This window comes from Phoca vitulina, unplaced genomic scaffold, assembly GCF_004348235.1.
Source record: "Phoca vitulina isolate PV1807 unplaced genomic scaffold, GSC_HSeal_1.0 scaffold40, whole genome shotgun sequence".
Taxonomy (NCBI): domain Eukaryota; kingdom Metazoa; phylum Chordata; class Mammalia; order Carnivora; family Phocidae; genus Phoca; species Phoca vitulina.
In genome coordinates, this window is record NW_022589743.1 from 11,414,937 (window position 1) to 11,557,714 (window position 142,778).

The following is a 142,778-nucleotide window of genomic DNA, read 5'->3' on the forward strand; positions in this document are numbered from 1 at the left end:
ATGGTGTTCTGACTTTGGAGATAATGTTCCTGATCTCTTTTAAGTAGATCATATTCTCCTTCATGATTAGCAGAGGCATAATTGCGCAAGACAATTTCTAAATAATAAATTACCAAACAATCCATCATCCTTGGTAGATCCTGACAAAAATCTTGAAAACCAGTGAACCAGAAAGCTACATCTCCTCCATTTGATTAACAGTAAAATAATCATTGAATATGATGCAAAAGACTACCTCAGAAGTCAACGGAGAACTAGTACTAGTCCTCCTGAAATTGGGGCATCCATGTTCTTGGGCATATGCGCCCACTGTTTGGGTGCCAATTACTATAGTTTCTGGGTAGAGTTTGGCCACAGGAGAAAATCAGATCTTCTGGCAGCACTTACAAGGCAGGTGCAGTCATTAAGAACTTGACTTTTGATTCCATTGTCTCTGCCAGGACAGGTGGTTTGGTAGAAGTATGGAATCCTGCCAGACAGGCTCCAACTCAAACTTCCCTTTAGAAAACAAAACAATAAAAATGGAAACAAAATGCCAAATCCTGTTCCATGCCTTTAAGATTGATATTGCTGGAAAAACTAGGGCATTTCATACAATGTTATTAATTTGGTTCAAGTACACATCAACTCAGGAGAAATAAGGTTACGAAATTGAAAGATTGCAGGTTAGGCTTTTCCCTTATAGTTCACTTCCCTATTCCCCTTTATAAACTTTTAAAAGGGACATTCTTAAATTTCAGTGAATTTTACCCATATATTCTTAGTGTAAAAAAACCCCCCAAACTGTAATCCAATACCTGCACAGGAGTAACGCAGGCAAGTTAGTTTGACACTGCTGAGTGGAATAAAAACTTCTGGCAAATCCTGCCTACCCCGCACATTCTGACTTACCCTCCTAGTACAAACTAATGCTCTTAAAATGTTGTGCGAATGGTCAGTTGATGATTCCTTTAAAGAAACTGTCTTTTCTCTAAAAACCTAGAGCGTATTAGTTTAGAACAGAGTAAAAATATAAAGGATTGGTTTTGGTGGCAAAGATAGACAACTGACATTTTTACCAGGTTTGTCTTCAGGGCAAGCCTTTGTGACTGATGATGTAGGCTCCTAACCACAAGGACACCACAAGAAGGCTATGAGGAAGCGTGCTCAAAGAATCCTTGTGCGGGCACTGGGGCTGCCACTCTTGGAAACTGTGAGCATTTTTGGTGTTCCTGGAATTCTATTTCCAACCATTACTTTGTGGTTGCAATGAAGGGACAGAAGAGATCTCCTAGACCAAATGCTCTCTTCTGTTCATAACCACAGAGCCAAGATTAAAATAACAAGAATGTACTTTGTCCAGGGCATAACTCTGCCTAAATCTGTCCTATCCACCACTTTATTTTTTCTAATTCTTGTTTTTGTTGTTGTTAATCTACTCTAGGAAGGAAAGTCAGATAATCTACAAATGGGTTCTGGAAAAGCTTGGAAAAATTCATGGATTCGGAGGATATTTAAGAAGCAGCCATAATCTCTTGGAACAACGGCCTATAAATGCCCTGACTGCAAGAACCAAAATATTAATCATTGTTCTGATCCAGAAAATAATTTCTTAAAGTTACAGTGTTAATTCTCCCTAAATAATAAATGGTCTATTCAGGCCCCAGAGATGAGGCTGTGAAGCTAGTATTTAACATGGTTGTGCCTCTTTATGCCTGAGTCAATCTAACAGTTTAAATCCAGAAGTAAGTTCCTCCTTCATTTACCTGCCAAGACCTGAGTTCAGGCCCTCAGGGTGCTGAGGTTTTCCTTTGTGAGAGAAAATGACATCATCAACACCTCGGAGACAGCAGAGAATGCAGGGAATGCGGCTCCCAATATTGGTGATATCATCAATGGCCCTGGGAGAAACCCCAAATTCCCAAAAAGTTGAAATATTGAAGGTTAAAAAAGATTTTTTTGTTGTTTCAAGTTTACCAATAGATCCTCATGTTTCCCAATATTAGGTTTTAAAAGGGCAGGTAGAGTAAGGATCTCTCTTCCAGTAAGAACCTCAAGAACCAAACATACAGAATTAAGTCCAGATGGAGCTATTCATCTCATTTGTAGCTTACTGGGGTACATCCAACCAAGGAGGAATACACACTTAAGTTGTATTAGGCTCTTTCCCAACTCTGAAATGAGTATATTCTTTGGGGGGACCTGCTAATGTTGCGAATTTGCATTCAAAATAAATTCTAGGCACTCACATAATCCCCCAGTCTCCTCCAAACTTTCTTTGATGTCCAACAACCAAGGACAAGGATCTTTGATTATAAAACAATTTCTTTGGTTGGAAGAAAATTCTTTGCAGGGCGTGAACAGCAGGAGAAAGAAAAGATTTTTCTGAAGTGCAAACTAGTTGGAAACCCCCTGGGGAAAGAGTCGGATTCCCAGTCTTTGAGAGGACCGGGCTTGCCTCTACAGGCTGCTTCTGCTGCAGGCCTGTAAGAAGGCACTTTTGTGTCTACTGTATGGCCCTCAGCAACAGCACGGCAGCCCTTCTCTTTTTTTTGCCAGCGGAAGTTTTCCAACTCTGGGGGATATATAATGCAGAAAGTCACGGTTTAATAACAAGGCATAGTTACTAATCAGATGGCCCCATTTCCACTCCTTCCCAGAGGCCTCCAGATGCTTGCAGACTAGAGCTCTAGCCCCTAGCCCCACATGTGAAAACCTACCAGCTGCTCTGAAATCCTTATTTCTAGTGTAATTATTCAGCTTATCTCTGATAATTCAACTTCACAAAGTATTTTAGCATCAGACACATCATCCTTTTACTGCTATGGCCCAGACTGGCTCTAGGTTATCTATGGCTTTTCCAAACTTTTCTGAAGGTTCAGATTCACTTAGATGTAGGCTCATGACTGAAGTCAGTGTGGTTTGGTGGCTGAGACACCTTGATGAGGAATTTAGAATAAGAGTCCTCAATCCACTGCAGATATTTTAAAATATAAATCTCCAGAGAAAAACTCATTTTTGTGTGTTTTAACTTAATGTAAAGGCAGTAAAGGACCAGAGGCCTGGGAGTGCACCTGAGTCTGATGCTTCACTTTGCTACCAATTTGTTGTGTGACTTTAAGGAATTTGGTCAGATTTTTTTGTACTACCTACCAAATAAATTTTATCTCAGGGAAAAGAAATAAATAAGCAAGTTACATGTCCCTTTAATATACTAAGTCTATTTCTAGGGCAAACATAAACTCTGTTTAGAGCTAGAAAGGATCTTAAAGATTTTTTTTTTTTTTTAAGATTTTATTTATTTATTTGAGAGAGAGAGAGAGAAGGAGAAAGCGTGCGTGAGCAGAGGGAGGGGCAGAGGGAGAGGAGGCTCCCCACTGAGCCCGGAGCCCAAGGCGGGACTCGATCCCAGAACCCCAAGATCATGACCTGAGCCAAAGGCAGATGCTTAACTGACTGAACCACCCAGGCGCCCTAGGATCTTAAAGATCATTTAGTTACCCTACCAACTGTACCCCAGCAGATGATAGGTTATGTTATTTACTTTTTAAATGGTCACAAGGCACCTATGGACTTTTCATATACCCAAAGGGGACAACTAAATTCCACATAATCTCTAATGGCGATAAAAATATATGCTGTATAACCATACAGCTTACGAACTTCAGAGCAGGTAACAGCCTACTGCTGTTGTCACAGGAGACACGTACACTCTTCCAGAGTTAGCATCTATATCCCTCATATTATACTGAAGTCACAACACATCTTAGAGAATGGAAATAACAGATACTGATGACTACAGTCAATAATTTAAAACCTTGGTATTAGAAACAAATTTTGCTGAATAGAGATGATATTCAAATACCATCCACCTTCTACACAGTCTTAGTATTTATTTCTTCTTTTATGCAGTTTGAAAAGAATTAAAACTGAGCTAGTGAGATTCTCAATTCAAACAGAACTCCTAATATGTTGGATTCTGTCTAAAGCTAAATTTTGTTTTAATTTTACTGAAACTTAACAAGAATTTTTTGTACATTTTAGAAAATTTGCAATTTGAGAAGAAAACCATGGTGTTTATTTGAAATCCTAGTGAAAATGCTACAGATGAGCATTACACATACAGGAATATTTATACAGGCAATATTATAACCTATATTTAACTGATAACAGTGAAAATTAGAAGGTATGACTGGCTTGTAGTTGTCCTCTAGCTTGAAGCTACTTGAAGTTGCCTAGGTTAAAATCTTATTTTTGTTTGTTTTTTCTTTAGTCCTAGGGGACTGTGAAACAGAACTACCACAGTCATGTGAAAGACTCCCGAGAGAACCAAAATCGGCATTCTAACGCATCCACACCTGCACCTCTTGTTTGGCATTTATCTCATACTGTCTTCTGCTGTTTTCCTCAGTAGGACTAGGCTAGGGTGCTGTTCTTTGTATTCCCACCGGCCCTGCCACAGCGTTTGGCACACAGTAGGAAACCCACATTATAAGACATTGAGAGAATCCAGTGCAGCCCCCAGTCTGGGTAAGGTTCTTGGCCTAGATTTCATAAAAAGTCTCTACTGCTTTGAGGAGACAATCCAGGTCAACAGGCTATCTACAGCAGAATAAATGACATATGCACCAGGTAAAGTAATGCTAAGTTGTGGCAACAAGGTATTTTTTGTTTGTTCACTTATTTTAAAGTATGCCTTCTGGTTGACTAGGGATCAAAGAGGAAAGAGACCCTATGGCAATCTATAATATCTTCTTAATGGAATGCTCAGGGGAAAATCTCTGCCAACATCTGCTTTTTAATCTCCCTGCAATGACCCCCAAAAAAGTTTAAAATAAATAAACAAGTTTGTTAAAAATGCTGGCCAGTAAAATATGGCAGTAGATTGGCAGCTCTTTGGCAAACTACTAATCTATTTCTTCATCTGTAAAATGAAATGATTGGATTAGGTGTTTTTTCTAGCTTGAAATTTGATGATTATATTTTACAAATGGAATAGCCTGACCTGTATTTTACCCTAGGTATGGAAAACTGAATAGGATTTCATTCTAGTATAAGGCCAATAAGTCCTTCACAAAGTTTTAAAAACTTGGCCACAGAATTGTAAATTCAGATACCAACATGGTTCTAAGCAGAAGATACAAAAATGAAAGAACCTGAAACCTGTATCACATAAAAGATTTCTTTCTTTTTCTTTTCTTTTCTTTTTTTTTTTTTTTTGAGAGGATAATTCACAAGACTGTACAAAATGGGTTAGGGAAAAAAAGAATGGGAATCCATAATCAGTTTTTAGGAAATAGCAAGATCAACAGGCATAAAACATAAAGCCTGCAGTCTCATCCAAATTATTCTACAGAAATAACAACAGCAACAGTGTTTCCCAATTATCATATATTTATATATGCCTAATAGTACCCTTTTGATATATAAGCATGCATAAAATTGGTAGGCACATGATAACTGATTATGCTACTTAAATTATAGTTGTATTATGGTTGCTTTCCATCATAACAGAAGTATCCTAGATTTTTTAAAAAACAAATAGTGGTCTTGAAGATAGTTATGTTGCCATCTTAAACAACTACCACTGCTTCAAATTCCAAGGATCAGAATTTCTAAATAATTTAATTTCCTATCTCCAAGAGAAATGTGAGCCTGTGCTTATAACTCTCAAAAAAACCTCTAACTTAAATCACCTTGATTATTTTGGTGTTTCCGAATTTGCATATATTAAACACAAATTCCAATATATTAAAAAGTATCAAACAAAACAAAATGTATTCATGAACTGTAATGTTTAGAACCCAGATCAAAATTAGAGTAGCTAGGGCACCTGGGTGGCTCAGTCGTTAAGTGTCTGCCTTCGGCTCAGGTCATGATCCCAGGGTCCTGGGATCAAGTCCCACATCAGGCTCCCTGCTCAGCAAGAAGCCTGCTTCTCCCTCTCCCACTCCCCCTGCTTGTGTTCCTACTCTCGCTCTCTCTCTCTCTGTCAAATAAATAAATAAAATCTTTAAAAAAAAAAAAAAAAAGAGTAGCTAAAGTAGCTTATCTGGTATTTTTAAAAACAAACAAGCAAAGAACAACAAACTTTTTTTTTAAAGATACAAAGTTTTCCATTATAGCAAATAGAAATTTAAGGGCCCAAGGAATTCTACCCTAGGAAAAGCAGTAGAGAGTAAAGGATAGAAACCAAAAAAAAATAGAAAAGTAACCAAAGTTAGTTTTACAGTCTCTGTTTTTTGAATTTAGTAATCAAACAGACATATACAGCCACAATTGTTCTACTTATATCAAAACTAATTAGTAAAATATTCTTTATTCTTATGGACCTTTCCATGAAAACACCATAATGAAAGGGTCGTAAGCACATTTTGAATTGATGTGGTTCCACTTAATATCTGGAGAGCACAATTCCTTTACTAAATCAATATAAGTAGATGCTTGTCACATACCAATTTTTACATCTGAGGTCATCTTAGGTCAGGCCAACCTTCTTACAACTGCATCATAATACTGTTGTCTATTTGACTTCAAGTAATGTATAGAAACACTTTTTTTTAAGATTTTATTTATTTATTTTAGAGAGAGAGTATGTGCGAATGGGGGAAGGGGCAGGGAGAGGGACAAGCAGACTCTATGCTGAGCACAGAGCCCGGCAGGGGCTCAATCCCACGACCCCAATCCCATGACCCGAAATCAAATCAAGAGTCGGCTGCCCAGCCAACTGAGCCACCCAGGCGCCCCTATACAAATACTTTTTAAATTAAGTAAGCTGAGGATAAATTAGTTTTGAGAATTTGGTATTGTTTCTTGAAATAATCGGGATTATTCTAGGATAGCAGTCATTAATCCGGAGTCCTTAGATCCCTGTATCTCAAAGACTCTTTCAACTCACTGAGATTTTATGCAAAATTGTAAGTACATATGGTCAGCAACTTTTCTCAAATCCTCAAAGGAGTCTGTGACACCAAAAAAGGATTAAAAATCACTGTGTTAGGGTATCTCAAAACCAGAACTGGGAATCACAAGTTTAAGGACTAAGAAGGTGAGGTCCTTTGGATATATGCCAATATCTTATAATCACAGATTTAAAGTAGTACCCCAATAAATCTTTCTTGGAAAATCAGAATTTCCTAAAAAGCAGAGGTTGAGCTCTCTATTAAACCAAATAAATGCTGTGTAAAGGAGCACCTCAAACATATTGATTATAGCCTTGTTTATAATTTAGAAGCAGCAATCAAGGAGATACTGTGCTGTCTGAAAGTCAGAGGAGTAAAGGAATGGAGCATGTTATATCAAACCCAAAGCACTCAAAATAATTGACCTCATAGTATACTTAGAAATGTGATGACATAAATAAATCTGTTTCATCCTACAGTTATCTCCCAGCTATCAGAGTTACTCAGCACCACCATCATGTTCCTTACATTTATTCAATAAATACTTATTGAGTACCTATTACATCTAAGGCACTAAGTATACTAAGGCACTACTCCCAAGAATATAGCTCTGAACTAAGGAGACAAAAATCCCTGCTTTCACAGAGCTCATATTCCACCAAGGGGACAGAGACAAGTACAAAAGTAAATATTACTGTATGTCACATGGCAATGTTTATAAGGAAAAACAAAGCAGGGAAGGAGAATATGAGCCCAGGAGGGAATAGGAAGAGCCCTTCAGCACAGGACAGTCTAGGAAGGCCTCACTGAGAAGGCATATTTGATACCTGGGGGTGACATCTGAGAGACTACGCGAAGAAAATACCTGGGGTATAAGTGGAACTCACACGTGGAAGGGCCTTGGGTTGGGAGTATGCCTGGCTTACCGGAAGGACAACGAGGTGGGCAGAGTGACTATGGCAGAGTGAGGAAGTAAAAGGCCAGGGTGCCAGGCAGATCCCGATGGGCCTTACAGGTCGTTGTAAAGACTTTGGCTTTTGCCCCAATAACAGTGGGGAAAAGAACAATGAATGCAGGTCAGAGCACGGGCTCATAAGGCTTTTTGAGACATAAAGTTGTCAAACTGCTTCACCAATAGTTTTTTGACTGGATCATCACACTGAGCAACATAGGCCCAAATAGAGTAGATATCTCAGCCTTTGACAATAGTTTAGCTTTTTAGAATTCCCACTCCGTAGAACTGATTCCAGAGAAATCCACATCCTTGGAAACCTGAAAAATTGGATTACTCGTCTATCTCCTGCAGAGCAGACTGGGTCCATCTCTGTGCAACTTTGTTCTTGGATAATCTATTTGCTTTCTCTCCCCCATTATGTTTCCTTTTCTGTAAAATGGAGTAAATATCACTTATTCTTATTTGGCTTGCGGGTATTTGTGAATCATTTTAAGCTTCTTTGGAAGAAAACTACTATGTAAATTCAATGGAACATCATCAACACACTCTTCTCTAACAATACCCTACTCTACCAATTCTGGTTCCTAACAGGACATATAAAATAGTACTGTACTCATTTATCTTTTTCCTCTACTGTACTTAGCAATCTGAAAGAAATAAGAGGGAAAAAAAGCGCAAAAAACGTCCCAACACTTTCCAGTGAATAAATTGTAAAAGCCCTTCTATTAAAACCAAGAACAAACAGGGTCGCCTGTGTAGCTCAGTCAGTTAAGAGTCTGAGCCCAGGCTTTGATCTCAGGATCGTGAGTTTAAGCTCTGCGTTGGGCTCCACGGTGGGCACTGAGCTACTTAAAAAACAACAACAACAAAAGCTAGGAGCCCCAGAAATGTCTTTAATATTGTATAAAAAGTAAACTATTGGTTCCAGCTCAGCTCATGATCTCAGGGTCATGAGACTGAGCCCTGCATGAAGCCCCACATCGAGACCCACGTTGGGTTCCATGCTCAGCACAGAGTCTGTTTAGGACTCTCTCTCCCCCTCCCACTCCTCCCTCCCTTGCTCACACTCTCTCGCTAACAGATAAATAATCTTTCTTAAAAAAAAAAGTAAACTATGGCTAATTTTTACATAAAGAAAATTACAACACACACAAACCCTTTACTACAAAAACCAAGGAAATGTCTACCCCCAGAATCAGCTAAATAAACACTAAATAGCCTGATAGGTGTAACAGCCAGAGGTACAGCTCATTTATTGCCTCCTATTAACCACAGCAATTTATGAATTCGAATTTACATAATATTTGCTGGATTTCCACATGAAATAAAGAACTATTATGTATACAAATCTGTTTGATGGGTGCTTATAAAAGAGATACCTTCTTAACTTGAAAAATTATCATTAAACATATTCTGTAGCTTCCCTCTCTCCTCTGGGTGCCAGGCTTCTAACAACAAAGCCAAGTCAAGAGAGGCTCTGAGCTGGGACTGCAGAAGGCAAGCACCTAAGACTGTTAGTGCACACAGTGGAACTACGTCTGATGGTGTACTTCTGACTCTGTTCCAGAGTCAATTATAAATTAATTGGATATTCTGCACCTCCATTAACATAAATAACTGATGGTTGACTGTGCCTTGAATATTCATACTTATTTTAAAGGCTGGCCTCGAAACAAAATCCCAAAACTTTGAAATCTCTGCTTCCAAGGAGCCCCAACTTGTGCAAAGCAATGCATATGCTATTTCAAAATCTATGATGTCAGGTTCCTGTATTAGATAACTTACCATGGTCTGTTATAAAACGAAGAGAAAGATAATGAAAGTTGTTACAGAAAAAGGTAGATAGTGATTAAATAAACATTCTGATTTACAAATATCGTTGCAAATGAAACACAAATGAGAGAAACAGAAGGAATACAGAGATCATTAGAAATTAGCAGGATATAGTGTATTCTGGGTCAACCTCAGAAAACAGTACTCATCATTTTCATTCCTTTCTAGTCTGGAAATAAATGAATCATTTATACAAAGCCCACACGGGTGTTCTGTTCATTTGTGGCATTCTTTGATGTACAGAATTTTAGAGCTGGAAAAGCTTGGGCTCTAGGGTTCAAGTTCCAACTATGCCACCTACTAGCCACATGACCTTGGCAGATAATAACACTTTGAGTCTCAGTTTGCTTATCTGTAAAATGTGAAGAATAAAAGTAATGTACTTCTCTCACAGAGTTATTATGAGGATGCAATAAGCTAATACATGTAAAGTGAACAGCACAAGTTTGCAGTGCACTATTATATTTGAATCTCTCATTTTTACAGATGGGGACTCTAAAGCCTAGAAAGATGAAAACCATTTTGTCCCAAATTTACCCAACTATGTAGTGACAGAGTCAGAGCTAAAAGTCAAGCCCCTTGAGTCACAGTGTAGTCACTTCATCAACTACAGTTTGCTAAAGCATTATCTCTCTGGCTTTGGCCAAAACTTTAATTATAAAGATTTCTCTCCCTCCTCAAATAATTCATTTCAGGTCCTGACTACAAATAAAGCAAAAATGCAAAGATAGGAGAGCTACGTGTTGACTAATAGGTAAATTAAGGGGCAAGCAGAGACACTGCACAAGGGGGAATTTGTCCAGGAGGTGTTCACTGTTAGTGGCAAAATGCTAAACCACCACAGTTGCCACTGTAGGTCTGAAGCCTCAGGACAATACATCCTAATCTTGATCATACTTTATCCTAGAGTCTAAGAAAATCCAGGACAACCCGCCAAGCAGGAAGAGGGTGACGGTCAAAGAATTGTTGACCTCTCTTGTGCAAAGCTACGATCCTCTCGCTCTTTTGCTTCAAGAAAAAAGATTGATTTTGAGTTGTCCTGCTGAATGACATTTATAAATAAGGAACAAGAATTGAAAAAGAAAACAGGACTGTAATCATTTATAGAAGTGGTAGCAGCAACATTACTAGAAATAACAGAAACAAACATTGACAAGAAGTAAATAAACCAGAAAACTGGACAGTTAGATAGTGCATAAGCTCTAGCACATTTTCCATCTACAATGGCATAAACCAGGAGAAAAAAATATATTCAAATGAAAAATAAAAACAGTAAGAAGTTATAATCACTATCATTTAGTCCTTTTTATCGGACACAGACAAGGAGTTAGGAGATCTGGAAAGTTTCCTTGACGTGGATTAATTGAACAAAATATAAAGAAATGTCAAATTTTCTGAAACTCTCTGGGAATTCCAGAAACCACAACAAGGTTACTTTTTTTTTTTTTTTTAAATCACTGTTCTTGTACCTTTACATTTGCCAGTGCAGAGCATCGCCAATTTTACAAAGGCCTGACTACATCTTTGGAGACAAACTTAACAGGCAGCTAGAATAATTCATAGGCAAAAGGATACATAGAATTATCTAAAATTCCTCAAGACCAATAGAGAAGACTGCCTTCAGATCTGTGACACCAGGGTACAGCTATCTCTCAAGCAAGCTGAAATGCAGCAAAGCACAATCTAAGGGATATAAACTTCAGTTACATGGAAGGCTTGGTTAACCACAGTTGAGTAAACCTGAGCTGCACTGTAATCTGATAAGGAACAAACAGCATGGATTCTAGAAGTGTAAACCATGTGTCCCTAACACATTAGAGTTCTTTGAAAGAATTAATCAAATAGTAGATAAAGAAGAACTGGTGCATATCATCCAAAGGTTGTTTTCGTATTTTTAAAATAAAGGCTCTCATAAGAGGCTATTAAGACAATTTGGTAACTATTGTGGATTAAAAACTGATTAATAGGCAATAAACTAGGACCAATACTGACAGTCTCCAGCAATTAATATTAGGCTAGTGTACAAGTTTATTAATGACCTAAAAGAAGGTTATGTGTACACAAAAAGTGAAGAAAGACTAAAAATTGCCAATGAACGCAAACCTACCCTATAATAAAACATGAAAGGCCTTGCTAATAATAGATACAACGAAATTCCCTCATCACAAAGTAAAGAAACAACATTTTAAAAAGTCAATAGCTAAAAAAAAAAAAAAAAAAAAGAGTAGCAGGATTTACTAGAGTAAGAAAAAGGGTAGAATAAGCAAAGATATGATCAAGATTGGTAAAATAATGAATGGCAAAGAGAATGCCAGCTAGTCCCTGTTACATACCTTTTCCTTTATGAATACACAGAGCTTTATGATAACAGAAGACAACACATTTAAAATAAAAGAGACACTATTTTATGCAGCATATAATTAACCCACTGATGCTGCCACAGGACATTAATAAGACACAAAGCTTAGTATGGCTCCCAAAGACCTCGGAGATATCAAAATATGGTTAAAAAGTAAAATCACTTATGGAAAAAAATGAAAATGGAGCATATACCTCACACTTCAGGGTATCAACTAGGCAAGGTCAGCAAGAAAGTCTCCTTTCCAGTTACAGTCCAAATTATTTGTGATATCAACTTTTAAATATTCCTAATTGCATCCTAGAGCTCAGATTAAATGAATAGACTCTTATCCAAAAATTCTTTTGCCATTTTTTCCAGATACATTCTTTTTGTCTGTTTATTTTTCTGAATAGCCAAGTCCTTCATTTCATCTAATTCTCCTTCCACTTCATTTATCCCGGTTTCAAAATATTGCCTAAAAAGTGATCATGAAGAACCACAAAATCATATACGTAAAAATGCATGTTTGGAAGAGTTCTATAATTTGTTAAGTTTTCTCATCTTTAAGTAGACAAAAATTTGAATTCATATAATACTTTGGTTCTATTCATATCACACAATTAAAATCTGAGGCTGGATGCTGAAGTAAATCATACTTAATAACACTGTAACCTATGCCCAAGAGCTACAGCAAGAAGTGCCCTTTTATAAAATGAATTTTAATCAATAAGGAACATAATTCTATGGAGTAAGACACTAGAATGCCACAATAAAAAAGTACAGCCCTTTGGGCTCTATCTTCACCATGGGGAATGAGCAATTCATCTATGAAAAGCTATGGCCCTAGTCAGTTAATAAATTCAATACATAAAGAGTAGGCTATGAATTAATTATAGACAAAACTCACAACCTGAAAGCCTAAGAAACTGTGTCTGAAAAGCTTTGTGGGTCAATAAAAAAAATGTTAAATTAAAATTTTTTCAAAAATAAAATTATGTGTAGACAAGACCAAAGGAGGCAAGTTTCCACCTTGTGTCCATTTTGTAATGCAGTCCTCTCCATTTTGGGCTTAGCAATAGGGTGCTACACGTGGTATAGAGCCAGCCATAGCATTCAAGCTTGACCGAATTTTAAAAGTGACACAGTGATCAAATATGCTCCAAGGACATTCTAGAATTTCAGAGTGCTGCTGACCACTGTAACCTCCTCACAATTGTATGGTAACAGATGGTAACTAGACTTACTGTGGTGATCACTTTGTAATGCATACAATATCAAATTATTATGTTGTACACCTAAAACTAAATAATGTTGTAAACCAATTTTACCTCAATAAAAAAAAAATCAACCTCTTCAGTGTTCACTTCAAATTTAAACAGGATATAAAGTATGATCCTCATGTCAATTAAATACAAGTCCATATATATTTAATCTATCAAAAAATAGTGTCCAGAATACATCACTTGCAAAGAATGGCCTTATTAGGTGGATCTAAAAAGGCAGTGCAATAGCAGAGCTAAAAATAAGCAGATGATCTTCTAAAATGTGGAATTTCATGTTTCTTCTTTAGCAGAAATAAGGATTTGTTTTAGAATGCCAATAACGCAATATCCTTAAAAGAGGAAACAAACAGAAAACTAAACAGCAGAAGCTCTTGTACGGTATTTGGTTTGAGAGACAAAAGAAGAAAGGCATAGTTCGAACAAATGGAAAGTGAAATATAATAAATTATCCTTACCTGCATTAATTTTCCTTCTGCTGGAGTTATTTCAGCAACACCAGCAAAAACACCTTCCAAAGTGAGATTCAGTTTTCCTGTGGGGTCCATTTTCAAGGGGATCACTCGGATAATAGCTTTCTGCTCTGCTGATCTTTCCGACTCCACCGCTGCTCCCAGTACCAGTCCTGTGCGTCCAAAGCCTGCCTGCAGGGTAGCCATCAGCAGCCAGGGCCAGAGGGCAGCCAGCTGCAGCTGGTGGCCACCACTCATGCTACCAGCTGCAGCAATGCACTTCGGCCATACATACTGCTTCCACGAGCCAATTCCAAATGCAGCTTCTCAGATCCAGACAAATGGAGGAAAAGAGAATTGATGCTCCAGTTTCCGAAAGCCAAGTCGTAATTTTGGCCCTTCCTTTCTCTAAAGTATATTCCCAAGAACAGGTGGCATTCCTGATCTGTCAGGGCAGAGGGTGTTTTCAGCCCACTTCTGCTGCAGGTCTGTCATTTTCTCCCATCTTCACTGTGATTAGTAAAGATATCACCACTTCTCTTTGGAATTTCCAACTTTGCTTGAGGTGGAATGTCACATCCCGAATCTTTAGTATGTCAGTTCACTCAGTGCTGGTCTTCCATATGCATCAAGTTGCTGAACCATTAAACCCAATGTTAATGAACAAAACAAGGCAAAGTAAGTAATGAAAGCCATGCATCGAAGGTGAGAGTGAAAAACGCCAGCTCGGAAAATGAAGAGATGGTCCTTTTTAAGCCATAAAATTTGTCAATGGTAAAAGACTAAAGATCACAGGAAAAAAAGTGTTGTTGTTTTGTTTTGTTTTTTAATGGTGGAGAGGGTACGATACTTCAGGCCACACCTTGAGAGACGTCCAAAGATGCTACAACATGTATTCATAAAAGTTTCCACATTAAACTGTATTTTAGTGTAGCCAAAGTTCTAGGCCCATTGAATTTATAATACTTTTCATGAAGTTAAATATACTGTCATTTTTAATGTTCTACCTAAATTTGCCTATAAATTAGATGCTCATTTATGTCTTCACAGATTACAGGATAATCCTGAGTATCACCTCCTTTTCCAACTTTCAAAATTAGAAGAGTATTTGAAAAGGTTAGCTTTCCAATTATTTTTCCCAGTTAAATGATATTTCTATCTTTATTTTCCGTTCTCTCCTAGGGATTCCAGCTTTTATTCTCCTGCTTGAGAATGCCAAGCGCTTTGATTTCCCATGAGATGCTTTTGGAAACTACTTTATTATCCAGATCTTATAATCTGTAATTTTCTACGTTCTTAAGTAAAACAAAGGACTATTCCTAACACATTTTCAAATTCCTTGAGGGGGTCGGGAATAAAAGATAGGGGGAGTGGGGAGGTGATTAGTGTACAGGCTCTAAGTAGAACATCCTGAAAAAGTAAAAATAAGCCTGAGTATAGTAGATCTGTGCTATTTCTAGGCACACTTGAGAATTTGGGTCTTTGTACAAACAAAATCTTAGTTCTAAGACATTAAAATGTGCACCCCTAAGTAAATATAAATGCACTTCAACCACAAAGCCTGCCGTGTTCAGAGGTCAAGTTAAAAAAAATCTTATAAAGTCTTCGGAATAAGTGCTGAAAAGCCAAGCAATTGAACATGAACCTGTTATATAGATCCTTCTCTTTTGCTGAGGAGAGGGAGAAAAATGAGAATTTCAAAAGAAATCTGCAAACCTGTTGCGCTGTCGGGCCCACCGGAATCCACGGGGGTGAAACAAATTCAATTATGCTTTTATAGGTCCTGCTCAAAAAAGGTTTCAACTGCTTAACCAAGTACAGCTCATTCTTCCACCTTCTTACTCTGCAACCAGACCAAGGGCCCCACACTGCAGGTAGGTGCCGAGAAATTCCGCAGCCTGAAAAAATAATCCATGCAGGTCAAAGGCAAACATTTACTCCAGGCTTAGAGCTACTGTTCCCAAGAACTCTAAAAAGCACTTATAGAGGATCCAAAATCATTTCTGAAATCTCCTAACAAAAGTTCTTTTTCTCCCCGAACAGCATATAAAATAATCAAATCTTGAGAGAGAAAAGGAGCAAAGTAGCAAATACACCAGCAACAATTCACTACCAGGAACACAGAAAATCCCAGAGGGAGAAAGCAGTATCTCTGAATCATGGATGGGCTTGGAAAGTTCGGAAAGATTCAAGTGCTTCCCTTCCAGAAAGACAATTCTGGATCAACTCCCTAGAGCAGGAAGCCTGTGGTTTGTAATTGGTGTTCTAGCTCTGACTCCCTCCCCTGGACTGCAATCACGCTCTCTACCTGCTGACACAAAGTGAGGGTGGAGCAGCTAGAGGCAACCACCCCCCCTCCCCGCCCCGCCCCGCCCCGCCCCACCCCTCCTCCTGGCTGGCTGCTAGGGCCAGGGCTTCAGGGCGCGCACTTACTGAGCCAGACACGTTCTTTTGCTCTCTCTGCTCTCTCAGCTCCTCTACTCCCTCTATTGAGCCACAGCCAAACTGCATCCAGTTCAATGCTCAATAACTTTCTCTGGGTAAGCAAGCTACCACACGTAAATCAAGTCCACTCAAACAGTTATCTAAGCAGGTTCTGCACCCAAGAGAACATAAATGGTGGTATGAGGAAATAAAGAGAATAAAATAATGAAAACCCAGAACGTGAAAGAGCGGACACAAGATTTTACAAATATAATTTCAAAGGGGTTTCTGCTCTTTCCAGGTTTTAGTGTCTATAAACGGCACAATGCTAGAATAAAGCGATCCAGTGCTGTAGTCCTTATTGCTGTCTCAGGTCTGCTACCCTGGCAAGAACCCTGTCCATTTTACACATAGTTTTTCTTCAGCTTTTACTTATTTAAATTCAGCAGCTCTTTTCTAAACTGTGCCTGTATGGAGCTTTTAGATCAGGTTGATATCAGAAGTCTGGAACCTATTATTTTCTTCTCACATCTTTGGAGAGTGAAATAATACTATGGATCACACCTATGCCCTCAATGTAAGATTGCAAGTAGTCTATGTCATAAATATAAGCAAAGGGGTAAAATATATATACTTCATGAGAAGCATGTAAGGCAAAAAGAAAACCAATTCTTGGCTAACTACCACAATCATGAACTTTTTTAGTTACCTTGTCATTAGAATGCAAAAGTTTCTAATATATGTTTCTAAAATTTGAATTTTCAAATTTACCAGATATTTGACTGTGTCCAGACACTTTATTTTTTACCTATTGCCAATAATCTCTCCAAACTGTATAAATGTACAACAATGTGAATGTGGTTAACACTATTGAAGTGTACACTTAAATTGTTTTACACTTAAATTTTAGTTGTGGTAAGAAGCACAGAAGATTGAAAAATGTTTGGGCGCCTGGGTGGCTCAGTTGGTTAAGCGACTGCCTTCGGCTCAGGTCATGATCCTGGAGTTCCTGGATCGAGTCCCGCATCGGGCTCCCTGCTCGGCAGGGAGCCTGCTTCTCCCTCTGACCCTCCCCCCTCTCATGTGCTCTCTCTCTCTCTCATTCTCTCTGTCTCAAATAAATAAATAAAATCTTTAAAAAAAAAAAAAAAAAAAAAAGATTGAAAAATGTTTTAATTGTACAAATGAGAGCATACAAATTGATCATCTGTAAAATATGGATAACAATAATTGCATTGTAGGTTATAAAACAATGACACAATGCCTCCAGAGCAAAAAAGTATGAGTGCTTTCTTCACCTTGAGCATTTTTTCCCTAAAGAAGGTTTATGAGAGTAATTTTGACATTTTGGCCTAATAACTGACATAGAGCAGAGAAATAAGCTCTAAAATAAATTCTTAATTTAGCACGTTTTCTTTATTGGTTGGACCTTAAGAACACAATGCAACTATAACCTTTACAACTCTTTTCAAAAGAATTTTTTAAAATCTCTTATGGTTTTGTATTTTTAATTTTATATATATTGCGTAATAGCATAGCATAAATAATGTAAAATATACATTACTACATATTTGATAGAGGCAAAAACATCTTTAAACAAAAAGTGACCTACCAATGGACTTTGCCTCACCTGTTCCTGCTTGAAACTTGCAAAGGAGTTAAGAGACCTAAACAAACCTAAGAGTTAATATACATACTTAGGTGAAAGAAGGAAAAAAATATAGATGTGGTTGCCCTCTCTTGAGGAAACTGCAAGATCTAGGAATGATGATAATATGTTTCATGAACCTGGGTATCCCGTGAGATACTCAGTATCCACCCAAACAGCCCTATATAGTTTACTTCCCTGATATACTGTGTTTACTAGGTCACCAGAATTGACAAGCAAGAGATCTCCGGCTTATCCCGCAGGGGTTGATATATCACAACTCCCAAGGGATGTCATAAAGATGTCATTTCTGTGGTAATGAAATGCCCATCTCACTGACATCTACTCTACCTAATCCTACCCATGAGAGAGATCATCCTTCAGGGTCTATTTCCATATCTGGATTGACTAAAGCTACTGAAGACTATTCATCCTTTTCCTAAAAAAAAAGAAAAACCGGTTTCTATAAACATGTCCAAGAATTGTCCTTATCCCTAACGGCATTTTAAAGATTCAATCTCTGTTCAATCTCTGTTCAATTGCCAATGAAAAAAACAGAACAAAACAAAAAAACCTGACACTTTTTTTAAAGTTAGATTCTTTGAAAAACAGAATACATTCTCTTTAAAATTTTGCTATTATTAATAATAGTCATGACAACTGAGGTTTCTATTATCACCAATAAAACAGTAAAAACAAGCAAGACAAGTCCAGTTGAAACACTCACTTTATTGTTGACTGACTGAAATTTATCATGCTTAAGGTGCTGAAATACTGAGGTGCTAGTCAGAAACCTTGTTAGTATGTGTCAGGCTCTACTGGCTAATTCACACAAAGATTTTATTTTATCTTTTGCCATTTTTCCCAAGTCAGTGATGATAGCTTTAGTTGATAGGTAGCAGGCATGTGAGTGTAGCAGGAGATCCAGCTCCTTGGTCTGTTGTAGTCATATATAAAAAAGTTTGGAAAGCTGATAAAGGTATTTCATTAATTAAGCCTTAAAACCACTGAAACCAAATCCATGCCAAGGTTTCTGCTTGATACATGTTCCTCAAAAGATATTATTTCTTTCAACATATACAAAGCTAAAAAGGCATATTAAGGGAAGGAATGTCACCTACACCGTTTATCAGCTTCTCAACGTGACAGAGAAAAGACAAAGTTCCTTCATTTGGAAATTGGGTCTCCTCTTCACATACTCTGCCAAAATACATAGTCTGGCCAAAAGATGGAGGAGTCTTGGTAATTTGTTCATCTTTTAAACCTTGCTAATAAAGGTGAATAAATGCCCATCACATGGACATCAACCAGTCTAATCAGATGGACCAAACAGGTCACTTTTCAGAACCTACCTTCATACCTAAACTGAGTCACTGCACACCAATACGGAAATCATCCTTTTCCAAAAAACTACTATCTCTGTAACATTTCTATGGTTTGACATCATTGTAAAGGCACAATGCGATTTAAGAAATGAATTGTTACACTCACAAAGAGTAGCATAGTATTTATGTCATATCACTAAGTGCCTTTTCTTTTTAATTAGTTTCATATTCTTAGGCTTTCCTTTTGTTCCTGCAATTCTTATTAGGACAACTGAAACAAAATCCAATAAGAAAGTTCTAGCCAGTTTAAAAGACTTTAAAATCAGAAAGTTTCTTGCTGTCATTGGATGAGCAAGTGAGGGATCAACCACAGAAAGTGGACACCCAAGATACCTCTCCTAAAAACCGGTCCCACAATCTTACTATTTGAATTTAGAATCCTACAGAGGGGATAAAATAAAAATGTTACGGTCTATCCCATTATCCAAAATTCTCTCAGAAGCTTAAACCAGACATAAATTATTAAAAATGTCAGAGGTACAGCTTCCGTTAAATGACTACTAATCAAGTTTTTCCCAAAATTTGCACACAAGATCTCATATAGATGAGAATTTATACAGACTGAATATAAAAAGCTAAAGCAAGAAAACAGTGTTAAATCTCTTAATGTTTTTGTTCACACATTTTCCCCTTCAAAATAAATATCTTCCACATGCATCCTTTATCCTTCTATCCTGAAATATTAATAAAAATATAAAGCTTTAAAACTTTTAAATCTACCAGCATTTATAAATATAATAAACAAATTACTTTTCTTTAGAAGACATTTAAATAAGTGATATGTAACAAAACCTTCTTACCATTTATGATAATGTATCATTAAAATTAAAGAAAAATATGAAAATAAAAGAATGCTCCCATTAATATAAAAGAATCAGGGGCTGTTAAGTGTGATGGATGGTCCAAGTCCGGATGCCTTGCTTTTGAAACAGAATGCTGGGTTAGGAAGTAAGAGCATTTCCTGGTTAATCACTTAGAAAATTAGCTCTTTCTCAGAGTTTCTTCCCTGGAATTCCTGACCCCTTTAGACCTGTGATCTTGGTGACCTCACATGCCTTTATTTCTCACACAATCTTCTCTAGAAGGATCACACTGTGACTTGAAACAGATAGACTGAACTCCCCACTGGAGTTGTGCTGATTACAGTTTGAGAGCGGCAAGACGGCAAATCAGCACACACACACAGATTATTCTCCAGTACATAGATGCAGCAGTTTTTAGATGCTTTTTGACTGTAACAGAAGGCTAGGACTTTTCATTTGAAAGGGATCTGGGCAGCAAAGAGAAAAAAGGGGGGGGCTGCTTGATGTTTAGTAGTTCGTCAAGGTAAATAGTCTGAACTGAACAGCTGTAGTAAATACCAAAGTCCCAATTCTCAATTAACAAAATTCTCAATTAACAAAACAAAAATACTTTTTTTTCCTTAACAGAACTGAAAAAATCCCAACAGTGTGTCATGTGCAAGGCTAGTCTGCCTCCAGCTACAGCTAGTGCACAATGTCACATTTGTCATCGGTTCCTCACTCTTTTAATTCTTCCTCCTTTGGAAAGTGCTCCTGCTTGCAGGCCACATCCACCAGCAGATGAAGATCTAGAAAGAAAGAAGGTTTGTTTACTCACTCTTAGCCTCTCAGACTGTGGAGTTCGATAGATAAGTCTTCAGACAAGAAGAACAAGTTGCTCATGTTTAAATGTAGATTTGGATCTAAAATTATATTCTCATCAGATTCTCAGTTTTCAGTCATTCCTGTACCTCTAAAGCGCACAGATGCAGCCCAGTTGTTAAGCCAATGAGACCAGCAAAGTGTACAATTTATATCTTTTCAGTGATGTGGCTGAGCCTCTTTTCATTTCAACTGCCTTTTATTAGAAGTGAAAAATTAAGGAAAAGTGTCAAAGGGATCAAAGTGAAATATACACACACAAATGAAAATTCATTTTTTTTTTTTTTTTTTAAAGATTTTATTTTATTTATTTGACAGAGAGAGAGAGAGACAGCTAGAGAGGGAACACAAGCAGGGGGAGTGGGAGAGGGAGAAGCAGGCTCCCGGCCGAGCAGAGAGCCCGATGCGGGGCTCGATCCCAGGACCCTGGGATCATGACCTGAGCCGAAGGCAGACGCGTAACGACTGAGCCACCCAGGCGCCCCGAAAATTCATTTCTTTGATACAGTAACAGAGTGGGTGGAATATGAAAAATATGTGGGAATATGAAAAAGTCATGCCTTCAGAAATACAATGTTAAAATAAGTAATCACTATTTTTCCCAAGTTGACCAACTCCATAAAATTTCCACTTACTGACAGCACAGCTGCTCTCCTGTAGAACACCTATCTGAACTGTTGTAAAAACGAAACATACCCTTCACGGAAGTCAAGAGACAAATAGGGCTGGCTCACCAAGAATGTAAAGAACTAAGGGCGCCTAGGTGGCGCAGTCGCTTAAGCATCTGCTCTAGGCGTCAGCTCAGGTTGTGATCTCCGGGTCTTGACCTCAGGGCCCCACCTTGGGCTCTGAGCTCAGTGCGGTCTGCTTGGGTTTCTCTCTCCCTCTCCCTTTGCCCCTCCCCACCTAAAATAAATAAATGAATCTTAAAAAAAAAAAAAAGGAAAGAACTAAAAAGTGAACCCTTAGCTCAGGTACTAGATTTTGTAATACAAAAATCTAGGATCATGTATAGAAGCAGGGCTAAAGGGCCTGAGTAACACAGGCAGAAGTAGAGATCATAATGTGGCTTCTAGATTCAAGCTAATTAGTTTACAACTTCTAGAGCAACATACATATTTCTGGTTTATAACTTCTAGACCAGGGAACGCTTTTAGGTTTGTTTTGAAGTTTACAATTTTGCTGTAGTAGCACTTGGGAATTAAACTAAACTATACAACACGAGTCCTTGATTTAATTCTAGATACAGACTTTTATCATTATATTTCTAGAACACAGCTTTTGTGGGATTGATCGACAGAGTGGGCAAGAGAGCTAATTCAATAAAATAATTCTAACATATTTGAGAAAATCCAGAAAGCATATGGAATAGTAACTAATTTTTGCCCTACTTTGTAAAAGGCAGGCCAGTCACTAGGGGCAGGTAAACTCATGTGGTAAACTACACTACAACCTATCCATAAAGAACAAGTGATTTGGGGCACCTGGATGGCTCAGTCGGTTAGGCGTCTGCCTTTGGCTCAGGTTATGATCCCAGAGTCCTGGGATCAAGCCCCCGCGTCAGGCTCCCTGCTCAGCAGGGAGTCTGCTTGTCCCTCTCCCCCATTGCCTCCTGCTCAGGCTTTCACTCTCTCTCTCTCAAATAAATAAATAAAATCTTAAAAAAGAAGAGCAAGCGATTTATCCAGATGAGCATCTTATTTATCTTTACTTAAAATTCACTTCTTGTACATCCATGATCATAGCAGCATTATTCACAATGACCGAAAGATGGAAGCAATCCAAGTGTCCAAGGACAGATGAATGGATAAACAAAATGTGGTATATACATACAATGGAATATTAATTAGCCTTAAAAAATTTAGGAAATTCTGACACATGCTACAACATGGTTGAGCCTTGAAGATATCATGCTAATTGAAATAAGTCAGTCACAAAAAGACAAATACTGTATAATTTCACTTATATGAGTACCCAGAGCAGTCAGATTTATAGAGACAGAAAGTGGCATGGTGGCTGCCACGGGCTGCAGGCTATTCTGGGAGTTACTGTATAATGGACACAGTTTCAGTTTAGGACAATGAAAAAAGTTCTGGAGATGGATGGTGGTGATGGTAGTGCAACGATGTGAATGTACTTCATGCCACTAAACAGTACAAAATGGTTAACATGCTAAATTTTATGTTATATATATTTTACCACAAAACAGCGCTTTTTTACAGTCTATATAATAACAAAAAACAGTCTTATATTTATATAACATCTTTTTTTCAAGTAAAGTACATTATTAGAAGGTCAATTAATCCTGAGGAGTAAATTGCTACCAGGAGTTAAGAACCTCTACTCTAAGCTTTATGGTTAATAAGTAAAGCCAGTGGTTTCTCAACCTCATTGCACATTGCAATCACCTGGGGATCTTTTAAAAATTACTGATGCCTAGGGTTCCTACCGCCAACATTCTGATTCAGTTGATGTGGAGTGCTACCTAGGCATCAGGATCTCTAAAAGCTGACCAAAAGATGTAGGAATAACACCTAATTATGAACATTCTCTAAACACCTCAGCTCCATATCAGAAGAAGGACAGGCCATATGGTAATAGAACATATTACAGGTAAAGGCTAGAAAAGCCACTACAGATTTCATATGGGGAGGCAAACTGAAGAATAGCAGCGATAAACCCTCTTTTTTTTTTTTTTCTGGTGAACAAATGTCATTGATTTCATGCTTATTAAGACTTTATCACATTGATAGGTTCAAATCATGGACAAGAACATATGACAGACAGGCTTGTTTAAAAAGGCAATAGCCAGTATGGCTCTATAACAGCCTCAGAATGAGTTATGTAAAGGAGTGTGCACAACAAACCCTTTTAACCTTAATGACTGGACTTTAAATTAGCATTTGGCATGCAGCTTCTAATAATGAGCATCTAAACATAGTAATTTTATTAAAGTGAGCTTCCTTCATTAACAAAGCTGCCGGTCAGGGAGTTAAGAGTATAGAGACCAATAAAAATACAAAAAGACATAGACTAGCCTGGTGCTACTCGAGGTTTATATGACTTCATTTAGAAGAGAAGCTTGCATACCCATCTGAGAAGGTAAGTATTTGGGGATTACAGTAGCTCAGTTGGTTTGAGAGCTGAAAGGCCTTGAGGGACAAGAGCATTGCATCTACTTGTTTGGGAATGTTAATTCCTACTGAGAGCACCCTCTAGGGCTTGGGGATTATTATCTTAATGAAGTCTCATCCATAATCCAACAGCTACAAAATGGGAAGTCCTTTCTTAATTTTTTTTTTAAGATTTTATTTATTTTTTTTTTTGAGAGAGAGAGAGAGAAAGCACAGAGGGAGAGTGTGAGGGAGAAGCAGGCTCCCCGTTGAGCCGAGAGCCCCATGCGGGACTCATCCCAGGACCCTGGGATCATGACCTGAGCCAAAGGCAGACGGACTGAGCCACCCATGCGCCCCGGGAAGTACTTTCTTTAGGAATGAATAGAACTTTGCTTGTAAACATTCACTTTCCCTTAACCAGAAAGTAAATATCCCATCAAAACAGGAGTGAGTATAGATTTTACCATAAGATTAATCTTTGGGTATATCCAGTTTAGGGTGTTATCATCACAGAATTTGGAGGAGCATGACTGAATCTAACTTTCTTTACCTCTTGGTAATTTTGATCCAAAATGTATTTCCTTAACATGTGCTCAAAAAGCCTACATACAGCATGGCAATGACTGTGATTGACAATCTCCTTCTAACAAAACACACATCTATTAAAATCAATACAATCTCTATACTTAATCAACTTGAAGTCTCTCATTTGAAAAAAATTCAAAGAAAACTTGAAGTGTGAGAAGATGCCCCTAGTTAAGCAGGGCAGACACATTTTCAGAATAATTCAGTAACAGAAGGGCACTGAGAAGTTCTGGAATATAGGATGCCCCTGTTCAATGGGATATTGAGCAACATAATGATATTCCAACAGTTAATGTCAGAATCATAGTATTTCAGAATTTGGAGGCAAAGGAGTCTTTAGAGGTTATTTCACGAAATTTCTTTATTTTTATCATAAATAATGTATTGTGAAAGTTGAAACCCTATTGAAGGGAGATACTCCTAATGTTAGTGACAGTTGAAATTTAAGTGATACTTTAGGAATTTTACATTTGGTTCCTATCATTACTACTATAATCTTGGAGTTTAGTATCAAAATAAAAAGCATTTGGTCATCTATAAGAACTAAACTAAACACTAGTCGATTATGAGCCCTCCTCAGAAGTACCTCCTTACTCTCTTAAAGGCTTCTCTGGTCATCAAGGATCAGAAGCTAAGAACAATGACTTTCTAAACAGGGTGCAACAGACTGTTTATCTCCCCGAAATTCATAGGTTGAAACCTAACCCCAATGTGATGGTGTTAGAAAGTGGGAACTTCGGGAGGTCATTAGGTCATGAGAGTGGAACTTTAGGAATGATATTAGTGCCCCTGTAAAAGAGATCCCAGAGAGCTCCCTCATCCCTTCTGCTGTGTGAGAGACAGCAGGAAGATCACCATCTATGAACCAGAAAGCAGGCTCTCACCAGACACTAAATTTACTGTGCCTTGATCTTGGGTTTCTAGCCTCCAGAACTGTGAGAAAATTTTTGTTGTTTATAAGCTAGCCACTCTACAGTGTTTCTGTTATAGCAACCTGAACAGAATAAGACACAGAGTGTCTGTACTTTTTCTGTAAAGAGCCAGATAGTAAATATCTTAGGTTTTGTGGCCCATATGGCCTCAATTACAACTGCTCAGCTCTGCTGTTATAGCGTGAAAGCAGTCACAGACAATACATAAATGAATGGGTGTGGCTGTGTGTTCCAATTAAACTTTATTTATTATAGACACTGAAATTGGAATTTCTATCATTTTTATGTGACATGAAATATTCTTCTTTTGATTTTTCTCCAGCCATTTAAAATGTAAAAACCATGCTTAGCTTGCAGGCCATATAAAAACAGGCAGTGTGCTAGATTTGGTTCACAGGCCATAGTTTACTAACTTGTTGCACTCACGGGGCTATAACTGAGAGAGATTTAACCAAAACAGAAGATTTCATCAAATAGAATATTGTTATAATAGTTGTAAAAAAATTATCTATAATAATACAAACGGCCAACAAGCATATGAAGAGATGTTCAACATCACTAATCATTAGGGAAATGCAATCAAAACCACAATGAGATTAACAGTTCACACTGACTAGGATGGCTATAACAATAATAAAAAGTGGAAAATAATAAGTGTTAATGAGGATATGGAAAAACGGGAACCCTTGTATGTTGCTGTAGGGAATGCAAAATGGCACTGCTGTCATGGAAAATAGTTTGGCCAATAGTTAAACACAGAATTACCATATGACCCAGTAATTCCACTCCTAGGTATATACCCAAAAGACATGTAAACAGGTACTCAAATACATGTACACATGTGTTCACAGCAACACTATTCAAAATAGCCAAAAGGTAGAAACACCCCAAATGTCCATCAGCAGATGAATGGATAAATGAATTGTGGTATATACATATGATGTAATATTATTTCACCATAAAAAGGAAGTTCTGATACAAATGCTACAGTGTGGATGAACCTTGAAAACATTATGCTAAGTGAAATAAGCCAGACACAAAAGGTCACATATTGCATGATTTCATTTATATGAAATATCCCAGAAGAGGTAAATCCATAGAGACAGAACACAGATTGTGGCTGCCAAAGGCATGGGGGAAGAGGCGATGGAAATAACTGCTTAAGGAATATGGGGTTTTCTTTTACAGTGCTGACAATGTTTGGGAACCAGAAAGAGGTAAAGGTTGCACAATATTGTGAATATACTAAATGCCACTGAACTTTAAAATGGTTAATTTTATGTTTTGTGAATTTTATCTAAAAATGTATATTTTCCTGTTAATTTGAAATGACCAGACAAAAAGACAGGGAAAAGAAAATGGCTACAAAAAGTAAAATTCATAACAAAACATACCTCAGTTTTAAATGTCAGAGCATAATAACAAGATATGAAATGGCTTCTTAGAAAGAATGCACAATTCTTGGTTCCAGAAGAATAGAAGTGTAGAGGACACCACTCGCGTGTCCCTATCGTACCCGGCGTGGTACCAAGCCCCAGGCAGTTAGTTGTTCAGTAAGTACTTGTTGAAGGAAACCTGAAGGGTGGTTTGACTCCTCATATGTTTAAAACTTATCTTTTGGTGGCTAATTAAAAGATTGCTCAGAGAGACAGAAAGTAGAATAGTGGTTTCCAGTGGCTGGGGGATGAGGAGGAAGAGGGACTTATTGTTTAATGAGTACAGAGTTTCAGTTTTGCAAAATGAAAAGAGTTCTGGAGATGGATGGTGGTGATGGGGGCAACACGGTGTGAATGTGCTTAATGCCACTGAACTATACACTTAAAAATGGTTAAGATGGTAAACTGTAGGTTATGTACATTTTACCACAATTTGTTTTTAAAAGATTGCTTTTTTCCAAGGATTTTTTTTTAAAGTAGATGGGTAAGAGTGGGGAAAAAAGCAATTCATTTGCTCAACAAACACTTTGAGTGCCACAGCTAACCTCTAGGTGTTGAGGATACAGTAATGAACAAAACAAACTCCTTGCCCTCATGGAACTAACCATCAAGAGGGGAGAAAATTAATAAATAGAAGATGTCAAGTAGTGAGAAACACTATAAAAGAAAAACAAAAAGGGATAAAGAATAGAGACTGAGGTAGGTAGGGCAGGACATGGGCAATAGGTTGCTGTTTCAGATAGCACGGTCAGGAAGATTTCTATGATGAGCTGGCATTTGAGTAGAGAACCGAATGAAATAAAGGAGCAAGCCATGCAAATATCTGGGTGAAGCACATTTCAGGCACAAAGAACAGCAGGTGTCGTGGCACCAGGGTGGCTCACTCGTTAAGTGTCTGCCTTCGGCTCAGGTCATGATCCCAGGGTCCTGGGATCGAGCCCCGCATCGGGCTCTCTGCTCCATGGGAAGCCTGCTTCTCCCTCTCCCACCCACCCTACTTGTGTTCCCTCTCTTGCTGTCTCTCTCTCTGTCAAATAAATAAATAAAATCTTTTAAAAAACAAACAACAGCAAGTGTGAAGGCAAGAATGTGTTGGTGTGTTCAAAGACTAGTGAAGAGACAGCTGTGGCTGGAATAAACGAAGGAACCAAGGTGGTAGAAGATGAAGTCAGAGCAGTTGGCAGGAACCAAATCATTCAGCATCTTGCAGACCATAGTAAGGATTTTTAGATTTTATTCTAAATGTGACGGAAAACCACTGGAAAAATTTAAACAGGGAATAATTAATGTTTTAAAAGGATGACTCTGCTGTGTGAAGAAAAGGCTTTAGGGGCCAACAATGGAGCAGGAAGACTGGTTAAGAAGCTACTGCAGTCATCTAGGCAAGAGATGGTAGTGCTCGGACCATGGTGATAGCATGCAAGGGTGATGAGAAATGGTCAGATTCTGGATCTACACTGATATCAAGCTGACAGAATTTTGCTGATGGGTTGGATGTGAGAGAATAGAATCAAGATTTTTGGCTGACTAGAGGTGACTAGAACTACTATTTCCTAAAATAAGTAAAACTGGGGAAAGGATGGAATATACTAAGTTTAGAACACCTCTGGGACATCCAAACAAAGATGTAGCATAGGCAATAAGGTATGCAGGTCTGGAGTTCAGAGAAGATTGAGACTTAAGATATAAATTTAGGAGTCATCACTATAAAGATGATAATAAAAGCAATGAGACTGGTTGGGATTACCCAGGAAGTGAAAGAGAAGAAAAGAGGTCCAAGAATTGAGCTCTGGGACTCATCAATAATTAGAAGTCAGGAAAGATAAAGAAGATTCAGTAAAAGAAGTGGAGTGGCCAGTGAAGGTGAAGGAAAACCAGGAACAGGTGATATTGCAGAAGCCAAGCAAAGAAAGTACTTCAGGAAGGGTGAAGTGGTCTGTTCAAATGCCGCTGAGGTCCAGTAAAATGGGGACTGAGAACCTGGCAACATGGCAGTCAATGGAAACCTTGACAAGAGCAGTTTTAGCAAAGTAACAGGAATGAAAACCCAAATGAGGAAAGGATATGCTTTCAAGGAGCTTTTCTCTATGGGAAACACAAAAATGGAGTAATAGCTGGATGGAGATATGAATGAAGGAAAGGAAAGAATTTCTTTTATCATAGAACCTATGATGGCATGTTTGTATGCTGATGGGAATTATCTTACATAAAAGGTAAAAAGTAATTATTGAAGAGTAAAGGGGGATAACTGTAAGTGCTAAGTCCATAAGTACATGGGATTCTATACACAAATGGAAGGACGGGCCTTATTCCATGGTAATAAGAGGAAAGGCAGACTATAGGGTTATAACTGGAGGTAGACTAATAGATTTGTTGGTGGGAAAATATGAAAGTTCTCTTGTAGCTGCTTCTATTTTCTCAGTAAGAATCAAGGTTACAGGGCGCCTGGGTGGCTCAGTCGTTAAGCGTCTGCCTTCGGCTCAGGTCATGATCCCAGGGTCCTGGGATCGAGTCCCACATCGGGCTCCCTGCTCGGCAGGAAGCCTGCTTCTCCCTCTCCCACTCCCCCTGCTTGTGTTCCTGCTCTCGCTATCTCTCTCTCTGTCAAATAAATAAATAAAATCTTTAAAAAAAAAAAAAAAAGAATCAAGGTTACAGCTGAGAATGAAAAGAGGAGGGTGTCGGAAGTTGGAGCAGAGAAGATATGGTAGAGTGGCTTTGGAAAATGGGGAGTATACTAAGGAAATATTATAGGATGCTGGCAACACTGGGAACCCACATGAATTTAAAGTGACACCAGTCATTTGAAAAGTATTTAACAGTAATAAACATAATAATATGTATTATGAAAATTATAATTATTGCTAAAATTCCATTGCTACCATGTACTGACTACTATGTACCAGGCACTATACCAGGCTGGTTATATGTTTTATATTATTATTATCTTCATTTGATAGATGAAGAAACTGAGGCTCAATAAAGCAAATATGTCCAAGATTACCATGGTAAATGCTCCCAGATTTTAATTTAGAATTTTTATTTAGGAGAGCCCGGCTGGCTCAGTCAGTTAAAGGTCTGCCTTTGGCTTAGGTCATGATCCCAGGGTCCTGGGATGGAGCCCCACATTGGACTCCCTGCTCAGCAGGGAGTCTGCTTCTCCCTTTCCCTCTGCCCCGCTCTCTCTCTCTCTCAAAATAAATAAAATTTTTAAAAAATTTTTAAAGGATTTTTATTTAATTTAGGTTTTAATTTTAATGTAGGTTTTTCTAAAACCAAAAGCTTTCTTCCTATCAACTATGCCATACTGTCTCTAGTAGACAGTATATAAATCTTACACGGACTTTGGTCAAGGTCTTCTAATCCCACAGAACCCTATATACAGCCATGTTTTCATAGACCGTTAGGTTAAGTTCTATCAAGGTAGAATTTTATACTTATACAAGGTAGTATTTCTGCTTACATTCTCATTACAAAAGCTAACTTTTTAGCAAAGAGGTTCTAGCTTAAGCATAAGTTATTTACTCCTTGCCCCTAATAAAATGGAAATGTGATTAGATGTCCTAATAATGCCAATATGTCACAACTCTTCTATTTCCCAGCAGGAAGCCAAGGTCAATTAAGACTCAGCTATCAACACTACTGACCAAAGGATAAGATTTTACTTAGGAAAAAAAAAAAACAACATGAAGAGTTAATAAGGATAATTAATGTGTTAATTATTTTATCAGTAACACTTCTAACCATAATAATGAAAGAGATGAAATTATTATTTTAACAGCAGGTACCAGAATTCCTCATGGGGAGCTAACTGTCTTTGTAGAGACTGTATCTTGACAGGTTGTTTTGGGTGGGGAAGACAAGGCCTCAAAGACATTAGGAAATAGATGAAATGCCTAACTTCTCTCCTTAAGTAAGAAAAAAAAGACCAGAGAAGAGAAGATACAGTGCTAGTACAAGGAAAGACAACATGGCGAAGGCCATAGTGATTAGTGACAAGGAAAGGTGAGAACGTGGTAAAATGACTGAAGGCCTTTTAAAAAGAAAGATGGAGGGGCACCTGGGTGGCTCAGTCGGTTAAGCATTCGACTCTTGATTTCAGCTCAGGTCATGATCAGGTCCTGAGACTCCTTGGACTTTGAGCTCACGGTGAAGTTTGCTTGTCCCTCTCCCTCTGCTCCTCACCCCACTTGCTCGCTCTCTCTCTCTCAAATAAATAAAATCTTTAAAAAATTTTTTAAATAAAAAGAAAGATGGATACCATTCCATTTAAAATTACTGGCAGTATTCTAGGGCGTCTGGGTGGCTCAGTCGTTAAGCGTCTGCCTTCGGCTCAGGTCATGATTCCAGGGTCCTGGGATCGAGTCCCGCATCGGGCTCCCTGCTTGACGGGGAGCCTGCTTCTCCCTCTCCCACTCCCCCTGCTTGTGTTCCTTCTCTCACTGTTTCTCTCTCTGTCAAATAAATAAATAAAATCTTAAAAAAAAAAAAAATTACTGGCAGTATTCTAAATGCAAACCCTTACTACCTTCCTTCAGAAAAGTGTTGAACACATACAAATGCCTAATGTAAATGCTTGGGGGAGGGTAGAAATCAAAGGAAGAGGGCTAAGTTCTACATCTGGTTACAACATGGAAAAGACAGGAGAGAATAGTTGTAAGAGGTGAGAAATGGACAAATTGGAATTAAACAAAACAGAAACTTTAAACGTCTCTGTAAGCCCTAGAAATTCTACAAAATCTTGGAAAAGCATTTTAGGTGTAGGATAAGGTTAGTTTGAGTCAATCATATCTAAACCTCAGAAGTTAGGTTAATAACTGGGATACAGGGGCACCTAGTGGTGCAGTCAGTTTAGCGTCTGACTCTTGGTTTCAGCTCAGGTCATGATCTCAGGGTCATGAAATCGAGCCCCACATCAGGCTCCCACTCAGCGTAGAGTCTGCTTATGTTTCTCTCTCCCTCTCCCTCTGCCCCTCCCCACTGCTTGCTCTCTTTTTCTTAAATAAATAAATCTTTAAAAAAACCTGGAATATAAGTATTTTTTCAAAATATTCTTTAAATTGCCCATTCCTATTACTTTAATGCTTTTATACTTATACTATAGGAGCACTTTAAAATATTTAAACACTTTTTAATATTTTTTCTTTTTTCTTCAATTTAAAAAATCTAGAAAAATACAAAAAGGAAGTGAAAATTTCCCATAATCCCACCATTGTGTATATTCATACACAAACTAAAAGGTAAAAAAGTACCTCTCTACACCTCCAATTCTACTTTCCCAGAGGTAACCACTGTTACATGAATCAGTTTTATCATATACTCCCATATTTTTTCTATAATTATATAGTATATACTTTTTTCTTTCTAGAAAGGAGGTTGTCCCTGACATACTGTGCTGCAACTTGCTTCATTCACTTAACATATTATAAACACTTCCTATCTTTCCGAGTAACAACATATCAAGCTACTTTATATTCTTAAGTGGTTGCACAGTATTACATTAATTTTTCATATCTAAATCCCTCTTGTCAAGCATTTATGGTTTTTCCAAATTTTTGCTATCATAAATGACACAATAGTGAACTCTGTAGGAGAGATTCCTAAGAATGGAATTCCTAAGTCAAAGCACATGAGCATTTTAATTATTTACAGATAATGATTAACTGCCCTCCAAAAGGCTATACAAATTTACATTCCAGTTACGGTATAGAAGAGGTTCCTTTTTTTCCTAAACTTTTATCAAACCTGGATATTAGCAATAGCTTAAGTTTTTTTTTTTTTTTCTTAAATATTTTATTTATTTATTTGACAGAGAGAGACACAGCGAGAGAGGGAACACAAGCAGGGGGAGCAGGAGAGGGAGAAGCAGGCTCTCCACGGAGCAGGGAGCCCGATGTGGGGCTCGATCCCAGGACCCTGGGACCGTGACCTGATCCGAAGGCAGACGCTTAACAACTGAGCCACCCAGGTGCCCAACAGCTTAAGTTTTTCCAATCAAACTGGCAAAAAAAAAAAAAAAAATCTTTTTGGATGATTTAATTTGCATTTCTCTACTGATTTCTCTGAGGGGTTCAACATCATTCTATATGCATATTGGTCACTGTATTTCTTCTGACCTGCACACATCATTAGCATCATTTTATTTACTTTTATTGGGTTGACTTTTTCTTAGTGGTTTGTAGAAGCTTTTATGTATTATGAATACAATGCTTTATATTTTGTTGTAAATATTTTCTTAGTCCATACAACAGAGACTCCTAGTTGTCTCCTAATATTTATTCTTCCTTTAAATCATGGTGTTGTTTAAATGGGCAAGTGGTCCCCAGCTAAAGACTACATTTCCAAGCTCCCCTGCAGCCAGTTTGATCGTGTGACCAAGTTCTAGTCAAACTGGTGTGAACATAAGTGATGATTATGCTTATAAAAGGAAAGGATATTAATAGCAGGCTGCTGGCTGACATACTCATAGAGAGGGGAGCTGTTTTTAACCATGCAATACCTGAAGGCTACCAGACAGAGTGCCACATTGGCTCTCGACAGCTTATTCTCAGACTGTATCAGACTGAGAAGAACAAGCTTCTAAACTGTTTAAGCTACTGGTTTTTTGTTTTGTTTGTTACAGTAGCCTAACTTATATGTGGACTAATGTAGAATTTGGAATCTAGAAGTGAAGTGCTGCTATTATTCAAATTAAAATACATGGTATTGGCTTAGTAGTCAAGACAGCAAGTAATTAAGACACAGCAGGCTAGAACGCTGATCCTTGTAATCCATATCAAAACATTCGATAAAATTGTTGCTGTGAGGGGCACCTGGGTGGCTCAGTCAGTTAAGCGTCTGCCTTCGGCGCAGGTCATGATCCCAGGGTCCTGGGATCAAGCCCCACATCGGGCTCCCTGCTCCGCGGGGAGCCTGCTTCTCCCTCTCCCACACCCCCTGCTTGTGTTCCCTCTCTCGCTGTGTCTCTCTCTGTCAAATAAATAAATAAATAAAATCTTTAAAAAAAAAGTTGTTGCTGTGATACCCTGGAAGGCAGACCACATGCCAAGTAAGCATGTAACCATAAGGGGAAAGGCTGACAAAATTCACAGTGTGCTAGCTGTTTCTTGACACATTCAACAAAGCCCTAAAACAAGAGATGAACTCAGACTAGAAGTAGCCAGAGTGCAAACAGAGATGGAAGGGAATATTTCTCTGCCTGTGGTTGATAACCTATTGTCTAGAGTTCAGTAAATTTGGATTATGTACCCAATTGCTCCATTATCCCAACTTGAAATAGTGGTAAGAGGTCCTCAAGCTTTTCTCAAGTACTACTGATAGACAATGGGAGAGAGCTCTGTGGCAAAGATCAGACTAAGGATGTTATCTTTCCAATGAAACCCATCCTTTTAGATGATCTCGATATAGGTTCCACTAGGTTGAATGAAAGGGATGGGCAAAGTATAGACAGTAAATCAAATACCAGACTTGTCAGGCTTAAAAACTACCTAAATGAGATCCCTGTTATAACTCACATCTGGAATGACCAAAGGCAAACAAAGCAGTAGTTTTTTGTTTGTTTGTTTTTTGTTTTTAAAGAATTGAAATGCCAGGTAAGTAACAAGCCTGGCCTGCTAAGATATGTGACTGTTCAGCCTCTAAAGTAATCCTCAGACCTTTTAGATCCACTCTAGCAAAAAGTAGGCAACAAAAACTGGATTGCTCCAAAGAAATGTATATTCCAGAGGTGTCTGGCTAGCTCAGTCTGTAGAGCATATGCCTCTTTATCTTGGGGTTGTGAGTCCGAGCCCCACATTGGGTATAAAGATTACTTTAAAAAATAAAATCTTAAAAAAAAAAAAGAATGAAGAAAAGGAACGTATATTCCCCAAGGACCACATTCCCCATATAATAATAATGTGTTCCTTCTTATTGCTGAGTAGTATTCTGTTGTATGGATATACTGTAATTTACATGTAATTCGTAATTAGTGATGAGTGTACCTTTAACTTAATTTTTAAGAAAATGCCAAATTAAAAAAAAAAAAGAAAATGCCAAATGGTTTCCAAAAATGGTTATACTATTTTTTAAATTCCCACTAGCAATGTATGAAGAGTTCTAGCTGCCTCATCAGCACTTAGCATGGTTGTTTTTTTCTTTAAAAGTTTCAGCCATTCTAACGGGTGTGTATTGATATCTATTATAGTTTTAATCTGACTTCCCAAATGATTAAACATGTTACATTTCTTCATGTGCTTATTGGCCACTTGCACATCTTTTGTGAAATGTCTGTTCATATATTCCCCCCATTTTTGAATTGCATTGTAAGAGTTCCTTTTACATTTTAAATATGTCCTTTGTTTTGACATATGTGTTGTCAATATTTTCTCTTAGACTATGGCTTGCCTTTTCATTTTCTTTTTCTTTTTAAACTATTTTTTTTTAAGATTTTATTTATTTGACAGAGAGAGACACAGCGAAGGAGGGAACACAAGCAGGGGGAGTGGGAGAGGGAGAAGCAGGCTTCCCACCAAGCAGGGAGCCTGATGCGGGGCTCGATCCCAGGACCCTGGGATCATGACCTGAGCCGAAGGCAGATGCTTAACGGCTGAGCCACCCAGGCGCCCCTGGGCTTTTCATTTTCTTAATGGTGTCTTTCAAAGAGCAAAAGTTTTATATTTTGATGAAATCCAATTTATCAATTTTTTCTTTATTAATCATGTTTTTTGTGTTCTAAGACATCCTTGTCCACTCCAAAGTAGCAAAGCTTTTCCTCTTTCTTTTTTTTTCAAGAACTTTTATGTGTTTGGGTTTTATATTTAGGTCTGTAAATCATTTTAAGTTAATTTTTATTTAAGTTGTGGGTCAATGCTAATTTTTGTTGAAAAGACTTTCCTTTCTCCACTACATTGCCTTGGCACCATAGTTGAAAATCAACTGACCACATATGTATGGATCTATTTCTGGACTCCTTTGTATCATTCATCTATATGTCTATCTTTTCACCAATATCAAACTATTTTAATTATTGTAGCTTTATGGTAAGTCTTGAAATCAGATAAAATCTCCTCTAACCTTTTGTTTTTGAAGATTGCTTTGGTAATTCTCTGGCCTTTACATTTCCTTTTAAATCTTAGAATCAGCTTGTAATTAAAAAAAAAAAAAGTACACTGGAATTTTGATTGGGATTGCACTGAGTTTATAGATCAATTTCAAAAGAACTGTCACTTTAAGAAAATTGGATCTTCTTATCCATGAATATGGCATATCTTTCCATTTATGTCTTCTTTAATTTCTTTCCACAAAATTTATAGTTTTCAATGTAGAGGTCTTAGATATCTTTGTTCAATTTACTTCTAGATATCTGATGATTTTGGTCTTATTGTGTTTTTTTAATTTCATTTTCCAATTGTGTGCTGCTAGTTTAGAAAAATACAATTTTTTATATCAATCTTATGTCCTACAACCTTGCTAAATTCATTTATTTGTTCTAGCAGCTGCTTTGTAGATTCCCTGGATTTTTTTTTTTTTTTTTTTACATAAGCAATCATATACTTTTACTTCTTCCTTTTCAATCTTTATGCCTTTTCCTTTTCTTGACTATTGCAATGGTAGGCCCATCAGTACAATACTGAATACAAGTGGTGAAAGTGGGTATCCTTGCCTTGTTCCCAGTCTCTAACGTATATAGTTTAGTCTTTCACCATTAGCTATGATCTTTGTCATACATATTTTAGAGATGCTATTTATCAGTTTCAGAAATTTTCTACTATTCCTACTTTGTTGAGAGTTTTACTATGAATAATTGCTGAATTTTGTCAAGTGCTTTCCCTGCATCTATTGAAATCATCAGAGTTTTTCTCTTTTATTCTGTTAATATAACAAGTAACATTGTTTAACATTTGAAAATCAATCAAGCCTTGCATTCCTGAGACAAACTCTATTTGGTTGTGGAGTCTTACCTTTTTAAATATTGTTGGACTCAATCTGCTAATATTTTGTTAATGATTTTTGCATCTATATTCATGAGGATTCTTATTTTAAGAAAAGTCTTTGATAACCAATTCAACTTCTTTAATAGATGTAGAGCTATTCATCTGGCTCTTGTGTGAATTTTGTTAAGTTGTAATTTTCAAAATATGTGTCTATTCCATTTAAGTTGTGTTCATTCATGTACGACTGTCCCCAGTATTCTCTTGTTATCCTTTTAATATCCATAAATTCTGAGGTGGCAATCTCTTTTTCATTCTTGATAGTTATGATTTGGGTTCTCTTTTTTCTTGATCAGTCTAGCTAGAGGTTTCTCAATTTGGTTGATCTTCTCAAATAGCCAGTTTTATATTTGTTAATTTTATCAAGTGCTTTCTATTTCACTGGTTTCGACTCTTATTTTTATCATTTCCTTCCTCATGTTTACTTTCCTCTTTTTTTTTTTTCTAGTTTCTTATAGTGAACTTCAGATCATTAATTTTAGATCTTACTTCTTTTCTAATACTACCATTTATTTATTTATCTTTTTAAAAATTTTTTATTGTTATGTTAATCACCATACATTACATCATTAGTTTTAGATGTAGTGTTCCATGATTCATTGTTTGTGCATAACACCCAGTGCTCCATGCAGAACGTGCCCTCTTTAATACCCATCACCAGGCTAACCCATCCTCCCACCCCCCTTCTAATACTACCATTTAAAGCTACACATTTTAGGGGCGGCTGTGGCTCAGTCGGTGGCTCAGTCGGTTAAGCATCTGCCTTTGGCTCAGGTCATGATCCCAGGATCCTGGGATCGAGCCCTGTGTCAGGTTCCCTGCTCAGCGGAGAGCCTGCTTCTCCCTCTCCCTACCTCTCTGCCTACTTGTGCTCTCTATCTCTCTGTCAAATAAATAAATAAATAAATCTTAAAAAAAAAAAAAATAAGGGGCACCTGGGTGGCTCAGTCGTTAAGCATCTGCCTTCGGCTCAGGTCATGATCCCAGAGTTCTGGGATCGAGCCCCGCGTCGGGCTCCCTGCTAGGCAGGGAGCCTGCTTCTCCCTCTCCCACTCCCCCTGCTTGTGTTCCCTCTCTCGGTATGTCTCTGTCAAATGAATGAATAAAATCTTTTTAAAAAATAAATAAAGCCACACATTTTAGAGCACCTGGGTGACTCGTTAAGTTAAGCATCCGGCTCTTGGTTTTGGCTCAGGTCATGATTTCATGGGTTATGATCTCATGGGTCGTGAGCTCGAGCCCCTCATCTGGCCCCACTCGCTCATGCACTCTCCCTCTAAAATAAATAAATCTCTAAAAAATAAAAAATAGTAATAATAAAGCTACACATTTCATGCTAACATTGTTTAAATGCATCTCACAAACTCATATTTTCATTATCACTCAGTTCCAAATATTTTCTAATTTTTCTTGAGATTTTTGTCTTTGAGCTATGAATTATTTAGAAGTATATAATTGTATTTCCAGATACTGGAGGTTTTCCTAGTTACTTTATTGTCACTGATTTCTTTTTTTTTTTTTAAGATATATTTATTCATCTTAGAGGGAGAGCATGAGCAGGAGAGGGAAGGGGGAGAGAAAATCTCAAGCAGAACTCCGCACTGAGTGCAGAGCCCGACATAGGGCTCGATCTCAAGACCCCGAGATCACAACCTGAGCTAAAACCAACAGTCAGACACTTAACTGACTGTGCCACCCAGGCATCCAATTGTCATTGATTTCTAACTTAATTCTGTTGTATTCAGAGAATATACTTTGTATGATTTTAATTCTTGTAAATTTATTGAGACTTGTTTTATGGCCCAGTATATGACCTATCTTGGTCAGTGTACCATGTGCTCTTGAAAATAATGCATATTCTATAGTTTTGGGATGCAGTGTTCTATAAATGCTAATTAGATCAAGGTGGCTGATTATGTTGTTCACATCTCCTATGTCTTTACTAATATTTTGTCTAGTTAGTCTATCAATTACTTAGATAGTATGTTAAAATATTCTACTATAGGGACGCCTGGGTGGCTCAGTTGGTTGAGCATTCAGCTCTTGGTTTTGGCTCAGGTCATGATCTCATGGGCCATCAGACTGGGCTCCACGCTCAGCGGGGAGTCTGCTTAAAGATTCTCTCCCTCTGCCCCTCCCCACACACACACGTGCATGGAATCTCTCTAAAATAAATCTTTTAAAAAATATCCTACTATATTGAGGAATTGTCTATTTCTCCTTTTGTCAATTTTTGCTTCATATATTTTGAAGCTCTTATTACACAAAACACATTTATAATTGATATGCTTCTGTGATGAACTGTTCACCATTATGATGCAGACCCTTTATATGTGCCCTTAAAGTCTGTTTTATCTAATTTTTTTTTTTTTTAAGATCTTTATTTATTTATTTGACAGAGAGAGAGAGACAGCGAGAGAGGGAACACAAGCAGGGGGAGTGAGAGAGGGAGAAGCAGGCCTCCCGCCGAGCAGGGAGCCTGATGTGGGGCTCGATCCCAGGACCCTGGGATCATGACCTGAGCCGAAGGCAGACGCCTAACGACTGAGCCACCCAAGTAACCATACCAGCGTTCTCATACTTCTGTTTGCATATTTTATCTTTTCCCATCCACTTACTTTCAACCTACATGTCTCCTATAGCCAGCCTATTGTAGGAATTTGCTTTTTACCCATTCTAGCAATATCTGCCTTTGAATTAAAGTTTTTAAGACCATTTACATATAATCATTGTATTGGCTGAATTTGGGCCGACTATTCTTATTATTTGTTTTCTCTTTGTGTTCTTTATTTTCCTTCCTTTTCTCCCCCTTTCCTGCCTTCTTTTGGATTATTTCTATTGTGTTGGTGATTACTCTAAAAACTACAGTATGTACTCTTGATTCATCAAAGCCCATATTAATCAATACTTTTACCACAGTTTCCTTCTGCCTGAAGAATACCCTGTAGAATTTCCTTTAGTGCTGATCTGCTGTGGCACATGCTCTCAATTTTGTGTTTATCTAAAAATGTTTTCATCATCTTGCCTTCATTCTTGAAGGATCTTTTTGCTGGGTAGAGACTTCTAGGATTGCAGTTTTCTTTCAGTATAGCAAAATTGTGATTCTACCCTTTTCTGGTTTCCATTGTTGCTGTTCGGAAAGAAGCTGTTAGTTTACTTCAGGTGTTGGCAAATTATGACCCCTGGGTTAAATTGGGCCCAGCACCTGTTTTTGTAAATACAGCTTTACTGGAACACTGCCACAACCATTCATCTAAGTATTCCCTATGGCTGGTTTTGTGCTACAAGGGCAGAATTGAGAGATTAAACAGATCATATGGTACTAGCATAAAGACAAACAGACCAATGGTCTAGAATAGAAAGGCCAGAAACAAATGCTCACTTAGAGGGTCAGATGATCTTCCAGAAGATGCTAAGACCACTCAATGGGGAAAGGACAATTTCTTCAACAAATGGTGCTGGGAAAACTGTATATCCACATGCAAAAAAATGAAGTTGGACCCTTATCTTACATGATGTACAAAAATTAACCAAAATGGACTAAAGGCCTAAGTGTAAGACCTAAACTATAAAACTCCTGGAAGAAAACATAGAGGAAAAACTTCATGACATTGGAGTTGGCAATGATTTCTTGGATACGACTCCAAAAGCACAGGCAACAGAAGCAAAAAAAAAAACACACACACACACAAAAACAAAACACCCCAAAAAAACAAATGGGACTACATGAAACTTAAAAACTTTTATGTATCCAAGGATACAATCAACAGAGTGATTGTGAGTAGAATATTAGCTACATTAATTAATGTTATGACCTTATTGTTTCTCTTTGTGAACAAGTTACTTATCCTCTCCAAGCCTAAATTTCCCAATCTTTAAAGTGATGACAATACCACTTTCAATGTTTGTTTATGGCATAAAAATGGGTATACAGTAAAAATTAGTTCCTGTCCTTTTCTAAATTGCCTTCAAAGTCTATGCCATTGTCTTAAACATTTTCAGTGGTGAGAAATCTTAATCTTTCATCATGGATTGGGCCATATATTCAACTAAAAGTGACTGTACAAGCTGAGTTTAATAAATAAGATGAGTGATCTAGATAGCTCTTCATCTAAAAGGTGTTTTGCAGAAAGAACCCTATGAGCCTGAGCAAGATCTTGATCATATCACTATTAGTTTACTTTTTGGAGAATTTCAATTTTTCAATTTTTATAGGCTAAAATGATTGTCTGACCTTAATGCTACCTGGATTGCATGCTTCTGTCATGCATACAATTTGAGAATATTAAAGTTGGCCACTGGAGACTTCGATGACTTGTTTTGGGATCACATAAAGAAACATGTTTTATTAGATGTTACTATTTTCTTTAAAAATGGTTTTGTCGGGGGCGCCTGGGTGGCTCAGTCATTAAGCGTCTGCCTTCGGCTCAGGTCATGGTCCCAGGGTCCTGGGATCGAGCCCCGCATCGGGCTCCCTGCTCAGTGGGAAGCCTGCTTCTCCCTCTCCGCTCCCCCTGCTTGTGTTCCCTCTCTCGCTGTGTCTCTCTCTGTCAAATAAAAAATCTTAAAAAAAAAAAAATGGTTTTGTCGGACACCTGGGTGGCTCAGTTGGTTAAGCAACTGCCTTCAGCTCAGGTCATGATCCTGGAGTCCCAGGATCGAGTCCCGCATCAGGCTCCCTGCTCAGCAGGGAGTCTGCTTCTCCCTCTTGACCCTACCCCCCTCATGCTCTCTCCATCTCATTCTCTCTCTCAAATAAATAAATAAAATCTTTTAAAAAAAATGGTTTTGTCCAAATGCCTTAGAAACCGCAGAACAGCAGAACAGGGGCGCTTGGGTGGCTCAGTCGGTTGAGTGTCTGACTCTTGATTTTGGCCCAGGTCATGATCTCAGGATCATGAGACTGAGCCCCACGTCAGGCTCCATGCTGAACGTAGAGCATGCTTAAGATTCTCTCCCGCTGGTGTGCCTGGGTGACGCAGTTGGTTAAGTGTCTGACTCCTGGTTTCAGCTCAGGTCGTGATCTTGCGGTGGTGAGATCGAGCCCCGTGTTGGGCTCTGCACCCAGCACAGAGCCTGCTTGAGACTCTCTCTCCCTCTGTCCCTCCTGCTCATGCTCTCTCTAAAATAAATAAATCTTTAAAAAAAACTCTCTTCTCCATCTGTCCCTCCCCCCACCACTTGTGTCCACTCCCTCTCACTCTCCCTAAAAAAAATTAAAATAAATAAATGAAATAGAACCAACTCTATGTGCCTAAAACAATAATTAATTCTGAGTTCTTACAAACCACAAGAAAAACAATCCCAATGATACAAAGTCATACTTTATACTATCTTTATAATGTGCTCAGGATAATTTCATTAATGACCATCTAATTCTTTTCTGCCACAATTTAAGCACATCACCTCTTGTCCTACAGTCTGTTAATAAGAGAACAAGTACATCAATAATTACAAAGTCTTTGGCACCTGAAGCAGCTATTAAATCACCCTTCATCCTTGCCTTCTCCAAGTTAAATAACCCAAATTCCTTTGCTTTTACTTAATATGTTCTATCTCTTTGAAAGCTCAAATTTGCAATAGTAGGAAAACACCTGCAATACTAGGAAAATAACTTTTACATACTTTACACGGACAATTAAGAAAACATATAGAGTTAGAATTACAGTTATGTAAAAAAGCAATGTGGTAAATATATTTACGAATAAAAGATGAAGACTCAGAAAAAAACTGTCATTCATATATTAATTCTACACCATGGTTCTAATTCTAGTATTCTAGAGCACAATAATCCTTACCAGGGGACTTTCCTTGCTGTGAGTTGCTTCTTCGCTCTCTGTATCTGGCTGGAGTGGATAAACCTGCGTCTTTACTAGGCTTGCTAGCAGGCCCCATTTCTGAAATAAGGAATCCCATCTGTTCTGAAGGCAAGATATTCTCAGGTGGATTGGTCAGGCATTTTATACTGGCATCCACCTAAAATATTAAACCCACTCATTATTCTGAATTTACCCCAAATATCTACTAAAAGTTAAGATATTTTATCAGAGGAGTTCTATTATTGAAACATGATCCAAGAAACATACCTGTAAAAGGCTTTTCATTCTTATGAGTGATACTACCTTTGATTTTGTTGAACTAATCTGAATATTCAGTAGTAGGATATATATTTCCCCATGCACAAACCACTGAAATATATATGGAGCTAAAACATTTACTTATGATCAGAGGAAGATTAACCATGAAGCTTGTTGGATTTTTTTTTTGAAAAATTCACACACACACACAAATTTACAGTTGGTTAAGACCCCTATCTTTTTCCACTCTAGTATCCCTTTCATCAGATTTCCACCTCCGTTGGTAATATTGAAATGGTCACTGGCATAATCCTGTTGATGTCAGTGGAGCTGAAGACACTTTATTCTACTAATTTTGTATTCTTTGTCTTAAAGAGGTCCTCAAAATTGTGTAACCTTCAGCCCCTATAAAATCTAGACCTGTTCTGCTTATGAGATATGAGTTTGGAGTTCCTAAGTTTTCTCTGGAATGCAAATCCCTTCATCAAGGTGACCAACTTCTGAACTACTCTTATTTCTTTGAATTTATTTTAAATAAAACTATATAATGAAATAAAGCTAAAAGTTAAAAACATAGCTTTTAAAAAAAGCTCTGATGTTCAAATATATTTTTTGAAGATCTTGAAAGTAATTATATGAATGCAATTTTAAGGTATGAAATCTAATATTTTGGATGTGACTATGAAGGAACAAAGACAAATTTTATGTTCTTTCCACAATCATATTTGAAACACAATGGGCCTATCTTTGGTCTACTGAATTTATAATTTATATTTATTATTTTAACACACGATATACTGGGTCTCAACAGCTGGGCTCAAAAAGGACAATGAGTTGATAGATACTTTAAGACATTTGGATCTAAAATTAGAGCTAAAAAAAATGTGTTAAAAAAAACACAACTGTCCAAAAGTTATCTTGGGAATCTAACAGTGATGATATTTTCAGTCCCATTAAAGAAAAAAATCCAAAATTTAATATATATATATGGCTAAGATCAAGAAAAAAATAAAAGTAGGAAAATACAAGTTAATTCACAAAAAGTGATTTTAATTTAGGTGTACTTTTATTTAGAATCAAACTTCATTCATTTTCTGGTCATAAACCAGCAGCAATAAAGGAATTAGCTTCTACCTTCAGAAAATGTCTCTCAAACGAGAGTCAGAATTCTGCTTTAAGAATGTAGGTAACAATAACAAAAAGAATGTAGATATTAGTAATGAAATTCAAACATAGTATGCTCATAAGACAAATGTGAATTCAATAATGCTGTAAGAAAGTATGAAAAGACCCCTAACCATCTCCTTACCTCTATGCTACAAATGGCTAGGAAAGTCCTGATATTATCTGCCAGATAAACCATCCTTTCTGAGTAGTGGATTTTAATCAGCCAGGCACACCTAGTCCATCCAAATTAAGATAGGAAGCAAAACTCAAGGGATGCTTTTAACATGAAAATAAGGTCTATACCACAATGCTCCTACTGCCTCTCTAGAGGTTGACTTCAGACCATAACACAGTAAAAAGATGTCTGGGGTTTAACGTTACTTCTTTCTGAATTTTTCGTGCAGAATCACTGGGACATGATCCTTCTGGAAAGCATAATGGGAGCACCTGGGTAGCTCAGTCAGTTAAGTGTCTGACTTTGGCTCAGGTCATGATCTCAAGAGTCCTGAGATCAAGCCCCATGTCAGCCTCTGCACTCAGTGTGGAGTCTGCTTGTGCTTCTGCCTCCCCCCACCCCTGGTTTGGGCTCTGGCATGTGCGCTCAGAGTCTCAAATAAATAAAATCTTTAAAAAAAAAAAAAAAAAGAAAGCATAATGAACTGGTAATAAACCCAAATAAAATGTGAACAAACTCTTTACTAGAACGGTCTTTAGCAAGAAGCACTAGGTACTTTGAGCTTTTTTAGGACTTTTTTCTTTGCCTTACCTGGTGTGTGCTGAATGGTAGCCCTTCCTGCACAAATACTACTGAAGATGGAGATGGATTATGACTTAGCTGCTCCTTCAGTTTGACATGAGCTTGTTGGATGGCTGCAGATTCCTGCATTGTAGTATCTTCAACAGGCTGAGCTGTGTGGATGGTATAGATGTACTCAGGTGACTGTGGTAGAGAGCAGGTAATTGCTTGTTCTGCTCCGACTACAAAAGATGTAATATCTGAGCCTACAGGAGTAAGTGGCTCCAGCTGGCTAGCCTGACTTGTGGAAGATGGATTGCTGTTGTTTGAATTAGCTAGGATATGTTGGCCTCTGTTAGACTGAGATGTTGGGCACTGATTCTCAACAGGCTCCACCTTCACCATCTCCAATTTAGGGGAGGAATGCAACTCATCTACTATCTGAAAAACAGCCTCTAGGTTTACTTCTGTCTTTTTATTTTCATCAGTAGCACTGCAAGGCCAATTAGAAGGCAGAAATTCAACTGGATAGGAGGATTGCATTGGAGGATTCTGGGAAAAGAGAAAATAGGACTGTTTGGATAGAAAATTGAATATGAGATTAAGGAGGAAAGCAACAATGTTTAGGCTGATAAATGTTAAACAAATAGATTAAATTTTAACTAAAGCTCACTAAGAAAACTTGAGCACCAATCAACTTTTCAGCAACGGTAGCTTCAATTCTATTGTTAACATTTACTTAGCCACTGATATATGTCAACCACTACGCTAAGTTTAATACTGGAAAGGACCAATAATTCTCAGGGTTAAAGTATACAAAATCAAAAAGCCGTAGTACCCAAATACCTATTTGCTGATAAAATGTCTATACACCCAATTCTTCCATAAAAGTTGACAGACAAAAACATCACTTATATCTATCATATACTATTTTAGGAATGTAGTAAGGAAATTTCAAACACAGGATGCTCACAAGTCCACCAATGCTTCTATAGATTCAGGGGGAGGTACTGATATTCTGTTCCAAATGATCTGGGAAAAAATGGATGGAATATCGAATGTCCTTTGGTTCCTGAGATTGTTTATTTTTAATAATAAAACAATAGATTTTAAAAAGCTCCCACTCTTAGATGTATTCTTTATATCTTTAAGATGTATTCTCTTATACATAGTACTTTGCACAGAGTAGGCATTCAGTTACATGTTTGATGATAAATAATCTCAAGCTATGAATATAAAATACTGAAGAGTAATAATTAAATAAAACATGTAATAGGTTGATGTTGCCAAATACACAACAAAGACTGCGTCAATTATTCAAAGGACATTAATGCCAAATAATGTAAATTTAAATGGGTTAAGCATCAAGCCACTCAATAAATGGTTTATTGAGTTTACTGAGTTCTTACTATGTGCCAAGCACATGCAAAGTACTTTATATACATTATTCCATTTAATCCTCTCAAGAGGTCTATAAAATGTGATCATCTCCATTTCCAAATGATGAAACTGAAGTTCAGAGAAACTGTAATTTACCCAAAGTCACAATGAAATAACTGACAGATCCAGGTTTCAAGCACAGGTTGCCTGACTTAAGAGCTCTTGCTCTTAACCTTTACACTATAATGGTCATTCATGCACACTCTCACCAATATCTATGATGCAACTAAACCAACTGCATTTATTTCCAGAATCACACCTAAAATATATTCTTTTTTTCATTTCAAAAATGTTATGTCTACCTATCTTTATTTTCCTGTAACAAAGATGTATTGTCTTTCTAGTAAGGATATTTCTAAGGATATGTTAAATAATTTATTTAAAACATAAACATAATCAAGATATAAACACCATCAGAGTATCTCCAGTATGATCCAAGGGAGAGAGTGTCCGGATCCACAAACAAAAGCATCTAATTTGTGGAACAGACATATCCCTCTAGTGAAGATGAACAGATTGGACTATCATGCTTGATGGTACCTGCCATTAAAAATGTCCAAATAAGTCCCTTTGATCTGATTCTACGCTCTTCAAACAACAATCTGATTATAATTTGACACCCCATGTAATTTTCTCAAAACAACAACAACAACAACAAAAACAAACGAATGTTTCTTTCAGTTCTGGAATGCCACTAGTAAGATATTCTCTTAAAAACAGAAGCTATCTCAACTACATGATATCAAAGGCAAACACATAATTCCAATCTTTAAGCAATTACAGCATAAAACTACAAAGCATGGAATTTAATCTTATCCTAGAAATAGCAGTCTAAAACATTTAAATCAACGCAACTGCTCCCCAATAAATAATGAGAAAATAATTGAAGTATAGTATTTACAATATGGGGGCAAAAAGCGATCACCACTTAAATTTCTCATTTTTATTTCACTTTTCCTTTCTCATTAAAAAAAAGCAATTATCTGTATCATCTTGGAAGAAACTGTCATTTGGTGACTTATATACTTTTAAAGTTTATCTGATATTCATTTTACCATAGAAGAACGTAGAACAGCAATGCTCAAACTTTCCACAACGATGAAAATGCTCTCTGTGCTGTACAATTTGGTAGCCACTAGCCATACGACACTTTGAACACTAGAAATGAATTTTAGATTTTATTTCATTTTAATTAAATAGCCACATGTAACTAGTGCCTATTGTTTTGGACACTAGTGCTTATTGTTTGGATGTCTGAATCCTCAGACATCATTTCTATCAACTCCCTCTTTTTTAGAACTGAGAAAACTGAAGCCGTAATCCACAGCTTACCTCTGGCTACTCATTAAGATAAAATTATACTTTAAAACTGTGCAAGGTCAATCATACTCCCCGTCAAGTACAGAGTGTGTCCACCGTTCCAAGAATCTTACCTGGAAGTAGTTGCAGTGTGCATAGGAAGAGGCAGTGGGGGTGACACAACTACTCAGTGCGTCCATGTGGGTAGGAGGAGAGCAGCACTGTAGCACAGCTGGGACAAATTCAAACAGAAAAGTCATCAACCACAAGTAACCTCGGCAGCATTTAAGGCACTCCCCTCTTTCAACTTGGAAAGAAAAATTCCAAAAGTTTTCCTTTGTGGATGCAATAAAATTATACTTAGTCCGATTCGGTGCTATTATTTATTGAAAACAACATGGCAATACACTAATGTAAAAAATCATTTTAAAGGGTCATGTCTACTTTTCTAAATGATTTCTTTAGCACCTAAACATTTTGTTACCTTTCTAACCAAACATTTATTCTTATTGAAACTAATTTCATTTTACTGAAAATATCAGAACATATTTGGAATTCCAAAATAATTGTTTCAATCATTTTAACAGTAACAAACATTTGGAGGAGGGTGTGTTTTAAGGCTAAAATAAGTGAAATACTCTCCAAACATTCCTACCATTATACAATGCATCTAGTAAAATCCAGACAAAAATGTTTTAACCATTTAAACAAATAGCTAAGAATTCGAATCTAAGAGCCAGACTGTCTGGCTTTGGAGCCCAGTTCCAAAATTTTAAGAGCTGTATGAACTTGAGCAAGGTTAATCTCTTGGGGCCTCAGTTTCTGCAGCTTAATAAAATAGGGATAATAATAGTACATACCCTACTATGTTTGTTGTGAGGAATGAATGAGTTAATATGCATAAAGCACTTAGAATAGTACTAGTACTGCCATACAGCAGGCAACCAAAAAATAAAAAGCTAATGCTGCTATTATTTTAACTAAAGAAGTATATTTTCCAAGCTTTCTCTTTATAGTTAGGATACCATAAAAAGATTAACTCTTTGTACTGGGATAGTTATACTTACAGATGCAGTCTTAATAATAGGTTGAGTCTCCTCTTTTCCAGAGAGAGACTCTCCAGAACGAATGAGAATCAGTTATAATACATCACACCTTTGGGTTAAACAGAGTATCTCCAGTATGATCCAAGGGAGGATAAACAGAGGATGACATTTATTGAACACCTACCATGTTCAGGCACAGTACTAGGTGCTTTACATATATTGCTTCATTTAATCCAAACAACAATTGAATGAGGTATTAACATTACTTTACAAAATTAAGGAAACTAAAGCTCAGAGATGTTAAATAATTTGCTGAAAGTCACAAAGCTAATAGTGACAGAGCCAGCAATCAAACTTCAAAGCACATGCTCTTTAATGTACAATACTTCCCTAATCTTTCCTTCTTCCTAAAATGTAACATTTTAATTTTACTAGAACTCCACCTGATGAATACATTTTAAGTTGTCTTTACTATAAGGTGGTCCACATTTTTGTGTATGCTAATAAAATTACTAAACAATCTTATTCTATGATCTTTGAAAGTAAATTAGCCTAAGGATTATAAAAATTCATTGCAATGTTTCCCTATTTCTCTATTATTGACTACTGATTTTTAAAATGTCAGAAGTTCATGAAGGTATACTAGAAATAATTATTCTTCTAATATCATGTGCAATTTAAGCCATTAAATTTTGCACATGGAAGGAAAAACTTGAAATAATGGACAAAATTCTACTTTAGATTCACATGTAAGGGTTGATGTTTTCTGAATTACATCATTTTAACAATTCCAGTGATTAAAAAAGTCAGACATTACTAAGATGGCCACATAAAATTCATGCTCTTATCACTTCCAATATAGGTTAGGTAAGCAGGTGCTTACACTTTAACCTTTGGAGATTATTCACATACACAATTTCAATGTTTTGGATTTGAATTTGATTTCCCAGAATATTTGAAAGCATAAGTATCCTGGGAAAGAACTTAAAACCAAAAAGGAAAACACCAAGGAGGGGTCTGCTGGGTTTGCCAAAACTCTGAAAAAAAAAAAAACGGACATTTTTCTAGAGTTTTAACAGCTAAGGAAAACCTAGCCCCCTAGTGGCAAGAAAAGACTCAGTCAGGAGCTGCAGGTTTTCACTCACGAGGGTACCGTGAAATAGTATTTTGTTACAAATTAAACAACGAAAGGTATTAGGTTTACTTTTCTGATATTGTTCTGATTCCATTGCTTACACATTTTAAATAGTCGTTAAAGTGTACTTTAAAATAAATTTCTTGGATAAATAAAGTAAAATATACAACAGAGAGTATATTAATATATAGCTGATAGCTGATTTGGTATCTAAGGAAACAGCAAAATGGTGAATGTTCTTTTAAGTTTCCAATAACAAATGGAAAGTGGAAAGTTACCTGCAAAGGGGGACGTGAATAGATAATCCAAAAAGATTCCTCAGTGGCTATTTCCTTACCAGTGCAGTCAGACTTTGTACAGTCAACAAAATAGAACAAGGTAAGATACTAGTAAGTTTACCGAATTATGAAAAACCTAGCTATAGAAATGCAGCTGTGTGCTTAATATATGACAAATTAACCCAGTTATATTATGAAAGCATTGTGAAAGCACTGTCATTTATAAAACTAAGTTTATCACTATATCCTAAGGCACATTCATCTGCATAAAGATCTTCCACTGTCTTCCTGAAGGCAGTATTCACTTAAGGCATTAAATTGCACGGAGAATGAAAAACTGGAAATAATGGACAGAATTCTATTTCAGATGTCAATATCATAGTTAATGACATTTTAAAAAACAATTCTGGTAATTAAAAAAACCCAGGAGTAGGAGTGCCTGGGTGGCTCAGTCGGTTGAGCGTCTGCTCAGATCATGATCCCAGGGTCTCATGTAGGGCTCCCTACTTGGTGGGAGGCCTGCTTCTCCCTCTCCCTCTGCCCCTCCCCCACTTGTGCTTGTTCTCTCCCTCCCTCCCGCCCAACCCTCTCTCTCTCTCTCTCTCTCTCTGTCAAATAAATAAAAATAAAAATCTTCAAAAAAAAATCCAGGAGTACTAAAAGTTATCTAATGGTAAAAATTTTCACTTCCACTATAGGTTAGGAAAACAAGTTCATACTCTTTTATCCTATGGAGGTAATTCAAATATATAATTAAAATGTTTTAGACTTGAATCTACTCCAGAATAGCACAGTGACAACAGTGAGAAAATCCCCAATATAAATGCTCAACAGGAAAAACATCTTAATAGTAAATTTAGTTTCAAGATAAGTTACCATACATCTAAAACCCCAATACTTCCTCACTTATAGTAGGGTAAAGATCTTCTGGGCATATACCCAAAAAAAGTGAAGGCAGGCCCTCAAATATATATATATATATATATATTTGTGCATCCATGTTTCACAGCAGCATTGTTCACAATAGCCAAAAGGTGGAAGCAACCCAGGGTCTATCAATGGATGAATGGATAAACAAAATGTGGTACATACATACAATGGAAAATTACTCAGCATTAAAAAATAAGGAAATTTTGACCCATGCTACAGTATCAATGAACCTTGAAAACAGTATGCTTAATGAAATAAGCCAATCACAAAAGGGCAAATATTGTATGATTCCTCATATATGAGTTTCAGAGAGTTGTCAAATTCATAGAGACAGAAAGTAGAATGGTGGTTGCCAGGAGCTGGGGGGAAGGGGGAATGTGAAATTAGTGTTTAATGGGTATGGAGTCTCAGTTGGGGAAGACGAAAAAGTTCTGGAGATGGAAGGTGGTAATGCTAGTACAACAATGTGAATGTACTTAACGCCACAGGACTGCAGACTTAAAAATGGTTAAAGCGGTAAACTCTATGTTATTTATATTTTACCTCAATAAAAAGAAAGACAAATATAATTGTGCTTTTGTTTAGTTTCTTCTGGCAGCTAAAGAGAACTTCCTGTCCCTCTTTCCATAAGAACAAAATCAGGCCTTTTCAAAGAAACTTGACAATAGAGGCTACCTGAGTGCAAGAACGACACTCTTGTAACTCCAGGTGCTATATCTGTTTATGTACACTATATAAAATTAAAAGCCTAAAAATAAAATCTTTAGAATTTAAATGTACTTTAAAACAATAATAGGGGCGCCTGGGTGGCTCAGTCAGTTAAGCGTCCGACTCTTGATCTCAGCTCAGCTCTCGATCTCAGGGTTGTGAGTTCAAGCTCTGCATTGGGCTCCACGCTGGGCATGGAACCTACTTTAAAAACAACAACAACAACAACAAAACCCCACAATAATAAGCAATTCTTTTTGCCCAAGATTCAAGTCAAAAAAATTTTTTTTAAATAATGATACAATATGTATTTTTTCAATAAAAAATAAAAGCATCATATGTACCTAGCAGAAGTTGTATATTCTTACAAATTACTGTTTTTAGACTTTAGGATGTTAGTATGTAGTTTCATTTGAAAAACAGCTTTTAAAATATTTTCTCCTTTCTATGTAAATAGTGTTTTAAATTTTATAAAGTCTATTCACATACATTAAATTCATTTAATCCCTGACCTGAACTACTATTGCCACTTTATAGGAAGGGAAATTGAGGGGGAGTGTCATGAAATAATCCCCTGAAGATCAGTTTAAATGATTAACTACAAAGCTGAGACTAGAATTATTTCATTCCATTCAATACACTATTTACTAGGGAATCATTATAGCCGAGCACCATGCTGGGTAGAGGGGTATACAGAAATGTATTAGAGGCAGCCCCACTCCTCAGAGGCCCCAAACTAGGCCCCCATTCTAGCAGTTGGGAGGATGTTCTCACTGCTTGGGTAGGATGAGTCAATAATCCAGGGTAGTCCCACTGCCACCAGCAGCATAGAAGGGTAGGTCCCTCCATCATTTTCTGTTGTCTACCCTTTCTGGGAGTAACTAACTCCAGGAAGGAGACATAGCAAGAAACAGTCTCTCAAAAGATAAAACAAAAAGTCTCTCTCTGTATGAGAGGCAGGCAGGTAACAGAGCGCAATGACCAAAGAACCGACTCCTGAGTCAAGTTTGCCTGGGTCTGTTCCCCAGCCTTGCCTCCGACTAGTTGTGTTTCAGTTTCCTAACTTATAAAATGAGGATAATTACACTTCTAATCTTGTAAGGTTGTCATGAGGATTAAATGAATTGATATTTGGAAAATACTCAGAACAATGCTTGGTCATAGTGACTGCTATATAAATAACATCAGAGGGAAAAAAATGAACCCAAGATAAAGCAAGACTAAAAAGAGTCAATCAATACTGGATCTCCAACATTTTGTCTTTGAAGGAGTGATAAGAGTGGAAAAAATGTAGTGAGCCAGGCAAAGAAAACAGGCACTTCAAGAGAGGAATGACGAATGTAAGCATGGATTCAGATGAGTCATTTTATGAGTCAGTCTGCCACCAATTTTCCAGTCTCAATCTTTGGCTTTACTAGAGAAATTGATTTATAAAATATGACAACATTCAAAATTTACTGGTTATATTATTTGAAGACCAGATCCAAATTTATTGTCAATATAATTTTTAAATGAAGTCAGGTGTTGCTGTCTACTAAAATTTGATCCAAACCTCAAATCCTTCAAAAAGATTCAAGTATGGCCATTATTCCAAAATTAGTTACTTCATTATTACTTTAAGAGCTGGATTTGGGAGTAATTATTACCCTGCCTCTGAGAATGATATTCTATTGAACTTTGGAAAAGTCATTTGTAATGCTCTTCATAAACAGGTACTCACTAAATAATTGGTTAAATTGCTCACTACTTTTTGCTTCCTTCACCTAAAATTTGGAGGAATCAAATTCTTCTACAGTATTTTTAAGGTACTTTCTTTTCCATACCAAGTCTTTTGTATTTAACAATACAACCTTTTATTTATATAGTACTTCAGAATGTTCAAAGCAGTTTTGCTTTATCACAGACCTACTCTATGTATTAGATGTCATCATGAGATCATGACATTTCTTATTCTTATAAACTCAGAAACGTTATAGTCATTTCAATTATCCCTATTAAAGGAGACAAAACAAAAATTCAGATAACATAAGATTCTATTTCACATGCCCTGTAAGCTATGAAAACATCAGCAGCACTTACTTGTTCTTTTAATGCCTCTTTCCTAGTCCTTACCTTGAACTCTTGGAGACAATTCTTAATTTATAATTTTATATCCAAGCTAACATAAAATATTTTTAAAATAACATATCCTAAATCATAATAATTTAACAAGTGGTATTTCTATAATGAATGAATAATATTAACTATTTGTAGTGTTTTCTGGTACATAATACATAAGTGGTTCTCATAAAATTTGGAACCAAGTGTTTCTGAGAGGATTGTCTGGAACTTGAAATATATTTTTCCATAGACACATCATCACATAGGCTAATTTGGCTTCTAAACCACCCTAATATGTCCATGGGAAAATGCCTCCAAAATTACAAATTGGAAGGTTAAGCACCTTTCTACATCTCTCTTGCTGCAGTCCTTCCAAATTTAAACTCCCCAGAAGCTTCTGAGTCTTTAGTAGTTTGAGGAGGGGGCTTTGGAGGGAGTTTAGGAAAGGAGAGAGAAACACTTACTGGTAAAAGAAAGGGGGAGCAGCGGTATTATCCAGCTGATGGGCTATAGAATGTAAAGCAAGTGTAAGGAAGACACAGACAATCTCTCTCTATGTATGTATATACATTCTATGCATACCCGGAATGCAGCTGAAGTTATCATTTAGATAGTAATGTCTAATCTGTTTATTAAAATGTTGAATTGGGGGCGCCTGGGTGGCTCAGTCGTTAAGCATCTGCCTTTGGCTCAGGTCGTGGTCCCAGGGTCCTGGGATCAAGCCCACATCAGGCTCCCTGCTTGGCGGGAAGCCTGCTTCTCCCACTCCCCCTGCTTGTGTTCCCTCTCTCGCTGTGTCTCTGTCAAATAAATAAAATCTTTAATTAAACTATTCACCAATAAAAATCTGACCCTATTTGTTGCTATACATAAGATCTAAAACTTCTAACATGAATTTAGTCATCTTCTATTTTTAAAGATCACACATATTTTTGTTTTTCAAAGAAGTAGCTGAAAATCTGGAAAAATACTAGACTTCAACCTTTTTCTTTATAAGAAGGTAAAAAAAAAAATTTAGATTTCTAATAGGCAAAATTAATAAAAGTGCTAAGTCATCCCTAATCCATATACTTCCTTTGTGTTTTCCTTCTCAACTCCACCTACCCAAAAGAGTAGCAGCTCTAAAAATATATAAAACCCAATCTAATTTAAACTCTTGTTTTATTATTTTAATATTAAAATATTAAATATTTTGGGAAAATAAAACAATCCCTTTTACTGTTATATTTAGGTAGAATGCAATAAGCCAATAATAAAAGAATACAGTTGGATGATACAGCTAGAAAATAGTGAGTCCTGTTACAAACAGAAGTTACCAGATGGAGAACTTGTAAAAGTCAACAAATTATTTTATTCCCTTATCAAATTTACATTCCTTCCACTTATTTTAGCTTTTGATTTCCTCTTGCCTAGGAGAAATGGTCTAACAAAATACCTCTAGAGATCGCTTCCAGATCTACATTTTTGAGAAAATTAATATTCCTAGAGTATTAACAAAGGAATGCCCTCTTTCTTCTCTCTCTGGTCTTTTCTGAAAGCCTTGACCCTTGTCTTATTTCCATTGCCCCATTTTGTCACTCAGTATTAAAGTACTCTACATGATGAAACACACCATGACTATATGGTGCTCCAGCAAAATCGAAGATACATTTGAATGGAAAGGAAAGGCTATTAATCTTGCAAAACTGTACCCCTCCCAAAAGACACTCCCCTCCCCGCAAGAAGCTAAACACATGGTCACTATAAGGATTCCCGATTAGTGGCTTGAGATCTACAGTATGTCTTCAATGCCCTTGGCTGAACTCTAGGTCAATTATCATTGTCAGGTTCTCTTCTCTGCTACTCCTACTCCGCACTTCTTAGCTGGCTGGGATTAACACTGAAGGGACTGCACTGTCAAATCACACCATCATGTTTTTACTAAAAGAATATAATTTAAAAAAAAAAAGAATATAATTTAGTTTTAAGAGATAGAGAGTGTGTTCTTTTATTAAACTTCATTACTGAGATACTAAAATGATTTCATTATGAGGTAATCTCACCTATAATATTAAAAAATACAGTATATACAGTTGGCCCTTGAACATGAGTTTGAACTATGTGGGTCCACTTACATGTGGATTTTTTTGATACAGTACAGTATTGTAAATGTATTTTTTCTTATGATTTTCTTAATAACATGTTCTTTTCTCTAGCTTACTGTAAGAATACAGTATATAATACATATAACATACAAACTATGTGCTAATCAACTCTTTACCTCATCTTAGGCAAGGCTTCCAGTCAACAATAGGTAATTAGTAGTTAAATTCTGGGGCAGTCAAAAGTTATACACAGGGGCACGTGGGTGGCTCAGTCGTTAAGCGTCTGCCTTTGGCTCAGGTCATGGTCCCAGGGTCCTGGGATCGAGCCCAGCATCGGGCTCCCTGCTTGGCAGAAGCCTGCTTCTCCCTCTCCCACACCCCCTGCTTGTGTTCCCTCTCTCGTTGTGTCTCTCTCTGTCAAATAAATAAATAAAATCTTTAAAAAAAAAAAAAGTTATACACAGATTTTCAACTGCATGGGAGTCAGCACCCCAAAACTGCACTGTTCAAGGGCCAACTATAACATGTGTATAATTTTTTTTTAAAGAAAAGAAACAAAATACTGCACCAACAGCAAAGTTAAAACAAGGTCCCAATGTACTATATCCTAATTTCATTACTAGGACACATTTAAAAGATACAGAAGTTTCACTAAAAACATATACTTTTACGTACCCAACAGAATTTTCACAATCCTTAAGAACACAATGAAATTTTATGTATTGCTTAAAACTATGCCCTCATCAGAAATCTTTGACATTTCTTAGGTGCATATTCCTATTTTTAAGCATGCAGAAATGCATTAAAAATATAAACGTTCATTATAAAGTACTTTAAGAGAAGCCACTGAACTTGAATTTCTCATACCTGTTGGATAGTAGGCTTGGGAGTACTGCGCTGAGGGTGTGTAGTTACTATATTTTTGGGAGGAGCTGACCATTGTTTGAGGACCTTGTTGAACGTGTACGGATGTGGCGCTTGGCTGCAGGGTATAGGTAACCTCAGTTGGAAACCTCTGCAGTACAGGAAATGGAACCCCTTTATCTGAAAAAGTGGGAGACGTTTCCACTTGTCCTGGGTGCATTCCAAGGGAGTTCTGCCATGTTCTAGGAGGAATCGGGGTCCGATCTAAACCTTTCAGAGGGAAAGTACTGTGGTTGTGGGATGAAGTCGATACGTAGGAGTAAGGAGACAAACTATCTCGCCGGAATGACCGGTGGAATTGTCCTACAGCCACTGGTCCTGCATAAAAAAGGAAGAACACATTTACTAATTTTACATTATACCACTGGATGTTGTAAACCAAAAATCACAAAATATGAATATGTTGAATTCTCAGCGATTTTTAACACAACAGAAATTTAGTTCTGGTAAAAACAAGTTCAGAATCCAGAATACACATATAATGCTAAAAAAATAATCAAACTTTTGCTTGGTTCTCAATATTACTGTCATAAGACACAAAGTAGCCAAACTCTAATATTAAGTCAAATGTTAAATCAAAGTCAATGTTCAAAGCCTTTTATAGACGATTCAGTCATCTTACCTTTTTTTACCTCAACTGATTGACCCAGATTTTTCCAATCTGTAAGCTACTTCCTAGAAGTTTTAGAAATTCCATTCAGTCTTTCAAATCATTTAGAAACCTTAATAATAGGCATGAAAGTAAACACTCAACTGTATATATAAAATAAATAAGTGTAGATCAAACAAGAACTATAACATAAACCAAAAAGAAAGTTAATGTTCTTTACTCCCCTTCAATTTTTTTTTTTATGTGATAATCTTTGCAGAAAAATCAGGCTTGAAAACTTTAACTCAGTTCTCTTCTTTCCTTTCTTAAATTAATCAAAAATTTTCCATGGTCTTTTGTTCTTCAGAGGATCTCTAGTAGAGTCCCTTCCTAGATATCAGTAACTCTCAAACACTGATTTACATCTGAAATCACCTAGAGAGTTTGTTAAAAATCCACATACTCAGGCCCAAAGATTCTGATATTTGCTTTCTCTTATCTAGTAAGGTAGAAAGGAATTAAAAAGTGGAGATGATGAAGACAGAGAAAGGGCAATACTATATAAAGAGAAAAAGAAAATACACATGTTTCAAGTTGAACTGATTTTTCAGACTGTAATTCTTGAACATAAAGCTAGGCTAATTTATTTCCAGGAAGACATCATGTATTAAATCATGTGGTTCACAAATTCCTTTCAATTTGCTTTATTAAACTAATCTATTAAACAGAGGAAAAGTCTAATTTATGTGCTACTCATCTGTTAAACTACATGGTAAAAGATGGCACTCAAAAACCTACTTTTCCAAATATTTAAACTGTAATCCCATTCAACATGTTATACATCTTTCATTCTATTTCTTTGGTGTTTTATTTCCTCTAAAGAATAAAACATTAGGGGGCACCTGGGTGGCTCAGTTGGTTAAGCATCTGACTCTTGATTTTGGCTCAGGTCATGATGTCCTGAGATGGAGTCCCACGTGGGGCTCTGTGCCGGTGTGGAGCCTGCTTAGGATTCTCTCTCTCGGGGCGCCTGGGTGGCTCAGATGGTTAAGCGTCTGCCTTTGGCTCAGGTCACGATCTCCAGGTCCTGGGACTGAGCCCCCGGTCGGGCTCCGGGCTCAGGGAGAAGTCTGCTTCTCCCTCTCCCTCTCCCTCTCTCCCCTGCTCATGCTGTGCGCGCGTGCTCTCAGTCTCAAATGAATAAATTTAAAAAATCTTAAAAAAAAAAAAATTCTTTCTCTCCCTCTGCACCTCCACTCCACTCACTGTCTCTCTCTCTCAAAAATAAAATAGGGGCCCCTGAGTGGCTCAGTTGGCTAAGCAACTGCCTTCAGCTCAGGTCATGATCCCAGAGTCCTGGGGTTGGACCCCCCCCCCGCCCGTTGGGGCTTGGCCTGCTTCTCCCTCTCCCTCTGCCACTCCTACTGTTAGTGCTCTCCTGCACTCTCTCTGTCAAATAAATGAATAAAATCTTTTTAAAAATTAAATTAAATTAAAGCATTAAGAGTACTCCTAACCACTTCCGGTTTGGCACTGACTGATTCAAATCAATTTTCTTAAACTCTTAAAAAATGATAAAAATTTTAAAAGGAATAGAGCATTAATGCCAAAAACAAATATATACATACATATATACACACAAATTCTAGAGCCCTGGAAATCAAGAGGTCTAAATCTAACAGAAAAAAATCTTAGTTCAAAAGATTGAATGTATTCAAATGATATCACCTCTTAAAAACTGCTTTTCCTCTTTTCCTCTAAAGTACAAAAAATAGTTTTAATGGTATCTGACTAACAATTCCATATGTATACACACTTTGAACTACGAGTGCAATCCCTTAAGACCTAAAGAAACATTTTTTGCTCTTTACAACAGCTGTTTCTGAGGTCTAAAACTACCCACCATTTGATTCTTCCTTGGATGCTTCACATGCTAAAACTACGTATTGCTACAGTGTGCAATAGCTAATCTTTCTTCTACCTTCTTTAGAGTTAAGCTATTAATGAATTTACAGATTGTCAATAACTTAAGCAGCTAATTAAAGAATTAGCTTTATTCTTTAGTTTATCTATCGCGATAAACTCTGAGTGATAGCCAAATACTTACGGATTTTTAGATGCTGCTAACATAAGAACGCTGATAGGATTAGAAGGGCATTCCTTTTCATTTGTTTTTTAAAATAAAGAACTAAAACATGTTCAGCTCTTATTTACTGTTTAGGGTTATCTCATGGGGTTCTATTCTGACCAACTTCACAGAATATCATCTATAGGTTTTCAGAACATCTTCAAGATATATTTGGCAAAGTTTAAATCCAGAACTCTGGAAATGCAAGGCAGGATGGATTTCTGTTCTTAAAGATCCTATTCCTTCTATATAAATGAATCTGAGTTAATCAATTCCCAGGAAAAACTTGCCTCCTGTGAGCTTGGTATCCCCAGGCCAAAACGGATTATCTACTATTGCTCACACTTGTTACTTAGTTTAGAAAGTTTTAACAAATACTGCTAACAAATATTGTAAAATAAATTGCCACTTAAGTGCAAAATAACAAAAGTGGACCAAAAAAAAAAAAAGGAAAAACATGTGATCTTCACATTTCTTATCAAGTACATTCCTGAAAGGTGAACAAGACAGTTAGTTCAATGGATCTTGGTAAGAGAAATAGGTACTTAAAGGATTCTATTGCAAAAAAAAAAAAGAAGTATTCAAACCATAAGCTGAAGTAGAACACAGTAAACAAAGTGGAAACTAAGAAGCAACAGTATAGTCAGGCATAAACTAATGAAAGATTCAAGATGAATAAAAATTATGTAAAAAAAAAAAAAAAGTAAAGACAAACAGAAGAGCCAAGGGCTTAGAACACAGAATTAAAGCAAACAAAGTTGGCCCAGTATTCTTGAACTTAGAATTACATCCCACCCACACCAGTAACACAATTCCTTAGTGAACCAAGCCTATGGTATAGACAATCCACAAATGACATACCTTCCGCACATACCAACAGGCAGGACAGTAAAAAATAGTAAATGCATGAAAACTGCAATGATCTAGTTATATGTGGATTGATGTATTATTGATAAAGCAAAAGTATGAATTAAATTTGTTATTCAATAAATAATCTTTAAAATGCCGCCCAACTGAACTATAAGTGAAAACAATCAGACCACAGGCAGCCCCTGTATTTCTTTAATTAAAATGGACTCTATTGGGGCGCCTGGGTGGCTCAGTCGTTAGGCATCTGCCTTCGGCTCAGGTCATGATCCGGGGTCCTGGGATCGAGCCCTGCATCGGGCTCCCTGCTCCGCGGGAAGCCCACTTCTCCCTCTCCTTCTGCTGCTCCCCCTGCTTGTGCTCTCTCTCTGTCAAATAAATAAATAAAATCTTAAAAAAAAAAAAAAAAATGGACTCTACCCGGGGCGCCTGGGTGGCTCAGTTGGTTATGTGTCTGCCTTCAGCTCAGGTCATGATCATGGGGTCCTGGGATGGAGAGCCTGGTGCTGGGCTCACTGCTCAGTAGGGAGTCTGCCTCTCCCTCTTCCTTTGCCCTTCCTCCACCTTGTGCTCTCTCATGCCCCTCCCCCTACTTGTGCTCGCTCTCATATAAATAAAAATATTTTAAAATAAATTAAAAATATCAAAGAAAATAAAATGGACTCTATCCTTAGAATACAACTGGGTTTAACAGAGGTGAGGGAAAAAGAAAGAGAAGTGAAAAGAGTGAGCAAGGTCTTCTCTTTATGTATGCACGTATAGGTTTCTCTGAAGTGCTTATATCTCCCAAGAACACACTTCCCAGTCTTTTCTCCTTATGCCCACCAGATACACAGCCTGAAAAACAAACATCCATGTCAGAGATTCTGCCAAATGTATGCCATGGTATTATCTCCATTGCCTTTCCCCATTCAATACCCCACCAAAATCAATGGCCATCACATGGAAGCAGCTTAATATTCCTTTAGAATTCCTTTAGAACATTCCTAGGCCACTGCTATTTTTCCATCTTGTTACTAGAACTCTAACCTAATCCCTTATCTTCTAAACTCCACAGACACACAAGCTTATAATCCCTTATCTTCTAAATTCCAAATGAACAAAATGCTGCCTCATTCATAACCCTGGGCTGAGGTTAAACTGAACAAAGTGCTACTTCTGTTTGTGTATTTTTAAAGTTTCCCATATCTGAAAAATAATCCTTACACATTATGTTAAATCCAAATTAACATGGTGAAAATGTTTCTACTGAAGGCAAAGAATAAATTCTCATTATTATATCCAGTTGCTGTCTTGGAATACTGTCTCATGTCATGGACTCTTTACACAGAGAGAAGGATTATTGCCACCCTCACCTTCCCAGAGGAGGGGGAAGAGCACCAGAAATCAAGTTGATAAAATAATTTTCTACCACAGAGAATTTTTGAGCTTTTAGTAAATACATAGTTATAGAAAGTTCTTTCAATACTGAAAGGTGTAGAGTGAAAGATTCAAAGACTGTAAATGTGAACTTTCTAAAATTCTTTTAAACTACAACCTGACAGTAAAGAACACCATTTCTGCCTTATGTTTGCCTAACCATAACACCTTAAGTAAACATCAGCTCTAATTAGTTACAATGAAAGAAATGTTTAACCAATTCATTGGACGCAGGAACAGTATCTTATAAACAATTAAATATATTCCTACGTTTTTGCTCTTAAGATATATAAACAATGTCGACCTTTCTATACATTCCTTAAACCTACAATATGATTGGGCACCTGGGTGGCTCAGTTGGTTAAGCAACTGCCTTCGGCTCAGGTCATGATCCTGGAGTCCCTGGATCGAGTCCCACATCGGGCTCCCTGCTCGGCAGGGAGTCTGCTTCACCCTCTGACTCTCATTCTCTCTCTCTCAAATAAATAAATAAAATCTTTAAAAAAAAAAAAAAATGATGTGTCTGAGGGGTGGAAGACGGCCTGTCCCTTCAAGGACACACTTCCACTCAAGGTACCTTGTTCACTTTCCCTCGGTCGGTATAAACGTTCTGTTTTTGTGGCCGTGACTCTGTTCCTTCCTACCTTGACCATCATATTCGCACCCTCTACAGTAACTCTGTTTTGCTTCGCATTAGAGCAGAGACCCTTTGGTGTTTCTTCCCGACCTAGTGCTACTTATTCTAGACGTTCAAGGTAAGGTAAGGGTCTCAAGAAGAAGGTAAATGGCCATGGAGGTTTGGGTTTCAAGAGGGGCCGGGAAGAGCGAGAGCCTACGGCAGAGGTCCCTTTGGCCGCCAGTGGACAACTAACCAGAAGGGACTCAGCGCTTATGGCCTCTTTCCAGGGGAGGTACTGGCGGAAAGGGGTGCTGGAAACGGTGGAGGCGACGTGGCTTATTTCTCGGGAAGCACAGCAGCAAGCGGATCACCTCACGGGGGAGGATGTGCGAAATGCCCTCGTCAGTGGCGGTTGCTCCCTGGTGCCCCATGTGCCCTGCCGCGGGCGAGGACTCACCGTGCGGCTCGGGCCGGGGCCCCGCGGACGGCGGCGGCTCCTGGTGCTGCAGCGGGGAGGGGGAAGCGGAGGCCGAAGCCGAGGCCGAGGCCGAGGCCGACGTGATGAGGAGCCTCTGGAAGCGGTTGGGCGGCCGGCAGGGCACCTCCAGGCCGGCCGCCAGCTTGGCCTTGTTGGCGCTGGTGAGCCTCTTGAGGTGCACGAGCAGCTGCGGCTGGTCGCGGCGGAAGTGCGGGCTGTGGAAGTGGTGGAGCGGCCCGTCGCCCGCCGGCCCGCCGCCCCCTGGCCCCGGCCCGGGCCCCGCCGCGCCCGGCCCGCCCAGCACCACCTTGCGGAAGCCGTAGAGGTTGAGCTGGCGGATGAAGCTGGTGAAGTTGGTGGTTTTGAAGAGTTCGGGCTCGGCCCCGGCGCCCCCCACGCCGCCCCCGCCGCCGCCCCCAGCCCCTGTCCCGGGCGGGCTGAGCAGCTCGGCCTCGAAGAGCGGCTGGTCGATGAGCAGCCCCTCGCCACGGCCGTCCCAGCGGATCGAGCGGTACCGGGGACTGTTCACCAACCGCCACAGCTTGGCGGGGAAGTTGTTGGGGTTGATGGGGGTGGAGAGCAGCGCCTCCTCCATCGCCCCCGCCCGGGCACTGGGACTCGCCCCGCCGAGCCTGGCTCTCCCACCCCGTTCTCGATCCCCCCCACCCTCGCCCGGCCTTCGCTGCGCCCTGCCCCCCCTGCTGCCTGCGCCTGGCCGCCGCGGACCCTGGGACCGTTGGCGCACGAGCCCCCGCCGCGCCTTGCAGCGCGGCCAATGGGGCCTCGAGTTCCCGCGGCGCGGCCGAACGCGGCGTGAGCCGACCCGCCCCCTGGACGCCGCGCCGCCCTGTCCGCCCGACGACGCCGCGTGGAGCCCGGCCGCGTGCAACAGCGTGGGGCGCGGCCGCGGCAAGTCGCGTTCCCTCGGCGGCGTACGCGAACCGCCGGACTGCGGCGGAGTTGCTGCCCACCAGGTAAGGGTAAATCTGCAAAGAAATAAGCCCGATTATCCGGCGTCGGATACGAAGATTCGTGTTTATCACCACAACCGGCGTGTGGGGATTTCGAATTCTTAAGAGTGTACACTTGGCAACTCAAAGTCAGCCATTCTGGAGAACAAAGGGCCTAACTCTACAATCTGTAGATTACACTGTAGTATAAACTCTATAATCTGTAGATTATACCGTAAATATGAACTAACAGTTTAATTGCTTGTCTCTCCAAAATAAAAATGGCGATGGGGGTATGGTATCCTGGGTAAACGATTCACCTTTTACATAGTACCATCTTACATGTTTTTTTAATAGACCTTTTTACGGCAATATTTTGCTCAGGACAGGTCTACTGAGAACTGAGGTGCCTATGAGGAGGGAATCGGAAGAATATAAATACAATCCTGTGTGCCTGGTCAACCAGCCGGTGCAATTTTAGACATTACACAGAAATAAAGCTCACATGAGATGGGAGAGAATTCTACAGGATCCATAAGGATAAATCCCTATCCGATCCATAAATAAGAATATAGCAGGTGCTGTGCTGATAAAAAGAAAGGTCCATTTAGAAATGGAAATGGTTGGGAGGAAGGAGTATGTTTTAGTCCTTTCTTGTGGTCAAAGAAAAAATGACTATCAAGCTTCTTAGAAATTAAAATGAATAAAAAGGCCCAACAAAGCAGCACTAATATAGAGATTTTATTTAAATTGTATTGAGTTTTTACAGCACATTGCATGTTTGTCACAACGCAACTGCACAGTTTGGATTTTTGGCCACATCATGTCACTTACACCCACAAGAGCTCTGAAAGGAGTATTTGATGAATACATCTGAGCTGAGAGCCCAGAGTCTCTCTCCAAGGCCATGCAGTATGTTCACTGATGGGACAGTCCCTCAAAAGAGCCACACAAAAGTAGACAGATAGAGTCTCCTCAAATGTTACCAGTCTTACTCCCCCTGAAAATGGGCAGAGTGAAGTGCAATGAAAGTCAATTTAATTAAAAAGCCACTCGCAACTGGCAGTAAATTTTAATGATTGAGAAAAGGCTTAGGAGAATTTTACATATCAGAGACAAGGAATAGTTTGTTACTTTTTCAGTGATCTCAGGAATTTCCCAGACACAAATCTCCATTATTCAACTCCATTTAAACAAAAAAAAAAGTTCTGCTAGGCTGACCTAAATACGCCAAAACTTTTTAGGTTACATCCATGACAAGTATAAAAGCACAGATGCTTCTCTGTAGGACTGAAGAAAAGGTCAGGACAAGTAACAATTCTTGTTCTAAATGCAGATCCTAGTTATTTTCAAATGAATTTTTTTTTTTCTAGGAAGCAACATGAAAGTAGCAGTTAGACAGACAGCTACCATAGTTTTAAAACAGGATAAGTAAGCCTAAGTGTAATTTACCTTTTATACACCAATGGATTAAGGAAAATGTATAAAGGAAATACTAGTGGTTTCATTACAGGTCAAGGAGACTATATCTGTCCCAACCACAGTACATGGCTATGTCACTGTATCTTTTGGTTAAGTGCCACTGGTACATATTAAGATGAAACAAAACAAAACAACAACAACAAAAAAAACCAATGTTTGGTCCAAATGGACACATTTTCTCTCCCAATTTTGGTATCAAGGCTTTATTCTCTTCTGTTTGGGTTCCATTGTTAAGTGCACAGAAATAGACAGCAGCATTTGTACTGAAACCCTCACATACCAAACAGCATATTCTAGGAGGTAAAAACCAAATGCTAAATTCTACCCTCAAGGTGTCAAGTGTTCAGGATAAGAAGCAGTGTGACCCAGAGGAGGCAGCAGCCAAGGGAAAGACAACATGAGGGAAGTGGGCAATGGAACAACAACAAAAAGAAAACCATTGTTTTATTTTCATGCCAGGAGAGGATCAAGGTGTAACTCCTGTGTTAGCACCAGGACAACTAGGAAAAGTCAGGCGCAAAGGGCAGGGCACAATCAGCAAATATTTGACAAGGATCATTTCTGCTTTTCCCTTCTCATTCTTCACAGTGCATACCTTAAGAGCTGCCACTGAGTAACAGAGACTACTGCCTTCACAGCTCAAAATAACTGACTTTTGCCAGAACCGAACATCAGCAGAGTTTTCCTCTGCTCCCAAAAATGTCTCACTCCTTAGAACTGTCCCTCTAAACTGAATATTCACTGATGCTGGCTGATGAGCCAAGTGAAAAATACAGCAAAACCTCCACTTGCTGAACCAGTCTTTAAACCAAACTCCACAGAAAGACAGAACTACTGCAACTAGAGGGAGTGCCTCTAAAACTGAGCCTTCATGCACAGACACAGAGCACAGAGGAACAGGTTATAGTTCATTTCAAATAGGATAGAATTCCTATCTTATATACTAGAATCTGCTTTTTTCCAGGTGGAGGAGAGATGGATCTGTTTATCACTTGGAGTTTGGTTATACATATGTCTCTCTATTGCTGTTTGGGGCACATCATCAGGCAGTATCTATGAAATCATCATCTTGTGACCCCCAGGAGAAAAGCGGGAGTCACCAACTCAACATTAAGCTTCCAGACTCTGGGTCTGGATCCAGGACCATTACCCCAAGGTGAGGGTCTCACCAGCAGAAGACCTCCTGCCAAATTGGAATTCCTCTGCTCCAGTCTCATGGTACCAAGGAGGATTTCTCAAGATGGTATCTTTGAGCTCTGTGATTTCATGAGCCATACCAAGGAACCTTCAAAGCTACACCTGAAGCAGATCCTCCCTTCAAACCTGCTAAAATTGGACAGGTCATCTCCTCTGGCATTCAGCTGGAAGCTGTAGCAATGGGTTTCTTCAGATGTTGGCTCATGAGTTCCCTGGCACGAGATACTTGGATGTGTTCGTAACATGAGTTACAGACGAGAACTGGGTCATAGAGTTGTTGATCAGGAATGGGCAACTTCAGGTGGCAGCAGCCAGCACAAAACACATTCCCACAATTTCTGCCAAAGCACAAAGAGGGAAGAGTTCATCAGAAATGCCCATATACTGAGAACGAATGATACTCGAAAAGGCCTTACATGAGTAAATAAAGAGAAAAGTTGGGCGAAAACAAAACATCGTCCCTATAAAGACATCTCCATTTTCAGATTAACTCAACTTAGCTCATATACATGTACGTCACTGCATTATGAGCCATAAAGAATCCTACAGAACATCTTACCTGCAATGGTGTCTTCGTTTGGCCAACCAGAATTCACAGTCACAGTTATAGCAATGTGATGCCATATGGTCTGGAACCCAGCGAGTCACCTAACAGAAGGTACAAAGAAAAATTCCAGGTCCTTGTCAACCAAGTGGAAGAGCAACACTGCAACAAGGAAAGCATCTCAGGAGAAAACAGCAAGGTCTGTCTTTATAGTTGGCCACTACTTGCCTAAGAAGACAGTCATCTAGGAGAGAGCTCCGTGTACAGCATGTCACTCATCTCTGAGAAATATGAGAACTCAGTGCCTCACGTAAGTATGCATTTGCCTGCACATACCTCAGTCTCTTTCTTATCAACAGGTTCCCAGCTTGCTTCTGAAAGGCAGTCCTCACTGTGATCAGAGCCAAAATCTTCTATATCACTGCCATCTGACTCCTTCAAACATGTCTGAAGAAAAGGCAAAGATATCAACACCATCTTCACCATCACTAACCTTTATTGTTTACTATGCATCAGGTACTATTCTAATTACATTACATGCATGTACTTCTTTAATTCCTCCCAAGAAGCTTATGATGTATACTATTATTATTATCATCCCTATTTTACAAATAAGGAAACTAAGCATTGAGAAAGTCAAGAGATAGTAAGTAGTAAACCGGGAATTTAAACCTAGTACAGTTGACCCTTGAACCACACAGGTTTGAATTGCATGGGTCCACTTGTATGCAGATATTTTTCAAGAAATACAGTATAGGACTATGTATTTTTTCTTTTTTACGATCTCCTTAGTAACATTTTCTTTTGTCCAGCTTACTTTACTGTAAGAACACAGCATACAGTACATCTAACATACAAAATGTATGTTAGTTGACTGTTTATATTATCAGTAATGCTTCTGGTCAACAGTAGCTATTAGTAGTTAAGTTTTGAGGACTCAAAAGTTGTAAGTGCATTTTTGACTGCACGAGGGGCCGGCACCCTAACCCCTGCATTGTTCAAGGGTCAACTGTACTTTGGCTTCAGACCCATGCTCTTAACCAATATGCTTTATCACAGCGTGGAAATATTTCTCATTATATTCTAAACCAGGGGCTCACAAACTATGGCCCAGAGGCCAAATCTAGCCCACTGCCTGTTTTTGTAAATCAAGTTTTATTGGAAGACAGCCACACTCATTTATTTATGTATTGTCTGTGGCTGTTTTTGTATTGTAACAGCTGACCATCCCATCCCAGCAAGCAGACAACAGGCAAGTGGGGATGTCTTAACAGGAGGAAGGGAAGTGCCTGTGTTCATGACAGGATACTGTGGCCAAGAAGCTGACTCCTAGAAGCTCCCCAAGAACTGTGTCCCCAAACTGGAGGACTCCCAACACAGCGAAGCCTAGACAGTCCTCACCATCTCTCACTTGGGTTATTCCAAAACATATTAACCAGCGGGCGCCTGGGTGGCTCAGTTGGTTAAGCGACTGCCTTCGGCTCAGGTCATGATCCTGGAGTCCCTGGATCGAGTCCCGCATCAGGCTCCCTGCTGAGGAGTCTGCTTCTCCCTCTAACCCTCCCCCCTCTCATGTACTCTCTCTCTCTCTCTCATTCTCGCTCTCTCAAATAAATAAATAAATCTTTAAAAAAAAAAAAAAACAAAAACATATTAACCAGCCTCCCAATGTGGGTTTCAACTGCCTCGTCCACTTGACACACTACTGCTAGACTAATATTCTTAAAATAAAATCTGATTAAGATAGTGGCCAAAAATGGTGCTGCCTTGAGGGCAGAATCCAAACAAGAAGGGATCTCGAGCTGACCTTTCCAAACCCTGTCTACTTCTCTAATATTAGCTCCCACATCACTACCCAACTCCCTCCCGCATGGCCCCAGCACACCTGTACATGCACGTGGACACACACACACACACACACACACACACACCCTACCCCTTTGTTCAAGCCATCCCATTGGAGTACCTATTGCCTTCATGCTTTTGAGAATGGTATTTCCTTTTCACTGTCTACCTAGCCAAATATGACAAATTCTTCAGCACTCAGCTCAAACGTTATCTTCTCAGGAAAGCCTTCACTCCACCCCGGACCCCAACACCTGATGCTTCCTTCCACGGTAACACTTCAGACCATCATTCTGGTTGTCTGCTTCTCTCTCCCAATACACCGTGAGCCCCTTGGAGAGTGGAGACTAGGTCCTTCATCCTACAGCCCAACCACCTAACACGGTGGCACACAGCAAGCGCCCAATGAATAAATGTTGACCGGATGGAAGGCTGGATGGATAGAATAAACGGATGGATGGACAGCAGTGGTGAATACTTACAAAATCATCCTCATAGTCCATGGGGGGCTCTGCTGGAGGGGCACAGCAGTGACGGATGTCCAGCCTCATCTGAAGCTCACGCACTTGTCGACGTAGCTGTTCCACCTCTTGCTTGTACCCTGCTTCGATTTGCCGTAATCTATGCTGGATCACATCCGTGGGAAAGGGGAGTCCATCATCATCCAGGTAGAGCGGAGGCACTGGAGAAGGGCAGCTCAGTGGAACAGGCTTTGTGCTGGAGACCTGCTTTGGATGACCGGACAACCACATCCGGTTATTTTTTCCTCCTGGACCAGTACAGTGTCCATTGGAATGACTAGAACAGACTGGTGACTTGACCCCTTCTCTCTGAGCCCACTGGCCCCCAAAGCAGGGCCCTGTTGCCCGCACCTGCTTGTTGCTTGACCTCTTGCTACAACAGCCATAGGAAAGCAGCCGCCGAGGGGTGGTCTCCCCACTTGGGAATGAAGTCACCATTCCTTGGAAGCTGTCCCAGTTGGATCCTAAAAAAGAGAATTCACTGATCTGGCTCTGAGAAATTGGCTTTCGGGCCAATTCCAGTGGCACTTTCCCAAAGCGAGGATTTTCCAGTAACGGCCCATTCCTATTATTCCCTCTTTTGCCAGCGTATTCCTCCTTATGAATCAGATCTGGCACAGAACTGGGCTGTTCCTGGTGGGAGATGCTTGCCACAGACCCCGGGGGATCTTGGCTGAGGAAGTCAGTGCTTGGCTCTGGAGGAGTCTGGCAGGTAGCACTCGGTGGGTTGCAAAGGGTGCCCAGACTGTGATCTGGAGCACATCTGGAGGGCACACCTAGCATGGAATCCAGCAGGGCCCGTTGGGGGGCACCTGTCAGGGAGTCCTGGGAAGACTCAGGAAAATCACAAACTCCATGACACTTGCTGGAACCAACTTCAGAGAGTGCACGGACAGCTGCTTTTTCAGGACAAGGTTCAGATGGCTGTTCCGTGCCATCTAAAGTCCTGCTCAGCTCACTGTGGGCAGGAGGGTCTGGAGCTGGTGCCTTAGTCTCTTCCAGGACTTTGATCTCAGGATCAGAGATGTTGCTCTTCATCTCCTGAGGCACTGCAGTACTAAGCAGTTTGTAACTTGGAGAACAGCTTCTGTGACTCTTGAAGGGTTTATTGCTCAAGTAGTCTTTCTGGCTGCTGGGCAGAGGGGAAGGAAGACCCATTTCTCCTGCAGTCTGCTGAGGACCTCCTGCCCCAGATTCCACGAAGGTCTCGGATTCCTCAGGATTGCTATGCCAGGGCTCCAGGCCTACTCTGGCCTCCTGACAGTGGTTATTGAGGTTCGGGTCACTGGATGTGCGAGTCAGGGGGCTGCTTGTGTCGCAGGCAGAAAGCAGATCATCCATAGATCTGGTTTTAGGTAATCTGGAATGACAAACACAACACCTCCTGGTCAGTAAATGGGAGCCATCTCCAATATATAGAATCAGACCATCAAAGCCAGAGTTCATAAGAAATAACATTTAAGATTACAAATAACCGATGTTCACTACAACAAGTCTACTGTGCAAAAAGTGAAGGATATGAACTCTGTCCTCCAGAATCCAGGATCTGTCCCCAGCTTTTATCGGTCCTCACCCTACACAGTCTCCCTGGGCAATCTCAGCCACTCCCATGATTTCAATGCCTTCTATGCTGATGCCTTCTAAACCTACTATGCCAGCCAGCCAGCCAGGACTATACCTGAGTCTCAAACCTAATGTTCAACTGCTTCTATCATACACGGTAAGACAGAAGGAAAGCAATTTTGGAGCTCGATGATACTGATTAGCCATATGACTACACGTAAGTTATTTAGCCTTTCAGACATGTGCTTTCTTCCTCTATAAAATGATCATCGTAATTTATACCTTACAGAGATGCTATGAGGATTCAAACTATAGGCAGACAACAAACTTTTTTTTTTAAAGATTTATTTATTTATTTGACAGAGACACAGCGAGAGAGGGAACACAAGCAGGGGGAGTGGGAGAGGGAGAAGCAGGCTTCCCATGAAGCAGGGAGCCCGACGTGGGGCTCGATGCCACGACCCTGGGATCATGACCTGAGCCAAAGGCAGACGCTTAACAACTGAGCCACCCAGGCGCCCCAGACAACAAGAAACTTACTAAGACTACACTCACGACTTGTCATTTTTACTACTTTCCTTATTGTAAATGATCCCTTCGTCACAGTAGAAACCAACTCAGTCTTTTACAACCACATAGCAGCAGCGCGTGCCTTGGAGTCCTAAGTCACCATGGAAACTTCCCCAAGTATAAAGCACTCAGGAGTTCTAGAGGCATTCGTGCACACCAAATGGGTAACAGACATTTTCAAGAATGTCTGATTTTTAACACATTTCAAAAGTCCTTAGAGCAATGAAAACTTCAGGGAAACTTGCCAGGAAACAGTGGAGACTTCACCAGACTCCTATTTTCAGATGCCTCAGTCAGTCCAGCCCATGCAGAAAAATTCCTCAAAGGTTGAGTTAAAATATGGCTGATTTTTTTAAGTGTTTGGTTTTTGAAATGTACTGTGTTTTGTAAAGATTTTTATGTGTGATTTTACTTTTGTGATCAATTTTGATTTTTATTTTGTTTTGTTTTGTTTTGTGGTATAAAATTCCAGGAAGGCAATAACAGTGGTTGTGATCACAGTCTCTGGGGTCCCATAGCCTGGGCTCGAATCCCAGCTTGGTGATTTTTTAACTATGCGACCTTAACTTCTCTAAGCCTCAGTTCCCTCATCTATCAGAGAAAGGTAATAGTACCTACCTCTTAAAGCCATCATGAAGATTAAACAAAATCCATTTCAAAGCACATTGCTCAGTACTTCCCATATTGTTGCACTTACTGTTTACTTATTTATCTCCTGCTTTGAAAGTGCTTTGAGGGCAGCACTGTGTCTTATTTGAATCCCCAGCACCAGCCAATCAAACAATTTGAGAAATAAATAAATGAGCTTAAAATCTAACATCAAGTGTCCACTGCTAGGTACCAACTGAATGCAACAGACCAGTGGGGTTCAATATTTGGTGTACATTAGGAGTTCCTATAGATCTTCTAGATATACAGACAACCAGGCCCATCTAAGACCTATGAATGAGAACGGCCAAGAGTGAGAACCAGGCACCTATATTTTTAAAAAGTACCACAGCTAACTTTTGTCTTTTTTCGTTTTACTTTTTTATTACGGAAACTTTCAAACATACAAAAGTGGAAGAGTATGAATATCTCCCATGTACTCTTGACCCAAATTCAACAATATCAACAGTCTCCTATCTTCCACAGCTGATTCCTACCTGCACAAAAGATTTAATCAATAATGCTGGTTAAGGGGCACCTGGGTGACTCAGTTAAGCTTCCGACTCTTGGTTTCAGCTCAGGTCATGATCTCAGGGTCCTGGGATCAAGCCCTGGGTTGGGCTCTGCCCTCAGTGAGGAGTCAGCTTGAGATTCTCTCCCTCTCCCTCTGCCCCTCCCCCTGCTCACCTGTGCGCACTCTCTCTCTCTTTCAAATAAATAAGTAAAATCTTTTTTTTTTTTTTTTTTTAAAGATTTTATTTATTTATTCATGAGAGACAGAGAGAGAGAGAGGCAGAGGGAGAAGCAGGCTCCCAAGGAGCAGGGAGCCCGATGCGGGACTCGATCCCAGGTCTCTGGGATCATGACCTGAGCCGAAGGCAGACGCTTAACCATCTGAGCCACCCAGGTGCCCCTAAAATCTTTTATAATAGTAATAATAATGCTGTTAGAGACAATAATGCCTGAGGAGTCTAGAACAAAGACAATTCATCCTGCTAGGGTGGTCAGGGAAGACTACACAGAAAGGGTAGGATTTGAGCTGGGTGTAGCAGAATGTGTTGGAATTCAATGGAAAGAGAGAAAAGAGCTCAGGGCATTTTTGATCTAGGGAAAGGTAGAACCAAAGGTAAGTCAGGTCAGGTATTTAAAAAAGCATTTTTTTTTATTTGCATACTACTTGGTCCTCCAAATCCAACTCTCCATCTTGAATTGCCTATAGTATACCTTCTCTTTGCTAATATTTCAATCCCAACCTGCCTGTATCTCCTCCTCCGGCCCAGACTGATTCTTCTCAACTTCCCAATGTCTTTGGGTTGGTACCAATATCCACCTAGTTTTTAAGCTCAAAGACCTCTACTCTTCACTTCTACCCTCCCACAGTCACTCCATAGTCTCCTAATGACTTCTCTACAAAGTTTCTGATTTTAATCCTTTCTCTTTTCCAAACTCCCCTCTTCATATCTGAATTACAATAGTGTTGACTGATCTCTGTGCTTCCAACTACCCACCTCACTGACTCATTCTCCAAAAATCCTGTTGTCACCAGGTCACAAAGACTTCCTACAATGACTTACTATTGACAACTGAATCTAAATAAACTCAGGATAATGTTTATTTTTTTAATATGTAGGGTTTTTTTGTTTTGTTTTTTTAAAGATTGTATTTATTTTTGAGAGAGAGAGAGCACAAGCGGGGGAGAAGGGCAGAGGGAGAGGCAGGCTCCCCACCGAGCAGGGAGCCCGACGCGGGACTCGATCCCAGGACTCCGGGATCATGACCTGAGCTGAAGGCAGACGCTCAACTGACTGTGCCACCCAGGCGCCCTCAGGATAATGTTTAAAGCCCTCGATGAACTATCCTGTATTTCTTCCTTTCTATTCCTCAAAATGGCCCATTCCTAACCCCTGCCAGCTCTAGAGAGATTCTTCTTTTGTTCTTTAAACTATCTTTCATGTATCCAATTCCTTTGGACCCCTCTCCACTACCTTGTTACCAAGCTCACAAGTCCCTTTATTCCATTCATTTGTTTGTTCATTTAAGCATTTACTAAAGCACCTATTATGTGCCAGGCCGAGCCAGATGCTAGAGACACAAAAAAGCCAAGGCTCCTGCCTGGTCTTTCATGAAAACTTCTCCAAGTAAACAGTCACCAAATGATCCCTTTTTCACTTCTCATTTCTCCCAATAGCTTTGAACTACACACATTCTTATTTGCTTAGATGCTAACTTAGAACTGATCTCTAGCTGTCTTATGTCTGTCTTATTATAGCTTTTAAAAAGTATCTTAAATGGGATCAATATCTTCTCTTTCGTATAGCCCACAAACCTGTACAGTACTAGGCAGCTAGTAGGTATTAAAGAAACATTAACTGAATTGAAAAATTAGATATTAGGGGCACCTGGGTGGCTCAGTCAGTTAAGCATCCGACTTCAGCTCGGGTCATGATCTTGGGGTCCTGGGATTGAGCCCTGCATCAGAATCCCTGCTCAGTAGGGAGTCTGCTTCTCCCTTTCCTTCTGCCCTTCCCTTCATTCATGCTTGCTCTCTCCCTCTCAAATAAATAAAACCTTTTTTTTTTAATTTTTTTAAAAGATTTTATTTATTTATTTGACAGAGAGAGAGCACAAGCAGGGGGAGAGGTAGAGGGAAAGGGAGAAGCAGGCTCCCTGCTGAGCAGGGAGTCCAACACGGGGCTTGATCCCAGGACCCGGGGATCGTGACCTGAGCCCAAGGCAGAGAAGCTTAACCAACTGAGCCACCCAAGCACCCCAATAAATAAAATCTTGAAAGAAAAGAAAGATTAGATATTTAAGGCAGTGATTATTAAATGGGTGATAGAACTTAACTGAGAATTTGATAAGTTCTGGGCCCTCTCCCTGGAAAAGTAAATTTATGAACCTATACCCAAATTCTGAATAGTATGAGGAAGGAAGAAAATCACAGAATTCCTGAAACCTATCCATGGGCCCCTGACCATGGACTCAAGACCCTAAAACCGGTAATTTAGGGTGGTAGGGTTTTTTTGTTTTCCTTTATAATATTCAACCAATAATTTAAGTTATATTTTAACTTTAAGAATCCTCCACCAATAAACAAAGATCAAAATTTTGAAATGTACATATCCTTTGAACCCAACATTTTCATTTCTAGGAAATAATCTGGCAAAAATATTAGCACAAATGCAAAGATAACACATATAAGGTAATACTACTGAACGGTACACTTAAATGGTGTACAGATGGTAAATGTGTGTATTTTACGCACAATTGTTTTAAAAAACATACACATAGTTAAGAATGTAAATTAAAGCACTCCCAATAACAATTAAAAAAAAAAACAAATCACCTAAATGACCAATAGGAAACTGGTTATATAAGTTATGATACACTCTAATTTTGGACTGTTATATGTGTCACTAATCAATAAAAACAGCTTTAGGGGCGCCTGGGTGGCTCAGTCATTGGGAGTCTGCCTTTGGCTCAGGTCATAGTCCCAGGGTCCTGGGATAGAGCCCCGCATCGGGCTCCCTGCTCGGCGGGAGGCCTGCTTCTCCCTCTCCCACTCCCCCGGTTTGTGTTCTCTCTCACGCTGTGTCTCTGTCAGGTAAATAAATAAAATATTTTTAAAAATAAATAAAACAGCTTTATATGTGCCTTAGAGGGGTGACAGCCTAATACAACATGGGAAAAACAACTTGCAAAAGAGTATGCAAAATATTCTGTTTTTGCATCTTAAAAAATGTTTTTTTAAGAAATCAAGAGTCGGAAGCTTAACCGACTGAGCCACCCAGGAGCCCCAAAAATGTTTCTATATGAGATTGTGACGTGTGGCTATATCTATGTAGAAATAAACATCTGGAAGGACAGGCACCAGAGTGTTAGCAGTGGACACCTGTGGGGGACAAAGGTCTGAGAAGTAGGACTTTCATTTTCTACTTTTACATTGTTTGACTTTTTTTTAACTAGGAACATGCAATACTCTTATAATGTAACTAACATCCATTCTACTTCCCCCAAGTACTTAGCCAGAAGATAACTTTAATTTTTATGTCTGCCTTTAAATGCTGGCCTTTTTCTGAGGGAGAATGTGAAGGCCATCCGTCTTCTGGGAACCCACTTCCCTGAGAATCATATGCTTCCAGAAGCTATTGCTGCATATAGCAAAGGTCACTACTAAGATAGCAAGTGCCCCAAGGTCTTCTATCAGTGAACATACATCAAGACCATTCCCACAAACCTTCCTGAACTAGTCCTTTCTGTTCTGTTCTGTTCCCCTCTCCCCTGCTTGACTATGTCACATGGGGTGACAGCAGCTCCAGGAAAGAAGGTAACCCATCTTATCTTAAGAGAGGACCTTGAAAACACACAGAGTGCACTCCAGGTCAGCTACAAGTCGTGAGCCAAGTTTCTCCTTCAACTGAGTCAAGAAGTTGCTTTTAAATATCTTATGAAAGCTGGAGAACATGAGGCGAGGCACAAGGCAATCGCTGCCTTCCCGGCAGAGAGGAGAGAGCAAGGAGGACTCTTCGTACCTGTCCAGAGAACGGCCTGAAAACTCCTGGCTCTGAGCCGCCGGGGAAAGGTAAAGGTCCATGGTCTCCTCCCCGAGCGGACATGGAGACGATGCTGGCAAATAAACAGCTGTCCAGAGGTGCAGGGCCCGCACGTGACACACAGGATGCAGGACCTAGGGAAGCGGCCCCGTACCAGGGTTTTGTGAGCTATTCCAGGTCCCTCTTCCTTCTCAGCCCAATGTTCCCCCCACTACTCAGCCCATTCTCCCTGTAGGTCTCCAAGTAGCACGTACAGGACAAGGGTGGGGACTTACCATGTCGGAGCCAGGTGTGTAGAGGAAGTTATGGAAGTTCTTATTGCCAGCTCGCAGGAGAGCCCACACAGAGCAGGTCCGCTTGTAGATGTTGCGCTTCTCTCGCTCACAGGGGTTGTTGGCCAGGAACGTGCCATAGAGGCAGGAGTACGTGTGCTGCACCAGCTTGACCTGGAGGGCCGAGACAGTTGGCACCTGGGAGCCTCGGCCACCTGCCCCCCCCGCCCCTGGTCACAGGTTTTAGGACTTACCAGGAATGCTTCATTAAACTCAAATAGGCAGGGAAACTGCTTGAGCAGCTGATGAACAGAATCAAGCCACTGGAGGAACACCGGGCATTGCTCATTTTGGTCCTCTGCATTCTCCTGGTGGCCGCAGCGATCTCCAAACTTGTGCCCAAAATCTAGCCAGTCAGACTCTACTAAAACTTGGAAGCCCTGCAGAAAAGAGAGTCCAAGCATAGGGCCTTTCTGGAAAGGCTAGTGTGCTACTCCCCAGGGGATGCCCGAAGCAGGGAGCTGGCAACTTCAGAGAAGAGCAGAACTGATCCTAGAAGGGGACTCAAAGCCACCAATGTCCTCTACTGAAAGATCCCCAAGACAGATCCAGAGGGCCCAGTACCTTCCCCACCCCCCTTTCCCTCTGGTCTTTCCCACCCAACCCCACTCAGTACCTCCAGCGTCCTGTAATATGGGTCCAGTAGTATCTTGGCCAGGGCTACGATCTGTGGCGTCCGGTCCCAGCCGTCCGAGCAGTGCACCAACACGGGCCGGCCTTCCCGGTCCACAGTATTAGCCACGAGCACGGCTGCCTTGAGCATCACCGACAAGTGCTGCAGCCATTTGGTGCTCTCCAGGGCCGACAACCAGCTACACGAGAGCAGAAATCAAGTCCGTCACCAAGGGCGCTGAGGCTCCGCCGGTCTCTCCGCCACCCACGGCCAGCCACACCGAATGAAGTCCCCAGTGAGGGCTGAAGCCAAGGGGTCCAGGCCGTGGCCTTTCTGCCAGGAGCTATCTGGCAGGAAGGTAAAGGAGACAAGACCCGAGGCACACAAGAGACTCAGGACCGAGGGAGGAACGGGAAGCATCGCGTGCACGTTTAGCCATCCTTCCCCCAGTTCTCTGTGTTCTTTACATAGGACATCGGATCCAAACCAAAGGAACCCGGTGTACTGTGGCCGTTCCAAAGTGCTGGCTGAGGAGCAGAAGATGTGCTCTTGGAACTGGCCCGCTGCACCAGGCCCTCGGGTCTCCCGTACCTCCACACTTCCCATCTCCCCAGCTCATCTTCTAAGAACTAGAAGAACGGGGTGAAGGACAAGACGAGGGAGGACGGAATGGGGGCAGGCAGGGACCACCTACTTGCTGGGATCTGGCATCTGGCTACACACAGCCCGGAGGTACTGGAAGCTGTTCCGGATGGCATGGATGTTGGCCATTCCCATGAACACAACCTCACAGTTGGGGTAGTATTCTGTAGACATAAAGATGAGGGTGGAGCCTAAGAGCGTGTCCTAGAAACAGGCATCCAGGACAAGAGTGGTCCCTGTGGACCAGGCTTCCCAGGCTGCGTGGACCACTCCGCTCTGGATGCTTGGGGGCCATATGCTAACAGTAGTAACGAGGATATTAATGACAAGTGATAGTCACAGTACTACTAGTAATGACAACATATAGTAAACTCTCAATATACAGTGGCTGCTCTAGGTCAATAATTTTTATTATCATCCCCATTTTACAGATAAGACAATAAAATTTGGACGGATGCAGCAAATGAGCCACCGCTAGCTAAGTGGAAGAGTCCTGATTCCAAGCCAAGTTTGTTTGGCTCTTTCCACTACACAAGCTGCCCCCAGGCCCCTCCCCACCGAAGCCACCCAGAGCACAGAGCAGCTACGGGGCGGGGGGCGGGGGGCGGGTAACAGTCATACCTTCGCACTCACAGCCTCCACCCTTGGCCCGGTTGGCCACTGCCGCCGTGTAGGATCGAGCGTCCAGGATCAGCAGCTTCTGGGGGGCCGCTGTGCTCTCCACTCCAGAGCATGCAGTCAAGGAGGAATCTAAACACACAGCAGGGAGAAGACCCTGGGTCAGCCAGCCCAGCGTCAGCCTACCCTGGGACACTCTCTTTCAGCAGAGAAGAACATACAACTGGAGATCCCTGCCCGCCCACAGCCTCCCAAAGGGCAGGGACCCCGGCACCCTGTGTGTTGTCTTCTTCCTGTCCTCTCATGGGGGGGGGCATGCTCCCTGAAAGCCAAGGAGGCCAAGGTGGGGGCTCTCCAGGGGGTCAGCACCACCCGCAACACCTTACCGAAGTCAGTGTCACATGCCTCGCTGGCATCACTATTCCCAGTGCTGAGGGAGCCCCCAGTGGCCCTTGTCCCCGGGTCCAGGGCACAGGCTTTGGCGATGGACGTGACCAGGTACTCATCATCGGCATTGCGCCAGCCCCACCAGCTGATCTCCGGCTGGCTGCAGCGGGCGATTGCAGCCCCGTTGCGCAGGTGTCTGACGAGACGGAAGGAACCATCATGCCCTTGCCGTCTGCAGCCCCCAGCGGCCCCCCAGGCCTACCACCAGAGCCGACCGGGGCTACGCATTCACCCAGGCCGTGATACTAGCAACTAAAAGCCCTTGACATATCTAGAGGGCTCTACGGTTTACAAAGCACTGTCACACACATTTCTCAAACGGTCTCTGTGTTCCCAAGGTGACCTTGACTTCTTGAATCTGCACAGCACCTGCTCCAGGTACAGATCCCAGCAAGAGAACAAGCCTAAGCCCATAGCAGAACAACTCCTAACCTCATAGCTGCTATCTCACTCTATTTTAGCTACAATGTTCTAGTGCAGGGGATCGGCAGGCTTTTTCAGTAAAGAAACAAACAATACATGTTCAGCTTTACATGTCACAGCCTGTCTCTGTCACACATTCTTCTTTCTTTTTGGGTTTAAAAAAAAAAAAAGCAACCCTTTAAGAATGTAAAAATCATTCATAGCGCTGGGCTGTACATAAAACAGGCTGCAGGCTGGATTTGGTTCACCGGGCCATAGTTTGCCATCCCTGTTCTAATGCCACAATTTACACACACATTGTACACACATTGATGCAACATTTTACACACACACACACACACACGCACGCGCACACACACACACATCCTCCAAAAAAGTAAAGTGAATGTATTCTCCAAAAGCCTCATCTTTAGAAGAAAAGAGCTAAGGCAGTTTTTGATTGGAAATTATTTCATTTCCTGCAGGGTGTCAATTCCCAGTCAACCAGGCAAAATCTCCACTTTTGACTCTGTCCTTCTTGCATAACAAGTGTCCTCCCTGCTTCCTGTCCCCTACTGCTCACCTATACACAACCACCGGGATCCGCTTCCAGGAGCGGAAGGAAGCCACATTCTCCAGCTCTTTGTCTGTGATCCACACAGGAACCAGAAGCTTCTGGGGGTAACTGGGGCACAATCTGTGAAGAGACCAGATGGGGTCACCAAGCGCGATCTAAGGCCTGTGACAACAAGATCCCCAGGGGTGGCTTTGTGGGAAGAGAGACCAGGAGGCCTCCTCTGTCACAGAACCAGGGGCTCGGCCCAGCGAGGTCGGAGTCTGGATTGGTATTTGGGTTCTCCACCCCCTGCCCTCTCACTTGTAGTTGCTGTTGATGTGGGAGACTCTCCAGACATTCTGCAGATCAAAGCCCATCCTCGTGAGCTCGGCCTCCTGCCGACATCGTATGTGCTCTCCTGCAACACAGCCCCCGTGCCTGCCCGTCAGCCTCCAAGGGCGCCATGGCCGTGGGCGGAGGAGGGCTAAGAACCAAGACATATGAAGTCTCCCAAATAAAACAGCCTGGCCTTACCTGGCTGACACAGGTGGGTATGCTGGTCCTCCTCTGTCAGCCCCAGGCACCAGGCATGGTAGGCGAAGGCAAAGAGGTCTTCAGGCTTGGCAGGTCTCGCCGTGGCCCGGCTTAGCCGTGACAGCCACTCTTGGCACTGCTTGAAAGTGGAGAAGTGGCACCTGCCAGGCGAGAAGCCACAGACTGAGACAAGAGGCAGGTGTGCCTTGGGGCCATAAGGGTCAAAAACAAGGCCACAGGAAGGCTGTGGGGAGGGGAGGCTTTAAAGCAGGAGGTGAAGCATGGGGACCCTGGGGAGGACCAGGGACACTGGCCAAGAGAACTTATCTTTGTGACAATTGTCTTCCCAAGAACTCTAGTCCTTGGGACATACTTATCCCTTCGAATGGAGCCCTACCACTTCTTATATCAAATCTAAACTCTACCACATGTCCCTGAATGTCCTGGTACTCCATGTTCTCTCACGACTCCTGCCGAAGGCAGGAGTCCTGTTCACACCATTCCTGTGTCTTTGTTTCTTCACTTCCTCTTGATAACGCCTCCTCTCGGCCAAGCCACATCCTACCAACACTTGGAAGACAGTTCTGGTCCCCCATCTTCTTTGAAGCCTTCCCAGCCCACCCAATTTTACAGACCCCTTTCTCTCTCAGTCTTAATATGCTTAGAGTATTAAACAGTAAGTTTTCCCACAGCATATTGCCACTGTTAAGTCTTCCTTCAGCAACTAGACCTCAACCTCCTTGAAGGGAAGGCCAGTGTGGATTCTCCTTCTGAATCCCTACAGACCTGAGCACATGACAGATTCTAAACTGAACACTCTTTTAATGATCCTTGGAGTCATTCCAGATTCCTCTTTCTCTCATATCCAATCTGTCAGCAAATCCTGTCATCTCTCCCTTCAAAAATCTGAACACTTCCCGCCATTTTGGCCACTGCCACCCCAGCCAGGCCACCATGCTCTCTCACTTGGCTCACTACGAGAGCTTCTTAACTAGTCCCTCCGCTTCTGCCCTTGCCTTTGCGCCTGACCCCCTCCCATCTATTCTCAATACAGCAGCCAGAGCGATTCTATAAAACATTAGATCATATCTCTCCTTTGCTCAAAACCCTGCAGTGGTTTCTCATTTCCCTCAAAGTAAAAGCCAGTCATTATGACACTCTGACACCCCCCTTACCTCTCAGCTCTTATATCCCACTACCCTCACCCACGTGCACTCCACTCCAGCTACACTGGCCTCTTTGCTATTCTTCCAATATGCCAGGTACAATACCCACCTCAGGGCCTTTGCACTCACTGTTCTCTCTGTCTGGCACCCTCTTCACTCAAATATCCACATGGCCACTTTCTTCAGGTCTTGACTCAAATGTCACCTTTTCAATGCAACCTTCTCTGACCCTATTGTTTAGAGCTACAACCTTCACCCCCATAGCACTCCATATCCCCTTTCCCTGCTTTTTCACCTTTACATTTACTATCATTTAACACATTTTACTCATTATTTACTGCTGGTAACTACCCATTGGAATATAAGCTCCATGAGGGCAGGGAATTCTTTCTACTAGTTCCCTGCTGTATCCCCTGTCCTTATAACAGTCTGCCATAGAGTAGAGTGCTCAATAAATATATGTTAAGTGAGTTAATAAATGAACCCACCATCATGTGAGCTCTACATGCCAATCCTAGGTGCCTTCACTACCCTATTTAATCCCTATGACAATTCCATGAGCTATGCATTATCCCATTTTTTCAGGTCAAGATACTGTGGGTCAGGAAACTGACCTCCCAACCGAGAGAGGGTTTCTACCGTTTCTTCCTCATGGGGAAAGTGAGGCAATATTTTTCCTTCTTGCTCCAGAGAAACCCTGCATCAGAGAGGTCTGGGCAAGACTAGGGCCAGAGGACCTGAGTGTAGCCCCACTGTTCTCACCTCACCACCTTGGAGTCCTTGCAGGCAATGTGCAACTGGAACATATCACGGCTCTCCACACTGTCAATCATCCGGAGGGGGACCTTTAAAGGAAGGGCAAACTAAAGCTCAGATCCCCACCCCAGCCTAGATGGGGATGTATCCAATACAAGGAAGGAAGCCGATATTCACTGAGGGCCAGTTAAGTGCCTGGTAACTGTGCGGGGTCCTCTACCTATGTGACCTTAAAGAATAATCACAAGAACCCTGCAAAGCAGATATTTTCACACCAAATTATTCCGAAGGAAACTGAGCCTCAGTTGGGTGGCTTAACCAAGGCCACACGGTCGGTAAGCGGCACTCTTCCCAACAATGCCACTGTGCCCCTTAGAAGGGTCAGCAACAGAGTAAGGGAAGGAAGAATAAGAGAGAGGCAGGAGGACAGACCCACAGCCAGGAGAAGGAGGCAGGAAAACAAAAAGTTAGCGAGAAAAAGAAAGGAACCCCAACTCTTTGGAGACATGATCAAGTCCAGCGCTGGAGCAATCCCACCTCGAATCAGGCAGGGACTCTGCCTTGGGTGTGGGAGAACAAGACAGGAACTCACGTTGATGACAGAATCTTTGAACTTGATATGCAGCCGGTAGTTGGAGATGGCAATGAGGGCATCGGCTGCCCGGCCCAAGAACTCCACTCCCTCACCCTGCAGCACTGTAAAGGGCACCTGTCGAGGGACAGAGGAACCCTCAGTCCAGAAGTGAGTCATCCCTCCATTGCCCTCCCCAACCCCGATCTGTGGGATCCCCTCGGGAAAAGCTGGGCCAAGGCGAAACAGCAGAGTCCTCTCCACGGTAGCAGCACCAGGCAACGGCCACACAGGAAAGCTGCCCTTCCTTCCCTGGGGCCAAAGGCTCCGTAGCGCGCACACACACAGATTCCCCTCCCTCTGGAGACCCGGAAACAGGAAGCCAAAGCCCCAGGACTAGATCCCCTTGGAGATGCTGTTTGTGGGGGAGGGAAGGAAAGGTCTTTTTAACTGGGCAGAAAGCTCCCCCCACCCTGGGCCCCCAACTCCTCCTTACCTGCAGGTTCTCCTCCTCTTTCACTAGTTCCTTGGGGGGGAACAGATCCTTGGCTTGGATGTACTCCAGGCTGGGGGGCCCCTCCTCACCCTGTGGGGAAAGCCTCAGCCCTAAGTCACCAGGCTCCGCTTGGCCCAGCAGACCTCATTCTGCTCCCCTCCCCTCAATAAACCTGCACAGACCCCCTACACACTTATAAAGGTTTGGTCACCAGAGGAAGGAAAAGGGGCCTGGCTTGGTGGGAGGGGAGAAGTGGAGGGGGTGCTCAAGCCTAGTCAGCCTAAGGGAAGAGTAAGGTCCGAAGAGGAACTGGGAGTCTGCACTCCTCGAAGAGCAGCAGAACCAAATAGAACCAACATTTCCCAAATGGAGGAAGAGAGAAAACTAAGAAAAAGAGAGAAAACAATGTGAGGGTAAGACAGAAGTGGGAATGGGAGGTGCTGCCCTGAGAAAGAGGAACCAGGTGTGGCAGCTGGATATGGGGACAGGAGGGAAAGCGGGCCCCTAAAGCCACAGACACTTCAGTCTGGTAGGTGAAGGAGACAAAGAGAAGTGGGTTGGGGGATTCAGTCCCATGCCTCTAGAGGGCCTTCAGGGATGCTTTCAAAAGGAGGATGTGATTTGGAGCTGAGCTTATCTTCCAGTTAGGCCCACACTGCTCAAGAGCCTCCCCCCGCCCTCCACCTACCAAGCAACCTGCCCTGCCTGCTGATAAGAGGGGAATTCCTAAGGAATACCCACAGCAAGCAGAAGTAACTCCTCTCCCAACTACCAGGGAGGGGTGAAGAGGGGATCCACGGGTCTGGGAGAAACCAGGAGACCCAAGGAAGGCCAGGGGAGAGAGAGAGGAGGCCTGGCAGCCACCCACGGGGGGTGGGGGGGGGGGTAAGGAGGGGAGGGGTGGGAACATCTGAGAGGACAGATGGGGGAAGCTGGGAAGGAGCATTAAGCCAGAGGGGGGGAGGAGGGGAGGAGGGGAGGAGGGGAGGACTGAGAATGATGCAGAGGTACGGAGCCCTGCAGAGGCAGGGAAGATGGAGAAGAGAGGCTGTCTGGGGGACAGTCAAGGAGAAAAGACTGGCGTGTCAGGTGAGGTATGGAGTGGTGGAAGGGGGAGGGGAGTGGAGCCAGGGAAACAGCTCAGACATCCTGTGCTCCCCGACTGGCCCCGTAACATCCCAGACCAGCCACATCCCACATCCCCAAGCAAGGATGCTGCGGGTGGGACCAAGATGGAGAGGCGGAGGTAAAAGGATGTACCCCTGCAGGGCGGGGCCTGGAGATCTGCAGTCAAGGGCAGTGGCTGCGGGGCCAAGATGGGTCACAGAATTTCCACCCCCCGCTTTCCATAATCCCCGGCCCCCGAAGATGAAAGCAAGTCCACGAAAGAAAAGGGAACCCCCCTTCCCCTGCCAGGGGCCACGAGAAGGGGGATGGGCTAAAATTCGGAATCGCCAAGGGCTGGCCCTGGGCGGGGCTGTGGGTGCAGCAAGCACTGGGACCCCCGGGCCCCCGCAAGCCAGGCCAACACTTACGAAGCAGCTGAGCATGGAGCAGGAGACGCGGGCGGTCAGGCTCATGGTCGCGGGCGGTCTGGGCCAGCGCACATGTCCCCGGAGCCGCTGCGCTGCCCGCCAGTGCCGGGCGCCCGCCGCATCCCGGCTGCGGGGCCCGCCAGGTGCAGCCGCGGCGACCAGGAGGCGAGCGCGCTGGCGGCGGGGCCTCGGCTCGGCTCCCGCGCGCCTCTTCCCTCCTGTCCACAATGGAGCGAGCCCGGCTCCGCCCTCCGGCACGAGCGCGGAAGGGAGGGGAGCGGGACGAGGGGAGCGCCCGGGGCCGCGCGAGGAGGGGCGTGGGGGGCGGATCCTCTCGGCCCCGCCCACGGCTCCAGGCTCCTCCCTCCTCGCGGCCCCTCGGCGGCGTGCGAGGGCGTCCTCAGGGGACGTGTGGGGGCTTTCTCAGTCTGGGCTGCGGGACTGCCCCCAGACCGCGTGAGAGGGTGAGGCAAGCCCTCCTACATCTTTTCATTTCCCATATTCTCAGGTGAGCCGGCCCACACCCCTCTTTTCACACTCTGTCCCCATGCTCTCCCCACTGAGTTCCCCCAGTGCCTGTCCTGAATTCCCAAGATAAAGCCCACCTACGGTTTCAAGGCTTCCTCTTTTCCCTAAAACCACCACCCGCCATACCCCTGCCCACCAGTGTCCTCCAATCCCTGACGTCACTAAATCGCACTCCCTTTTTTTGCCTCTTAGAACAGACACTGGTCTATGCCAGGTTGGTCACACCACACTCCTGAAAGGGAAGTTCTCTAAGTGTTTTTATTCCATGGCCCCTGCCCAACCCTACTCCTTCAGCTCCATCTCCCCTTGTTTCACATCCTCTGAAGTCTGGATAAGAAAGTCCTTCTTGGAGAAGAATTTTTTAGGCTGGGAAAGAGAAGACTGGAACTACAGACCACAAAAGCTATGCAAAAACAAAGAGTAGGGTATGGAGGGAGTTGGGTAGAGGGCCAAGGAATAAGGAACAGTGAGGTTCAACGTGTCATCAAGAATCACAGAAGTTGCTGGTCAGAACCCCACACTTCCTGTGCCTGGTAACTTGCAGAAACCAGAGCTTTGGTTTTGCTTTGGGGGTGGTGGGGGGGAATAGGAGAAAACCTGACATTGTATTAAGCATCTACTATGAGCCAGTCAGGTTTCAAACATTATCTCACTAAAACCTTTCTTTTTTTTTTTTTTTTTTTTAAGATTTTATTTATTTATTTGACAGAGCGAGAGAGGGAACACAAGCAGGGGGAGTGGGAGAGGGAGAAGCAGGCTTCCCGCTGAGCAGGGAGCCTGATGCGGGGCTCGATCCCAGGACCCCGGGATCATGACCTGAGCCAAAGGCAGATGCCTAACGACTGAGCCACCCAGGCGCCCCTCACTAAAACCTTTCAACTCTCCAAGAATTAACCTGTTTTGCTGGTGAGAGGTCAGGCTTAGAAAGAAAATATGCGAGTTACCTAAGCTATTTAAATGGTGGTGCTAGGATTCAAAAATAGACTCGGCTAACTCTGAAGCCCATGGTCCTTTCGGAAAGTCACAGAAGAAAAAAGGAAGGGGGCTATCAGTGGGTGGGGACCAAGACCAGCAGGCTTTCTAGGAAGAGACCAGAACCACATACCCACATGCCTGCGGAGGGAAGGAGAGGTCCTCTCACCAACTGAATTCCTTAACCTGCACAGGGGACACTTGAAGAAACTGAAAAGATACAGCCAGAGCAAGGGCCTGCAACTCTCCGCTCTCTTTTCATCTCACTGCCTCCTCCTCCGAGTTCTCCGGGGTTAGGTAAGGGGTTCCCTGAACGTGAGATGAGAGAAGGGCATTTCCAGTTAATGGAAGGTATACAGGATCATTATCACCCCCACCCCCATTCCCTGCGCAACCCAGTGATATTCGGGACCCCTTGAGGCTGCTCTCCTGCTATATATCCAGTCAGCTATGAGTGCAGGAGCTTAAAAGACAGCAGCATCTTAGAGCTGGAGAAGCCCCACCATTTTGGTGGAGTCACTCCTGATACAGCACCCACAATATTCGAGGGGCCCACTAGGAAATGCAAGGATCTTAAGATAAAGGAGGCCTGATTTTTCAGACCAGAACAGAGAGCTTCCACCAGGGACCCAAGAAAAGCATGAGAAGGGCCATTATGAAAGGCTAAGAGAGCCAGTGGTAGTATAGGGAAGGCATGGCATACATAGCATGTGCAGGAAAAGACTTCTAGAGGCTTCCTGTATATTGGCTGATGTTTTGTAATCTAAAGAAACCCTAATTTATTTCCAGGAGAGATGAACCTGTTTAGAGGCTGAACAGAGTAGCATGGAGCTCAAGGTCCAGGAGAGGTAGGGCAGCTTCACAGAGAAAGACAGAAGGATTATAGAAAACACAATGGTCTGAGGAAAGAGAGAATACTCACCATTCTACTGTGGTGAGGGTCCTGGCTGTCTGCTTCTTACTGTAAAAAGACAGAAACAAGATTAAAGAGCACCATTAACATTACCTTAGAATCAGCAAATGCCACACATCTGCTCCTAACCTCTACAGCGAATTTCACAGAGAATCCGGCCTCTCCACAAGTCCCCGTGCTAGACAGAGGCAATGTGAGCTACGTGGGGAGAAAGCAACAAGTGATTCTGCAGGGCATGGAGTTGGCCACAAAGTTCTGGAGCAGGAATGAGTGTCATCCAAGATTATTCAGCAGAACTCAAGGGTCCCGATTCCCAGACCAGAAAGAGAAGAACACTCCAAACGCTGTTCTTTTTGGGAAAGCAAAAGAACTGCCAACTCTGAAAAGAGAGGCTGCCCAACCAGGACTTGACTTCTGGCCCTGGAGGGACATGAATCCACAGGAACGCTCTGCCAGCCTCTAAGTCTGGGAGTAGCACCCACCTGACCTGTTTACTGGGGGCAGAGTCCAGAGCAGAGGACAAGAGGGAGGGGACCACAACCTCTGAGCGGAATGCCTTCTGGCAGCAGGACTGAACAGATCTGCTGAAAGTATTTGGCACCAAGTGGGATGCAGGTTTGTGGGAGGAGGACACAGAACAGGGACAATCAGGCCACCCCAGGCCTCAGAGTCAGTACCTGTCAAATGGGCCCAAGCAACAGAAATTCAGGATGGGCCTCCTTGGCCCACTTAGGGAGCCAGGCCCAGGTTTTACTGACACTTTCTTTCATGCCTGCTATCCGAGCTCAGGAGCAGTCCAGCAGTGCCCTGCGGAAGACCGCGGGGATAAAAGCCTCCATCTGTGGTCCTGCCAGCCTCCCTGATCACAGCCCACCCGTCCTCACGGGGGAGCCAGCAAGAGGCAAGCCAGAGGTGCTGCCTCACCGCCCACTGGCACGCAGCCTCAGGGAAATGGAGGGAGGGAAGGAGGGACAAGGACCAGGGCTGGGATGCCCAGGGCTCCCGGACCAAGGGGATCTGGCCCCGGGCCGGGGAGGGGGGGGGGGGGGGGCCGGCTGGGGGGGGGGCCCCGGGGGCCCGGGTCTAGAGGGGGGGGCCCAAAATTTTGGGGGGGGGGCCCCAGAATGACAGGGGGCGGGGCCCATGAAGGCGGGGGGGGCGGGGGCGGGGCGGGGCAAGACGTGGTCGTTGCGGTTCCCAGACTGGCAGTGCACGGGGCACGGTGACTCACCCAGGCGGCGTCCGCCCGACCCTCCGAGGCCGCGCTCTCACCACTTCCGTCTCCCCCAGCTGCCGAGGCCGCGCAGCTTCGACCCCACCACGGTGCCTCTTTCCCCAACCAATCGTATCTCCGGTCTGTGCCCGCCCTGGCCAATAGCCACACCAAGTCCCGCCCTGCCCCCACCACGCAGCCGCCGCCCTCACTCTTCACTCCGCTCATTGGTCAACTGGGGCAGACGCCCTCCCAGCCTTCAGCCTATCGGGTGCCGGAAGACAAGACAGTACCTGGAGGGAGGAGGCACGGCCCCGGAGAGGAGGCTCGGCCAATGGGAAATCACAGCGCGTCCCTGCGGCAGCCAATGAGAGAGCAGTAAAAGGGGGGCTGCTGGATGAGGCTCCAGGGGCCGGAAGTGGGGGTGGCTGTCGCCTACTGGTAGCGCAATTGGAGGCGGAGCCTTGTAGGGGCACAGGCCTTACAGCCACTTCCGGCGACGACCACGCCTTGGGTGTAGTTCTCAAATAGATCCCCGGTGGCACCTTAGTTTGTCCGTTTCCAGTTTTTGGTTTCGCTGCGGTTATCTCGTCCCAAACCAGGAAAGGGAGAAAAGACCCCGCAGGCTAAGAGAGGAGGGAGGCCTGGGCGCGAGGTTCTGTCTTCCGTCTTCTCCGACTGGAGGCGGGAGTATCCTCTCTTCTGCGTCGGGACGGGTTCCTCCGACCCTTACTTTGCATCAGCGAACCGACCGTGCCGTCCTTCAGGACCTGCATGGTGCCGTCAGTCCCGAGTAAAGATCTCTCATTTGAGAGATACGAAATCTGGATCTCAGATTGCCACTAGCTAGCGGCGACCTCCTGGTCTGTAAAGAGAGTGGGAACAGGACTCACCCAGCTCTTTGCTCCTCCCTTCCTCTCTCCCCTCTGGGAAGCCAGAGTAGGCAGCATGGCGGAGGGTGGCCGCTGGAGGTCGCCATGGCCAAGCGATACCACCAACCCGGCAGAACTGGAGAACCGTTGATTCAGACTCTCAACCGATAGCTTCACTGTGGGGGGCTGGCCTGAAGGCTTTACATACCAGGCCCCGGCGCCAAATTGTCTTCACGTGTCTCTGTTTACAGAACATTGGAACTTTGACTACAGCTGGTAAATTCCGGCAAAACAGGAACCTTGCCCGTGTTCACTGCTTTAACTCCAGGGTCTAGAACAGTGTCTGCAACTTAGCAGATGCTTAATATTTGTTACATGAATATTGAACTCTTCCAGGACGATTGTACTTTACTCATTCCCAGCACTTACTATAGTGTTTGATGATCACAAGTGTTTCAGTATTTGTTCAGTGCTCTATTACAGGCTTCCTAGAGGGCAGAGCTTAATTCTGTATATATCCCTTTCCCCAAATCAGGGGAAATAGGAAGTCAGGAGGCTGCATGCAGGTAATACCATGTTTTCCCAAGAGCAGATACCAGATCCAAAGCTTCCATAGAACTGAAAATACTGTATGTGGAAAAGATGGAGAGGATCAAGCCCCAGATCAGAGAGGCAGGATAGATGTCAGTACAACAGGCCCCAGATAATAGAGGCAAGATAGATGTGGTCAGTACGAAGGAGAGGCCAGGTTGGATTCTAGGCAGAGACCGAACACTGTCATAGGAGAGGAAAGTTTCCCCTACTCCCTCTTTCCTACTAAAAGCCAGAAACCAGCACCCTCCTTCAGCACCCTTTCAAAAGTGGGTCCTAGGATCTTCTTGGTCTCCAGGAGGTGGTAAAGATACAGACAGCGACACCAGAAGGCAGCTATAGATTGGTTAAACTTTATTTCCTCTGAGTCTCTGGGGAGGCAGCAGGGATGTAAGGCGAAGTGGCAGTAGCTGCAGGGGCCTGAGCAGAGCTGGTGCTGGGAGGGGCCGGCATGGGCAGGACGAAGAGGAGATTTAAATATCCAGGATTGAAAGCCAGCTAATGCGTCTCCTTCATCTGTCTTTGGATTTTGTGCAACATCTCCTGCATCCGCCGCAGCTGGAACAGGCACACAGAGCAAAATGGGGCCTTGTAGAGTCCTACAGTGCTAAGGAAGTGCCCCCAAGCTCTGATCCCTTAGCCAGGGCCATGGTAGCCCAGACGTGTGATGGAGACCCTGGGTAGAACAATCAATCCACCAGTCCAGGACCCAGATAGGTACCGGGGCCAGGGATCTTCCTACTCCCAAACCAAGAAATACTGAGGTTTATAATTAAGCAGGGACCCTCCATGCTGTCAATCCCTACCACCCCACACTGCTCTCACCTCCTCATCTTTCTCTCGGATCAGCCTCTCTGTTTCTGGATCTGTCCCCGGTGGGACAGCAGGGATGGGGAAGTCGGTACCACTCTCTCGAGTCAGTTTGCTGAGGGGAAGGGGAAAAGGGGCTTGGTAAGGCTAGGGGGACCCCAGCACCTGCTTGGACTGAGCCCAGGGCCTGTAGAAGAACAAAGGAAGGGCTTGCTCTCACCCAAGGCTGCGCTTGGGATCCCCCCCGCTGCCAGCTCTGTCCTGGCTTGTGGCCATACTTGCGATTCCTTTCTTTCACCACCAGGCGGGTCATGCTCTGGATGCACTGTGCCCGGTAGTTCTCATAATGTGTCTCCCGCGTCACATCCTTCAGGTCCTGCATGTGAGTACGCACCAGCATTGTCCTCAGCTTCACAAAGTCGCAGTGTCCTGGGTTTTCCACTGCATAGCAAGGCTAGGGGTCAGCCAGGAGCATGGGGAGAGCCGCTGAGGGCAAGGAGATGCCCTGGTCACAAGCTCAGTGCTTTACCTTCCACGATGCCCCAGGGGTAGAGCCGGCCCCGAACTCGCCGCCCTCTGGCCTCTACCACAGTGTTGCTGCCAATTACAGCAAATGGGATGCTTTCCTGGAAGAAGTTGGGGGGGGCTGTCAATACCCCCCATTCTCACCTGTTCTTTTCCACCTATATCTTTATTTTCTCTGCTTCACTCTAGGAAAACAGGGTCCTTTCCCAGCCCTTAAAAAGAATTCTACTTCCCTCTTCTGCCCCGAAGAAACAAGATGGAAAAGGGATGCCCTGGGGTGGCCCCACCTTTAGGGCTTGGTCCTGTAATTTGAAGTCCTCATCCTCATCAGAGTCGCAGTCTGGGAACTGATAGACCTTGATTCCAAAGCGCTCAATCTCCTCTCGGATCTGGCAAACACATGAGGGGCCCACGGTTCTGGCGACCCCAGCCTTCCCAGAAGCCCACCTGCTCCCCTCCCCCCACCAGCTTCCCTCACTTTGCGTTTCTTGCGCTCCACTTCAGGAGGTGTCAGCGTGTCCGCCTTGGCCAAGATAGGCACGATGTTGACCCGCTGATGCAGGGCCTTCATGAATTCAACATCCAGTGGCCGGAGCCTGGGGAACAGGAATGTGTGACCCTGGGCTAGCAGCAGCCCTGCCCCTGGCGCTCTCGGCCGGCTCCCTTGGCAGCACCTGGTGGGCTCAGGAGCCTCAGGCTCAGACCGTACCCGTGGCCGAAGGGTGAGATGAAGTACAGGCAGCAGTGCACCCTGTTGTCTTGGATGTTCTTGCGGTTCAGGCCACTCTCGTCTCGGAAATACTGCTCAAACTGCTGGTCGATGTATTCTGCCACAGGCTTCCAGCTGGGGCAGGGGACAGACAAGCAGAGAAACTGTGGGGGTGGGGGCTGCCTCGGGAGCTCGGGACCACAGAGTAGCTCACGCCCTGGGCAGTGTCCTCAAGGCTCTGTTATTCCCTGGCTGCCTGCCCACATCTTCAGGGAGGTACCTGGGGGCAACAGGGGTGTATCTCGCCTGTCCCACTAGAAAACCGGATGAAGCACACAGGCGAAGTTCAATAAATACTAGTTTGAGGAGAGGAAAAGACCAAGGTGACCAAACAAACCAATAAGAATAAGATGCCTGCAGGTTAACGCCACCTGGAAGCCCTCGGTCACGTTCACAGTCAGGTTCATAGTCCAGCCTCCAAACCTTTGTTCACGTGCTTCTACCCTCGCCTCCACCTCTCTAAACCCACCCCATACTTCAAGGCTAAGAACTCTCTCTTCCGTGTAGACTCCTTCCAGTGTACACAATGCTCTCCCCTTCTCTCCACCACACAGTGAAATCCTTTATATATATATATACACACACATTCAAGAACTCCAATTTTCAAGTCTTTTGCTCTTCTGTTATTTAGCTTCATCCTCACTGACAGGTGCCCTAATAGGTGGACATATAAGCACCGTCACTTTCATTTCATACAGGAAGGAACTAAATCTACAGCAGCTAAGAGACAATCCAGATCATTTTGGCTAGCAAATTCTCTACCCACACAAGCCCTTGACCTTCTGACTCCTCAGCGTGCTTGCTGCTACGCTGCTTGACCTATTTACTAACTTGAGTTGATTGACACACATGTGAGCGAACTGCTGTCCCTCACCCCCCACCCCTCACCCCCACCCCCACTAGGACCACAAGCCTCTCAGTGACCAGGATGATTCACACTTGTTCTGTATCCCTTAAAATGCCCAGCACTGGCTGGACACCTAGTATATGCTCAATAAATTCCTGCTGGTTGACTAAATAAGCGTATGTGCAGGTGCATGGCCTGTGAAAGGCCAAGCAAATGAAATTATTATCATTAGGGAAGGGAAGAGGAGGCAAGTAGACTGATTGAAGGAGGGGATGATACTTGGTACAGTAGGAACAAGGTGCTGGTTGGGGTAGAGTTTCATGGCAAGCCCCAGGTGCTGAGACATATACCTAGTGATGATGACACGGAGGCCACCTCGATCCATCAGGAATATTTCCATCAGGAGACGACGTACCATGTGCCAGCACAGTGCCAGGGCAAGACTATAAGAAGAAATGGCCCTCCCCTCAAGGCTAAGACTCTGCAGTTGAAGATGAATCTGTGTGCTAAGCCAAAACATCACATACAGTAATGATAAAGCATGTCATGGGGACCCAGAGCACAGAAAGGTCTGTAAGGGTCTGATGAGTCTGTGGGGCAATTACCCAGGGTCAGCTTTCTGGAAGGGCCACCTGTGCAGTCAACACAGGGCCCTGATCTCAGAAGGGCGCACCCTTGGTTTGCTTCTCTGCTGTGGCCATCTTGAAATTCGTCATCATTTTCAACAAGGGGCCCCGCACTTCTGTTTAGCACTGGTGCTGCAATTATGATCTTAAAATCCATGAGTGTAATGTAAACAGCTCTTTAGTTTTTAATGCACATTCACATGCATCATTCAGGGTGATTTTCAGATCAACTAGGCAAGGTGGTAAGGGCAGGTATGTTTCAGCTAAAGAAACGGGAATGCAGTCATTTGCTCAAGCCCACACAGTAACTAAATGCTGAATCAAGGTCTGAACTCAGTCTAGTGGTCTTAGCACCCCTTGCCTGATTTCATCAAGGGCACCACCTCCTCTCCTGTCTTCATCATTCATTCTGCTTCTCATCTACTCACTTGGGTCTGGCCATTATCTAAGCATCCCTTCCAGTTCCTGAAAAAAGAAAGCCAAGGATGATGGCGTGTGTGGCAAAGCCACCTTTTCTTCTAGCCTAGAGGGTGCTTGGAGCTTAAACAAAGTTCAACCCATTTGTCTCCCCTTCGCCTCTTCTTTCTCCTCCTCACCCCTTCCTCAAGGAACTCTCATCCTTTTAATAAAAGTGGTTTGTGGCACCTAAAATGTGGCTGGTGAAAGAAAAGGAAGAAGGGAGGGGGATGTTTATTGAGCAACTACTAGATGTCAGGCCCTGTGCTACATGTTTTCACATGGGTTTGTTTTTTTGACACTTTCTTCTCTTGCGTCTTCGCCCCCATTATAGAAGTATAGGTCGGAGTCAGAAAAGACGTTAAAGAGCATCTATTCCAACCGTCTCCCTCTCATTTCACAGGAGGAGACAGCTGCCCAGTAAGGGGCGGTGGTGTGCTCGAGGCCACAAACTTTCCTCCTGAGAACTGTGGTTACGTCTGTGCCTGTGGGTGCGCGCGCGCGCGTGTGTGTGTGTGTGTGTGTAATGGGAAGCGGGCAGCTGGGCTGTGCTTGGTCAAACATACCACTCTGTGTTGTTGACTGCGTCCCCGAAACCCGGTGTGTCCACAATGGTGAGCCGCAGCCTCACACCCTTCTCTTCTATGTCCACTGCGTGTTTAGTGATCTCCACCGTTTGCATGATCCGCTCTGGAGAAGGGGGAAACTGAGGCCAGGGCAAGGGCAAGGACCTGCGCAGTCAGGACAAACCGCCCACCCCAACCAGCTCTGCTGCCCAGACTGCCTCATCCACACTGCCCCCCTTCCCACCCCAGGCTGCCTGGGGGCCTGTTCTCTGGGAACCAGCAAGGAGCACATTTCCCAACACAGGAAATGCCGGTGGCTGTTGGCTCTGGCCCCAGCCTCTTCTCTGCTCCCGGCTCTTTTCTTGGATTCCTGGAATCCTTTGGGGGTCAGAGACTCACTCAGAGAGCAGGATTCTGGTCCCTGCCCTGCTTCGGCACCCAAATCTTTAGGGAGCTGGCTGGTGGACTGCCAGGCTAGATAGGCCTATGGAGAGATGCCGTCAATCCCTCTAGGAAGCCATGGTTTCCTGCCTGCTGGGGAAGGCCCCAGGCCCCAGGCTCAGGCGTGGGTTTGATTTCCCAAGTCAAGTCTGCATGCCTGTCTTCACACCCGCCTCCTTTCCTTACCTTCAGCACTGAGGAGTTTCCGGTCCCGGTACAGATCAGTGAGGAAGAGGCTATTGACAAGAGTGGATTTCCCCAAGCCAGACTCTCCTGACAGGGAGAGAGGACAGAAGGTATGATCAGAAGATATGTAGAAGAGCTGTGGCCAAGAGGCAACCCCACTAGAACAAGGTGTAGAGGGAGCTGCTTTCTTATCTAATTGGGAAGAGACATATTGGGAAGGGACATTGAGAAGGTCACAGCACATTAGAGCTTGAAGGAATCAGCGAGAACAGCTTGTCCAGCCTTCTTATTTGAATGAGGCTCAGCGAGGGTAAGAGGTTGCCCAAGGTCACACAGAAAAAGGCAAATATTAGAAAACTGTTGAACAAGTGTTCTTGTACCACTTCAACACCCCCTCGCCCCCCACATACACACTTTTGGCCACCCACAGCTCCTGGTTATTTTGCCAAAAGGCACAGCCACTGGCTGCTTTTTCCTTCCTTACCCACACCCCCTCCCCATATATATACCATCCCCTCCTGCAACACCCCTACCCAGCCCAGCCCTTCCCCTGCTCTACCTGCCACCATGAGGGTAAAGTCAAAGCCCTTCTTCACGGACTTCCGGTGAACTTGATTGGGGAGGGTCGCAAAGCCCACATACTCCTTGTCGTCCTAATGGACAGGAAGGCAGAGTGCATCAGAACGGGAGGCAGGAGGGGCCCCAGGACCCAACACCAGCCTTCTCCCTCCCTCCTAGGTCTCTGCCCCAGCCCTAGAGGAGCATTGTCAGACTCCTTCGAGGCCCTCCTGGGGCCACCAGCTAGGCTCCTGGCCTGCTAATAGTCAGTTTCCAATGCACATGAGCGTCAACGCCACGGAGCCGGGGCTGACACAGGACAGAGAGGCCCCAGCTCATCATGCACGCATGCATGAGTGCACACCTATGCACACACACGCACACATACACGCACATACACTTGGGATCTCTCTGCTCCCTCCCTGGGTCTTCCTGCACCAGCCCTCTGAAAAACCAAGGCAGGGCTGGAGGCTCTACCTCAGAGGAGTCATAGGGATCAAGCTTGCCCCAGGGGCTGCGGGGCCGGGCTGAGGGGCTGAGAGGGGCCGAGGCGGAGCAGTACTGCTGGCTGTCAGAGGCCTGGGGCCGGGAGGGGGGTCTGAACTCCAGGTCATCCTGGTAGAGGTCTGGTGCCTGGGGCCTTGGCTCCAGGACTTGGGGCCTGGACCCCCAGGTCTTGGCCTCTGGTTGGTGGCAGTTCTCGCTTCCTGGGAAATCCTTCACGAACTTGTTCAGTTCTGCGTCATCCGTGTCCTCCAGGAAGCGCTTGATCTGGGGGTTGGAGGTGGGGTGGGGTGGGCAGGTAGGTGGCACGAAGGGGAGAATGAAAGAGGAAGACCAGAGAAGGTGAGAGGGAGAGAGAGGAAAGCGCTTGTGGTTAGAAGGGAAAGAAACTGCACTAGCAGCCAAGCAGAGGAAGCCCCCTCCCTCATCTGCTCCTGTGCCCCCCCAAGCTGAGACTCCAGGAGGGATCCCAAGATCCAGGAGCAGCCCCAGGCAGCCCCCGAAGTCCTCGCAACTGCTGTTGGGATCTGAGGAGCTCCAGTCCTGATGCTCCCTCTCAACGGGGTGCTCACCGCCCTGCCCTTGCTGGGGGTCCGGCCAAGCCAGGTGCCAGGGACTGCCCTAACGGCCAGCAAGCCAGACTGAATAAGGGGGAGCAATAGAGGCGTGAGAGCTGAGAGGAGGACATGGTTCCGGATTCAAGGAGAGTGCGGGCACTCAGAGTGGGGCAGGGGCAGGAGGGAAGTAGGGCAGGGTGCAGCGAGCTGCCGGCCCAGGTAAATCAGGGGCCAGCAGGGGCTCTGCGCCAGCCGTCAGTGCAGGTCAGTGAGCTCTAGGACCAAGGGGCAGACTCCACTGGGGGTGCTCACTGCAAAGAGCTCAGCACAGCTGATGTGACCCCCCCTTATCCAGACACCGTGCCACACCGGAACCTGTGCCGAGGCCCCGGACAGAGGATTAAACCTGCCAGTGGATGCTGAGCACGGGGTGGAAGGGAGCCGGGAGGGACCCAGTGAGGGAAGATGGGAGGACTCTAGGCTGCTGACAGCCCCTAACTGGGAGGGACAAATGGGAGGAAGCGCCCATCGGTTGTCTCTCACCCCCTCTGCCTGGGGTAAGCTTCAGCCAGCAGTGCAGGAGGGGATCTGGCCTGAGCCCTGAACCACAGGGGTGGTAGGCAAAGAATGGCCAGCTCCTCTGTAGAGACCTGTTCCCCCCCATCTCCAACTTGGAAGAGAGGCCGCTCCCCCCCACTCCTGCCATCCACTCTAGACCCAAAAACTTCCTCTCTCCTTTGGGAGCCAGCCCCCTTTGTGGAGTGCCTGGCAGTGCTGGGCTCAGCTCTGCCTCACAATACCCACATGCCACCTCCAGACAATGGACAACGGCCGGCTTCAGCGGCTGACTCACTCCCTGGGGATTGGCCAAGCCAGTGGGGGCTATCCCAGACCACTGTGGAGTCCCGGCCCGGGTGAGGGGAGACAAGATGGCCACAGTCTTCTGCAGGTCCCCAGTTTACAGAGGGAAGAACTGAGGGAGGCAGACAGGCACATTGCCAGGTTTATGCCAGAGGGTAGGGACTGAGACAGCAGAAGGCTGCAGGGAAAAGTCCCCTAAGAACTACCTCTAGGCTGTCTCCTCTCACGTCCCCACAACTGCTTGTAGCCACAGTCTCCAGGGCCCGCCTGGACAGAGGGAATGAGAGAGGCCCTTTAGCCTGGAACTGGAACCAGCATGTGGAGGCTTAGTGACCAAAAGAGGCTGTCCTGAAGCAAGCCTAACAGGCTTTTCTCACTGATAGTATTTGTGGGGTTCCAGTGGAGTAACTGTCCATCCTAGTTTGTTTGTTGTCCTAGCATAGTGATTAAGTGTGCCCCTTTTCACTCTCAAAGTGTCCCGGCTTGGAGAATTCATTATATGGCAACAGAGAAGGGATGGGGCTGGGGGTGGGAGGAGGGGTGTAGCAGGTCTTGTTTTCTGGCAGCTAGAGGCTGGGGAATTCCAGGAAATCCTGCCTCTCTGCATAACCCCACAGTGACCCAGCCCTTGGTCCCAGTGAAAGAGAGAAAACTGTGCTCCACCTGGTTTCCCCAAGGGCACTGAGCAGAGGGGCAGCAGTTAAGGGAGAAAGGAAGACACTGATGGGACCCCTACTATCCCCAGTCTTCCAATAGTCACCAGGAACCCAGCATTCCTGGGTTCCCTGCCAGTCTTGGCTGCTCATCAGGGAGGGGCCTACAGGGGCTCTAGACAAGGAGTCAGGACACTAGGGTCTTCACCTCCTATCTCTCCTCCCCCACCCCCAGCACTCACAGTGACCAAATCATTTTTTGACTTTGAGCCCCAATCCCCATCAAGGCAGGGGGGGAGACAGGTCAGGTCCCCCCCATCTCCCAGAATAGCACCTTACCCCAGCTTCAGTCCTGTCCTCAGGGACAGAACTGCCTTGCCATCCCAGTGAACGGTCCATGTCCCACGCTTCGGACACCCTGTCGGCAAGCTCTAGGTCTAATTTTATCTCCCAGGCAAAGTTCCTCGCACACTGAAACAGCCTGGTCTCGATGCTCTTGTAATCCAGCTTCCTGGCTTGCTCCTTTCCCTTTCTCTTTGACCCCCCCTGTCTTTGTCAGGGGCCAAAAAAGCCTGTGGAATGTCGTTCCCCACCCCCTCCTCCTCCCTTTCCCTTGGCTCCCACCCTCCAAGGACAGCTCAGCTGCAGCAGGATCACTCTGTTTCTCTGCAGTCCCCTCCTCCTCTGATTGGCTGTCCCATGACGCCTGCCCGCTGCCTACCCCGGTGGGCACAGCACCAGCCTCCCAAGTCTGTCTGCAGCACAGGCTCTTGATCAACCTGGCCTCTCCTATTAACCCCCAAGGACCCCGAGGCCTGCCAGAGGGTTGTGAGCTGTCCCCAAGGTGACCTGGCCCATTAGTACATGGGGACAGCCACCCAGGAGACTCCACTCCCAAAGAACTCCAATCTCTTTCACCTTAACTCTAAGCAATGCTGAAGTAGGGTGGGAGGTCTTAGAATCCCTTGGAAATATGTTCTCATGGGAAGAGCCCTGCTTTTCTTCCCAAGTGTCCCTTTTTGTTTTCCCAGCAGGGAACCCCACTGTCTTCAGAAATCTGCCCCTGGATTTCCTTGCAGAGTCCCAGCCACACCCTAGGATACCTGACCTGTGACTCATGGGGACCTATATCACTTCCATCCCCCCACTGCTTCCAGAGAGTCAGTGGGGATGCTGCTAGCACTGGGTCTCTGAGGGGCATGAGTCTGGGCCAAAGGGAGGCTGGTATCCCAGAGGCTTCAGAGCCAGGAGTTCGGTGAATTAGGTGGGAGACAGACTGAGGGGCCTGGCTGGGAGTGTGCACGTGGAGTCAGAAGACCAGTGTTTCTGGGTTGGCCAAAAACACCCTCTGTGATTTTGAATATTATCTTAATTTCGGGGCCTTAATGTCCAATTGTGAATGGCCCTGTCTCGCTTCCCAGGAAGGCTGGGGAGAGATACCTCAAGCTGTTTTGAACCTGAGGAGAGAAGGTACATTTCAAGTCACAGGATTATTAATAATGTTGGCCGGTCATTCTTTTCCCTTGAAAACTAAAACCCCTTTGGTCTCCTAGGCTGGGGAGCTCTCCCCACTGTATCCACTGACCTCCAAAGTAGCTGGGACACTGATCTCCTTTCAGAGAGGGACCCCTTCCAGAGGAGTCTGGCTTGACATGAACCAGTCAGCCGAAGAACTGGTCCTCAAGGGCCTACAGCTGAGGACTCTGGTGGTGGTGGGGTGTCTTTAATTAGAGAGGAACAGGGTGGCTTCGCCAAGCTGAAAGCACGGAGACCTCAGCTGAACTGGACTTAGTGTGTGGCAGAAAAAACCCCTCTTGGTCCCTGCTGGGCTTGGCACTGGGGACAGTCAGTGCTCCCCCAGGCTTCCATCACTGGAACAATCACTGTGTCCGTACCCATGTGGGGAGAAGCAGGGCAGGGATAAAGACAAGCACCACTTGGCCTCTCCCAGGAAGCCCCCTCTGGGGAAGGTCACAAGGTCACCGAGACTTCCTAGCCAAGGCTTGGGCCTCAGCCTGGACACAGCTTGAAAGACAAAAGCCCAAAATGTTGGCCTTTCCAGACTTGGAAGCTTCTGATTCCAGTGGGCCCAGGAAGTTCCCTTCTGGAGGCTGTCCACAGCCAGCGTCCTGCCCCACAGGCTGGTCACAGATCTCCTCCTTCTGTAACAGCCTGCACCTCCCAGTGCCGAGGGCAAAGGCTGGGGGGCTTCCAAACTGGGAGGAGAGGCTTGCATGGGGCCTGGAGGCCCTGACGCCCCGCATACTGTGTCTGTTGCAGGCTCTGGCAGGGATGGCAGGGGAGCTGGCACCCTTATAGTCAGACATCAAAACTTCCCACCTGGGGGCCCCAGGAGGCTGGCGGGGGTGACTATTTCTCCTCCAGACAGGTGGCAGGAATGAGCTCCCCCACCCCCCACTGCTGCAGAGGGACCTGATTTGGGAGTGGGGGAGTGTAGGATGCAGCAGGAGGAAGCTTCCCCATGGTTCCTGTCTCAGAGGCAGAGGGACAGAGCTGATCCCACGGGTAGAATGGTGGGCTGGGCTTCCCTCTCTCAGGGGTCCCTGGGCAGAGCGCGCAGTGGGAAGAGCCTGGGAGCTGCTCTGTGCCAGGCTGCAGGAAGGAGGGCCCAAGCGTCTCACCATCCCTCCTGGGGAGGCAGGCGGTGTTTGTAGGCCTCCTCTGTGTGTTTTCCAAAGGAAGTTGGTACTGGCCCCTGAACCCAGGGTAGGTGGGTGAGGACGGGTCAGCCGGGTAACAGCTGACCCAGGCAAGGGCGGGGGACCCTCACCTCCGCCTGTCGCTGACGCGCCCTCCCCAGCCCAACATGCGCGTCTCTGCTGGCGCCCTCCCCCCGCTCCGCTCAGCACCGACCCACCCCTCGGTCCAAAAACACCGGCAGCATCCCGGGGCTCGCGGCCCGCTCCGTCGCTGCTCGGATCAGAGGGAGAAACTTGGAAGCGGCGACACAGAGACATCCACCAGCAGTGCCCGCCTGTGCCCGCAGCCGGAGACAGCGCCTCCCGCCCCGCACAGCCGGGGCTGCTGCGCCGCGGGTCCCCGCGGAGCCGCCGGGAGCAGCGGGCCCTGCGCGCCCCGGCCCTGCCCCGCGCCCGCGCGCCTTACCATGGCTGCAGCCCGGGCCGGGCCAGCTCCGCCTGGACAGCGCCCGAGCGACCCGCGGCCGGAGCTGCGAGCCGACCTCGCCGGACAGCTGGCCCCCGCCCGCCGCCCTGAGTGCGGACCGGCCGGGGGCGGGGCCTGGCGGCGGGGGCGGGGCGAGCCGGCCCTGAGGCGGGGCCTGCCCTCCGAGATCGCGGGCTCCTGCAGGGGTGAGCGCGGCCCGCGGTGGGTGGTGAGTGGTGGGTGGGCCTTGCAGACCGAGACCCCGGGAAGCGCAGGGTGGCCAGAGGCGCTCAGGACAGCGCTGCACTGGTCACCTGGCTCTTCCTTACTCAGCCCCTAAGAGTGGCCTGTTCAGGCAGCACATGACGGTGGGGGCTTGAGCAAATCCCCAGAGAAAAAGGAAGGGTCCACCTGGCATCCCCAGGAGATGTTTTTGGAAGGAGAGGGGGTTGGCGCCACGAGTTGGAAGAGAAACCATTAGTTACCAAAGGTTTGCAGGAAATGAACCCGGCTTATGTCCAAGATAACAGATTGTCCCTACCCAGTCCACACCTCCTAAGGTAGAATGTCGGACGTTCTCTACCTTTACCCAAGCTATGAAGAGGAGACAAGAGGTTCCCTTCCTGCAGGACCCTAGATTAAAGATTAAAGAGGATTTGCTGCATAAATTATCCAGGGATCATCTGCTGGAAAGGTGGAAGGGAAGAGGCCTGGTGGCCTTTATGGGGCAGTAAAGCCTTGTCTGGGGCTGAGGAAAGTGGGAGGGCCTGGGGAGAGGCCCAGCCCAGGCCTGAGCCTCTTCTCTGCTGGGCAAGCTGGTGCGATGCTGTGGGGACAGATGCCCCAGCAGCTTTAGAGGCATTAGAGGCTCAGAAGGGTCAGAGCAGCAAAGGAGAAGTAGATGCTTAGAAGGTGGGGAGTTGGTAGGGATTTCCTGAGCTAATACAGGTCTGAGCTGGTCAGGCTTCTGTGGAAGTTTCCAGAAGCATGCCTCTCCCTGACTCCCAAGAGCCTTCCCCCAGGGCAGGCTGACTGGCCTGAATATAATTTAGACAAAACTGAGACCCATGCACAACATGGCTCTCTCTCTTGGTAGAAGGGCCCAAGCCTGCCTACCCTATTTCAGTCTGATCTGTGACCAGTGGTCATGGTTCGGATCAAATTAGAACTTAGTAGAAGGGCCTAGGAATGCAGATGAGAACCAGCTCAGAAAACATGGCGTGGCAATTGGAGATGTTATTGGATATTTGGCACTGGTGGACTGAAGGATGGAAGGGGGGGTGCCATTGCTTAAAGAAATCAGGGGCATTCATAAGCTAGCGAGTTGAGGAGAAAACTTCCTAGCTGGGTGACCTTGGGCAACTCACTTTACCTCTCTGGACCTCATTTCCCACACCAGAAAATGAAGGGATTAAATTAGGATAGGGACCAGCAGCTTGGCTCGGATAAGAGGGAACCTCTGAAGGTATAGAAAGGTTCCTGGAAAAGGCCTGGCTAGATCAAGAGATCTGAAGCTGTACTCAGGAAAACAAAGGCATGAAAGAGTTTCTTGAGAGAAAAACCAATGGCTATTGGAAGGCTGCAGAAGTACAAGCAGCTGCCGTCAGACCCGAACATCAGACTCCAGCTACACAAAGCCCCACTATTGGGAACTAGCTGTAGGCCACTAGTACTCATGTTTGCACTCATAAGACTACCTCTTGGGTGCTTCCACTGGCGTTCTGCACGGCCTGGGCTGGGGGTGCTGGGCCAAGGGGAGAAAGCCTATGTCAAGGAAGACAGGCCCCAGCACAAAAGCCTTGTTTTCCACAACTTTAAGTTCCCTCCCCCCCCCCCCCCCCCCCCCACCAGGCCTGGCTGTAGTCCAGGTGTGGACACAGACACATCTCAGAAAGCAGCTCGGCTAGCTCATCCTCAGCTGCGGCTGGAATCCCAGCTCTGCCCTGGCACCTGCTGCCCTGTGTGTCCTGAGGCACATTGGTGCCAGCTTGTTTGAGGGGAGTGAGCCCCTAGAAGAAGCCTGGGACTGTGGACCTCATCTCTAAGCCAAGACTCCTAAGGTCTTGATATTCACAGTGCCTTTGTAATCACTCCGTCAGATGCCCAACAGGAAGCATGCTGGGCGAAATAAAAGCTAAAGGCAGACTTTGAGCCATTCCGCCCACGAAAACCTCGAGTGCTGACCCTGCCACACTCTGGGTTTCTGAGAGAACTTGGCCTAGGTTTAGGACCCCATGCCAGCTTTGGTGATCATCTCACTGCCTGAATGTCTCTTCCCCTCCCTAGGCCTCTGTTTCTCCATTGAAAGATAGGACTGGACTCCCCACAACTCCAGCGCTTGTGCTCTGGGTCGGGGCAGGTGGAGGCTCACACCTGGGCGGAAGCAGGGCCGAGATAAGGCAGCCCAGGTAGGAGTCACTGACCACTGAGTGCTCCTCCCCACCTCCAGTTAGCACGCGGCCTGGCCAGCCTTGCCTCAGTGCCCCTCAGCTCCTGGAGCGCTGACTCTTCCTTAAAATTCAGTATCCCACCAGGAATTGATATCCTTGACGAGAGTAGAATTTCCCAGGCACTGCTGGAGTGGGGGTATTCAGGCCAAGGCTCTGGGGAGTGGACACTTTGTTTGGCACAAAGCCTGACTCTCCTGAGAAACTCAGATCAGCGCACACCTTCAGCCTGCTAGCCAGGGCTCCCTCTGCTTAGGTCAGGCCAATGGGGTCTGTGTGAAAAAACTCCTGGCCCCCTCCATTGGATCTTTCCTGCCTACCCACGGGTGAAGGTTGTGGGGCACCAAATTAAACAAGGATGCTGCACGTGGGCCAAGCTAAAGGCCCAGGTTCAAAAGCCAAGAATAAATAGTGATTACCACAGGATTTCAGATCTGTATGACTAGCAGAGGCCACTCTTGCCTCTGGGTAGCAGAGTTTCTCTTAAGTGGTACAAGAACTAATTGTATCTCCCTTCCCCCAGAGGTGATGAGTCACTGATGACATAGACAGAGGGCCCTAGTGGGGCCAAAGAGCTAGCACTGGGTTGTGTCTTTCAAGGAAACCTTAGCCAGTCTGTCCAGAAAGGTCTGTGGTGAGAAATCAAAATACCCCAAGCCCCTCCCCTGCTCTTGCTGTTCCCCAGTGTCCCAGGATCCTGGGGCAGGCCAGAAATGTGAGTGGCAAGGCCAGGGAGCACTGTGTTTCCTGGCACCTGCTCTATGGCTATGGTGAGGGGCAGTTCTGGAGCCAGCAGAGGGCTAGAGGCCAGCCAGAGGGCCTTTCCAGCACCTTCTCTGCAGTAGGGCAGGGACAGGAGCTGAGAGATGGAAGGGACTTACATCTGCACAGGAATGTGACCCCCTTCAAGGGCCCCCACCTCACCTCCCAGCTTCTTCTTGAATATCTTCCATGGCTAAAAACTCACTGACTCTACCGCCCTTCAATCTTTGGGCAGTAATTTACCAAAGGTCTTCATCATATGGAGTCAAAATTTGTGTCTACCTGGACTTCACCCTCCAAGTGCCTCTATGCTAGAAGCTTTGCTAACTCATTTCACTGGACTTTGCTTTGTTCTTCGATGTCCACACCCTTTCAAGTGACACATCTGTATACTTACCTCCCCCAAACTAACCACAGCCCCTCAAGGACAGGGAAGATGTCTTCTATTTTAACCTCTACTCATTTCAGTTCAGTGAACATGTGATGTAATGTCTTCCTGGATGACCAGGCCTCTACCCCCAGGAGGTGTCTGATCAATATGAATTGACTGAAAGGATTCATTGATCAGTTTTCCACTCTGATTTTTGGAGCACAGACAAGCCTTGAGGCTCTGGGCTTCACTGACCCAGAATTTGCCCTTCATTCTGGCCGCTTGCCAGCTCATACTCACCTCCCACCCTCATAGTTCACATGCAAAGACATAAATGTTACCCTCCCTAAAGCCTTTCCCTTCATAATCTGTGATATCTGAAGGTACTGCTGAAATACTGAGAAGTTACTTTCCAGGAAGATGTGGCTATGGAAGAAGGGTTTCTACACCGTGTGTGAATCCCTAGGGCAGGATGCTCCCTAAAGTGCTCTTGGTTTTGAGGAGCCAGCTCTGAGCCTCAGTTTCTCCATCCATGAAATCGGGAGAAAAAGTCCACCTCATGAGGTTGCTGTAAAGCTTCACTAAGGTAACACGCTTAGAATGGTGTAGCCACTAAAATGAGAGATGGTTATTATCTCAGCTAACGAGAAAATTATCAACACCAAATCAGCAACTGTCAGCTGTCATAATGTCAAATGCTTTCTCTCCAAAAAATGAGGAATGTGCATGTGTAATGGGTGTCGAGGGACGAGAGAAGAGCCTGAGACTAAAATGACGTCGGAGCGCCCACACTGCCACCAGCTGCAGTCAGCCCGTCCAGCTAAACAGCGCTCCCGTCTCTAGAAAGCAGGTCTTGGTTTCAGACTTACTGAGCCGAATTCCCAAGCGCAGCCATTGTGGAGACTCCCGGAGCGACATGACTTTGCTTGTGGTGGGCGTGCCAAGAAAGTGACTCAGGCCAGTGCTGCCCTCCCACCTTCAGGGCCAGAGCCTGAGCTTCTCTCAGGAACTGCCTCACATTCTGTGCCCCTCCTCCAGGCGATCCTTCAGCCCCCACAGTGCAGCTGTCACTCGCCTCTGCGCTCATGGCAGCTGAGCAGAGGAGGGGAGAGGGACATGGCCATCTCTTGTCACTCAGGATAACCTTCCTGTGGCTGAGCAGCTGTCAGGGCGGCTTCTGTGGTAAGATTTTCTTCCTCACCCAAGGATGCTCCCTGCCTGCTGAAGCCAAGCTCCCTCATCTACCCAGGCCTGCTATTGCTCGTCTTACTTGAAAAACCCACCATCTCAAACACCACCAAGCTACTCTGACAGCAAGATACAATGTCGGAGATGGGTTCCAAGAGGGAACCAAGGGGCTTCAGGAAATACACCAGAGAGTCCAAAATAACATGTGGCAGATTCTTCCCCATGTGGGATCATTCTGAGAAGAACAAAAAACCAAGGGATTCTCGTCTCAGTTCCACCATCAAGCCCAAGGGAGAGGCATAGGATTTTCCTGCCCCCATTTCATAGGCAGAGGGACAACCTGCTCAGGTCTCAGAGTGTAGGCAGGATGTCATCCCCCTGCCCTGTGTGTCCGGGGGCTCCTGCTGACATACACTGCACCTTGGCCTGTCCTAGGGTCACCATTTGTCCTAATTTGCCCAGGACTGGTAGGGGTCCCAGAACACAGGATGCTAAACCAGGAACATCCCAGGCAAACCCTGATGAGTTGGTCAACCTAGGTTGTCCCCCAAAATAGCAAGTGTGGGTCAGAGGTTACCAGCCTCCCATCCAGCTCTGGACTTCGCTGCCCATGGTAGCTGGAAATGAACAAGGCACCATCTGACAGGAAAAGCAGCTGGGTGGCAGGGGTCAGGCTGCTATGAAAAGCCCCCCGAGGTGCCCTGCCCCATTTTCAGCATCTCTGCTCCATTCTTTCAATTCCCTCTCTTCTCAGCTACAATGTAGCCTCTGTACAAAGCAAGAGAAAATGAGAGCAGTGGGAAAGATGGTTCAAGGCTTCCTTTCAGACAGCCCACCTCCTGGGATTCTGTTAACATCCCCATGAACACAGAGCATCCCTGCATTCCTCCTGGACTCTGGATTTTTCTGTCGAGGAGTCTACCTGAGCAAAACTTCCCCAAGCCTCAAGTGCCAACAGGAGGCTGGCCATACCATCCCCAGGGGCCAAATGACATGTCACTTTAAAAACACCAGTCTGCTTTAGGTATCACTGAGATGGCCTCCCCTGGTTCCTGGCCTGCTTTCCAGAGTTGGTTTCTTGCATAATTGATAGAGATAGAAAGGAGTAAACCACCTTGTCTGCTGACAGCCTGAGAAGTCATTTTCAAGGGCAATTAGGTTAGGTGCCTTGAGGACAAGAATCTTGGGGCCAAGGCAGCCCCATCCATCAGGGGCATTGCAGCCCTTCCCATCAAGAGCTGCTTTATTCCAAGGAATTCCCCGGGGCTGTGTGAGAAGACAGCCCCAGCTGACCCCATAGGGGACCTTCCTGTTGAGCTTCTGCTAGTTCTGATACCAAAAACAAAACCATTAGGAATGCTTCCCTCAGTCCAGCATAACCTTCTCTGGGGAGATTCCAGCCCCTAATGTACCAATCCAAGGATGAGAAGCATCTGTAAGACCTGCTCCTTAGACAAAAGGGCCTTGAGGAGTCACTTGGGAGGAGACTGACACTTAAGAGAGAAATGGTAGAATCAGGCTCTGTCCCCAGCTGTGGAGCCAGAAGGGCTTGTGAAGCTCAACAACAAACATGCTGCCGTCCTCAAGCCAGGAGCTGTGGCTGGCCACCAGAGAATTCCTGCGAGGAAAGGAATCTGGACCAGACTCTACAGTCAACCATTCCCGGATCAGAAGCACCCCAGGCCTTGGACACAGGCACCACAGATTCTCTATTGTGGGACAGCCTGTGGGCCATGCAGCCTGGAAGACGGGCTGGCGAAGACCTAGCACTCTCACGCTTTGTGAGGAGGCCCTGGCCCTCCTCCATGCCACCCCACTTCCAAAGAGCCAGAGAAGACCAGCAGGCCCAGCTAGTCTCTCCCCAGCTTCTCTTCCCAGCTTCTGGGGAGCAGCCCTGCTATTGAACAGGGCTGGAGAGCTGCAATTATCGAGACAGGATAAGAGCTATTTTGGGAAAGAGCCGTCCTGCTGCCAAGGCTTTTGACTCCCTAAACTAAAACAAGATGCACCAAGAAAGGGTGTGAAGGTGGGGGAGAACAGGGAGGAACTTGCTCAGTCAAAACTATCATATCCTGACTGAGGGAAAACACTAACCCCTTCCCAAAGGTATGTAAGTGCATCAAAGGAGTGAGTGAGAGGCTAGCTATTAAGATAGGAGGGTGTAACTTGACCCCCCCCACCACACACACATATGCCCTGATGACTCCCTTTCCCCTAAGATCCTGCAAGAGCACATATTCAGTCTGCTGTGTTTATTTGGACATTTGAGCGCAAACTATTTCATATTGTTGTTTAAATGTTTCCTGCCCGTGTCTTATCTCCCCAACCAGATGGTAAGTTTCTCATGGCCAAAGAATGTGTGTGCTCTGAGGTTTCAATGCTTCCCCCCGCCAAGTAGTGCCTAGCAGAGTGCTGGGCATCTGAATAAAGTTGTTTGTGGAAGGAAAGGATAGAGGGAGGAAGGAAGGAAGAGAGGAGGGGAAGAGGGAGAAAAGGATTTAGAGTCTTGCTTAGAGGTAATCTCTAGAAGTGGCTGTTCCCACCCGCAGTGGAGCTCAGAGCACGGGGCTGAATAGGAAGCCACGGCAGAGAGGGTGGCAGCCACATTTCTGGCACCCCCTGCCCCCCGCCTTCAGCTGTTTCCTTATCTGAGCTCAGGCTGTCCTGCCCCACCTTCCTTGTTTGTTTTCCATCTGTAATTAACTGTCCATCCTGGGCTAGCCCATGGATGGGGCCCATTAGAAGCCATGCTAGGCTTTGGGTAAGGAAGAGATAGGGCGAGAGAAAGAATGGAGGCAGGAAAAGCTCAGACTATCTTATCAAACATGGACCAAGAAGAACTAAAGTACTTAGAGGAACAATGCACTATGAAATCAGGACACTCTTTGCCAAATTCAGGACACAGGGCTGCTGAGAGCAGAGTTTACCTTGTGCCTTTCCAAGTTGAGGACTCAAATAGTGTGTAACCCAGAAAAGTGTTCCCTTTCTGGAGTGCCCTAGGCTGGAGAGAGGAGAGCCAAGTGGAGACTGATCCAATGTATGGCTTCCCAGACAGCTTTCCCACAGAGCACTTGGCAGGATTTCTCATCTCTCCAGGGCTGCAACCAGCTCATATAGGGCCTTTGTGCAAATCTCCCTCTGGGGAGATGCAGCCCCACAGGTGCACAGCGTGGCAAGTGGAACGGAGGCTAGATTTCAGCCCCCACTTGCCCTGTTAGGTGCCCTTGTGCAGTGAACAACTTGCCCAGCCATAGGGAGCAGTTCTGTCTGTCTCCCTCCATTCCTATTTCCATGAGAGGTTAAGAGAGAGACTTGGATAAGGGGGAGCACAGGAAGACTGGAAGTAACTTCCCAGGGGTATTCTTACCTCCTCATCTGTCATAATGGAGAAGTAGAAGTCGGGCATTCCCAGGGGGGCAGCAAATGGAATTCAAAGAGTACCAACAGGAGGGGAAAAAGAGAATTTTACTAAAGATGTTCAGTGGACTTGGGCATAACCTGGCCCAGCATCCTTCCTAGTGCAAGTGGCCCAAATAGCAACAGCTAGCATTTACTGAGGGCTCACTGTTGCCAGGCCCCATGCTAAGTGCTGTACATGTAGTAGCTTGGTCAGTCCTTATAAGGACACTAAGAGGTTGCCATTGTTCTCATTAATAGGGAAACTAATGATTGGAAAGATAAAATAACTTATCCAAGGTCACCGTGAGAAAATAGACAGGGCTCAAACCCAATACTATAACTCCAGAGTCCATGCTCTACTAAACCTCAACTTTATAGAGCTTTGCTCCCTCTGAGGGGCAGGGATGCCCTTCTCTGCTCTTTGCTGCCCATCACTCGGAGGGCTTATGCTGGGTGGGACTGGATTGCGTTCCCAGGGCTCTCTCCTCCCCAGGAACTTCCTCATCCAGAGCCCTGGCCTCCCTCATGCTCACAGACTAAAGCATATTTTGGGCTACAACATTCAAAGCAGGAACTCCTTGCTACTAAGATTCACTAAGTGAGGGTTGGTCCCCACCTTCCCTCCCACCAGAGAGGTCAAGGGAACAAAGTGGGAGGGGGGTATCTGAGGACACTTCTTTTAAGGATTCTAGAACTGGCTGGCTAAGTTGGTAGAGCATGTGACTCTTGGTCTCAGGGTTGTGAGTTTGAGCTCCATGTTGGGTGTAGAGATTACTTAAAAATAAAATCTTAAAAAAAATTAAAAAGGATTCTAGAGTTGGCTATAGGACCCACTGATGGCCACAAGGTAGAGGCCTGACATCCCTGGAGATCCTGCTGGGTAGCAGCCAATGCCTCCCAGGTCTAGCTATGGGGGCTTGAGGAGAGTTCAGAAGAACCAGAGAGACACAAGAGGAGACCCATCAACCTGAATTAGTGTGGGGTTAGCCCTGAGGAAGACTGTGAAACAGATAGTTTGTCTTAGTGACTTGTTTTTTGGTTTTTTAAAAAATCACATGAAAGGTAAGTCCAGCTAAACTAAAAGGCATGGGCTTAAATTGTTTTCCATTCCAGAAGTGACTACTTCCCATTGAAAGGAGGCCCTTGAAAATGAAAAAGGTTCCAATTCCCAAAGGAATGACTCTTAACGGTGGAATTATAGACAAGATAAGAAGTTCCCCTGCTCCTTTAAGTCAAACCCCCAGTACGTACGGTCCTGATAGACCTAGCTCTATAGATACATAGAGGTCACCCTCCCACCTGTCCTCCTGCCTCCCAGACCCCTACAATGGATCCATAGGAGGGAAAAGCACAGACCTTTTAGCCACCAGATGACACGATTGTGCATTTCCTCAGAGACATCTGAAAGTAACAGAGATGGTTGCTTTTTTTCACTCTGTGGGATGTACGTCCCTCCCCCCACTACTTAACATCTCCCTTTCTAGCTCCACATTTCTCCCCCCAAAGGTGCCCTCAGCCCTTGATTCTCTCCAAGAAGCCCCTGCAGACTAGGACTAAACTCCCCCCTCCCTTTTCTCCACCCTCTTTGTGCCACTATTAATGCCTTTCCCCTCTTTGAAGTCTGGGTCCTAGCATATCTATGCCCCACCTTCTCCACTTTGTTGTCAGAATATTTGCCTGAGAACCTTATTTTCTTTACTAGTCCTTACCAGCCCTCACCCAGCTCAGTTCTTCATCTCCATTCTTGGGAAGCACTTCCCACCCTGCAAACCACTCTCTACTATCTTCCATTGAAAGGTTAAGGAGGGTTGCCTGGAAGAGTCAATGCCTGACGCTGGCCCAAGCACTGTCACCAAAGTCATTAGCTTGGAGCTCAGAGAAGCTGGCAGGGAAGGAATGGAGCAATGGGCTCAAGGATGGGACTAACTTTAGCACTGGCAGGAGGGCAGCTCTGAGGCCCAGATTGAAGAAGGGGGGCCTTTCCTGCCCACCCCAATGTCCCACCTCACTAAATCGGGACGGCACCTGGGCAGTCTGCTTCTTCACATACCCAAGAAGAAAGCACTAAACCTTTGAATGGGTTGTTTGGAGGAGCACTTGAGGGCCTGTGGCACTTTGCTCAATGGTGCCTGGTTTGGAGACTCCTTTGGTAATGCTAGTGGTGGTGGTGTTGCTGGTGGTGGTGGTGGTGATGGACTTGCCTTCTCTCTCTGGAACATCATTTCCTCACAGGAAGGACTTGAGTCCATTTCAAAAAAGGACAATAAAGGATCTGGGGGAGGAGGGGACTTAGACTCAGAATCAGGTGTTGTCGGCCGGCTTTGGGGTGTTTCAACTTCAGGATTGAGTAAGGTCCACCATGAGGAATCAGGCCCATACCTAGGTAAGGACCGAGGGGGTAAAGGCCGAGGGGTCAGTTCCAGTTCTGCGTGGACAGAGTGCTTTCGGGAGGGTCCTGGGGACATGCAGAGGCTTTCTGAAGGCCTTTGGGTGTGCTGCTTATAGCTGTGCTCTGGAGTGACAAACACTGGTTTTGGGGGGCTCTCAGACACTACTCGAGATGTCACCTGGGATGCTGAATGTAGTAACTGTCCCTCTGGGGAGATGGTGACCCTGCGGCCAACCTCGCTGTCTCCTCTGGTTGAGGACCTCAGGTTGGACTCTACTTCTGATGATATTAAGACCTTTGGGGAGGGCTTGATGTCAGCGTAGACAGAATGCTTGCGGATAGACTCAGGATCTGGACGTATAGAAACTCGGTGTCCACCATCCAAATCCTTAAGGACAGAGAGTCTGAGGGATGATTCCATGTTCATATTCCTATGCAAAGCCTTGGGTTCTGTAAAGATTGAGCTGAGACGATTCATTTCAAACTCTTGGCCGGGGATCCTTCTCTGGGCTGTCCGAGAGTCTGCATTGACACGGCCACTGCTGTGTTCTGGGCTAGAGGGTCTCCTTGAAGATCTGATACCAGTAGCAGTCAAACCCTTTCGGATGGACTCAGTTTGGACTGCTTCATCCTTTGGGCAAACTAAAATCCTACGGGGAACTCTGACCCCTTGTGGGTACTGGACCTTGGAGGGTGGGTCTTCTTCTTGTAAGATCTGTACGTTATCCTTCTGGTCTACAAAACTCAACCGGCGAGAGGATTTGGCATCTGGGATTAGTGAGTAGCGATTACTCATGTCACGCCCTGGCTTGCTCTCACCACCTCTTCGTGTTGATTCCTCTCTGGATGGACTAACGTTCCGCTGCATCTGGACAGCCTGGGAAGCTGTCTGACTCTGCTGGCTCTTTCGATGAAGAGAGTGATGGCGGTATGTTTCTGATTTTGATCGAGTCTCATTTCCTGGAGGGACGGGTGTTCCAGCAAGGCCAGGCCCTGACTGGGGGGAGCTAGATCGAGCACAGTCTGATGTTGAATAGAGAGTGGTGAGATGCCCAGCTTCTGATCTTCGATGTGGCAAAGGGCTTACGGGGGCTGCAGCACTTCGTGAGCTCGAGGCAAGAATGTACCCTGGTCCCCGCTGAGGAATTGTGTTAGTATCCTCAGACCCTTTTGGTGCTGAAACTGCTACCTTGGACCCAGTTTTATTAGTCTTGACCATCCGATACACTGAGCTCCTCTGGGTAGATCCCATATTTTACTGGCTGGCTTGTATCAAGGGTCTTAATGAAGTCTGGAAATTTACCCTCAGTTTTAAACACTGCTGTTATTGCACTCCCGCCAAAGTGGCTGTTATTCTAAGAGTGTCTCATATAGTCCCCTTAGCTACCTGCCTGGTGATGTCATAAAGGAAGGAGCTTCCTACTAAACATCCTGGCATACAGCCACAATTTGTTTTTAAGTAGACTCCATGCCCGATGTGGGGTTAGAAGTCATGACCTTGAGATCAAGAGTCGCGTGGTCTACCGACTGAGTCAACCAGATGTCCCTTCAGCAACAATCCTTCAGAGAATCTCAAGCAGTAACTGCAAGGAAACTGAGGATTTGTCTTTGGAGTTGACACCACCAAGTCTTTGGCCAAGTTCTTAGCAAACCCAGATTTTCCTAGTACATGTAGAAGTCTCCAGACTCTCCCTTACTCTCCCCAGATTCTAGGAATTCCCAGACTCATCCAGAGAAGAAATCAGCCTGATTATCCTACTAAGGCAAGCCTACTCAACTCAATCACTCTGTGTTAGTCCCAGTTTTAATAAGATGCAAGTACAAAGTTGTCCCAATTTAGTTCAGAACTGCACTGTATGGAAGTAAAAAAAAATAGAGCTCCAGGCTTTTCTACGTTTCAGAGGTAGTTTGGTTGACCCAGGGGTAAAAATCCAGATTGCTCAAATCATAAATTCTCACATTCTTGGCCCAGGAGTGAGCATAGGATTGTAGGAAGGATTCGGAGTTAGTCATTGGTTTCAATCATAAATGACTAGTTGTGCACCTTAGGCAAGTTACTTGACTTTCCTGAGCTTTGATTTCTTCATCTGGAAACCAATGTCTGGTAGGTGTCGTATAACAAATGTTAGTGTCCTTTCTCACAATCCTCTCCCCTCAGCTATCCTAATTAGATGGACGCTGGTTCTTTCTTGATTTGAAGAGTGCCTTTGCATCTTGGATGACCATTTTGGATGAGAGACACGATCATCTTTCTTTCCCTTTCATAGGCTCCTCTCTACCATATCCACATCCCACTATTGACTCTGAAGGATTATTGCGGTTATATGATGGTCAGATTCATTGTTTCTGGATCTTTAAATTCACCTTTATTGAAGACAAAATTAAAACCAAAACCAACATGTTTTTAGGTAACAGGAATCTCAATAGACTGAGAAACCTTGAGCTACTGACAAGTCTTTATAAAACACTTGGCTAACCATTATATCTTGTTTTACAGAAAAGGATAAAAGTAGAATATTTACAAGCCAGATATCTTGAAAATACTAAGGGTAAGCCAGGTTGAAGTGAAGATGGTTCCTATTTATATTTATTTGATATCTTATTGTTATAAAATTGAGACTGGCTGCCTTGAACAAAATTTTCCTATGAGATTCTACTTTCTTCTTCTTCTTCTTCTTCTTTTTTTTTTGGAGAGGGAGGGGCAGGGAGGGGCAGAGGGAGAGAGAGAATTTTAAGCAGGCTCCACTCACAGTGTGGCCGATGGGGGGGCTCAATTTCACAACCCTGAGATCCTGACGTGATCCAAAATCAAGAGTCAAGATGCTTAACCCACTGAGCCACCCAGGCACCCCTGAGATTCTACTTTTAATACAATGACTTATTGATATATAACCTTTAACCATGAGAATATAATGCTTATTTGTTTGTCTGGGAAGATTATATTTCTCTTTATAAATTTATTGAGAGTGAATTTGAATTTCCCTATCGACATGTAACATTAAGTCTGCTATCACTTTTGTGATCTTATTAAAATCAGCTCAGTTGTTACATTCTCTTAATATTGGGGAAAAATATACATTTTTCCTTTCAGTGTTCAATTTCAGGATAAGTAAACACAAAAGGTTGATTTTTACAGAAATGTTGCAAAACACACACAGAATCTTGATATTTTCCTCCTCATAAATAGTCTAACTTTAATCAATCTGTGCCTGAGTCACAGGTGGGTTCTTTGAGGGTTATGCCCCCTTGCTTCTCTTGCTTTTCCTACTGGCAGGGGTATGATGAAGATAAAATGTGATGACAGGTGTAAAAGCAATATTAAACTGTTTTATTTTTAATGGAAGCCATATAGCGAGGGACAGGATTGCCAGGGATGGCCACTTGGTTGATGGGCTCTGTGGTAGTAGCCTGTCTCCAGATGCCCCCCAATGATTCTCACCTTCTAGTAGTCATGCCTTTATGTAGTCCCCTCTCATTCTGAATCAGGGCTTGCCCTCTGTGACCAATAGAATTTAGCAGAAATGATGGTATGTGACTTTTTTTTTTTTTTTAAGATTTATTTATTTAGGGGTGCCTGACTGGCTCAGTCAGTTGAGCGACCCACTCTTGGTTTTGGCTCAGGTCATGATCTCGGGGTCCTGGGATGGAGCCCCACAATGGCTCCACGCTCAGTGGGGAGTCTGCTTGAGGATTCCCTCTCTCCCTCTCCCCTCTCCACCCTGCCCCCCCGGCTCACACTCTTCTCTTTCTCTCTAATAAATAAATTTTATTGGAGAGAGAGAGAGCACAAGGAGGAGGGGCAGTGGGAGAGGGAGAGAGAATCCCAAGCAGACTCTGCACTGAGTACAGAGCCCAACACAGGGCTCGATCTCAAGACCCCAAGATCACAACCTGAGCCTAAACCAAGAGTCAGACACTTAACCAATGGCGCCACCCAGGTGCTCCAATGGTATGTGACTTCTGAAGCTGGATCATAATGGCATTGCACCTTTTGTCTTGGTCTCTTGGATTGCTCACTCTGGGGAAAACCAGCTGCCATATGGTGAGGACACTCAATGGGAGACCCAGGTAGAAAGGAACTGAGGTCCCTAGTCAACAGTCCAGACCAATTTGCTTGTCATGTGAGTAAGCCAAATTGGAAATGCATCAAACTATAACCTCAGGAGAGATCCTGAGCCACAACTGCCTAGCTGAGCCACTTCCGAATTCCTGACATATAAAAACTGTTAGAGACAATAAATGGTTATTTCTGGGGCACCTGGGTGGCTCAGTCAGTTAAGCGACTGCCTTCAGCTCAGGCCGTGATCCAGGGGTCCTGGAATCAAGCCCCGAGTCAGGCTCCCTGCTCAGCGGGGAGTCTGCTTCACCCTCTCCCCCTCCCCCTGCTCATGCTTGGGCCCTTCCCCACCCTCTCAAATAAATAAATAAAATAAAATGGTTATTGCTATTTTAAGTCACTAAGTTTTGGAGGTGACTTCTTATGTAGCAATAGATTATGTAGAATCAATTTCTCTAGTGTTGACTTTATTAACCAAGCACAGAGCCCAATATATAAACCAGAATAGCAACTTACTAATATACTTTGAGACACACAACTGTTGAGCGGATTGGAAAGCCAGGTCATTCTCTCCTTATAGACACACCAACTTCAAGAGGAAGAAGTTGCTTGGTGAACATGGAATTGGATCAAGAAGTTAGTATGATGATCCCCAAGAGGGCAACGCCTGTCACAGAGCCCTAGACATACATAGTGCACCCCTCATACACCCACCCACAATGCTTTAACTGAGCATCCATCCCCAGTGTCTGGCTCCTAAAATTTCATTTCTCTATGCTTTACACTAATCATTCCTTTCTGTTAAGCAGTTTTTCTTCAAGTGAATCCTAATAAAATTGACTACATTTATGGTTACTTAATTATAATGACATTATAGTCCTACCTCCAACTGATTTAAGTATTCCTAAACCCCTTTTATTCTCCAAACGGAAAAGAGCTTAAAGAGAATTATAACAAATTGAAATCACCTGAAAAGACCATTTTACTACTTTAATAAGCATCTTTCTAGACATCTATGCATTTGTCACATGTAGACATTTATTCATACATTTTCATGGGGTCATAATGTACCTACTAGCATCCTATTACTAGCATTAGTCAATAATATGCCATGGACACCTTTCTGTGTCAATAAATCTATATGACACAATTTCTCATTAGCCCACTTACGGTTGTTCCATAATTTAAAAAAATTTATTGGGGTAAAACACACACAACGTTTACCATCTTAACTATTCTGACGTGTATAGTTTAGTGGTATTAAATACGTTCACACTGTTATGCAAACATCATCACCATCCATCCCCCTCTTTTCATCTTGTAAATTTACCGTTTTAGCCATTTTTAAGTGTACAATGCATTGTCATGAAGTACAATAACAATGTTGTGCGACCATCACCACTCACTATCCATTTCTAGAACTTTTTCATCATCCCAAACACTCTATACCTGTTAAACAGTAACTCCCTATTCTCCCCCTACCCCAGCCCTGACAACCAGCATTATACTTTCTGTCTTTAGCATTTGGACTACTGTAAGTAACTCAAAAAAAAAAAAAATGGAATCATATGGTGTTTTCTTTCTGATTGTTATTTCACTTAGCATAATGTCCTCAAGGTTCACCTACACTGTAGCTTACTGCAGAATTTTTCCTTTTTAAAGCTGAATAATATTCCATTGTATTTACCACATTTTGCTTGTCCCTTCATCCATTTATGGACACTGTTGGTTGCACATTTTAGCTATAATGCTACCATGAACATTGGTATAGAAATATCTCTTGGGAGACACTGCTTTCAATTCTTTTGGGTACATATTCAGAAGTGGAATATATTGTTGGGTCATATGGCAATTTTTTTTTTAAAGATTTTATTGAGAGAGAGAGAGAGAGAGCACAAGTAGGCAGAGTGTCAGGCAGATGAAGAGGGAGAAGCAGGCTCTCCGCTGAGCAGGGAGCCAGATGTGGGGCTCGATCCCAAGACCCCAGGATCATGACCTGAGCGGAAGGCAGCCGCTTAACCGACTGAGCCACCCAGGCACCCCTAGTCATATGGTAATTCTATTTTTAATTTTTTGAGGAACAACCATACTGCTTTCCAAAGTGACTATACCATCTTACATTCCCACCAATAGTGCACAGCGGTTCTAATTTGAAACATTTTTGCCAACACTTGTTTTCTGTTTCTTCCATAGTAGCCACCTTAAAGAATGTGAGGTGGTAACTCATTGTAGTTTTGATTTGCATTTCCTAATAGTGATGTTGAGCATCTTTTCATGATTGACTATTGATGTATCTTCTTTGGAGAAATGTGTATTCAAGTCCTTGCCCAATTTTGAATTGGATTTTTTTGTTGTTGTTGAATTTTAGGAGTTCTCTATATATTCTGGATATAGATCCTTATCAGATACATGATTTGCAAATTATTTCTCTCATTCTAGGGGTTGCCTTTTTACTCTGTGGATAGTGAAATTTTAAATTTTCATTAATTCCAACATGTCTATTTTTTATTTTGTTGGCTGTACCTTTGATGTCGTATCCAAGAAATCATTGCCAAATCCAATACTGCAAAATTTTGTCCTACGTTTTCTTCTAAGAGTTTTATTGTTTTCGGCCTTAGATTTAGGTAATCCATTTTGAGTTAATTTTTGTGTATGGTGTTAGATAAATATTAGATAAGAATCTCATTCTTTTGCATGTGGAGATCCAGTTTTCCCAGCATCATTTGTTGAAGAGACTGTCCTTTCCCCATGTTCTTGGCATCCTTGTCAAAAATCATTTGACTGTAAGTGCAAAGTTTTTTTCTTAATTTTTTTATTAACATATAATGTATTATTTGTTTCAGAGGTACAGGTCTGTGATTCATCAGTCTTACACAATTCACAGCGCTCACCATAGTACATACCCTCCCCAATGTCTATTACCCAGCCACCCCATCCCTCCCACCCCCCTCCGCTCCAGAAACCCTCAGTTTGTTTCCTGAGATTAAGAGTCTCTTACGGTTTGTCTCCCTCTCTGGTTTCATCTTGTTTCATTTTTCCCTCCCTTCCCCTATGATCCTCTGTCTTCTCAAAATCCTATCAGTGAGATCATACGCTACTTATCTTTCTCTGATTGACTTATTTCACTTAGCATAATACCCTCTAGTTCCATTCACATTGCAAATGGCAAGATTTCATTTTTTTTGATGGCTGTGTAATATTCCATTGTATATATATACCACATTTTCTTTATCCATTCATCTGTTGATGGACATCTAGGCTCTTTCCATAGTTTGGCTATTGTGGACATTGCTGCTATAAACATTGGGATACATGTGTCCCTTCAGATCCCTACATTTGTATCTTTGGGGTAAATACCCAGTAGTGCAATTGCTGGGTCGTAGGGTAGCTCTATTTTCAACTTTTTGAGGAACCTCCATACTGTTTTCCAGAGTGGCTGCACCAGCTTTCATTCCCACCAACAGTATAGGAGGGTTCCCCTTTCTCTGCATCCTCGCCAACATCCATCGTTTCCTGACTTGTTAATTTTAGCCATTCTGACTGGTGTGAGGTACTATCTTATTGAGGTTTTGATTTGTATTTCCCTAATGCCGAGAGATGTTGGACACTTTTTCATGTGTTTGTTGGCCATTTGGATGTCTTCTTTGCAGAAATGTCTGTTCATGACTTCTGCCCATTTCTTTTTTTTTTTTTTTAAGATTTTTTATTTATTTATTTGACAGATAGTACAAGTAGGCAGAGGGGCAGGCAGAGGGAGAGGGAGAAGCAGACTCCCCGCTGAGCAGGGAGCCTGACGTGGGGCTTGATCCCAGAACCCTGGGATCATGACCTGAGCCGAAGGCAGGCGCTTAACGACTGAGCCACCCAGGCGCCCCGATTCTGCCCATTTCTTGATTGGATTATTTGTTTTTTGGGTGTTGAGTTTGATAAGTTCTTTATGGATTTTGGATACTAGCCCTTTAACTGATGTGTCATTTGCAAATATCGTCTCCCATCCTGTCAGTTGTCTTTTGGTTTTGTTGACTGTTTCCTTTGCTGTGCAAAAGCTTCTTATCTTGATGAAGTACCAGTAGTTCATTTTTGCCCTTGCTACCCTTGCCTTTGGTGAAGTGTCTATGAAGAGGTTACTGCTTGTGTTCTCAAGGATTGTGATGGATTCCTGTCTCACATTTAGGTCTTTCATCCATTTTGAGTCTATTTTTGTGTGTGGTGTAAGGAAATGGTCCAGTTGCATTCTTCTGCATGTGGCTATCCAATTTTCCCAACATCATTTGTTGAAGAGACTGTCCTTTTTCCACTGGACATTCTTTCCTGCTTTGTTGAAGATTAGTTGACCATAGAGTTGAGGGTCCATTTCTGGGCTCTCTATTCTGTTCCATTGATCTATGTGTCTGTTTTTGTGCCAGTACCATACTGTCTTGATGATGACAGCTTTGTAATAGAGCTGGAAGTCCGGAATTGTGATGCCGCCAGCTTTGGTTTTCTTTTTTAACATTCCTCTGGCTATTCGGGGTCTTTTCTGGTTCCATACAAATTTTAGGATTATTTGTTCCATTTCTTCGAAAAAAGTTGATGGTATTTTGATAAGGATTGTATTAAATTTGTAGATTGCTCTAGGTAGCATAGACACTTTAACAATATTTGTTCTTCCAATCCATGAGCATGGCACGTTTTTCCATTTCTTTGTGTCTTCCTCAATTTCTTTCATGAGTATTTTATAGTTTTCTGAGTACGGATCCTTTGCCTCTTTGGTTAGATTTATTCCTAGGTATCTTATGGTTTTGGGTGCAATTGTAAATGGGATCGACTTCTTAATTTCTCTTTCTTCTGTCTTGGTAGTGGTGTATAGAAATGCAACTGATTTCTGTGCATTGATTTTATATCCTGCCACTTTACTGAATATCCTGTATGAGTTCTAGTGTATGTGCAAAGTTTTCTCAGCTCTCTCTTCTATTCCATTGATCTGTATGTCTGTCTTTACTCTAGTACCATATTGTTTTGCTTACAGTAGCTAGATTTGCAAGTTTGGAAATCAGGAAGGGTGAGTCCTCCAATTTTGGTTCTTTTGCAAGATTGCTTTGGCTATTTGGGGTCCACTGAGATTTCATATGAATTTTAGGAAGGGTTTTCCTATTTATGCAAAAAAAAGTCATTGGGGGGGCAACCCTCCGGGTCCCCTCCCTCCTCGGGAGCTTTGTACTATCACTTTGCTAATGCTCAATAAATCTTGCTTTGCTGCCCACCACTCTGTCTGGTCTACCTCTTCATTCTTCAAAGCAGTGTGACCAAGAACCGCAGGTACCGGCAGAGAAAAAAATCTTACAACAATCCCAGGGTCCTGGAATCAAGTCCTGCCTTGGGCTCCTCGCTCAGCTGGGATCCTGCTTCTCCCTCTGCCTGTCGCTCCCCCTGCTTGGGCTCTCTCACTCTCTCTGACAAATAAAATCTTTATTAAAAAAAAGAGTCATTGGTGTTTTCTTTTTTAAAGATTTTATTTATTTATTCATGAGAGAGAGCGAGGCAGAGGGAGAAGCAGGCTCCCAAGGAGCAGGGAGCCCAATGCGGGACTCAATTCCAGGACCCTGGGATCATGACCTGAGCCAAAGGCAGACGCTTAACCATCTGAGCCACCCAGGCGTCCAAGTCATTGGGGTTCTGATAAGAGATTGCATTGGATCTATAGATTGCTTTAGGTAGTATTGACATGTTAACAACATAAAGACTATCAGTCCTTATATTTTTTAGGTATATTAGTTTTGTTTCACCAATTAAAGGTTTACGAGAGGAAGGACTATATATTACAAGTCTCTGTATCTGCCAAGTTTCTTATACATATATTTGTAAAGTAATTTGCTTTGATTTTCTTCTGGTTACAGTGACAAGTAACTGTCTCTTGCTTCAAAATGTTCAAATAGATTTGTACCTTCCTATTTTATTTGTGTGGCGTAAAATTCTGTGGTGCTAATAAGAACTGTATGAATACAACCATCCTTAACAGGAAAAATTCAGTTTTCACAAATAAAAGATCTACTATTTATTTGCTAAGAATAAAATGTTAGCTGGCTAGTACTGCATAACAGCACAGAGCTTCTAAGAAAAGGTTTTTATTCATATGTGAAGGCTCCAAACTTGAGGTAGATGAAGGTATATTGATCCTCTAAAAACCAGGCTAGGGGTGCCTGGGTGGCTCAGTCGTTAAGCGTCTGCCTTCGGCTCAGGTCATGATCCCAGGGTCCTGGGATCGAGCCCCGCATTGGGCTCCCTGCTGAGCGGGAAGCCTGTTTCTCCCTCTCCCACTTCCCCTGCTTGTGTTCCCTCTCTTGCTGTGTCTCTCTCTGTCAAATAAATAAAATCTTAAAAAAATAAAAAATAAAATAAGAACCAGGCTAGACACGTGTATGCATCTGGCCAGTAGTCATTAGAGGCTAAATTACCACAAGTTCATATTCCTCTAAGGCACTAATGATGTGAGGTATAAAATCTGAAATATACAGAAATGATGTCTGTTCACTTTAAAGAGCTCAAAATATCTTGGTCTTGGGCTTTTATTCCTACCTGTACTTTCATCATGTAAGTCAATTCTAGCTGGAATGGACTATGGCAATCCTAGCCAAGAGGAGGGCAGTATTTCTATTCTAAAATATGGATGACTGGTGCCGGTTTATGTGAGAGGTGGTAGCAGTAGCTGCTTATTAAACGTCAAACTTTATAACAGAAATTGAAGCCTCTTTGGGTGGCAGTTCCTGTCCCAGTAAGTAAAACAAAGAAATAGCTCTTACACGGCTAAAACCTAAATTGGTATTAGAAGTAAATATTTTATTATATAACAGGAGTTAAAGTGTTCAAAAATCTTAAACAACAAAACCAAAAGCCATTCTGGAAACAATGAGAAAATTTTACAATAAAAGCTTTCACTTTTCAGAAATGTGAACCAGAAACAAATTGTTACATGTGCTGCAAACAGATGGGGCCAGTGTTCTGTCTATTGTGGCAACTGAACAGAGTGTGAGCTACGGAATCACTGCCCTGATGGTGACTGAAGCAGGTGAGGAGAGGCAGGGGCTCTCAAGCAGGATGCTCCAACTCAGGCCAGGAGTCCACCTATGATCCAATTCCCGTCAGTCGGACAAGTCACTCTGATCCAGCACGATTATCCTGTGTGTGTATTTTTTAAAGAACAACAACAACAACAACAAGGAGTTTTGAGTTGGTGTACATATTTTTGAAAGACACAAACAGCAGTTTCTTTCTATTCAACTGAATTCAAGGGAAAGGGATTTTGATCTTTATATTCAAAGGAGATAATCAACTAGTATATCATGGGAATGCACAATGACTGCAAAGCAACTGAAAGCAGCATTCTGTCCTCCATCTGTCTAAAACTGCTCTTGTGCTGAATCTACTGACTACTTCACCAAAGTTGGCATGAATTTCACCTTATATTTTAATTAACTATAAACATTAACATAAAAAATTGAGCAACACTGAATTCATTATCATTTAAAGAAATTTATTAGTAACTTTATCATTCATGTTTATTTAGATGCTGGTGAATGTTTAAAGCCTGCTCCTGTTGTCTACAGACAATAAACTTTGACCTATAAGCATATGCCAACTCATTACCTGGATGGTTCAGACCAACCCAGTCGCTTCCAAAAACAGGGTTTTAGTTCCTCTTGATGAAATATAGAAAGAAGAAAACACAACCTGATTACTGTCTGGGTCAAAGGGTGCCAGTATTCAGAAGTCACATTAGTGTTCTCTCTCTAGTTTAGGGTGAACTGTCTTACCAACAAATGGTTGTTTTCTTCTACAGAGAGAATCTTTCTAAAAACATGGTTAATGGGCTTCCCCTCCTAACATTCTGCAGCTCTCTGTCACAGCAATGGACACTAACGATGCTAATTCACAAAGTCCCTGCATTATGTTCTCAGTGAATTCAACACTAGCTAAATGCTCACACACTCTGGACCCTGTCCCAATCAGGGTCCCAGAGGAAGTCAAATGCATGCCCAAGCCCTTTCACGAAGTGACCACTCACACAGGGATAGTCAGAGTTAAGGGAGCAAACAAGGGCTGGCAAGGCGTCCAGTGAGCAGCAGCAGTGGGAAGCCGTTATCACTGCTAAGTCTAGAGGGATTGGGGTGGAGGTGGGGCAGAACAGTTACTGGGACCCAGTGATAGCTGGAACTAAGAAGGACAGGCTGCCTCACAGAAGCTGTGCTTCTGGAGGGACAGCACTTCTACGCAGAGACTAGGTATTGAAGTCGGCAGGCAGGGGAAGTAATATCCCACCTACTCTTCTGCCCTCTTCCCACTGACCAATGGGAAGCCTGCTGGCCAGGAAGCCCAGGAGATACAGTCCACAAAGCACAAAACAGGGCAGAGAAAGGAGGAGAATGAGAATGAACCAGGGAAGGGATACAAGGGATACCAGATATTCTGAAAGAGTTAATATTTCTAACTTCCTAAGTAGAAGGAACTTTAAATATAGAGGGGTGTCATTTGTGAATGACGCCTAAAGCTCTGTTGAAATAGTTTTGAAATAAGATTAATTTATCCCTTCACATTACTTGTAGACTCCACTTAAATTCCAGTTTATGATTTCTTATCAGATTCTGCAGCCTCTGTGTGAGCTAAATTTAGAACTCTTTTGAAGACACTAGATAATTAGAAGCAAAACATCTTCCCAGACAGTGTGTAAGATAAGATGATGAAACTGGCCAAAGGCTTGCTTTAGAAATAGAATTGGGTGTTGTTACTGTTTTGTGATGAAGATACAACTGGCAATTAAGAGAAAACATGGGCTGAACTAGAGGAGGAAAGCATAGAAGGATTATGTATAGCATCTGGGAAGTATTTCTAAATAACTCGGATGCTTATCACAGCCCAAGGACTCCAGGCTACATCATAAATAATCATTCATTCATACCTTCTTCAGAAGTTCCTAAAAAACTGTCTGATTTCCTTCTCTCTGATTTGATCCTTTCTTCCCCTTTTCTCTTCTTTTCACCAGCTTCTTGATCCTTGATATTTGCCTCCCTTCAATGACAATGATTTTGAGCATCAAACCATAAGCACAATGGCCAGGAGAACAGGACTGCTCCAAAGGAATCATAATAGTGGCCCTAGTGGCCAGGCATTAGCTTGTGCGCTATAATGTATATTAACTCATTTAATTCTTATTACAACTCTATGAGGTAGTCACCACTACCATGAAGCACAGAGAAGTTTAGTTACAGGCCTTGTAAGTCCTGGAACTGGGATCTGACCCAAGCAGTCTGTCTCAGACTCTGCTCTCAACCTCGAGGCTATATTATCCACCTCTACCCAAACCCCACAAAGCATTTCACTTATGTTCTAATTGGTGTCCTTTTTATAACTACCATGTATTTTATTACCTTACTTCATTTCCTGAAACTCTCTCTGAAGTATCTCTGATTGAAGTATCTAATGATTTAAGGCCATGTTTGCCAAACTAGTAAGCAGAAAGCATCTCCCCCACTCAACGGTAAGCTCCTGAAGGGCAGAGATATCCTATCCCTCTGCTTCTCCAGCATAGCGCTTGGCTCACTGTCAGTGCTCAACAGATGCTGGTTCAACCAATCTGACACTGTTTAGGGATTTTTCTTCTGTTTTCATTTGCTAAATATTCAAAACAAAATATGTAAAATGAGAGAGAAAATAAAGCCAGCTAGAGCAAAAAGGATTTTTTCCCTCCTAACCTCTCATCACTGATAGAATCATAGGCTCTAGAATGGGAGGAAGCCTTGAGGGTCTCTCCCACCTCCATCCAGATGACCGGGCCCAGCGTTGTCTAGCCTGTGCTTGAGTGGGAGGAGCTGGTGGTCAAGGGAGTGTGAAGGCAGTTGTTCTATCAGATGGCTATGGCTCTTAGAAAGAGTGTGCTTTGCTGCATAAAAATACCTAACTCTGCAGTTTCTAGTCACTAGTTCTGTCCTTTGGGGGAGAAGAGAATAAGCAGACTCTCTTCACTTCACAGTATCTCAGGTATTTGAGGGCAGCTATCAAATCCTCAACCCCATCCGTGCTTCTCAGGCTGAGCCTCCCCAGATCCTTCAGCTGTTCTCACAGGACATGGTTTCCAGATGTCTGACTGTTCTAGGGCCACCCTCTTCTGTTTGTCAACATCGCTTTTAAACTATGGCACCCAGGAAGACGCCCCATACTGTATCCCAGGAGTCCCCTCTCTAGCGTGGGACACTGCCTTGCCCTGGACAATACATCTCTGTCTGTTCAGCATTAATGCTGCATTGACCTTTTTAGCAACTGCATCAAACGGAGATCTCATGGAGTCACTATTTATGCCCTCTTCAAGAAAAATTTCTTGAATTCTTACCATGTCTCAAAATGCATGCTAAATGCTGAGCATATAAAAATAAGACACACTTCCTCCCTTCAATGAAACTGCAGTGAGGAGGAGCTTCCAGTCAAAAATTCTCCATTAGGTCAGATCCCTCACATTCTATACATCTCAATGCTCACTTTCATCTTTTAGAGGAATCTAAGATTTCCACCTGTCAAGACTATTTTGAATCCACAGTCTATCACCTATCACATTAGCATTCATTCTTATATTTGTGTTATCTAAAAATTTGATAAGCATGCCTTTTCTGATTTAATTCAAATGGCTGATGAAAATCAGCCAAGGTACAGCAATCTTAGAGGCCTCTCTGTATACTGATATCAATCTGGTAATCAGTATCTTGAGCGCTGTGGGTGGTTGGAGGAAGAGGGGCAGACAGGAGTCAAGGCTGGCTTAACAAGAGCAATGTAATGACATCACCAGACACTCATTCTTCAAGGAGTCAAGGTATTAAAAAAAAAAAAAAAAAAAAAAAAACCTAAAATCTAGACCTCCTTCCTGAAAAAGGAGAAAATGATCCCCTGATGGGAGAACAATAACCTTGTAGAACCTTCAGGGAGATCTTGTAGCTCCATGCTGTCCTCAGGGGGCTGTAGCCATCTTTCTAGGTCCTCATCGAGAGTAGAGTGAGCTCTGTCCAAGGGTAAGTGAAGAGAATTGAGACAATTCTTTTCCCATGACAAGGAGGCACAGTGTTTTAGGGTGGGGAAGGCCCTTCAAACCCGTGCTTTCACTGTACACATGAGAAAATGAGAGCTCGGTGAGACTACCTACAGCAGCAGAGGTCACTGAGATCCGATTTAAATGCAGACCAAAACCCTTCTTTAGCCCCTTGACCAAAAGCCTCAGCACCCATAGTTACCTCCCAAAGTCCAATGTTAGACTCAGTCTCAATTCTACGTCATTAAGTCAATTTCTACCTGAGGCTAGAACTGTACACTCATTACTACTTTTTTGGATGAAGAACTGCCTCTGAGGCTGAAGGATGCAGAGAGGGTTTCTGGAAGGCCTGAGAAGTCCCACCGTGGGCACCTATCTGTGTCCAGCACAGCCAGCCCTTCTGGAAAACAGTTATAGTAGCCAACTTCTGATCACGAACAAAGCACTTTATACAACCAAATTTAACTTGGCTTTTTGAGCTAATCTTCTTTTGCTTGAATAATGATGTACATTTTTACTGAAGGTGTTTTGGGGAGTTGGAAGGGCTGGATTTATACATTACAGAAAAAAGATTTCTTTTTTTAATTATTTACTATTTTTTAAAGATTTTATTTATTTGTCAGAGAGAGAGGGAGTGAGTGCACACAAGCAGGGGGAGCAGCAGACAGAAGCAGCAGGCTCCCCACTCAGTAAGGAGCTCCGTGGGATTCAATCCCAGGACCCTGGGATCATGACCTGAGCTGAAGGCAGATGTTTGTCTGAGCCACCCAGACATCCCTAGAAAAAAAAGATGTCTAAAACTTTTAAAAAGTATTTATCTTCTTCCCCCTTTGCCTCTTTGTCTTTTCTGTCTCCCCAGGACCTTCCTTGCTGGTCCCAGGGCTCCAGTCTCCTCCTCCACTTCCCAGACCTTCCCTTCCAGGTCTTTCTTCTCCTTCCTCATACAGAATAATTTAGCCCTTGAAGAATGTGACAGAAACTGGATTCACTACCTAAAAGTTATTCATAGCACTCTTTTCCCTTGCCTTCTTCTTCTATAGCAGCTAAAAAACTAAAAACTCAATTTATAGTCTCCCTTGCAACTGAGGGTGGTCATGCATCACATTTGGCCAGTGAGATATAAGTAGGGCCTTATATCTCCTGCTGGGGAGGGCTTCTGGGAAAGTGCTTTCCAGATAAAAAGGGGCAGAGTCAGAATATTCCTTTGCCCCACCCTTTTATCTCTGCCTGGTGTGTGGACAGCAGCCATCTTGCAACCAGGAGGTGACAAGTCTGAAAATAAAGGTCAACATGCTAAGGTGGCAAAGCAGGAACATCCAAAGAGCCTAAGTCCCTGGTCACATCACCAAGCTGCTACACCAGGCATGCCCTGCCAGCCAGTGGGACTGCCTCTTGTGTGAGACAAACTCATCTAAGCACAATGGTGGGGTTCTCTATCATTTGCAGTTGAAAGAATTCTGCAGGCTACCCTAAGGATCCACAGGACCAGGATTAAAATAACATGAACGGTACAAGGATAGATTCAGATCCTCTTTTTCTTCAAAATTTAGACACTTTGCTCATCGTGGGGTTTTTGGCATCAATTTTCATTTTTAAAAATGCCGCATTAAAATAATTTATCTTGACTCCTGCGTTTTTTGGTGTCTCCTTCAATTTTGTGCCCAAGGAGTGTATCTCACTCACCTCATGCCAGTCCTGGCCCCAAATGACAGTTAGGACAAGGCAAAACAAGTCAGAAGGCACAAGAGGTGAGCTGAAGTGGTTTACCTTACAGCACGGGTCAAAGGAGAGCTCTGAATCAGGAATGGAATGGGGTTTCTTGAGGCAAACTTGTGTTTTTATTTTTTATTTATTTTTTAAAAAATATTTTATTTATTTATTTGACAGAGAGAGAGATAGAGAGAGCAGGAACACAAGCAGGGGGAGTGGGAGAGGGAGAAGCAGGCTTCCTGCTGAGCAGGGAGCCCAATGCGGGGCTCGATCCCAGGACCGTGGGATCATGACCTGAGCCGAAGGCAGATGCTTAACGACTAACCACCCAGGTGCCCCACAACCTTGTGTTTTTAGACTCAACTGTCTGGATGATCACCCCCATTTTCTCTTATTTGGCTACAAATATCTAAAAATTCTCTTCTAAGGCCTTTAATTGAAACATTTTTTTTTTTTAAAAAGCTGAAACCTATGTTTGCCTCACAAAATGAAGTAAAAACAAAAACAAAAAAACAACCTGACAAGAAAAAAATCCTATTAAAAAATGGGCAAAGAACTTGAATATTTATTTCTCCAGAGAAAATATACAAATGGCCATGGACCATATGAAAAGGTATTCAACATCACTCATCACTGGGGAAATGCAAATCAAAACCACAATGAGATATCACCTCATACTCATTCCATTAGAGTGGCTACTATCAAAAAATCCAGAAAATAACAAGTATTGGCAAGGATGTGAAGAAATTGGAGCCCTTGTGCACTGTTGGTAGGAATGTAAAATGGTGCAGCTGCTGTGGAAAACAGTATGGTATTTCCTCAAAAAATTAAAAATAGATTTACCATGTGATCCAGCAATACCACTTCAGGGTACATATCCAAAATAATTGAAAGCAGGATGTTTAGAAGAGATATTTGTACACCCGTGTTCATAGCAGCATTATTCACAGTAGGCAAAAGATGGAAGTCACCCAGGGTCTACCAGTAAATGAATGGATAAACAAAATGTAACACTTAAGACACACAAACACACACACACACACACAGGAATTTAGCCTTAAAAAAGAAGGAAATTCTGGGGCGCCTGGGTGGCTCAGTTGGTTAAGCGTCTGCCTTCAGCTCAGGTCATGATCCTGACTCACAGGATCAAGCCCCAAACCAGGCTCTCTGCTCAGCGGAGAGCCTGTTCTCCCTCTCCCTCTGCCGCTCCCACTGCTCGTGCTCTCTCTCTCTCAAATAAATAAAATCTTTAAAAAAAAAAAAAAGGAAATTCTGACTATGTTGCATGGATGAACCTTGAGGATATTATGCTAAGTGAAATAAACCAGTTACAAAATGACAAATACTGTATGACTTTACTTATATGAGGTATCAAGAGGAGTCAAATTCATAGAAACAGAAAGTAGAATGGCAGTTGCTAGGAACTGAGAAAGGGCGAATGGGCAGTTGGTTTTTGAGTATAAGAGTTTCAGTTTTGAAAGAAAAAGAAGATAGCAGGAGGGGAAGAATGAAGGGGGGGAATCGGAGGGGGAGACGAACCATGAGAGACTATGGACTCTGAAAAACAAACTGAGGGTTCTAGAGGAGAGGGGGGGTGGGAAGATGAGTTAGCCTCGTGGTGGGTATTAAAGAGGGCACGTTCTGCATGGAGCACTGGGTGTTATGCACAAACAATGAATCATGGAACACTACATCAAAAATTAATGATGTAATGTATGGTGATTAACATAACATAAAAAAAAAAGTTTCAGTTTTGTAAGATGAATAAGTTTAAGAGACTGGCTGCACAACAATGTGAATATACTTAACACTACTGAACTGTACCCTCGAAAATTTTATGTTGTTTATCTTATCACAATTACAATTAAAAACAAAAAACTTTTAGGAATAGGGGCTATTAGGATAGTATGAAGAAAGACCTTTTCTTCCCATCTTATTTGTCAAATATCAGAAGAAAAACTAATACAAATTAATACCATATATTAAATCCTTTCAGAAGTCCAGTTTTTTCTGTTACCTCTCTGTGTCCTCTTCTAGATCCTGAGTTTCTTTGGTCCAAAGCATACTGCTATCTTCTTTTTCACAGTTAGTTGCTTGTTCTTCTAAATGCCTTTGATCTAAAAACAGTTGAAAGACTTAACTTTATTAGAACATCAAAAAACAACTGAGAAAGGCTGCCTTAAAATGGAGTGCAAAAAATTAAGGTTAATCAGTGGTCCCTGAAGCATGCACTGCACGACTTCTTCCCAGGAGAGCCAGGGACCAGGTGGCAGTCTGCAGGGTGCCTGCATCCACAGCAGCTGCTTCTGGGGTCTTGGGAGCTCTCTGGTGCCAGGTGAAGCGACAAGAAACCTTACCTGTGCCAAGACTCAAGAGAGACAGAGGAAACAGAGGAAAGAAAGGACACATAAAAGAGGAGGCAGGAGACCCTGGAAACAAATTGCCCAGATTTACTTTGGGGGACTATCCTGTTCTCACTTGTTAAATGTTTCTAGGTTGAAGCCTCAAGGAAGGAATTTGGGTGGGGAAGGGTAGTACCCTTTAATGTATGCCAGGCATTTGGTAATACTATCTCATTTCATCCTGCCAGCAGTCCTATGAAGGGAAGGTTTGTTCAGTATCTTACAATGTAGCAGGCACTGTGCTTAGAGCTATTGCATACATCAGGAGGTAGGAATTATCATCCCCATTTTACAGATGAGGATGACTGAGGCTCAGAGACATTAAATAGTTTGCAGTACAAAAGTGGCAACTGAGGTGGAATTGTGCCTGACTTAAAGGTCCACAGTCCCCCAAATGTACGAATGTGCTGCCAAGGACAGTGCTACAGCAAGGACCTGATGAAAAAGATCTGGGTAGTTGGCTTACCATTTGCAGTGATGCCCAGATGACTTGCTGTGTTCTCCAACACTGTGGATGAGGCCTGCTCCTGCTTCAAGTGCTCTGTCACAATTATACAAAAGCAGAAGGCAAGTTTTCTCTTCCTTTACACGTCACACCATTCTCTAGGGCAGTGGTTCTCAAAGGGTTGCCCTCGGATCAGCAGCCTCAGTTATACTCAGTATACTCTGACTTAGATATGCAAATTCTCAGGCCTCATCTCAGACCTACTGAGTCAGAAACTCTGGGGGTGGGGCCAAGCAATCATATTTTACAAGCCCTCCAGGTGACTCTGACAGCTGATAAAGTTTGAGAACCACTGGTCTAGGGCATTCAATCCCCTCCAACACTAAAAATAAAAACAAAAATGGTAACGATGATAGGTCACATTTGCAGAGCTCTATGTGGCAGGTACTGTTTTTAACTTACACACATTCATTCAAGATTAATGTTTGCAGTCTTCACAACAATCCTACAAGACTGATCATGTGATTTCCATTCCTGTTTAGCAGATGAGGAAATGAAGGTAAAGAAAGGTTGAGGACCTTGCCTGGAATCACACAGAGTAAGATGTAGAGCTGGGATTTGAACCTAGATGGTCCAGCTCTAAGATCTATGCTCTTAATCTCTATTTTATCCTCTCTCAAAAAGTGTGGAACAACATCAAAGCAACCTCCAGTTTTCCTCATCCCTGTGGCCTATGTTTCATATTTTTTACCTAGTTTATGAAAAGACAGAAGGCAAAGAATATCTATAACTTCCAGTTCCTAAAGAATTGACCACAAGACCAAGACAAGCATCTGCTAAACCCCGCATCCTGCTTTGCATTTGTTAGCTGCACAGTATGCTTCAAGTGCTCCCCGCAGAGCAGGGAGATAGCTGGGAGGCAGCACACAGAGGGACCGTGGGTTCCCTGATGCAGCCCTGTTGTGTGCAGGCACAGGGCTCTCTCTTCCTGCAGGTCAGGAAGCTTCCTGGCAGCTCCTGGGCATCAGGCCCCATTTGATCATTTCAAATAATTTGAAATAAAAAATCCATTTTTATCCTTGTTAAAAGTAGTCCCTTGTTGATCTTAAAGGATCATCTATATCCTAGGGTTCTAGAGGATCCTCCCCTTTAGGCCTTTGTCAGAAGCCTAGAGCTTTGGATGTGGGTCCTCCAAAAGAACAGATGTCAGCACCAGGTCACTCCCCAAAGCTCTCCTGAGGTGGAACAAGAGAATGATAATATACAATAATTGCGTGGGAGTGCCCATTATTAGGAGAAACTACCCAAGTGCCCTCTCGCTTTGTCTTTCTGGGAAATTACTGACCCATGTCAAAGTACAGACATCACCTAGAAACCTGGTCCAGATAATTCCCATAAATAAAATGAGGGTTTCTTCAGAGTGTACTGGGGTACAGCTGTGCCAAGAGGCTGGAGCCCAGGAGGAAGCCTGCTAACAGCTGCTGAAATGGGGGAGTCCATATGGTGACTGAAAGAGAAGACAGCAGGATCCAGAGGGAAAGTATTGCTAAGGTCAAACTGCAAAGGAACCTACAAATACTACCTTAAGTCATGACCAAGGAACAAAGGACACTGAGAATTTACCTGAGCTGGACATGTGTAGGTGACCTTTACTCTTATAAGCAGCAGTTCTATTGCTATACTATGAAGAGCAACTAAAGAGGAGGATTTGCAAAGACTCCCTGGGGATTTCTAGAGAAGGAGAGCCAGTGTGGGGATGGGAGCCCTAAGAGCTTAACCTAACATCCCTATGACCCTGTGGCATTGCGGGAGAGGTGTGAAGAGGTAAGAAGGGCCCGTGAGTACGGAAAAAGAAACTAAGGAAGGTTCTGGCAGCTCTGACTGGTTCCACCCTAGTTCTTCAGACCCACAGTCAGGGGCTTGGGGTTGCGATAGCTGTCCATTGAGTCAGACCACATAGGTCCTCATTTACCTCCCTCTTTCTGATGAAACACAAAACCTCAGAGACCCTGAAAACCAGCTGGTGCATCTCAGGAAATTCTCTACAGGCCCCATACCAAGAACTGGGCCATCAGATGTCTGACAAGATGTGTTCTCTCAGGGTAAGGGGCTGGTCAGCCAGGCTGTCAAGAAGAGAACAGTCAGGTCTTTCCTGGGTAAGGAAACCACCTGTCCCAATGTTTCCATTTATTCAGCATCGGCTCAGCTGGGCAGGGCCAGCCGATCCAGCTACAATTAAATTGAGCTGGTATAACTGGGTCTCTGCCTGAAATGGAAAATTCTGGTCTCATTAGGTCTTATGCCACTGACATCTCTGCCCCTGGGAAAGTGATTCATCCATGCTGCCAATACCTTTAATACCTCCTGCTAATGGCAAAACTGAAAGTACAGGATGTCTTGGCCTCAGTAGCCAGACATCAGGCCCCCAAGTTATGGCTGGTTTCGTTCAAAAAGGAAGTAAAAAAATCCCTTTAGTAAAAGAATTTCATCATAATAAACCACTCAAATGTTATTTCTCTTAGAATCATTACCATAGGCCCTTTAAGTAACAAAGCGACAAAAGACACAGGCTAATTATCCTGGCCAGGTTTCAATAGTAGTGTGAGGCCCATTTTATTGGAAAACTGCTCCTTCCTGAATTGTGTACATTCGATCGGACCTTCTGAGAGTCTTTTGTACTAGTGCTTACACTTGAGACAAAGAACCACACTGTGGTCACGGAGCACATTTGGTATTAAACATCCCTTACCAATTTCGTCAAGCAGCTCCTGAGATGGTGGTGGTAGCTCATCAATGTGACGCTGTGAAATGGCTTCTACTAGTGCTTAAAAAAGATAAAGGGGGAAATGACTTAACACCTTCCTGGCCCTGAACTGGATTTTCACGGCTTCCACGTGGACTTGACCTAGGACTTCTCAACAGTAAAACAAACTAAGGCAGGGAAACAGCATTTCACATCAGCAGTCCTAGCTGAGACCTCCTAACATGTGAATGGGTTTACTCCCCCTTTTACTCCAAACCCTTTCGTACTTTGCCCCTTACCCAGTACTGACTGATCTGTGTCCTTTCCTCCCCAAGGATATTAGGGTAGGTGAGGTACAAATTCTTACTAAGCAGCTGCAGGCTCCTGGAGGGATACAGAAGCTCTGGACCACTCAAAATGAACAAAACATATAAAGTGGGAGGTCTTTCTCTATAGATTATCAGGCCAGGGGATACAAAAGCAACCATTCTTTGGGCCTTTCCTTAACTGCTCAGTTATAACACTAACCAAAACCCCTCAGCATAATTCACAAAATCTAAGAACTGTAGCAGAACATAAGACATTGAAATTAATATACCAAAGGCAATACACCTCAAGAGCTTTTAACATTCTCATACCTTTTTATTTGAAAACCATCTCCTAAGAATCTATCCTAAGAAAGGGATCAGAGGCACAGACAAAGATTTTTGTACAAAGAGCAAAAATTAGAAAACAATATAAATCTTCAACATTAGGGCATGATTAAGCAACATATGTAGAATGGACTATTATGAAGCCATTACATATATTTACAAATAACTTCCACTGACTAAGGGGAAATCCTCAAAATGTAGCATCAGAGAAAAAAAAGGCCAGAGCTGACACACAATTATGATCTCAACTATGCTAAAAATATATACATTTTTGCATATTGAAATATGAAAGAGAGGGGTGCCTGGCTGGCTCAGTCAGTAGAGCATGCAACCCTTCATCTCAGGGACAGGAGTTTGAGCCCCACGTTGGGCAGAGAGTTTACTTAAAAAAAAAAAAAGATACATGCCAAAATAGTACAAGAAGTTAAAAAATGGTGGTAGAATTAAGTGGTAGTGTTCTTTAAAAGCTCTTTTTAATTCTCTAAGTTTAATAAATATACTTTACTTTTATAATCAGAGGGAAAATACCATTTCTTTTGGTTTTTTTTAAAGATTTTATTTATTTATTTGACGGAGAGAGAGACAGCGAGAAAGGGAACACAAGCATGGGGAGTGGGAGAGGGAGAAGCAGGCTTCCTGCCGAGCAGGGAGCCCGATGCAGGACTCGATCCCAGGATCCTGGGATCATGACCTGAGCCAAAGGCAGACGTTTAATGACTGAGCCCCCCAGGTGCCCGAAAATAGCATTTCTGTTGGAATCTAATGTAGCATCAAAGATGAGAAGAAGGCTCCCTTAAACTGGCTTACTATTGTTTTGTATTTTGGTTCTATTTTGATATTAAAAACACAGGATACCTTTTGGCAGGCTCCTTTCCTGGGTGGCATGGGACGATGATGTGTCAGGTGACTTAGCAATGCTGGAGGAACCGGCCCCAGTAAATGCAGACAATCTTTTCTATAAGACATAAACATGGTAACTGACACATGTATTGAGCTCAAAAGACCCATGCAGTTCAACCATTTCCAAGAGTAAGCCTGTGTTTCACTGATGGAAGAAGCCACTTGTTTTGTTGATTGAGTCAAACTCATTCCTCCTCTGCAAACCCTTCTCACTCCTCTTTGCCTCCGCAGTGCCCAGTACCTACCTCTGTGTTGGATCCCACAAGCCTTTCTCACTAGATGGGGAACTCCTCCGGGGCAGGGACTAGGTCTATCTTATTTATATTTGGATGCCTAGAAGAGGGCCTGGCAGGCTACCTGGCACTTAGAACACGCCCAATTAACAGACGGTTGAATGAAGCATAAAGTTCTTTATCTCCCTACTTCAGAGTGGACCTTTTGTGAGTCAAATGCCCAAAGAAAATGGCAGCTGATTTTTAATTGAAGGGCAAAGCAAGTCATCAATCTGCCTATAGGATGGTCAACAGATTTTTAATGAGCAGTGCCAAGTAAGGAATTTGTAGTTTTCTTGAAGATACTATACATATGAAATATGAGGGAGAGAGAAGAGAAAAAAAAGGACAGCAGGGGCAGAAGGAGGAGGAGTGGAGAAGGTAGTACACAAATATGTGTTTTTATTACAGACTATTAGTTCAGGAGTTCAGAGAAGGTGGGGATCAATCAAAACTCTTGGGAAACCAAGCAGAGGAGGCAACAAAGAGGAAGGAGAACTCAAGCCTCCTCAAGTGAGTAGGATATGTGTAGACAGAAAGTACACTGCAGGGCGCCTGGGTGGCTCAGTGGGTTAAGCGACTGCCTTCGGCTCAGGTCATGATCCCGGAGTCCTGGGATCGAGTCCCACATCGGGCTCCCAGCTCAGCGGGGAGCCTGCTTCTCCCTCTGACCCTCTCCCCTCTCATGCTGTTTCTCTCTCTCTCAAATAAATAAATAAATAAAATCTTAAAAAAAAAAAAAAAAGAAAGAAAGTACACTGCAGGTGAAGGTAGTAGCATTATAAGCTGTTGCAGTTTGGCTCTTTAAAGAAATTGCTAGACATTATCCCTGGTTGGGGGGAGGCACAAAAACCCAAGATCTATCCTATAATACAGACTCAGAGAGACACCCCAAGAAGGCCTAGAGAAGATCCAGCTTATTTCTTGCTTTCTTTGTAAAATGGATTTGGTAGTACTTAGTACTTTGGATCCCTAAGGCCTTTGGGCTGATTCCATGAGTATGGAAAGCAGAGTCGGTATACTTACAAGATCAGTCAATCTTGAAGGAACAGTTTCAGAGGAAGTAAGAAAGGAATCTAGGCTCTTTGCTTTCTCTCGAACGGTTGAAAATCTATCAGATGAAGTTTGAATAGATTCCTGACTGTTCCAGTATGAGGTAGACCCTGTTTTAATCTGAAATGTGATACTTTCAAGGCAGTCTTTATACCGACTGGCAGCTGAAGAACTTGACCCTGTTGTAGAAAAGAGGGCAATTAGTGTCCAAATCCTTTACATTATTTAAAAACAAAAACACAAAACTCTCTATCTGTACCAGGGCTTCTCCAAATTGTTAATAACTAAAATAATCACTGATTATCACACATAGCTCCTCAAGGTATAAAAAAAAAAAGACAGTCTCTAAACTTGGCCATCAAAATAAAGGGAGATTACTGGAACCACAAATGTAATGGAACCAAGGACACCAGAGGGAGGCTATTTGATACTGGCTGTTGAGGTCGGAGGACTCAAAATTACGTATGTTTAAGCAATAGGTTTTGAGTTACAAACTCTAGAGAAGCCAATGTATTTGCACTAAATTCAGTAGTGTTAGAGTAAAAAGTACAGTTTGCATTTACGTGTCTCTACCACCAAAGTCAAAAAACTCCCTATAGCTGCTTAATAACCACCACCACCAACCCCCACCTGGCCCCCCATGGGGTTATCCCCAACAGCTCTGGCGCTAGACAGACACCTCTGCACTATGAGGAAACACCTGCCGGTCTGTTCTCACGGCTGGCTTCCCAAAGCCAGTGGGGCAGCAACTGTTCTCCTCAAACACTTCTCCCTGCAGTGATTACCTGGGCTAAGCGGAGTGCTGACACTTGTAGGTGCGTGGTTTATTTTGGGGGTTTTGCATGAGACTTCTTTAAAAGAACCATCTTGTTCGTAGGAGATACTAGAAAGGTCTTGAATGTCTGTCAGTGATCTAAGAAATTAAAAGCACAAAGTAATTAGGAGATGTTTAGAAAAATCAAACAATATATTCCCAAGGGGTACTTTTTAAGGATGCTCTTGACAACAATCTTTATTTGGCAGTAGACCAGAATTAGACTATCTTAGACTATCGTATGTATCTGAAAGAGAATATTAGAGAATATCCTAAAAAGAGATACTAACTTTAAACATATCTCAGCAGCTAAAAATAAACTATTTCCACAGACAAAAGTATATTTATATGGAAAACAGATTTCATCTACCTCAAATGTAAACTTATTAATATCATCATCATCATTATCACTGTATTTCCTTGATTATAAGATGCTATTAATTTAGATCACATCATCATAACAGGTTTTTGGTGAAAAAAGAAACACGCTCACATTAAACATATACATAAAACTGGGAAGAAAGTATTCTCTTACAAATAAGGAAATACTATTCCCCTAAAACCAAGACTTTACACAGCATCCTTAGGCAACCCTTTGGTGGCCCTACATGTCTTTCTCCTTCAGCTCCTCTGGTGATTCCTTTAATGTCTCCTCTTGTTCACCTTCAGTACTGTAAGAGAGAAAGTGAGAAAAGTGTATGAATCCCCTGTCAGCAGAGTGCACTAACCTGGTACAAGGGACCAGTTTATCAGCCCTGTGAGAAGCAGTAGGAAGGGCACTAAGCTCAGAAATGGAAAGTAGGTTCCGGTCCTGGGTCTGCTACTGACTAGCTATATGTTCTCAGGCACGTCTGGGCCTTTCTCTGGGCCTCAGTTTCCTCTCCAGAGATTGAATAAATACCCTCTAGGCATCAGTCCATCTGAAATCAGCCGATGATGCTATATGACAGTGAGCAAGTTCCTCAGGAAATCAAGAGAGCATAGGAAATCTGCTGGGAATGGAGGCTGGGGCAAAGGGCACAGCCGTGGGACATTACCAACATTACCAACTGTGAGACAGCTTTCTGCACGGGTCATCAGGTGAGGCCAAGAGAGACTTATGCCAAAAAATGACCAGAAAAGAATATGAACACAAACTTGACCTGTTTCTATGTTAACCACTATCTAGAATTCCATTTCAATATCTGTTGAATACAAACTACAAGCCAGATCCCAAACTAAATTCTTCCATATGTTTTCATATATTTTTTTAAAGATTTTATTTACTTACTTGACAGAGATAGACATAGCAAGAGAGGGAACACAAGCAGGGGGAGTGAGAGAGGGAGAAGAAGGCCTCCCACTGAGCAGGAAGCCCGATGCGGGGCTCGATCCCAGGACCCTGGGACCACAACCCGAGCCAAAGGCAGTCAACGACTGAGCCACCCAGGCGCCCCTGTTTTCATATTTTTAATCTTTGCAACAATCCTATGAAATCAATGGTACAAAGGAAAAAGCACGGGTTTTGGACTGAGTTGTGACTTTATTAATTCTGTTCACTAGAGTATTTGTTTCTCTTCCAAGCATACAGTAGGACAGCACTTCTTGGCCGCATGACTTGTTTTAACCAGTGAAATATAAGTGAAAGTGATGTGAATCACTTTTGGGCAGAAACCTTAAGGACAGTGCACAATTCATGTTTCCTTTTTCTTGCCTCAGCAATCAAGGAAATACAAGGATGGAGTCTTCCTCAGCTTGGCTCTTGGGTAGAAGGTAATATAGCACAGAACACTCCTAGCCAATCCACGATGGACATGGAGTGAGCAAAAAATAAATTTTTGCTGTTTTAAGCCACTAAAATCTGGCGGTTGTTTGTTATATAAGCATAATCTAGCCTATCCTGACTGATACATCCACTTACTAACTGCAGCCTTAGAAAAAAATGAATTTCACTTTCCTTATTCGCAAAATGGAGATAACAGTATATATCTCAAAAGGCTGTTACATAAATTATATTTGAGAAAACCGAGTACCTGGTATATGGTAGCTGCTTAGGAAATACTAGGTATAATTATTATAGATAAAAAAGTTGAGGCCTTGGGGTGCCTGGGTGGCTCAGTCGTTAAGCGTCTGCCTTCGGCTCAGGGCATGATCGCAGGGTCCTGGGATCGAGCCCCCCCGCATCGGGCTCCCTGCTCGGCGGGAAGCCTGCTTCTCCCTCTCCCACTCCCCCTGCTTGTGTTCCCTCTCTCGCTGTGTCTCTCTAATAAATAAATAAAATCTTAAAAAAAAAAAAAAAAAGTTGAGGCCTAGAGATAGGGAAAGTAATTGAATGTTATTGTATCAGGCACTTTACATCTATTATTAGTTTTTTTAATTGGACTTTTTAATTTGAAGTCACTGCATATTTACATGAAGTTTAAAGAAACACTTTACCCATGTTTCCCTGAATGATAACATCTTGCAAATCTATAGCACAATATCACAATCAAGATACCGACATTGATACAGTCAAGATACAGAACATTTCCACCACCACAGGGATTCCTCATGCTGCCCTTCTATTTTTTTAAAGATTTTATTTATTAGAGAGAGAGAGAGAGAGAGAGAGAAAACAAGCAGAGGGAGAGGGAGAAGCAGACTCCCCACTGAGCAAGGAGCCCTATGCGGGGCTTGATCCCAGGACCCTGGGATCATGACCCAAGCCCAAGGCAGAAGCTTAACTGACTGAGCCACCCAGGGGCCCCTCATGTTGTCCTTTTATAGGCATGTCTACTTCCCTCCTACTGCCTACCTCTACCTTATCCCCTGGACACTACTCAAATAATTTTATAATTTCAAGAATGTTATGTAAGTGGAATCATATAGTAAATAACTTTGGGGGATTGCTCTTTCCACCCAGCACAATTCTCTGGAGATATATCCAGGTTGTTGCACGTATCAATAGTTCATTTGGGGCGCCTGGGTGGCTCAGTCATTAAGCGTCTGCCTTCGGCTCAGGTCATGATCCCAGGGTCCTAGGATCGAGCCCCACATCAGGCTCCCTGCTCGGCGGGAGGCCAGCTTCTCCCTCTCCCACTCCCCCTGCTTGTGTTCCCTCTCTCGCTATGTCTCTCTCTGTCAAATAAGTAAATAAAAAAATCTTAAAAAAAAAAAAATAGTTCATTCTTTTTTATAGAATGGATGTACCAGTCTGTTAAATCATTTACTTGTTGGACAACATTTAGGTTTCCGGTTTTTGGTTATTACAAATAAAGTCGCAAAAATAAGTAAATAAATAAATAAAGTTGCTATAAACATTCATCTATGTATTTCTTTTTTTAAGATTTATTTATTTCTTTGAGAGAGAGTGAAAGCACGAACACGAGCAGGAGGGGCAAAGGAAGAGGGAGAGGGAGAATCTCAAGCAGACTTCACGCTCACGACCCTGAGAGATCAAGACCCGAAGGGAAACCAAGAATCGGATGCTCAACCGACTGTATCACCTAGGCGCCCCTACATATATGTTTTTATATGAACATTAAGTCTTCATTTCTTTGTAATTAATGCCAAAAGTTATATTATTACTTTTAATCTCTATGTCAACATTCTTCGTAAGAATTCTTATTCCTACTTTACAAATGCAGAAATAGAAGAGAGGGGTTAAAAAATTTGACCAAAGTCACAGGGATGGAAAGGCAGAGTCACGATCTGAATAGTGATAATGATTCCTCTTCATAATCCCTCACAATCCTACTGAACAAGTCCTAAGAAAGCTAAGTGCCCAACACTCATTTTTATGACATGGTGGCTAAAACATTTGAGGACAAGCAATATATAAATATGGGGTATTATCATCTTTTAACATTACTTCTGTGAGTCTGAAACTCTGAATAAAATACTAGTACATACCTTCGTATAGGTTGGAATTGAGATCTGGTCAAAATCTCAGCATTCCTTCCAAGGCTTTTTCTCATTTGGAACTTTTCTTCACCTGAAAGAATAAAGTAAATGCATTTTTTACTAAATTTTTGCCAACTCAGATTATTATTTTCATTCCCTAGAATTTCCCTTGGTCTGGTCCAGAATAAGAAATAATCTGAATAAACAAAGTGCTTCCTAATTGG

General features: G+C 43.3%; 5 protein-coding genes across 15 annotated transcripts in view; all 5 read right to left on the reverse strand.

Annotated features, from left to right (window-relative positions):
* The window catches only part of RNF43 (ring finger protein 43), a 60,657-nt gene extending 46,593 nt beyond the window's left edge, over positions 1–14,064 (reverse strand). The window contains exon 1 of the mRNA XM_032429017.1: positions 13,749–14,064. Coding sequence (XP_032284908.1) covers positions 13,749–14,000 — 252 coding nt within the window. The 5' untranslated portion in view covers positions 14,001–14,064. The remainder of the gene's footprint in view (positions 1–13,748) is intronic.
* A 6,438-nt stretch (positions 14,065–20,502) lies between these two features.
* Positions 20,503–63,522, reverse strand: HSF5 (heat shock transcription factor 5). Its single transcript, XM_032429161.1, has 6 exons — positions 62,907–63,522; positions 56,771–57,145; positions 47,757–47,854; positions 44,914–45,435; positions 42,702–42,879; positions 20,503–20,790 (listed from the first exon to the last, which is right to left on the reverse strand). The coding sequence occupies exons 1-6, from the start codon at positions 63,520–63,522 to the stop codon at positions 20,720–20,722; spliced, it is 1,860 nt and encodes a 619-aa protein (XP_032285052.1). The 3' UTR covers positions 20,503–20,719.
* A 1,081-nt stretch (positions 63,523–64,603) lies between these two features.
* On the reverse strand, positions 64,604–90,810 carry MTMR4 (myotubularin related protein 4). Of its 7 annotated transcripts, none has more exons than XM_032428542.1 (20): positions 89,388–90,810; positions 87,891–87,929; positions 87,102–87,277; positions 83,934–84,023; positions 83,459–83,575; positions 82,873–82,955; positions 80,945–81,105; positions 80,732–80,828; positions 80,438–80,551; positions 79,392–79,588; positions 79,009–79,137; positions 78,440–78,551; positions 77,749–77,944; positions 77,327–77,512; positions 77,076–77,246; positions 76,780–76,934; positions 69,428–70,826; positions 67,437–67,547; positions 67,116–67,204; positions 64,604–66,894 (listed from the first exon to the last, which is right to left on the reverse strand). In XM_032428542.1, exons 3-20 carry the CDS (start codon positions 87,105–87,107, stop codon positions 66,717–66,719), a joined length of 3,591 nt encoding a protein of 1,196 aa, XP_032284433.1. In that variant the 5' UTR covers positions 87,108–87,277; positions 87,891–87,929; positions 89,388–90,810; the 3' UTR covers positions 64,604–66,716. The 7 variants fall into 7 exon arrangements, with proteins under 7 accessions (XP_032284433.1, XP_032284432.1, XP_032284434.1 ...); XM_032428541.1 differs by lacking the exon at positions 89,388–90,810 and adding an exon at positions 89,113–89,259; XM_032428543.1 differs by lacking the exon at positions 89,388–90,810 and adding an exon at positions 88,559–88,890.
* Positions 90,811–90,896: 86 nt separating this feature from the next.
* On the reverse strand, positions 90,897–113,816 carry SEPTIN4 (septin 4). 5 transcript variants are annotated; one of them, XM_032428547.1, is made up of 14 exons: positions 112,259–113,816; positions 111,565–111,609; positions 110,177–110,184; positions 96,819–97,112; positions 96,343–96,436; positions 95,784–95,870; positions 95,157–95,280; positions 92,602–92,736; positions 92,371–92,488; positions 92,180–92,281; positions 91,897–91,993; positions 91,646–91,808; positions 91,383–91,482; positions 90,897–91,115 (listed from the first exon to the last, which is right to left on the reverse strand). In XM_032428547.1, exons 1-14 carry the CDS (start codon positions 113,814–113,816, stop codon positions 91,056–91,058), a joined length of 2,985 nt encoding a protein of 994 aa, XP_032284438.1. In that variant the 3' UTR covers positions 90,897–91,055. The 5 variants fall into 5 exon arrangements, with proteins under 5 accessions (XP_032284438.1, XP_032284440.1, XP_032284439.1 ...); XM_032428549.1 differs by lacking the exons at positions 110,177–110,184; positions 111,565–111,609; positions 112,259–113,816 and adding an exon at positions 102,043–102,175; XM_032428548.1 differs by lacking the exons at positions 110,177–110,184; positions 111,565–111,609; positions 112,259–113,816 and adding an exon at positions 99,256–99,506.
* A 9,705-nt stretch (positions 113,817–123,521) lies between these two features.
* TEX14 (testis expressed 14, intercellular bridge forming factor) overlaps positions 123,522–142,778 on the reverse strand; it is a 90,290-nt gene continuing 71,033 nt past the window's right edge. The window contains exons 21-32 of the mRNA XM_032428991.1: positions 142,564–142,645; positions 139,302–139,364; positions 138,665–138,792; positions 137,853–138,058; positions 136,510–136,609; positions 135,008–135,082; positions 132,280–132,354; positions 131,429–131,528; positions 127,582–127,674; positions 125,587–125,696; positions 124,278–124,329; positions 123,522–123,809 (exon numbers count right to left, since the gene is read on the reverse strand). Coding sequence (XP_032284882.1) covers positions 123,773–123,809; positions 124,278–124,329; positions 125,587–125,696; positions 127,582–127,674; positions 131,429–131,528; positions 132,280–132,354; positions 135,008–135,082; positions 136,510–136,609; positions 137,853–138,058; positions 138,665–138,792; positions 139,302–139,364; positions 142,564–142,645 — 1,121 coding nt within the window. The 3' untranslated portion in view covers positions 123,522–123,772. The remainder of the gene's footprint in view (positions 123,810–124,277; positions 124,330–125,586; positions 125,697–127,581; positions 127,675–131,428; positions 131,529–132,279; positions 132,355–135,007; positions 135,083–136,509; positions 136,610–137,852; positions 138,059–138,664; positions 138,793–139,301; positions 139,365–142,563; positions 142,646–142,778) is intronic.

Coding starts and splice junctions, on each gene's coding strand:
- HSF5 (XM_032429161.1), bottom strand. CDS start 63,522: ATGGAGGAGGCGCTGCTCTCCACCCCCATCAACCCCAACAACTTCCCC. Junction 57,146..62,906: donor GCCCCGGCCCGAGCCGCACG/GTGAGTCCTCGC, acceptor TTTTTTATGCAG/GACCAGTGGCTGTAGGACAA. Junction 42,880..44,913: donor TACCATTCAGCACACACCAG/GTAAGGCAAAGA, acceptor TTAATATTTTAG/GTGGATGCCAGTATAAAATG.
- MTMR4 (XM_032428539.1), bottom strand. CDS start 85,513: ATGAGCCTGACCGCCCGCGTCTCCTGCTCCATGCTCAGCTGCTTC. Junction 81,106..82,872: donor AAGGACTCCAAGGTGGTGAG/GTGAGAACAGTG, acceptor CTCGCCTGGCAG/GTGCCACTTCTCCACTTTCA. Junction 66,895..67,115: donor AAACGAAGACACCATTGCAG/GTAAGATGTTCT, acceptor GTGCTTTGGCAG/AAATTGTGGGAATGTGTTTT.
- SEPTIN4 (XM_032428547.1), bottom strand. CDS start 113,816: ATGGTCAAGACTAATAAAACTGGGTCCAAGGTAGCAGTTTCAGCACCA. Junction 96,437..96,818: donor ATCCCTATGACTCCTCTGAG/GTAGAGCCTCCA, acceptor CCTGTCCATTAG/GACGACAAGGAGTATGTGGG. Junction 95,281..95,783: donor GAAACTCCTCAGTGCTGAAG/GTAAGGAAAGGA, acceptor CCCCTTCTCCAG/AGCGGATCATGCAAACGGTG.